Source organism: Esox lucius, chromosome 20 (assembly GCF_011004845.1).
Source record: "Esox lucius isolate fEsoLuc1 chromosome 20, fEsoLuc1.pri, whole genome shotgun sequence".
NCBI lineage: Eukaryota > Metazoa > Chordata > Actinopteri > Esociformes > Esocidae > Esox > Esox lucius.
The window spans coordinates 7,393,996-7,538,174 of record NC_047588.1 but is presented as its reverse complement, the minus strand read 5'-3'; the positions used below and the strand labels follow the sequence as shown (position 1 = coordinate 7,538,174).

Below are 144,179 nucleotides of genomic sequence, written 5' to 3'. Positions count from 1 at the left end.
GGCAAAATCCAATGTGTTTCCTTCTGATGGTGTCAAGTGTGTGGGGAAAATTGATTGGATTTGCAAAAAGTCATAAACGTAAAGAAACTTCATTCAACCCACTATTAGCCATAATCCAATGATATGGCTCATCATTTTCTCCAATTTAGCTCTGATTTAATATAAGCTGCCAAGTCAATCGAATGAACTGACATCTACGGAGAGTCCAAACCATCCGTGTTTTGGTAGGAAATTTGACTTGTAAAATGGCCAATGTATTTTCATGGACTACCATTATTTTAATGGTTGTATTATTCAATAATCTGCAGAGGCAACTCAAACCTCTGGAGAAATGTATCCCCCAAGTAACCAGGTCACTGTATTTAAAATGCGTGCATCTGTGTCTCTGACAGAAAGACCCGAAGCTATGATGTCCCACAGTGGCAGTAACTGCCCCAGTGACATTGAATTGCAGCCAGGAGTAGGGTAATATGCTCTGAGGAAATCAAAGCCTTTTATTCAGTGCCAGGGTGCCCCCCCCCTTTATTTGCACTCAGTATAAATCTAAAAGGCAAAACTGATTCGGTATCAACACTCCCATTCTTTGTCAATAGTCAAACTTCATATTTTCTCAAATATGATGTTGCATTGCTTAATAGTAAAGCATACATCTGGCAGTTATTGGTTGTCATTGGAAAATAGCAAAGACTAAGTGGGTAAATATCATGGTTGGGGGGTGGATGGTCCACTAGACGGCAGAGGAGATACTGTTACAAGTCCAGGCCACAACATGAGGCCTGACTCATAATGTCAATATCAAGTGCTGACATTACGGCCCAGTAAACTAATCACATTAGGGTTGCATCATTGTGGTACTAAAATTCCCAGGTTTTCCAAATCCCAGTTGAATCCCTCAGAATCCAGAGGGAATTAACAGGAAATCCATAAATCCTCTGACAGTCATTTTGGTAAATCCGGAGGATTTTGGTAAATGTACTGGATTTTTAGCAAACCCAATACACAGGTATTAGCTGAAATTTGAGAAAAGTTATATCATGAGATAGAAGAGACCACAGCCTGTATATGAATGGAGGTAGTGGACTCAGAGACATGCAGGGACATGCAGGAAACAAGAAACCAAGAGAGACCACACAAATAAAATAAAGTGGGCGTGTCTCTGAGTCAGATATACCTTACTGTCCTCAGTCTTCTCAAACAGCACAGCACTGACCTCTAGTGTTCTGGACTAGTAATGACATCATCTATCATACCACAACAGGAAATTGATAATCAAATCTACTACAGTGTCTCTCAGTATGTGTTTGTTTTTGGGTGTGTGTGTGTGTGTGTTTGTGGAGCAAGTCCGTAAGTTGTGTTTACAAGACCAGCCCAAAATTCTTCACTGTCCTGGCACCCTAATGGTGGAAAGAGCTTCCCTATGGAAGTTAGGACAATAACTTTGAGGCCTAATTTCAGAAAACTTCTGAAACCCTACCTTTTTGAAGAAGTCTAAATAAAACTCCACAGAAATGTGATTAACCTGACAACTTTCGGAAGTGGACAAGCTTGCAACGTTTCCGTATCTCAGAGTTAATGCAATCAGGCCGGCCACAGCACATTCATTTTATGTTATTCTACCTCAGTGTTTGCCCAAAAAAATGTTTAAACAAAAAGAGCCAACAATGTAAGATGTGATGTCGGCGTTAACCCACTGCTTTACTGAAATGTAGTCCTATCTACCGCAGATCATTATTTAGGCTACGGGTCATTTTGAAAGGCATTTTTTTGAATGTCAGGGCTATCACAACACCTCTTCTATTTATTGGTCAACACTCTGTCAACATTATCATGTGGGATATAGGTGATGGGGGATAATTCTACCAACAGTTAACCCTACTGGACCATCTCCAGATAATGGTTCAATAACATAGTCTCTCAGATTTTGACTATTGGTACACTAGAGTAGAGATTGGGTTAGGAACTTCCCCACTTTACCAAAACCATTTTAATCTGTCTATTGTGAAGATGGCAAGAAATGCAATGTTTTAGAATAAGAAATTCTATTGGAAACAATTCAGGTAGGTACCTTCCTGTTTCCTTCTGTTTAACTACAAAATGTGTTTAGCAAATAGACCTGAGGTGTAAATAGGTTCTGAGGGTGACTCTCTCTGGACAAGGGCCCTTTTGATGGGATTTGGCCTGACAAGCGTGAAGCAGCTCCAATCTGGCGAGTGGGCCATGGCAATTAACCCTTCTCGTCATGTGAGTCCAAACATAATTGCCTGGAGTGCGGGAGGCGACTCAGTAATGAGTGACTCATTGTAGGCTGAATGGATATGGGTATTATTAGTGTTGTCAGGTAACTATTAATGGCACAAGCTGGCACTGGTACAGTACATTTATTACTGTTATGTGAATGGCACAAACCGCTGATACAACATAAACACAATGTAGACTTCTGTGTTTATTTTGGGCTAATGACACAGGTGCAGGCTTTTTTCTAGTCAGTCCATGACCAGGAATTGGTGGTGTCTTTTTGTAAACCATTAAAAAAGAGGTAGAATTATGCTAGTTTCTGATCCCACAGTGCAAGCATCTCCAGACATTTTGCTCCTGATCAAAATACTCAACCCCAAACCAAGTCGGGTTTCTGTACTGTTACTGTAGGTATTGTTGTGGAAATTCTTGAACTGATGTATACTTGGTCCTATACATGTATAAATGGGTTACTAGTTAAAGATGCCGAACCCCATGTTTGGATGAGAAAGGGAATGTAGTTAGAGAGGGATCTGGTGTTTGCCTAGGGGGAATCCTTGACCGGCACCAGCGGATTAGAGGGTTACTCGTAAATCAGTAAATCTGTGTAACCCTTTAGTGTCTATCTGTTGTTTGTCCAGACATTGTGACTCCTCAGGAGTTGAGAAGGTTACCCATGTGAGGGAGGACAGCCTGTCCCTTTGTTTGAAGCCCAGGACATGTGATAGAACAAAGGGAATGTGTTTTATTCACATAGGACAGCTGCACCCCTTTTAACTGTAATAAATATAGACTCCTCGGACGATTATGTTTGTAAGCGTTTGACACGTCTCTGTTATTAATTAATAATTAATAAATGATTAAATTGTGCCAAGAGAATTGTGTCTGTGTTCTTACTCCTTTAAGAGTTTCGATCGATGGAATTGCCATCACAGTATGTGTAAGAAACAGATCAGCCAATCCATCAGGGGAGCCGCTGAATCCAGGCCTGAGTCAACAAAATATTCAAGGTGTTATAGACATTGTAGCTACGTTCAGCCTACAATGTCTTCAGTCTTTCAATATCCGATTCTAATAGGGAAGGCGTTAATCAGACACATATTTGAAAGGAGATGCACATTCACAGCATGGACAAAAATGGACAAAAATAGATATTCAACATGCGGTTTCAACATTGGTTTCAAAGATTGTTACATTGCAAGAGTCGCCATTACAATGAAGTCATTAGGCCTTAATCAGATGATTCCACATGACTGGGAATACGGATGTGCATCTGTTGGTCACAGACACCTTGAAGAAAGAAAAAGTGTTGGTGTGGATCAGAAAACCAGTCAGTCCATTTGTCTCATGCAGTTGGACACGTCTCCTTGCAGTTGATTAGGCTGTTAATAGGGAGTTTACCAGCCACTGTCCATCAACTCTGGTTGTTGCTTGCTCTTTTGGGTTTCCGGCTGGCTATCTGTAAAAGCACTTTACATCTGCTGATGTAAAAAGTGCTTTATAGAGCACATTCGATTTGATTGATATTGGAGGGAATTTGAACGTGCTGTTATACACATCCACCCAGAGCATCCCAAACATTATCCATGGTTGACATGTCTGGTGATTATGTAGGCCAAGAACTGGGACATTTTCTGCTTCCAGGGAATTGTGCAGAAATCCTCCTGACAATGCTACGGCTTGTTATCCTGCTGAAACACCAGGTGATGGAGGTGAATGAAAGGTCACAGGCCTTAAGGATCTTGTCTTGGTCTCTCCGTGCATACCAATTGCCACTGATTAAATGCAAACTTGTGTTGTTTGTCCATAGCTTATGCCTGCCGATGCCTTTACAACACCACCATGTGACATCAGCATAGCACCAGCTCACACCATGGCATTCACGCTGCCGTCTGCGTGGTACAGTTGAATCCTCTCCAGTGTGCCATCGGCCATTGAAGGTCATTATTTGCCCTCTGAAGTCAGTTATACCAGACAGAAGTCCGGACACATGTGAGGATGACAAGCATGAAGAGTTGCCTCCCTGAGATGCTTTCTGTCTGGTTGGATGTATCGCAAATGTCTCTGAAACATAGTTCGGGGGTAGCTCATGGTGGAGAAATGACAACAATTATCTGACGACAGCTAATTTCTACAGTCAGCATGCCAATAGCACATTCTCTTTAAACTTGAGACATCTGTGAAATGTTGCTGTATGACCAAACTGCAGTTTACTGCACAGCAGGATGGTCTTTTACTGATACAAGATGCAACTGTATAATGATCATGGTTTTTAATCAGCTTCTTGATATGCCACTGGTGAGATGGATGAAGATGAATCTTGACAACCAGAACCACATTAGTCCTAGGCAACAACTTGTTCTGGAGAAGAATTAGACAAGGGCCAATAAAACAGAAGAAGGCGCTAACACATGCACTTCAGTTGCTTTCTGTAAATGTTTGTTTTATCTGATGTAATATAAAATACTACTACAGTTTTTTTTTAAGTGACAAAGATATACTTCTAAGAATTACTTCTACACTTGTTGTTAGGTATGTTCACATGGTATTTAGAGTACCTAGAAATCCTTATTAGGGATTCGGCCTAGAACTGCCTATTATTTATGTTCAAAATGTTGTTTTTTATTACAATATGTTACACATCACATCAGACCTATAAATGTCATTCTACTTACTTGCAAATTATGAAATTGACTTTCTATCATTATACTTGACCAAAAGCTTGTAATATGGTAATATACATGTGGGAAACAATAATGGGAAGAATGACCAAATACAAACAATCCAATTGTTGCACTGCTATCACTCATTTTCAGATCTTAAGGACATAGATCAGGGGTGTCCTTAAGATCTGAAAAAAACCAAAAACCTGCAGACACACGGCCCTCCGTGGAATGGTTTGGACACCCCTGACATAGATCTTCCAAAAGATCTAAGGACATAGATCTTCCAGAGAACAGTTTGCGTATAAATTCACTAGGTGGAGCCAAGTCTTCATTACTATAGGCATTCATTATCAATATGGGAATTTAGAACTTTTATTTTACTTGGAGTAATCACATATAAATCTGAAATATATTAATCACCTTTGAGCTTAGTACTGTCTCAAATGCTGACCTCTTATGTCACTTAACAATAAAAATATATTTAAAACAGCATTTTCTGCAAATAAATGTAACATGAACACATCATAATTTGTATTTTTTATATCTATATTAAACATGCAACTATTATTTGTTTGACAGCTGTACTTTTTTAAGGAAACTTGATCCCACACATAGTGCCATTGGTGAGAAGGGAAACAAGCTGACAGGGTAGGAGACATTAAAATTGGGTTTTGCTGGTTAACTTCTTAACTCTTTCTTTTCCAATCCAAAATAAATAAATGTATGTATCAATAAATATATTTATATACATTACCACACACCCATTCATACACATAGTCAACACACACCCATAAATGTTTCATAGAAATGTAACCTCACACAGTACACAGGCTATTGTGCACAGTGCATATGAGCCTGGAACATCCTCAATTCAAAATTGGTCTTGTGGGAGGAACTTGATAACAAATAACAACATTGCGACACGTCCAAGTGGCTCCCACCAAGCAGGACTATGGCAGAAGCTGGCTCTGTGTACTCACAAAAAGTTAGAATAAATTATACCCTACTTGAAGCTACTTAATTAGCGAACTGCATACGGCATCTGAGCTAGCAAGCTATTCCAATAAGAACTCCAAACACCATCTCTTTATTGGTAAGATGTTGGACAGATGTGCTGACATGGACTATCTTCCAAAATCAGTCTGCAAAAAATAACATGGCCAGCTGATTTTGTCGGTTATGAGAGCCAGTCCAATGGTGAATATTCAACAGAAGTTGTGCATAATCACAACGCTAATTCAACACACTGAATGGCCAAATTAGTATTAGTGGTTTTATTAGTGGGGTATTCTGTGGTTAACTTGCCATTGATTTTCTATTAGATTCCGGTTTGTGAAATGCTAATCGGATGGTTTTAAGAAGGATTTTCCATAGTTCATTTGAAAATTTGATATGGATATGCTTGAAATGCTGAGACATACATAACTTGTTTGTATGAAAGAAAGTGGTTTTAGCCTTAACTTCTGAACCAGTTCAGAAAAGACAGCTTTTAATCTGAAAAAATCCCAAGGTAAAATGTATTTTATAACAGAACCGTCTAGGGCAGTAATATGGACAGTATTCAAACAGGTTTTAGGACCTAGTGTGGAGCATACTTTGTTTTATGTGCATTTGGCACCACCCTAACAAAACGGAATTTTGTAGAAACTGGAAATCAGACTGTATGAGCAAACACTTGTGCAAAAGAAGGAGCAGACGTGTACAGTATGTGTAGCATAATAATTACATTTACATTTTCTCACTGAATTACAGCTATAGTTAAAATGCAGACTCAACTGTAAAAGCCCTAAAATGTAACCCTGGGGAACTCCATCAACTATAACAAATACAGATTCAATATATAACCTGAGATTATTCATTAAGATAATTGTGAAACCTCAAGCAAGTGTACATGGGCAGGTTTAATGACGTTAGTTCCTATAGCAGGTTGAATGATACATTTTATCAAAAGCCTTGGACAGGTCAATAAATAAACAGGCTGATATCAGATACCAGATTGATATCTGTTCAAAATGCAGATTTCTGATAAGGAGCACAACTATACACTGATGACCCAAAACATTATGTCAAATCACAAGTGAAGTGAATAACATTGATCGTCTCCTAACATGAGCACATGTCAAGGTCTGGGTAGATTAGATGGCAAGCAAACAATCAGTTCTTGTAGTCCACGTTGAAAGTGGAATGCGGACGGTCAACAGGGTGTTGGGTGCCCAAGGTTCACTGTGGCGCAAGGGCAAAGGCTATCCCGTCTGGGCCGAATCAACAGAAGGACTGCAGTGACACAAGTCACTGACAACTTTAAGGATGGTTACTGGAGGAATGTGTCACACCCTGGTGCGTATGGGGCTGCGTAGTTACAGACTGGTCACAGTGCCCATGATGACCCCTGTACTGTCCAAAGCGTCCACAATAGGCACGCTAGTGCTGGAACTGGACCCTGGAGCAACTGAAGAAGGTTTTCTGATCTGATGAGTCACATCTTCTTTTATGTCATGTGGATGGCCATGTACGTGTGCGCCTACTTAACTGGGGAAGTGATGGAACCATGATGCACTGTGGAAAGACGACAAGCTGGTGGAGGGGCTGTGATACTCTGGGCAATGTTCTGCCGGGAAACACTGGGTCCGGGTATTCATGTGGATGTCAATTTGACCCGTGCCACTTACCTAAACATCATTGCAGACTAGGTACACCCCATCATGTCAGTGGTATTCCCTGATGTCAGTGGTCTCTTTCAGCAGGATAATGCGTCCTGCCACACTGCACACAGTGTTCGGGAATAGTTTGAGAAACAGGTTGAAGAGTTCAAGGTGTTGCCCTGGCCTCCAAATTCCCCAGATCTCAATCCGATTGAACATCTGTGGGATGTGCAGGACAAACAAGTCGGATCCACAGCAAATCCACCTTGCAACATGCAGGACTTGAAGGATCTGCAGCTAATGTCTTGGTGCCAGATACCACAGAATAACTTCAGGGGTCCATCTCTTGGTAGGTCAGAGCTGTTTTGGACCAACAACATATTACGCAGGGAGTCACACTGTTTTGGCTCATCAGTGCATGTTTCCTAAAGACTCCAAGATTTTAGCGAGGAAAAATATTTTTAGATATAGGGCAATGATTGTTTCGGTCAGTAGTTACCCTACCCGTATGAAGTGGCTGGGATAGACTTTAACAGAGACTGACTTATGCAGGTTTTTCCTTACAATAATGAAACATTGTTTGAGATTACAGAGAAATTGCTTTCAGCGTAATTGCACTGAATTTTATTTTTAGAAGTATGTTTTCAATTGCTTATATACTCTCCCCTAAAGGATTATTAGGAACACCTGTTCAATTTCTCATTAATGCAATTATCTAATAAACAAATCACATGGCAGTTGTTTCAATGCATTTAGGGGTGTGGTCCTGGTCAAGACAATCTCCTGAACTCCAAACTGAATGTCCGAATGGGAAAGAAAGGTGATTTAAGCAATTTTGAGCGTGGCATGGTTGTTGGTGCCAGACGGGCCGGTCTGAGTATTTCACAATCTGCTCAGTTACTGGGATTTTCACGCACAACCATTTCTAGAGTTTACAAAGAATGGTGTGAAAAGAGACAAACATCCAGTGTGCGGCAGTCCTGTGGGCGAAAATGCCTTGTTGATGCTAGAGGTCAGAGGAGAATGGGCCGACTGATTCAAGCTGATAGAAGAGCAACTTTGACTGAAATAACCACTCGTTACAACCGAGGTATGCAGCAAAGCATTTGTGAAGCCACAACACGCACAACCTTGTGGCGGATGGGCTACAACAGCAGAAGACCCCACCAGGTACCACTCATCTCTACTAGAAATAGGAAAAAGAGGCTACAATTTGCACGAGCTCACCAAAATTGGACAGTTGAAGACTGGAAGAATGTTGCCTGGTCTCGGTTTCTGTTGAGACATTCAAAAGGTAGAGTCAGAATTTGGCGTAAACAGAATGAGAACATGGATCCATCATGCCTTGTTACCACTGTGCAGGCTGGTGGTGGTGGTGTAATGGTGTGGGGGAGGTTTTCTTGGCACACTTTAGACCCCTTAGTGCCAATTGGGCATGGTTTAAATGCCACGGCCTACCTGAGCCTTGTTTCTGAACATGTCCATCCCTTTATGACCACCATGTACCCATCCTCTGATGGCTACTTCCAGCAGGATAATGCACCATGTCACAAAGCTCAAATCATTTCAAATTGGTTTCTTAAACATGACAATGAGTTCACTGTACTGAAATGGCCCCCACAGTCACCAGATCTCAACCCAGTAGAGCATCTTTGGGACGTGGTGGAACGGGAGCTTCGTGCCCTGGATGTGCATCCCACAAATCTCCACCAACTGCAAGATGCTATCCTATCAATATGGACCTACATTTCTAAAGAATGCTTTCAGCACCTTGTTGAATCAATGCCACATAGAATTAAGGCAGTTCTGAAGGCGAAAGGGGGTCAAACACAGTATTAGTATGGTGTTCCTAATAATCCTTTAGGTGAGTGTATATACAGTGGGGCAAAAAGTATTTAGTCAGCCACCAATTGTGCAAGTTCTCCCACTTAAAAAGATGAGAGAGGCCTGTAAATAGGTACACTTCAACTATGAGAGACAAAATGAGAATTTTTTTTTATAATATCCAGAAAATCACATTGTAGGATTTTTAATGAATTTATTGGTAAATTCCTCTGTAAAATATGTATTTGGTCACCTACAAACAAGCAAGATTTCTAGCTCTCACAGACCTGTAACTTCTTCTTTAAGAGGCTCCTCTGTCCTCCACTCGTTACCTGTATTAATGGCACCTGTTTGAACTTGTTATCAGTTTAAAAGACACCTGTCCACAACCTCAAACAGTCACACTCCAAACTCCACTATGGCCAAGACCAAAGAGCTGTCAAAGGACACCAGAAACAAAATTGTAGACCTGCACCAGGCTGGGAAGACTGAATCAGCAATAGGTACGCAGCTTGGTGTGAAGAAATCAACTGTGGGAGCAATTATAAGATAACGGAAGACATACAAGACCACGGATAATCTGTCTCGATCCGGGGCTCATTGCAAGATCTCACCCCGTGGGGTCAAAATGATCACAAGAACGGTGAGCAAAAATCCCATGACCACACAGGGGGACCTAGTGATCTGCAGTGACCTGCAGTGATCTGGGACCAAAGTAACATAGGCTACCATCAGTAACACACTACGCCGCCAGGGACTCAAATCCTGCAGTGCCAGACGTGTCCCCCTGATTAAGCCAGTAAATGTCCAGGCCCATCTGAGGTTTGCTAGAGAGCATTTGGATGGTCCAGAAGAGGATTGGGAGAATGTCATATGGTCAGATGAAACCAAAATAGAACTTTTTGGTAAAAACTCAACACGTCTTGTTTGGAGGAGAAAGAATGCTGAGTTGCATCCAAAGAACACCATACCTACTGTGATGCATGGGGGTGGAAACATCATGCTTTGGGGCTGTTTTTCTGCAAAGGGACCAGGACGACTGATCCATGTAAAGGAAAGAATGAATGGGGCCATGTATCGTGAGATTTTGAGTGAAAACCTCTTTCCATTAGCAAGGGCACTGCAGATGAAATGTGGCTGGGTCTTTCAGCATGAAAATGATCCCAAACACACCGCCCGGGCAACGAAGGAGTGGCTTTCATAAGAAGCATTTCAAGGTCCTGGAGTGGCCTAGCCACTCACCAGATCTCGACCCCATAGAAAATCTTTGGAGGGAGTTGAAAGTCTGTGTTGCCCAGTGACAGCCCCAAAACATCACTGCTCTAGAGGAGATCTGCATGGAGGAATGGGCCAAAATACCAGCAACAGTGTGTGAAAACCTTGTGAAGACTTACAGAAAACGTTTGACCAACATTGCCAACAAAGGGTATATAACAAAGTATTGAGATCAACTTTTTTTATTGACCAAATACTTATTTTCCACCATCATTTACCAATAAATTCATTAAAAATCCTACAATGTGATTTTCTGGATATTATTATTTTTTTCTCATTTCGTCTCTCACAGTTGAAGTGTACATATGATGAAAATGACAGGCCTCTCTCATCTTTTTAAGTGGGAGAACTTGCACAATTGGTGGCTGACTAAATACTTTGTTGCCCCACTGTGTATATAAATATATATTTATATATATTATAAGAAATGGATATATTATAAGAAATGGATCATGCACAATAACATCATCCTGAAGCCACACACTCCGGCCAAACCCATCTTTTTAAAGGCGTTTTCCAAGTTACTATAGACAGACATTTTGCAAAATGTTTTAGATTAAATCAGTTTTAGATTTTTGTTTTTACAGCCAATATACGCAACGCATTTGCTAGTTAAATGCTGAGCGCTTGATATTTGAAAGCATGCGATTTGCAATTTTTTTACATGAAGCTCATTGATAGAATATATTTTTTTGTCAAACCTCTGATCGACAAAAAACGGTGGGCAGGGTCAGATGTGGGCAGAGTCAAATTAGTCATACTAAGCCCGTTTATTGCAATTCTCTAGTTTTAATATTTTACAAGAGTACCGACCAGTTTATGTCTGTTATCTTCAACTCTGAATTAGCTGGGTTTTTGTACCAATGCCTATCTGATCTCCCATGTACCGAACTCGGCCTGCCTTTCCTCTTGGTTTTGCCATTTGGAATTAAATATATGCTCTGTGTAACCACTCCACCTGGTTTTACTTGTCATATTCATTATACTATTACATACTGTATATGCCGACTTCAGCAATTATATTGTACAACCCCTTTTCCAAAAAAGTTGGGACACTGCTTAAAATGCAAATGAAATCAGAATGCAATAATGTGCAAATTGTTTATTACTATACTTAATTTAATATAGTACAAATACAACAAATCAAATATTGAAGCTGAGTAATTGTCTTGTGTTTGGATAAAAAATCCCAATTTTGAATATGATGCCAGCAACACATTTCAGTTTTTGGGACAGGGGCATGTTTACCACTTTGCTTCATCTCTTCTTTTAACAATACTCTGTAGGCATTTAGGAGTTGAGGAGACCAATTGCTATAGTTCTGAAAGTTAAATGTTTTCCCATTCTTGCTTGATATAGGATTTCAGTTGCTCAACAGTTCGGGGTCTCCTTTGCATATTTTTAGTTTCATTATGAGCCAAATGTTTTCAATGGATGACAGGTCTGGACTGCAGGCAGGCCAGTTTAGCACCCAGATTATTTTACAACAGAGCCATGCTGTTGTTATACGTGCAGAATGTGGTTTGGTATTATCCTGCTGAAATAAACAACGCCTTCCTAAAAAATACAGTCTGGATGGTAGCATATGTCGCTCCAAAACCTGTAAATATTGTTCAGTATTAATTGTGCCTTCACAGATGTGCAAGTCACCCATTCCATGCACTAATGCACCCCCATACCATCACAGACGCTGGCTTTTGAACTGTGTGCTGATAACAAACTGGTTGGTCCCTCTCCTCCTCTTTAGTCTGGAAGATGTGGCATTCATGAATTCCAAAAATTATTTCTAATTTATATTTGTCAGACCACATGACAGTTTTCCACATCGCCTCAGTCCATCTTAAATGAGCTTGGGTTCAGAGAAGGCGCTGGCATTTCTGGATGTTGTTTATGCATGGTTTCATCTTTGCATGGTAGAGTTTTAACTTGCATTTGTGGATGCAGTAACGTATTGTGTTCACAAACAATGGTTTTCGGAAAGACTCATCCTCTCTGGCATGTCTTTTTAATGTTCCACCAGGTGTTTGTTTTTTGGCATTACAAAATCTTTCCAGTATTTTGTTGCCTCTGTCCCAGCTTTTTTGAAACGTGTTGCTGGCATCAACTTCAGAGTGGGCATATATTATTCAAGAAACAATAACATTTCTCAGTTTCAACATTTTATATGTTTTTGTACTATTTTCTATTGAATATAGGGTTTAAATTATTTTCACATCATTGCATTCCATTTATCTTTACATTTTACACAGCATCCCAACATTTTTGGAAACGGGGTGGTAGATTAGCTATAATTAGAAAGTTAATAGCCTGTTCAGCTTTTGATTATAAATATGGCTGTGGTGCAGAATGTTTCTAACAATAGCAATGATTCAACCGATTGAGAGAGGTGCAGTCCAGGAATTCAAGTGGTTCCAACCTTGTATGTATGACATGGCTCTGTGGGTTTAGGCAGGTAGAATTTGTTTGTATCATAACTGCATGCACATAATTACTGCATGATTCTAGGTTTGGCATCTGCATTTGGAGTTTGTTGTAGGTGTCTGACAAAATAATGACCAAAGATGTGTCAATACAGGTCAGGCTGGCCTCCTTGATGCAGAGAAATCATAATAAATCAAACATAGACAGAGCTAAAACATTAAGTGTGCCATTTTTTAAATAAAGAATAAGATAAGAAAAAAAGTGGAATGTATTTCACTGGCTAACAATCACCCGACTGAATCCAGTTGAGAATGCATTTCGCTCTCAGAAGATGCGACTGAAGGCAAAAGTGCACCAAAACTTACAGGAACTGTAGATGACTGTAGTACTGGTCTGGCAGAACATCACCAGGGAAGATCTCCAGAAACTGAGTGAACATCACCAAGGAAGATATCCAGAGACTGAGTCTGGTGATGTCCATTGAGCGCATATTTCAGGCAGTCATCAAATGCAAAGTTTATGAATGTAAGTACCCTGACTTTAAGCTGAAAGTCTGCACTTTAACATCTTTGGGAATGTTTCATTTCATATCGAATGTGTTAGATTACAGACACAAACAACTAAACTTGTGTCCTTGTCTAAATCCTGATGGACTCCACTATGTATCCATGGAAGTGTCTTTCATCATTCTTTAGGGAAATAAATCTTATCCTAAGGACTGATATTAAAACAGAAAATTCATTTAGTACCCATCAAGCTTGTGTATGCAGTAGGTTCCCTACTGGTGAGAAATAGTGGGGCCCATTGGCTTCACCCCACCAGTCAATTTATTGTTAGAGAATTTGTTTTATTTGATAGACAAAAGACGGTTGAATAACTTTTGTGTTAGAACAGAGCTCCCCTTTATAAGAGATTTCAAATATAGTGCTAATCATGCCTGACTCGTGTTACAGGCTTTGGTTTTTAGTCTGGAATTCATTATCTGTGGAAAAATATGAATACATCTATTAGAAATATGAATATTCTGTGATATTAGTAAGTACTTTTAGGTAAATTGGCAAAAAACTTGTCCAGCAGAGGTCAGTATTTGAAAGCATTTTGGCAACAAAGGAAACACCAGCGCCATGGCTGAGTGCTTCTGTCGCATTTGCAACACATGGCAAAAATAAGTAATTAATCAAAAGAAAATTCAGGCGTCATTGATTCCACGATAGTGTTACACTGAACCATACATATGTGAGGAACGTACTTTTTGATTCCAGGTTCATACATTTACCAAAGACAGTCCTCTGTATGATTACCATTGGTGATGGTAATACCAAATCATTAAAGTGAACTGAATGGTTCAGTTCTTAAAATATTCAGGTCTTTTCACACACTTATTTGTATCAACGTATTTGATCCAAATCAGTAATTCACCATGTTGAGATGGAACCATATAATTTACTCTAATATCAGTCATTTTGCTGTTTTAAACACCAAACATTAAAATATCAAATGAATCAAATCTGTAAAAATATGATGAAAAAACTGACTATTTTCCTGATGTCCACTCTGTAGTGTCATGGTCCTTCTGTTTAACTACAGTAAAACAAATGATACATGCTTACTTACAAGTGACAGTTCTTTGTGTAAAAAGTGCAGTATGCTTAGCTTTTAGAGCAGTGCAAAACATTTAAAAAATTATAACATGTATCTTAATATAAACAGATGTCCAGCTAAGATCTGTCCTCTCTGTTTGGCAGTTGGGACCATGTTCCGACACCTTGCAAGATGGTTGTGTGACATATAACACTTCAAAATGTGTCATTTAAAATTTGATCCAAGCATCTCTATGTTTGTATTGCTTCAGACTGCACTCAAAAGTTGAGGCAAACCTCATAGCTTCAATGTCATGTTTCCTATTACTAGTTTTAGATATAGTTAAGAAATAGTAATGGTAATGACAGAATTGTGAGTGGATGCAGTTAAGATGCACTGTTTGTGGGTATGTGTGGGAAGAGCAAGCAAAATGACTTACTCATCTCCAGTTGGCTGTTGGTTTGACATTGGATAGATTTTATTTTTTATTTTTTATTTACCAATAGTCCCCATCAAGTGAAACAAAACATATCACCTCACATTATGATTGGTCCAGCTGTATTTTGAACAGATGATTACATTAATAATACATGCGACTTATATAGTGCATTTCACAGACCCAAAGTTGCTTACAGTTGTGTTTAAAAGTTTGCATACCCTTGGAGAATTTATCATATACAATCGATATAAAAAGTCTACACACCCCTGTTAAAATACTAAGTTCTTGTGATGTAAAAGAATGAGACACAAAAAAAATTTCACCTATAACATGAACAATTCAATTGAAAAACAAACTGAAATATTTGAGCGGGGAAAATAACAAATAAAAAACTCAAAATAACCTGGTTGCATAAGTGTGCACACCTTAAAAACTAATTTAGGGTATTACAGCACTCAGTCTTTTTGGGTAGGAGTCTATTAGCATGGCACATCTTGACATGGCAATATTTGCCCACTCTTCTTTGCAAAAGCGCTCCAAATCTGTCAGATTGCCCTCTTCAGATCATCCCACAGATGTTAAATTGGATTCAGGTCTGGGCTCTGGCTGGGCCATTCCAAAACGTTAATCTTCTTCTGGTGAAGCCAATTTTTTTGTGGATTTGGATGTGTGCTTTGGGTCGTTGTCGTGCTGAAAGGAAACTTCATCTTCAGCTTTCTAATGGACACTTGATGATTTTGTGCCAAAATTGACTGGAATTTGGAACTGTTCATAAATCCCTCCACCCTAACTAAGGCCCTGGTTCCAGCTGAAGAGAAACAATCCCCAAAGCATGATGCTGCCACCACCATGCTTCACTGTGGGTATGGTGTTCTTTGGGTGATGTGTAGTGTTGTTTGGGAAGGTACCTTTTGGAATTATGGCCAAGAAGTTCAACATTGGTTTCATCAGAACAAAACACATTTTCCCATGGGCTTTTGGGAGACTTGATGTTTATTTTTGCAAACTTCAGCCGGGCTTGGATGTTTGTCTTTGTAAGAAAAGGCTTCTGTCTTGCCACCCTACCCCATAGCCCATTCATATGAAGAACACGGGACTGTCTTCACTGTGTTACATGGTATATCTAATGCTTTGAAATTCTTTTGTACCCTTCTCCTGACTGATATCTTTCAACAATGAGATCCCTCTGATGCTTTTGAAGCTCTCTGCAGACCATGGCTTTTGCTCTGAGATGCAACTAAGAAAATGTCAGGAAAGTCCAATTAGAACAGCTGAACGTTATTTGTGATTAATCAGAGTCAGTTTGAATGATGGCAGGTGTGTAATGATTCTATTTAACATGAATTTGAATGTGATTGGTTAATTCTGAACACTGCCACATCCCCAGTTATAGGAAGGTGTGCCCACTTATGTAACCAGGTTATTGTTAGGTTTTTATTTTTGATTTCAGTTTGTTTTTCAATTGAATTTTTCACATTATAGGTCACATTAAAAGTGGAAAAACGTCTGAAATGATTGATCTTTCTCATTCTTTTACATCACAAAAACCTGGCATTATAACAGGGGTGTGTAGACTTTTTATATCCACTGTATGTCTCATTTGTAAAGAAAACGAGTGAGCAGGCAAAACACGTCTTTTATTTTTTATGGGATTCACATTCAACTGTAGGTCATAACAGAATGGCACAATTATAAAACAAAACATGGCAACAAAGAAAAAAATTAACTGACCCCTGTTCAAATGTCTGCATACCCTTAGTTCTTATTATTGTGGATTGCCCCCTTTGGCATCAATGTGCAATCTTTTATAATAGTTGTCTATAAGGCCCCCGAATTCTTGCAGGTGGTATAGCTGCCCATTCGTCTTGGCAAAATTCCTCCATGTCATGCAAAGTCTTTGGTCATCTTGATTGTGACCATAAAGCTCTATTTTGGTCTTGTCACTCCAAATTACAGTGTGCCAGAAGCTGTGAGGCGTGTCAAGGTGTTGTCAGGCATATTGTAACCAAGCTTTTTTGTGGCACTGGCACAGTAAAGGCTACTTTCTTGCAACTCGACCATGCAGCTCATCTTTGTTCAATTATCGTCGTATTGTGCTCCCTGAAACAACCACACTGTCTTTTTCCAGGGCAGCCTGTATTTCTCCTGAGGTGACCTGTGGGTTTTTCTTGTATCTTGAACAAGTCTTCGTATCTCGAACAATTCTTCTGGCAGTTTTGGATGAAAGCTTTCTTGGTATTGGCATTTACAAGGCTTTTGCCACCCTCATGGAGTCTGTTTCTAGCACACAAGTAACTGGCTGCAAGTCATTTTGTAGGACTCTGGCAGTGCTCCTCCGGTTCCTCCTCGGACAAAGGAGCAGATACCGGTTCTGCTGCTGAGTTGATGCCCTTCTACGGCCCTGTCCAGCTCTCCTTGTGTAACGGCCCTGGTATCTCCTGGTATTTTCTGCATGCTCTTGAGACTGTGCTTGGAGACACAACAAACCTTCTTGCGATGGCACATATGGATGTGCCATCCTGGAGGAGCTGGACTACCTGTGCAACCTGAATGGGCTGCAGGTACCACCACATGCTACCAGTAGTGACAAGGACATTAGCAAGAATAGAGAAGAATCAGTCAGGAAGGATAAGGAGAGGGCAATTGTATGTGGCCACCATCTGCAAAACCATTACCTTTTTGGGGATTGTCTTGGTGTTGCCTCTCCACTGTTGTCACTTTCATTTTCAACAAAACAGGTGACACTGATTCACAATCACTAAGTGGACAGATTGATGTCACTGTTTAACTGACTTGGTGTTATACTGTGATGATTACGTGTTCCCTTCATTTTTTTGAGCGGTGTATTTTAAAAACAAAATAGAAAAATCATCAGGTGCAGGACATTCAATTTAACATCTGAAGTCAAGGTAAAAGGGCAGAATCATCATCAATCACAATCAGAAACTGTTTAACAGTTGAAAGCCTGGGCTCCCATTTTGGAGAGACATGGGGTTACGTGGGGACCAGAAGAGGAGGTCAAAGAATTAGGAATTGGATTTAATAGGATTTGGGATTGAAGAGGTCCAGTCAGGAAGTGGCCAGGGCATGGAAGAGGTCCAGTCAGGAAGTGGCCAGGGCATGGAAGAGTTTCAGTGCTTTAGTCTATAATGCTAATGTTAAGTAAACCTAAATAAGCATATTTTCTTAATTAAACTTTTGGTTGCCCATATCTAAAATAATTAATGTGTATATGATTACGGTTATGTTTAGTTTTTTCTTTTTTTGTAGAATTTATTTTCCTGTTTTTATGTGGAATAGAATAGACCCATTACTCACAAGAGAATATTTTTGTGCCATCAAGGTAACCAAAGATATTTGTTAAATACATGTCTGAATACATGTCTTTAAATGGTACTAAGCTTTCTAAAAATAGAGAGGAACAAAGGGATAGAGACAGGGGATTGAGTCCAGAAGAGGGAGGTGACTGTGAATGGGGTTGTCTTGTAGACTCTCAAAAGGGCCAATCGCGAGAGAGTACATTCTTAGAAAACACACGCTATGGTGTGAACACTTCTGTCTCTAGTGCTCTTTGAGCCCCTGGCAGCTTGATGGACACTCTTTTGACCCGCCCTCATCATGTGTCTGACTATGATGAGCATGTTTGGCTGTATGGTGTTAACGTGGATGGTGAGTACACACGTTGTCATTTGAGACAATATTTCAGACCTCAAGTTATTCTAACCCCAAGGTCCTTTAACTTTCCAGTCTTTGGATGGAGTTCTAAAACATAGGCTGTAAATTGAAAGAGGAACATAGGAACACATTGACCAAGAGCCACTGTTCAAAGTATTTTATCTAAAGGGAACAAAATGAATGAGATATAGCACAGGTATTGGTTGGTAAGATTCAGGCGGCTTGGTTTGAGCTCCTACAGCGTTATGCACGCATGGATCAGTGTGGAGAACCAGGCCTACATTCTGTTACAGTGGACTAACACGTTGTATGGTCATTACCACCATACTCATTGTCCATAAGAGGATGAGAACCCTCCCCCCAACCCCCAGTTGCAGTTAGGTAAATGGTTTAGGAGATTAGAACAGTCCCACTGTGGTGGCATGCACCAGTCAGTCTGCACCCCAGCTTTCCAGAAGACAGGAGGAAGCTCGAATCACTGTCACAGGCCTCTTGCCTACTTGGTAATCTCTCTGTCTCTCCTCCTCTATCCCACTGTCTCCTGTGCCTTGGCCTTTGACACCCAGGCCAGAAAGACACAGTGTTGGAGAGGACGAGGAGAGGACGACGGGGGGACGCATGCTGACGGCCTGGTGAGTGACACCGGAGATAAGACGGTCCCAGGAACGGAAAGAGGGAGAAGGGAGGGGAGGCTGTGGTGGAGAAAGAGAGGGAGGATAACAGAGCGAGCAGAGGGAGATAGAAATAAATTGGCTTTGTGGATTAAGGTGAACTGTGGCTGCAGCTCGGCACTGCTCGGTTAGTTCAAGCACTTTGCTGAGTCACTACGGAGAGGGTTTGGTTGGGGTTGTGGTGAAACAATATGATGTATTTTGATAGGGAATATTAAAAAGACTTTCAGAATACATTGAATCCTGTTTATTAATGGTAATACTTTTCATATACACTGATCAGCCATAACATTATGACCACCTGCCTAATATACACACTGATCAGCCATAACATTATGACCACCTGCCTAATATACACACCGAGCAGCCATAACATTATGACCACCTGCCTAATATACACACCGAGCAGCCATAACATTATGACCACCTGCCTAATATTGTGTGGGTCCCCCTTTTGCCACAAAAACAGCCCTGACCCATCGAGACGTGGACTCCACTAGACCTCTGAAGGTGTGCTGTGGTATCTGGCACCAAGACATTAGCAGCAGGTGGGGCCTCCAAGGATCGGACTTGTTTGTCCAGCACATCCCACAGATGCTCGATTGGATTGAGATCTGGGGAATTTGGAGGCCAAGTCAACACCTTGATCTTGTTGTTGTGTTCCTCAAACCATTCCTGAACCATTTTTGCTTTGTGGCAGGGCGCATTATCCTGCTGAAAGGGTTGCCCTGAAAGGGTGCACATGGTCTGCAACAATGCTCAGGTAGTTGGTACATCAAAGTAACATCCACATAAATGGCAGGACCCAAGGTTTCCCAGCAGAACATTGCACAAAGCATCACATTGCCTCGGCCGGCTTGCCTCCTTCCCATAGTGCATCCTGGTGCCATGTGTTCCCCAGGTGAGTGACGCACACGCACCCAGCCGTCCACGTGATGTAAAAGAAATTAATCAGACCCGGCCACCATCCATTTCTCCGTGGTCCAGTTCTGATGCTCACATGCCCTTTGTAGGTGCTTTCGGCAGTGGACAGGGGTCAGCATGGTCACCCTGACTGGTCTGTGGCTCCGCAGCCCCATAGCAACAAACTGCAATGCACTGTGTGTTCTGACACCTTTCCATCAGTAGCAGCATTAACTTTTTCAGCATTTTGAGTTACAGTAGGATGTCTGTTGGATCAGACCATACGGGCCAGCCTTCACTCCCCACGTGCATCAGTGAGCCTTGGCCTCCGATGACCCTGCCGCCGGTTTAACGCTTTTCCTTCCTTGGACCACTTTTGATCGGTACTGACCACAGCAGACCAGGAACATCCCAAAAGGGCTGTAATTTTGGGGATGCTCTGACCCAGTCATCTAGCCATCACAATTTGGCCCTTGTCAAAATCATTCAGATCCTTTCACTTGCTCATGTTTCTTGCTTCTAACACATCAATTTTGAGGACAGAATGTTCACTTGCTGCCTAATATATCCCACCCACTGATATGATAATGTTATTATCAGTGTTATTCACTTCACCTGTCAGGTGTCATAATGTAATGGCTGATTGGTGATTGTTCCGCGTGATAAGACCCCTACACTTTTTGATGTTATAGACTTTTATTTATTTTTGCTATCAATGTACACATTCTACCCCATAATTACAAGACAAAAACACGCTTTGAGAGATTTGGGCCAATTGATTGAAAATAAAAAACTGAAATAGCTCATGAACATAAGTATTCAGATGCTTTACCATGACACTCCAGATTGAGCTCAGATGCATTCTGCGTCCTCTGAACATCCTTGTGATGTCTCTAAAATCCACCTGTAAAATAAATTACTAAATAAAAAGCCATCCATGAAAAATGTATCAGGCATTGAAAGTTCACAGTGGGCTCATCATTGTGAAACTGACACATTTTGGAAAAACCTAGACTAAAAAATATTTGGTCTGATGAGACCAAACTTCACTTCAGCTCACTATCAAATCTCACAGTGTTTGAGATGATGTGCAAAGACGAATGAGAGAATCTCCCCATATCCAGGTATGCAAGAAAACCCGAAGCTGTGATCGCTACCAAAGAGGCTTCTATAAAGTACAGAATAAAGAGTCTGAATTAAGATGTACATGAGGTTCCAATTTCAGTTCTGTATTATCAATAAATTGGCACATGTCTAAAACCTGTTTTCGCTTTGTCATTATGCTATACTGTATGTATGTTGATAGCAAAAAGTCTAAAACACTACAAAATGTGGGGAAACTGAAGGGGTTTAAATACTTTTGAAAGGCACTGTACATCAAAAATAGAAGATGTACAAAAGTTTTTGCCTTGCTGTCAGGCTCAGAAATTTCACAATCACCTTTCTCTGATGAGCAAATAAAATGTTAGTTAATATAAAATCAGTCTGTGCACATTCCATTAGGTATTAATTTTTCTTGACTGCCATATTTATGTGAGGTAATTTCTCTGACTCCCAGTGTAGCATGGCAGAGAGTTCCGAGTATCACAAAGTGGTCACTTGACAATCAAACAGTTCAGCGAATGCACCTCTTCAGAGTACACCTCTGCTATGAGGAGGACGCTGGTGCCAGATCGACAGTAATGTTGTGTTGTCCTCTCTTTCATGAAATCCTACTCTACCAAAATAAATGTATTTGCATTTAAATGCATTTAAAATGCATTCTTTGTGATGGAAGGATCCATTTTGAAATATGACATGATAACAAATAACATTTGTAATGCATTTTGAAATATATTTTAATGTGTGACACATTTTTACATTTATTTATAACACTTAATTTTATTATTAGTGTTTTAGATTTGTTTATGTTTTCTTTCCATATGGGACTCCCATTGCAGCAGAGGAACTCGATTGACTGATAGTTCGATTGGTGTCTGTGGTGGTTCAATGTATACAGCTACACATGATACTGAGCTGGGCCACCAGTAGTAGTGAACTGGGGAGAGTGAACTGATTCTGGATCTGTGAACTACTTGTAGCCAGTGTGTGCCGTGATTGTAATGGAGTGAGGATAGTGTGACATTTCAAGTTTCCCCCCGGGCGGTAGAGATGCCAGCTGCTTTAGGAATCACTTTTAATATTTAATAATGAGAAGGGTTCTTGTTATTCTACTTCCTGAAACACAACTCACCAAGTCCCCCAGGGTGATGTAATGAAATTCAACAGATAACAGTTGCCTTAAAATGTTAAGGGGATTGGAGGTATTACAACAAAAACCCAACAAAAAGATTTTCTGTGGCAGCCTGTGTGACCATTTTTATATTTCACTGGGTACAGTTGTTTCGTTTTGCAAACACCTGTCATACTTAAAGTAATGACTGAATGTTTGCCCTTTCTTGATTACAATTGGGAAAACACCTCGTCGATGCTAACGTACCTGCCCTGGGGGTAACATTTGTTCCATCATCATGGCAAAGATGTCATTTAGAACCATATTGTCTTAAGGAATACTCCACAGATTTAAATTGTTTCTCAGACTGACTGTTTCAAGCGCGGACCAGAGATTTACTTCACACACTGTACTACACCTGTATACTGTCTATCACTTTCATTCAAAACTTTCATTCAAAACAATTACTATTTACAGTAACAAGTTTCTTCCTCTGTATTTACCCAGAGTTCTCCCTGCTTTCCATTCATTCCATTGCCTTCTGTTCCTCACCACCTCTTTCTTCTCTCTTTTCCAATTTCCTCTCCACACGTTTCTCAATTTTTTGGAGGGTGGAAAGAAACAATAATAGTGATTTTTCTACACTTTCAGCCCAGCAACATGCAGGGCCTCTCCGTCCAATCATATCTTGCCATAGTCGAGCTCTCCACCAATTAAAAGGTGCCGAGTCCCTTCTCTTGTCCAATCGTAGGCTAAGGCCTGCACTCCTGATGCATAGAATGGAAACAGTGAGAATGTTAATCAACATGTTGGGCAGGTAAATCTTGCTCCTGCCATGGACTGGTGATACATAGGTGGGGACAGAGGTGTGTGGGATCATACACATCGATTATGTCGATCGAGGGATTATGGATTATGAGAAACGTTGATGTGTAGTTGAATTCATCAAATGGTTCATGGCTTGATGTTGGGGATTAACCTCTCTCCTACGTGTATATATCATTTGCTATCGACCTGCAGCAGTCATTTGATTCGATGTGGTTTCGTTCTGTCAAATGGTGACGGTGCTGTTCTTCCACAGAGGTATAAGCAGGGTTTCAATCGCGTGGGAACAATGCAGCTTTTAAAGGCAATTCACTGGGGTTTGCAGAGACCGTATTCAAAGTAAATGCTGCAGAACCTGACCTTTAAATGTCTCATCCATAGTAATTAAATACACCGAAGCCTATTTACATAGATCACTCAGTGAAACAACAAACATGGGAGAGAATACGACACCAAAAGCAAGCCTGGGATAAAAATCTACATGTGCATCTTCATTTAAAAGCAGGTGTATTATGAAGAAATTCATAGGAGCCGTCATATAAATCTAATATTACACTATAATGACAAAAACGAGCCATCCTGGTCAGGACAAATGTCTGCCTAGAAACTGATTAAATATGGTAACACTGTAGAGGGGGCCAGGCAGTTTGATCGTAGTCTAGCTGTTTGTCCCCTGGCTGGCCTGTGTGACGGACTAAATAACTAAAATGATCATGTGCGATGGGAGAGGCAACGCCATCGAACATCCAGCTGTTTCTATCCCACTGATGAGTAAATGCTGAAATGCCCCAAACCGTTTGGTTTCAATCCTGATACTGCGCAGTGCGCACACCGTGTTTCAACAGTCTGTAAAGCTATTGAAATCAATTCATTTATAAAAAAGCTGATAAAGGAAAGTTTTGAGTGAGGCACAGAAGCGTTCGATTTGCAGTGATCTCTTCATTTTAACCCTTCTGTTCTACACTCAAAACCTTACTTTTTTGGAAAGGAAAGAAAAAGGTGCAGTGGTCTCTCAATTTTTTCCAGAGCTGTATGTTGTAAACATATATTAGGTATGATCAACACATATCTACATATATGTACATACATATCAAAATATACAAAAAGTGCCCGTTTCTATATATATCAGATTGAAATATATGATATATATGCATTATAAAATATATATTAAATCTTTATGGTCATATATTAGATTTCTGTATGGTTCCTACCAAACTCCTACCGGTCTTACATTTTCAGGATCTTTAGTCTGGCAAAGCATTCTGCGTAGGTGTATTTCTATGTATATTCTCTATGTGCTGCAAATACGTCTCAGTACAAATGGAGCTCATTTAAAAATGTTGTGTCAACATTGAAAGAATGTCTGCAAGAGACCGTAATGATCACAAGGTTACACACAACACAAATACAATCATTAGCAATTTTACATGTTGCCAAAACCAAAGTGTGAGCTGTTAGGTCATTATATATAGCTCTAAAAGGATTTAACTCACAGGAGTATCTAAATGCATATCCCTTTGATATCAACTGAAATAAAATAGTTTACTGATCACAGGTTAAACTTGTCTTACAGTATGGTTGCATCCTGCTGTTATATTGGATTATGTCTTGTAGGGTAACTGGAATAATTATGTGCTGTTGTAGCCCTTGATTCAGCTTTGAACTAACTTTATTGAACGAGAACCATTGCATAGGGGATGAACACGTGCAGAAACCTCAGGGTCTTTGATCTAGAATCTAGGATTTTATTAAGATGGCCACTGGCTAAAGCCAGAAGCAACACCCCTCCTGGGGTCCACTCCACAAAAACATGAAGAAACTGGTTTAATTAGAAGTTGCAACAGGGAGACAAGCGAAGCAAATGCCCTCCCTTAGCAGGTCAGGGTATTCTCTAAACACATAGCACAGTACATTTCACAACCATGCAATCCATTGGTCCACAGAGACAACTGTGAGTATGGCTCAAAGCCCTTTAATAAAAGGAAGCATGTCCCATTGAACCTTGACCTTCTTGCCATATAACATCCGTAACAGGTCTCTGCTGACATCAGATTAGGCTCTGGATCTGGCTATAGATTCTGAAAGGCATGGATCCGCAGGTGGGGAAATCTATTTTCTTGTTGCTACAATGGTAACCATTGGTTTAGATGTTTGATTAGATCTCAGCTGAAACAATGGTCTGACTAAATATCAACGAGTTACTTCCTGAATTCATCATTCAGCATTCGATTATGTCATAAAGCAGAACTAAGGACAACATGTGTGTGTCTGTGTGTTTGCGTCTGTGTGTGCGTGTGTTCATGTGTGTGTCTGTGTGTCTGTGTACAAGCGGGATGTGTCTGCATGCAGCCAGATGTTAGTATAAGTCATTACTGTGTGTCAAATACAACCCTCTGCTAATCCTTTGGAAATGCTAGTAGCTCCCCCCCCCCCACCCCCCCACACACACACACACAATTAGAAGCATGTTTTTTAATCAGCAAATATAAAGAAAAGCAAAGGCAGTTTATGTATAATTATTAACCAATATAAAAATAAATATCTATCCAGTCTGATTGCAATCTGCAAGAAGAGTTTCATTAGGATGTCCACTATTTCAGCAGTCTTTGGTTGAAAGGAGGTCTGGATGTTGGTGGGATGGATCAATCATGTCACACACACACCCCTATGATCTGTCAAACCTATTACACCCCAATAAAAGTGCAGGGATGGACAGAAGATTTTATAAACCCAAGGGCAAGGCTTAGAACGCATGTGTGTTCCTGCGTTTGCGCATTAAAGTGTGTTTGTAATTGCTTGCGTTTTAGCGTGTCTAACCTTGAGTGAGTATCCGTTTCTCAAAGCATTATGGGCCAGGGAATTAACCAATCAGCTTTCAGGGTCATGCTAGTCACATTACCCTGCTGTTTCATCCATGACCTAATCACTCCACACACACACACACATATATATATGTGCTTGTTTTAGTGTACTGGTGAGGACTTCTTAGGGGGGGAATTATTCCTTACCTTTATCCCTAACTTTAACAATAACCTTAAAAATCTGGTCCGGCAATTTCGCAATTTACCAAATTTGATTTCCTATTTTGAGCTAGATTTGTATGTTGTTTATATGTGCCTAATCTAAGTAAATAAATTGCATACCTAAGTTAATAATGAAATTCTAACATTGAAAGCGAGTGATTTTGATGACTTGAGGAACAAAACATCATATATAGTGGGTATATAAAGTCACCACCCGCCTTTCAATGTTCACCTTCTGTTGCTTTGCAGCGTGAAATGAACCCAAATGAAAACAGTAAACTACCCTATTTGGATAAATTAATTACAGCCTTGAGTCTCTTTGAATACGTCTCTAGTAACTTTACACATCTACATGGTGCAGTATTTGCAACATTCTTTCTTGCAGAAATGTTCAAGCACAGTGAAACTACATGGTGACCACTTATGGACTGCACTCTTCAAGTCATTCCACAGATTCTCCATGGGATTTAGGTTGGGGCTCTGACTAGGCCACTCAAAGTCATTCACCTTCTTGTCCTTCAGTCACTGTATGGTTGCTTAGGCGGTCTGCTTTGTGTCACTGCTTTGTGTCACTGACATTTATATCCCCTGATATGTGTCTTTCCACAACTTGATCTCATAGATCTTTTGAAAGTACCTTTCGCCCATAGAGGATCTTGTGCTTTGAATTGCACTACGAAGCAGTGTCCTCAATGAACAATTGCTTTTATTCAGAAATAATCTAAATCACAACTATTGACCGCAGATGGAAGCCAAGTAGCAAGGTGGTTGGTTATGGAAGGTGGTTGGTTGGTTATGGAAGGTTGTTGGTTATGGAAGGTGGTTGGTTGGTTATGGAAGGTTGTTGGTTATGGAAGGTGGTTGGTTGGTTATGGAAGGTTGTTGGTTATGGAAGGTGGTTGGTTGGTTATGGAAGGTTGTTGGTTATGGAAGGTGGTTGGTTGGTTATGGAAGGTTGTTGGTTATGGAAGGTGGTTGGTTATGGAAGGTGGTTGGTTGGTTATGGAAGGTTGTTGGTTATGGAAGGTGGTTGGTTATACCTCAGAAGGTTTGCAATTTCGATTCTAAAGGGAGGTGTTCACTTCACTGTTTTAATTGTAATACATTTTCACTTAAAAAATTAATTTCATTTTCACCTGGATGTTGTGGATTACTGTGTGCAAATAAAGCCATAAAAAGTCAGATTTTATGTGTTTTCATTTCAGACTATAAGGCAACAAAAGGGAACATTTTGAAAGGGTTTACCACAACTTTCTATAACCACTGTACATGACAGAGTACACACATTTCAGAGGCCCTTTTTGACTTGACAGCGCCACTTATAGAACTGTCCAAGATTCACACATAGCATATTTAACCCCAAAACACAAACCCTAAACCTGAACTCCTACCCTAACACTAAACCTAACCAATAACCCCCAACCTTAACTCAAAGATGGGCAAAGTCTTCAGTTTGCCAGATTTGCCATGGTCCATTACACTAGTGAGAACTTTGGGTTCTCACAAGTATAGTAATCAGGGCAGGAATTCCGGGGAACCCTGAAACTATATATTCCCTTACATACTACATTATTACAATGAGTGAGCCCTGGCAAGCCGTGGGCCCCGTAAATCATCAAGCAAGTTTATTTATATAGCACAATTCATTCATTGAAGCAATTACATGTGCTTTACAAAGAAAAATAAAAAAATATATAAAAATACAATAACATAAAAACAAATACTCAAATGAAAACATCAAAACAAATGAAAACATCATAATAAGAAAAAATACAATAAGAAAACATATAAAGATAAAAAAAATGGGATGAAAAAATAGGAAGCTATAAGGCTAAACAGTGTGGTTAAGTTTGAGTGCTCAGTCATGGGCACGTGAAAAGAGAAGTGTTTTTGACTTGGATTAAAAAATGTATACGTTTGGTGCATGTCTCTGATCTTCTGGTAGTTTATTCTAGTTCTGTACAGCGTAAGTGCTAAACGCAGCTTCTCCATGTTTAGTTTGGACTCTGGGCTCTACTAGCTGACCTGTGTTCATGGATCTAAGAGCCCTGCTCGGTTTATATTCTTCAAACATATCAGAAATGCATTAGTGACGACTGTGATAGTAATCCATGCAAACGCACACCCACATTAACGCAGAGAGAACATATGTTGCAGCTGTGTGTTGTTTGCCTGGAAAGTGTGAGTCGTCCAAGTGGGTGGGTGGGCAGAATGGTGTGCATGTATGCAAGAGACACAAATAGCTGAGCAGATAAAAGACCAGAGCAATTGACGCGCTTCGGCTAAAAATAGACTCTGCTCACAAAAAGAGTGAGGGGTGAGGCAGGGAGAGGAGGAGAGAAGAGGCAGAGGGTGAGTGGAAGGAGGGGAGTGGGCCCTGTGGAGTTAGGGGAGGGCGTATCTCGAGGGGGAAAAATGCCAAAGGTTTACCAACCACAAGCATTTATTCCAGCACCAGCACTCCTACTTCCTCGCCGGTCAAAACGCTGACACTTTCCTACCACGGGTACCCAGCAACTGTGTAAGGACCAGCCAGTCTGGAGTGTTTGCTGTGCCAATGAAAGGGAACGGTGCATATGTGTGTGTGACTCACATCACGGCTGCACTGGAAAAGGGCACACACTCGAGCGGTCGTCATGGGACATGGGGGGGGGGGGGGGCAAGCGTATGTAGGGCTTTACGTAGATTCATAGAGCGACCGCGTGCCGTTTGCGTGACTCTGGGTGTCGCCACTCGGACCGGGTGACCGTCCAGGCGCCTAACGTGGCGTAAGATTCGGTGGCGCTCTGTCGGACATGCTTAATTGGCTCTGCAGCACCAGCAATACAGGCCCCAGAGGCAGGTGGGCCAGCATTCTGTCACACTGAGCATGAACGGGGCCGGCGACACGCTCGAACGGGTAGCATCTGCCGGGACTACGGCACTGCGGGCGACCCACATGGGTTCTCCTGCCCTACAAGCGACACAGTCTGGAGCAAACAAGACACGATCGGAGAACCTGGGATTTAGTGTATTTTAATCCAGAGTTGTGTAATTTTGTACTATAGTTCAATCGTAGAGAGGTAGACGCAGAGGGGCTGGAGGGCCTGGGACCTGATCGCATAGTCCAGGGGACCTTTTTAAATGTTTATTGTAAGATGTTTTCTCACAGTGGCCATAGATGAAGCCAGTTAGCCTGACATGAGCATGGCCTTAACCAGTCAACTAATTCAGTTGGCTAACCGGTCGTGTTAATACAGCTGGATGACTCTGGTCGGGTTAATACAACTGGATGACTGGTCGGGTTAATACAACTGGATGACTCTGGTTGGGTTAATACAACTGGATGACTCTGGTCGGGTTAATACAACTGGATGACTCTGGTTGGGTTAATACAACTGGATGACTCTGGTCGGGTTAATACAACTGGATGACTCTGGTCGGGTTAATACAACTGGATGACTCTGGTCGGGTTAATACAACTGGATGACTGGTTGGGTTAATAGAACTGGATGACTCTGGTCGGGTTAATACAACTGGATGACTCTGGAAGCAGTGCAATACAGGGGAGTGCCAGCACCGCCTCTAACAAATGATGTCTCTGGGAAACACTTGATTTTCACTCTCATTTGTGTTCCCTGTGAAAACTCTATCCCTGTGAGACTAACGTGATGCGTCTTTCAAACTGTCTGCCCTTCTTCAACTTTACATTCACCCTTGCTTCCTGGGTCAATGCCCGCTCCATCGTCCTCTGTACATCTCCCTTTCAGTGAATTTATTATGCAACGGGAGAGTGGTGTGTTTTTAAATGTAATCCGGAGTGGATCATGTTTGTCATCACAAGAGAGGGAGGGAACGAGAGGAGAGGATAGAAGAGAGAGAGCAAGAACTAGTTGAATTCTAAATCCTCTTAATGTCTCGAAATGTCTTTACCATTCATCTCTTTTCCACTCCCTTGCTTTTCTCTCCCTCTCTCTATCTCCCTCTGAACAGTGTGTGTATTTGCATATGATAATGACTGAAGGTTTACCCTCCATCTATTACTTTAGTGGCCACTGAGCCTGTTATATTATCATGACCTTTGTCGTAGCACAGAAAGCCATAGCTGAGGGATTCTCTGTCTTCCTCTCTCCTTCCTTCTAAATCTCCGGTGCCCTCTCTCTCAGCCCTCCCCCTCCCCTCTTCCTCCACCCCCTTACTCTCTCCATTGGCCAGCTCCAATGCCCTTTCTCTACATCATCATGGCTATCCCCTTCTCTCTCTACCTACATTATTTCTCCTTCCTCTCAGTCTCAGCTGTGTCTCTCTCTCTCTTTGTCTCTCTGGTCTGTGTCTCTCTCTCTCTTTGTCTCTCTGGTCTGTGTCTCTGCCTCTCTCTTTGTCTCTCTGGTCTGTGTCTCTGCCTCTCTCTTTGTCTCTCTGGTCTGTGTCTCTGCCTCTCTCTTTGTCTCTATGGTCTGTGTCTCTGCCTCTCTCTTTGTCTCTCTGGTCTGTGTCTCTGCCTCTCTTTGTCTCTCTGGTCTGTGTCTCTCTCTTTCTTTGTCTCTCTGGTCTGTGTCTCTGCCTCTCTCTTTGTCTCTCTGGTCTGTTTCTCTGCCTCTCTCTTTGTCTCTCTGGTCTGTGTCTCTGCCTCTCTCTTTGTCTCTATGGTCTGTGTCTCTGCCTCTCTCTTTGTCTCTCTGGTCTGTGTCTCTGCCTCTCTTTGTCTCTCTGGTCTGTGTCTCTCTCTCTCTTTGTCTCTCTGGTCTGTGTCTCTGCCTCTCTCTTTGTCTCTCTGGTCTGTTTCTCTGCCTCTCTCTTTGTCTCTCTGGTCTGTGTCTCTGCCTCTCTCTTTGTCCCTCTGGTCTGTGTCTCTGCCTCTCTCTTTGTCTCTCTGGTCTGTGTCTCTGCCTCTCTCTTTGTCTCTATGGTCTGTGTCTCTGCCTCTCTCTTTGTCTCTCTGGTCTGTGTCTCTCTCTCTCTTTGTCTCTCTGGTCTGTGTCTCTGCCTCTCTCTTTGTCTCTCTGGTCTGTGTCTCTGCCTCTCTCTTTGTCTCTGTGGTCTGTGTCTCTGCCTCTCTCTTTGTCTCTCTGGTCTGTGTCTCTTCCTCTCTCTTTGTCTCTCTGGTCTGTGTCTCTGCCTCTCTCTTTGTCTCTCTGGTCTGTGTCTCTGCCTCTCTCTTTGTCTCTCTGGTCTGTGTCTCTGCCTCTCTCTTTGTCTCTATGGTCTGTGTCTCTGCCTCTCTCTTTGTCTCTCTGGTCTGTGTCTCTGCCTCTCTTTGTCTCTTTGGTCTGTGTCTCTCTCTTTGTCTCTCTGGTCTGTGTCTCTGCCTCTCTCTTTGTCTCTCTGGTCTGTGTCTCTGCCTCTCTCTTTGTCTCTCTGGTCTGTGTCTCTGCCTCTCTCTTTGTCTCTCTGGTCTGTGTCTCTGCCTCTCTCTTTGTCTCTCTGTTGTTCTGTCTCTTTATGCCTCTGTGTGTTCATCTCTCTACACCATCTCCCTGCAAGGTCGTTCCCAAGGACAGCCTGCTCCCAGCATGTCGTCTCTCATTGGCTGCTGGGTCTTAAAGGGCCTGCGTCCTGCTGAATACATGGCCTGTCTCAAGCTCGCCTACGGTCAGACACATCGCTCCATCGCTCCGGAGAGCCGATTATTCTACACAACGTGGCGCACAAATACGCACAAGCAGTACATAAATGAGCACACCGACACACACACACACATATGCGGGACACATTCAACCGAGCACACACACCCAACAGACCTAGAAGTGACAAATCATCAGCTCAGCAGATCCAGCAGGAGAAAACCAACTGCTCCACACCAACTGTGGCAAATCACAGACAAAATGGCTGCATGTCTTTTGGAGTGGCGTTACTTATGGGGAGAATTAGAAAGCATTGGAGAAGATACCAGGGATCCAAAACACTGATCCAGGTCATAAGTTCCCTTTTTGATCTGTTAAGTAATCTTTTACAAAAGCCATTACCCCTAGTTCATGACACTGCCATTAGTTACCACCAGTAAGCCTATCTGGAGACAAATGACCTTATACACTTAAACGGTTGGTTTAAGCCTAATGGCCTGGGAGACATTAGTGGTTTATATGTGCTAGCAGACAATTAAAAAAAACATACATGCAAACTAATTCATAATTATTATGCTTGATTGATTCAAAATAAAATTACGTAATTTTTTTGTCCATTCCTCTTATTGGACTGTGTGTGTTCTCCTGATTTGTCATTATATTTAAAGGCAATGTGAAATGTGATTCTTTGCTAAAATTCAGGTAGCGTAATGAAAGTGAGATATATTTGGTTGTTTTATTAATGGCTTGTATTTCTAAAGTCTACCAACCTTCCCAGCAGGCATTCCAGCAAAGATACTTTAAAATTGCCAGCCTAAATTCATTTACAGCTGCACTTCTGGTAAGTGCTGTTCATCATTAGCGCTTTGCTCTGTGTCACTATGGAAGGTGATTAATATGTAAAGTTCATCACCTTAGGTTGTTACTATTACAAAACTACTTGTGTTTTTATAAATAATTATGCTTGAATAGTAAGGTCAGTAAAAACATTTTTTTTATCTGAGCTGGAATGGGAACAAGGCCTCTGATTGTATGAAACCCAGTGTAGATAGTGAAACGGATTCTGTGTACTGCTGAACATATGTTTCTGTTATGTAACACTTGTTATATAGCACACTGGCAGTGCAGTAGAAATAGGCCTACCTTTTTTCTGTTGAAATCATTTTTTTGAAATTGATGAATAGTTATTTGTCTTTAGCGTCTCGAACCAATTGACTAGACCTAATCGCTATCTCTTTATATAGCGTTTCTGCACCGGAAGCAGAGTATCATTGCTGAACACTGTTAACCAGTGAAGATCCTTGATGCTAGTCAGCACATACTGCAGTCGGTTAAGTGGGAGAATTGCGGAGAATGGAGAGGATCTAAGTGTGGGTTGGAGGCTAGCCGGGTGACTGCATTCATCTGAGTTATTCTGCCTTTACTGCATTCGTATGGTTCTGAAAGGACAGCTACAGGAGAGGGGGAGGTGGAAGAAGAGGGGGAGGGGGAGAGTCGGGAGAGGGGAGAGAGAGTGAACTGGGAAACGTCTCTGGATCCAGATGTACAGTGTGACAACAGGAGAGACAGCGTCAGGGTAATGTCTCTGGATCCAAATGTACAGTGTGACAACAGGAGAGACAGCATCAGGGTAATGTCTCTGGATCCAGATGTACAGTGTGACAACAGGAGAGACAGCATCAGGGTAATGTCTCTGGATCCAGATGTACAGTGTGACAACAGGAGAGACAGCATCAGGTTAATGTCTCTGGATCCAGATGTACAGTGTGACAACAGGAGAGACAGCATCAGGGTAATGTCTCTGGATCCAGATGTACAGTGTGACAACAGGAGACACAGCCTCAGGGTAATGTCTCTGGAGAAGCATTTTTCTCCCAGAAACGGGTCTTCTGAATACCTGGACTAGGAGGATAATGTTGTATGTTAAGAGCCAAGCTCTCAGCCTTTTATTAATCGGATCAGCACTTTAGATGTCTACCCTTGACTCCTTCTGAATGTCCCCTCCTCTCTTGCCTGACTCCTTCTTCCTCACATGTTCCACACTGATCCTCCCTCCCTCAGCTCCTCTCCTCCTTCCCTTGGCTCCTCCAGTCTTTTTTTCTCCTTCTAGGGCCTTTGCCATTTCTTGTGATTATTTCCTTCCATTGCAACGCATCAATCAACTGTCCCATGTCAGTCTTTCCATTTCCGCTCACCCACAGATCATTTTTCCATCCTTCTCTGTCCATCCCCTGACTATAGAGTCTTCTGTGGTCCCGTCCATCTATGATTCATATTAATAATAAACCTACATTCATTTCACAGAAGGAAAAACATTTCCCAATCATAAAAATAATGAATAAATTCCGTCTGTCTCTGCCTTCTCATGTCCTCTCATTCTTTTAGTCATTTGATACAGTTCTTTCTTGTGTATGAAATCACTCACTTCTTTAGTTCGGTCTCTCTCTTCCTATATCCTCTCCTCTCTATCACTGTCTCTCTCTGTAACTCCTCCTCATCTCGATTTCTCTCTTGGCCCCCTACCCCCCCACCCCTTCTGGTCACTGTGAGTTGAACATAGATTATGTCAGACATTTATAAAACCGGATTAGCAAGGATCACCTTCACACACACACACACACATGCGACAGCATTCTCTCTCTTTTTCATACACAATCTCCCTTACACACACACGGTCATAACACTTGCATGCCTTACTGTCAGCTTCACACGAGCAAACACCCTGTCTCAGAACCTCACACACAGAACACGCTGTCTCAGAACCTCACACACAGAACACCCTGTCTCAGAACCTCACACACAGAACACACTGTCTCAGAACCTCACAAAGAGAATACCCTGTCTCAAAACCTCACACACAGAAGACTGTCTCATAACCCCACAAAGAGAACACTGTCTCAGAACCTCACACACAGAACACCCTGTCTCAGAACCTCACACACAGAACACTGTCGCAGAACCTCACAAAGAGAACACCCTTTCTCAGAACCTCACACACAGAACACCCTGTCTCAGAACCTTACACACTGAATACCATCTTGACCCACACACACAGAACACCCGTTCTCAGAACCTCACACACAGAACACCATCTTGACCCACAGACAGAACACTCTTTCTCAGAACCTCACAAAGACATTACATTTTGACCCACAAATACATACAAATACTCACTGACAGCATAATCTCTTTCCATCCAGTTATTCATATATACTGAACAAAATATCCTTCTATACCTCCCTATTAGACTACACTCTTCCTATTAGATTACACTACACTCTCTCAATCAGCCAGGCAGATACCATCCAGAAAGCATATTCACATTCACACACATATTCAGGCGTAGACTTGACCTGCTCTCACACATGCAATTATGTTACTATGAGAAACCCTGAGTGAGATGGGGTGATGGGGAGGGGGTGGAGATGACATTTGGGTACCTTTCTACCACATGCATGCATGCCACTGGTGAGGCCAAGACACTGTCAGTAACAGTTTACCTAACACGCACTAACATTATAGGAGTACAAGGTAAATAGGATGACACTGCATTATCAAGCCGTATAAGGCATGCACATATCCAGAACGGGGAGCATCACAGAATGATATGATGGTGGATATCATATTCTCCCTCTCTCTGTGCTTGTGTCTCTCTTTGACTCTTCTTTCTCACTATATTCTGTTCTCTCCATCTTGTTCAATGCCTCAGTTTCTCTGACTAAGCAGTATGAGTCGGAGACAAGGTCACCTGACAGCTGTTGCTATGGAGACTGAGATTTTGGGGGGGATTTTCTCCCTCTGCCTCCTCCCTTTACTGCAGGGCAAGGGGGGGTGGTGGAGAGAGTGGGGGGAGTGAGAAACACGGAAGCAGGATGGCAGAGGTTAAAGAAGGATACTGTTGTCGGCCATTTTGTTTGAAAGGAGCTTGAATAACTTTATTGGTAGCAGACATGTGATGACACAAACACAGTGCTGGATTGTTGGAAGGAATTGCATTGTAATGTATATTTGTTACCATGCCAAAAGTACACTCTTACCATCTCTACATTACATAAAGTAAAAATACAATAGGTTATTTTCATATTTGCAAACTGAGACCAGACTGCAAGTACATTGCTCCGAAATGACCTCTGTATCAATTCACATCACGTGAACTAGATGTTCTTACAGAGTAATAAAACAGGCTAATACACTGGTATGTTTTTGGATGATGGTTAAAAAAAAGCCAGGGATTTTTACTGAAAAGCAAAGCCACTCAAGACAGTATCACTATAAGAACATAAAGACAGCATTGGGACATGACATTAGCGTAAAGGTTGCTAGTATTTACCCTATGTCATTGTGAAGTGTGTTCTTCATCTTCAGTCAGGAAAAAACACTTAGTTAAGACGTGCAACTTTCGCTGAACCCTTGGTCATCCATTATTTATTACATATGGGTCATTTTCTTCTCTCGTCATTCTTTTTCGGCCATCTTGTTAGGAACAGAGGCAGCAGGGCTGGACGTTTCCCTGAAGACATGAACCGTGACTCTGTGATTTCCCTTACAAATCAGCCAGGCCACTGCCGCATCCCTTCTCCGATAAAACCAACGCAGACATTTGTGACCATCTCCTGCAGTGGCATTTCACGCTCTTCTAGGCCACTTTTCTGCTCCTCTCTTCTTTACACTGACTTTCCTGTTTCACTCTATGTTTCTATCCCTCTTCACAATGCATTTGTCATATTGCTGGACCTCTGTCTGTCTCTCTCTGTCTTGGCTCTTGGCCTGACTTTTTCTCTCAGCAGCTCTCCATTCCTCTTTCTGTCCAATGCCTTGACATATATATCTTTATTTCAGTGTCTCATTGTGTCCCTCTAATGTACTACATTTTTAAGGTTTGTCCTGTGATGGTTGTAGTGTTGATCAGTTGTACCTGTGTATAGTTGTCCTGATAAATGTATGGTAGGAGTGGTTCAAATGACAATACGCTGCCTTATGTCAAGTGTCATATTAATTGAACTCCAAAAGCATTTGGAAATTAAATATGTTTTCTATTTTTGGCTACATATTCTGAAATTATACAATAGGTATTTTTTCATCCATATCGGATGAACAATTAAGAAATTACAGCTAGTTGAACATAGTCCTCCCATTTTAAAGTACCAAATGTTATTAGATAGATGAATAGTATGTACAATATTACATAAAATGACATACAAGTACTTACGTTTAGTAATTTTTTAAATATTGTATGACTGTCTGAAGTCTGCAACCCATAGACATCACCAGACCCTGGGTATCTCCCCTGACGGTGGCCTGACAGACCCAGTGTGAAGCCGACATCAGTTCTGGATGAGATTGGGTGAATGATTTGGCCATCTAAATGTCCTTGGCAGCAATTGTAATGTGTTTGGAGTCATTGTTCAGCTGCAACATCTAATGAATTTAGAGTTAAGTGATTTTATCTGAGCAGACAATATGGTTATAACACTTCTGAATTCATCCTACTTCTGCCATCAGCAGTTACATCATCAATGAAGACAAGTGTGCCAGTTCCAGTCCAAAGCCATAACTCTACCTCCACAGTTTCACACATCTGGTTTGAATCATGGGATGTCCTTTTAAGTCTCCACATTTTCCTCCTGCTATCACTCTGGTACAGGTTATTCATTATGCTATCTGTTCATAAGACTGTTCCAGAGCTCTACAAGCTATTTTTGTCCTTTCATCAAACAGTTCCAGAGCTTGTAGAGCTCTGGAACAGTCTTATGAAAAGATAGCATAATGAATAACCTGTAGAAAGCCTTAAGAACAAAATAGACTAGTTGCAGTTTGATAAAAGGACCAAAAGAGCTTTTAGAGCTCTGGAACAGTCTTATGAAAAGATACAATAACGAATAACTCTACCTCCACAGTGTTTCACACATTTGGTTTGAATCTTGGGATGTCCTTTTAAGTCTCCACATCTTCCTCCTGCTCTGGTAATGGTTATTCATTATGTTATGCGTTCATAAGACTGTTCCAGAGGTCTACAAGCTCTTTTGGTTCTTTCATCAAACTGCAAACAGGAACTGTTGTTCTTGAGGCTTTTTATTTTGTGCTTTATCATCTGAAGTTGCTAGTTTGCTAACGTATTTTGCTGAACTGTTGCTGTGGGTATATTCTTCAATATTGAAAGTATTTCAAAGTCATCCACTCTTCTGTGGCCTAACAGGTTATTTTCCATTTTCTGAGCACACCAGACTGTCTTTCTTCTTCGTAAAATACCTAACAGTTGATTTAAGCATACGTAATGTTTTGGCAAAGTGTCTGAAAGATTCGGCAATGACTATTCTGATTAGGCAATGTGTATTCTGATTAACTCATAATATCCAACAAGGATGAAATAAATGTATCTGAAGTAATATTGGTATGATAGTGTTTCAGAACATGTATTCACCTTGAATTATTTTAAGCGGCTCCTAAAATGTGGAAATTCTATTGGTCAACAGAGGTATATAAAAGGAAGTATATGCTATACTCTATGTCATAAAATGTAGATTTGGATGATTTTAAATGTACTACCCTGGCAGATTCTATAACTGAAAGAGTTCCTTCTTAGAACTACCTTGCGATTTGGTTAGATGATTATCTGTCTTTAAAAAATAAATAATATTACAACATTTTAAATTGTAATATTAGAAAATTTATAACATAGTGTATCTTTCCAGTAATAATGGAATTATTTACTTGTATTTCAAAACAATAATTCATCAGAATTCTAAGGGTGAAGTGCATCCTAAAATGCAATTATTTAATAATTTATATTGGTCAACATTCTTAAATAAAAAGCTGCATGCCTCATATCTTCCATCCACATCAGAAACAAACATAATCTTAAGCCTATCAAAGAACTACGGCAAATTTGCTAAATATAATTTGTTTTGCTAATTGTAATTTAATGTCACCTGATGTAACATAACAAATCATACTAAAAGTATTGTCCAAATTGTACTCATAATAGACCATCTCTTCCCTTGAAACTGGGTTGGCCTGGAGCAAGGTAAACCCCTTAGTGATTTCCGTGTTGCTAATATTCTACTCATTTAACTACATTTCTGAGAGACAATAAGAACAAAATGATGCAGTTGACTGTACTGTACACTGCTGCTCCCTCCCTTGAAAAAACATTTGCACACTAACATTCTGAATTCCAATTCCTACAGAATTCACTTTTGGATCCTAAATTAATACTAAATGCAAATAAAATATTCAGTGTCTTCCATAAGTATATGGACAGTGAAACAGATTTTACTCTTTAAGCCCTTTAGGGGCTTGGAGTGGAACTCAAACAAAGACTAAGGACTATGGACTGTCAGCTTCAGTTTGAAGATATTATTTGCATACACTGTGAACACTGTTGTAATTATAGCCCTTTAATACACAGTTCCCTCATTATAAGGGACAAAAGTTTGATTATAACATAATCTTAAATAAAGTTGTTATATTTGGCACATTGTTGAAAATCCTTTGCATTCAATGAATGGCTGATGTTTGTAACCCATAGAAATCTCCAGACCTTGGGTATCCTCACAGATGATGCTCTGCCAGGAATGTACTGAAGCCATCTTCAGTTCCTGTTTAATTTTTGTCTTCAGTTTTGTCTTCAGCAAATTAATCAAATGCTTAATTGGATTCACATTGGGTGATTGACTTAGCCAGTAAAAAAACCTTCTCATTTACGGCCCTGAAATTCTCCTTGGTTGCTATAGCAGCATTATGGATCATTGTCCTGCTCCAAGGTGAGGTGCTGACCAATCGAGTTCACTTGGATCTGAACAGAAAATATGGTTCTGTAAGCTTGAGAATTCATCCACCGGCTGCCAACAGCAGTTAGATCATCAATGAAGACAAGTGAGCCAGTTCCAGTGGCAGCCAGATATGCCCAAAACACAACACCCCCTCCACCTTTTTTCACAGATGTTGGGAAACCAGTTACTTTAATTTTTTTACACTTACTCAGAATGGTAATTCTGGTACATGTTTTAAATTGTCCCATTTATCCACAATAGCTGTCTACAATAGCTGGTGAAGCCTTGGGCAAATATTAGTTGCTGACACATCCATGCATACCTCGTAGATAGTGTTTCTGATCTTTCAGACAGTATTTTGTTGGGTTTTTATTATTCAGCATTCTTTAGTCATCCGCAGTAAAGGTCTTCCTTGGTTTTGTAGGTATTTTGCCTTTTCTGAGCTGACCTCACGGCAGTGCCGGTTACATTTCTACACTCAGGGTCTTTTGGTTCTGTTTCTATGCTCTTTGATTGGATTCTTGGAACTTTGTCTAGTTTAGTCTTCACCTGTATCTCGTTAATCCTTCAACATGTGCTTATTTACATTTCTCCTGTTTCTTGTCAGTCATTGTTATGTTGAAGTCCGTATTTTAGATGAAGTCTGTGTAAAGTCATTGTAATAAAGAACAAAGAAAAACATCCACGCCCGGGTGAAGTTTGCAAAAACAAACATCAAGTCCCCGAAAAGCATGTGGGAAAATGTGTTATGGTCTGATGAAACAAAGGTTGAACTTTTTGGCCATAATTCCAAAAGGTATGTTTGGCGCAAAAACAACACTGCACATCACCCAAAGAACACCATACCCACAGTGAAGCATGGTAGTGGCAGTATCATGCTTTGGGGCCTTAGTCAGGGTGGAGGGAATTATGAACAGTTCCAAATACCAGGCAATTTTGCCACAAAACCTTCAGGTGTCGGTTAGGAAACAGAAGATGAAGAGGAAATTCACCTTTCAGCACGACAACAACCCAAAGCACACATCCAAATCCACAAAAACATGGCTTCACCAGAAGATTAATATTTTGGAATGGCCCAGCTAGAGTCCAGACCTGAATCCAATTGAACATCTGTGGGGTGATCTGATGAGGGCTGTGCACAGGAGATCTGACAGATTTGGAGCGCTTTTGCAAAGAAGAGTTGGCAAATATTGCCACGTCAAAATGTGCCATGCTAATAGACTCCTACCCAAAAAGACTGAGTGTTGTAATAAAATCAAAAGGTGCTTCAACAAAGTATTGGTTTAAGGGTGTGCACACTTAAACTAATATTTATTTATTTTTAATTCCTCAAAGATTTTTTTTTATTTTTTATTGAATTGTTAACATTATAGATCACATTAAGGGTGGAAAACGTTCTGACATGATTTATCTTTGTCTCATTCTTTTACATAACAGAAATTTGGCAATTTAACAGGGGTGTGTAGACTTTTTATATCCAGTATGTCAACTTGATATTTATGTCCGGTATGGATAAACATAACCTCAAATAAAACATGACAGTAATTGAATCCTTTCAAATCAAAGGGCTTGAGTGCAGAGCCAGATAAAGAAAACTTGTCACTGTCAAATACCTTTGGACTGGACGCTTGCAAATCTAGGTTTGGATGGTTTAAAATTGGTTTCTTTCATAGTAACAAATCATATCTGTCATCTCAGCTTTAAATTGAAACTGTGCTAGACACTTTAATATCAGTGCTAGGTTACAGTGAAAGGCTATATACAGTTGTGCTCATGAATTAGCATACACTGGCAGAAATAGTGAAATTTTGGCATATATTTAGAAAATGACTGATCATGCCAAAAAAGCATAATGATCATATGAAGCCATTTATTATCACAGTTGTTTGGCTCCTTTTTAAATCATAATGATAACAGAAATCACCCAAATGGCCCTGATCAAAAGTTTACATACCCTTGAATGTTTGACCTTGAATGTTACAGACACATAAGGTGACACACATGGCAATTAAAGGTGAATTTCCCACACCTGTGGCTTTTTAAATTGCAATTAGTGTCTGTGTATAAATAATCAATGAGTTTGTTAGCTCTCACGTGGATGCACTGAGCAGGCTAGATATTGAGCCAAGGGGAGCAGAAAATAACTGTCAAAAGACCTGCGTAACAAGGTAATGGTACTTTATAAAGATGGAAAATGATATAAAAAGATATCCAAAGCCTTGCAAATGCCAGTCAGCACTGTTCAATCACTTATTAAGAAGTGGAAAATTCAAGGATCTCTTAATACAAAGCCAAGCCAAAACTGACAGAAGAATTGTTCGGGATACAAATAAAAACCCACAGGTAACCTGAGGAGAAATACAGGCTGCTCTGGAAAAAGACGGTTGTTTCAAGGAGCACAATATGACGATACTTGAACAAAAATAAGCTGCATGGTCGAGTTGCCAGAAAGAAGCATTTACTGCGCCAATGCCACAAAAAACCCTGGTTACAATATGCCCGACAACACCTTGACACGCCTCACAACATCTGGGACACTGTAATTTGGAGTGACAAGACCAAAATAGAGCTTTATGGTCACAACCATAAGCGCTGTGTTTGGAGAGGGGTCAACAAGGCCTATAGTAAACAGAATACCATCCCCACTGTGAAGCATGGTGGTGGCTCACTGATGTTTTTGGTGGGGGGGGGGGGTGAGCTCTAAAGGCACGGGGAATCTTGTGAAAATTGATGGCAAGATGAATGCAGCATGTTATCAGAAAATACTGGCAGACAATTTGCATTCTTCTGCACAAAAGCTGCGCATGGGACACTCTTGGACTTTCCAGCACGACAATGACCCTAAGCACAAGGCCAAGTTGACCCTCCAGTGGTTACAGCAGAAGAAGTTGAAGATTCTGGAGTGGCCATCACAGTCTGCTGACCTTAATATCATCAAGCCACTCTGGGGAGATCTCAAACATGCAGTTCATGTAAGATGACCATAGACTTGGCATTTTGCAAAGATGAATGGGCAGCTATATCACCTGCAAGAATTCGGTGGTATAGCCAATAGACAACTATTAGAAAAGACTGCACGCTGTCATTGATGCTAAAGGTGGCAACACACAGTATTAAAAACTAAAAGAATGCAGACTTTTGAACAGGGGTCAGTTCATTTTTTGTTTTATGATTGTGCCATTCTGTTATGACTTACAGTTGAATGTGAATCCCATAAGAAATAAAAGATGTGTTTTGCCAGCTCACTCATGTTTTCTTTACAAATGTTACATATATGATAAATGCTCCAAAGGTATGCAAACTTTTGAGCACAACTGTAGGTCTCACTTTGATTCTCCCATAAAAATAAAGATAACACAAAAATAATAAAAGAAATGTATTATGGACAGTTGGGGGATATTTGGTTTCTGTCTGAAAAGGATCTTCACGTAGTTTCTTGCAAAAACATTTGATTATTTTAAACAATATTTTTGTCAAAACTGTGATTCCTGAACAATGAGAGCAGGGTCAGCGATATCATTTTCAGAAGGAAAAACAAACATGGTTCTCTGACCGTGCTTGAATGAACAAGAACTTTAAAAAAAAATTGTGAACTCCATGAAATAGTGCCTTCAGAAAATATTCAGATCCATTTACTTTCAGCATTTTGTTTTGTGTTATATAATTTCTACTCGATTACATTATTTTCCGTGCCATCAATCTACACACAATATGCAGTCACAGCTTTTAGTCTTCTTGGGAATGCCTCTACAAGCTTTGCACACCTGGATGGGGAGCATTGGTGAACTGTGATCTTCAGGTTTTCCCACAGATGTTCATGTCCGGGTTTTGGCCTGGCTAATCAAGGATATTTATCGAAATGTCCTGAAGGCTCTGCAGCATTGTCTTGGCTGCATATTTCAGATAATTGACATGTTGAAATATGAATCAAGGATCTCTGTATGTTTGCTGGGTTTATCCTTCCTCCAATCCTGACAGGTCTCCCAGTTCCTGCCACTGAGAAGAATCCTCATAACATAATGCACACAGCCATGGCTTGGTTTTTGCTCTGTCATGCAGCATGAAGTGTGTGCCTTCTTAAATCATGTCCAGGCAATTGAATTTGCCACAGGTGGACTCCAATAATGTTCTAGAGACATCCCAAGGAAGATGAAAGGACAGAGGAAGCATCCGCTTTCAACTGAGTGGCATGGCAAAGGGTCTAAATGATTATGTACATGAGATAGTTCTGTTTTTTTGTTGTTGTTTTTTCTACAAATATTCCACACATTTCTACAAATATTTTTTCATTTTGTCATTATATAGTATTGTGTGTAGATTTATGGCAAAAAGGCATATAATTATTATCAATTAAACCTATAATACAAACCAAAATATTGAGGCAAATCATTTTAGTATAAACTCCATCGTATATATCTGTCTAATAGGGATAAAAAGGTGTTTACAAACAATTACTGTTTTGCAAAACTTGAGTAAACTATTGAAATATTATCTATGCATGGGATAAAACTTGGCAATCATATAACAAGAAATATAAACATTTAGAGAATTGTATTAGATATTTCAAGTAATCTAATGTGAACAATCATTTCATTTAAAGACTTGTTAGAAAAATAATTGTGTAAATAAGGTGCATTTAATGGTCAAATTTACATAAATAAATGTACACTAAATTGGCTTTACATTTTTTTTTTAAATGAGGTTGTGTCTTTGCATGCAGTGATAGCTCATGTGGTGAATATTTATAAAAACATGTAAAAAGACAATCTAACCAAGTATGTCATAGAGAATGTTTCTGATTCTCCACCGTCCGTAACGTGAGTTAACCAATACGTAGTCAGGTGTGGTGAAGTGCTGTGTAGTTTATATCAGGTCACTGGTCTCCCAGAGGAGAGGGGCAGATGAGAGGAAGTGAAAAAGACGGCAAAAGAGAGTGTGTTTTACTTCAGTCAAACAAGGGATGTGTGTATCAGGCAGACTACATGTCTGTGGGTGTAGTCTGCCTGATAAGCAGACGCAAAAACATCTGGGAGGGACTTGTAGTCAGTGGCTGAACTGAGGTGCAGATGGACACAGCTGATAATCGTTTATTCTCATTTTTGACCGTTGCTGAGTTTTGCTGTTTGCACTTCCCTTTTTTCTCCAATATTGCCTAAATAACGAGGGGGGTGGGCAGATCTGATCTTCTCTGAGCAGTTGGTGTGGGACCAGTATTATTGGCCTATTCATGCCTACTGTCTGATATTGGAGTATTATTCAATAATCTATTCCATTCTAGAATTGGCTTTTCTAGTCTAAGAACTGTAATTGCGGGATCTCTGCATGTACTATTCTCTGTGTTTTCTCTTCAATTGCAGGCCAAGGGGAAGCACTAAAGTGCACAGTGACATGCTCTGGAAAAGACAAACTTGAAAGACAGGGGTGATTATTCACATGCAAAACCGCACACAATACTATAATTTCTATGAAACATTAATGAGTTACATGTATACAAGGCCCTGGCCATTTACACACAGTATTGGCGTAGAGGTTCAAAGTGCTGCTGTCTAACGGCCTTGGAATTCTGCAGTAAAGAAGGAGGGGCAGAATAGACCTTCTATTGGCCAGTCTTCAGCTATGTCTTTGAGATGATTGGCTAGATTGCAAGTCATCTAACAGACGCTCGAAAATTCCATTGGTCAATTCAGTGCTCCGTGGGCGGGTCTTGCAGGGCTTTGGTTTATCAGGTTTGTTACAATGGGGCGGTGCGATCACTCACACCCACCGGCGCTTCTTTCATAGGCGGAGTGGTAGTGCGGAGAGAAGAAGGGAGTACTGCAGCAGCCGGCAAAGTCGCGGAGGGAGATCAGATCCTTAAAAAAACGGAGCAGTGCGGCTTCTTAGTTTTACCGGTCTTTTACCGCAACTATCTGAGAACAAGAGAAGGACCCGCATCCTCGCGTGATGCTCTGCTTGAGACCGCAACATTTCATTTGAAAGACACTTAGGTGGATGGGGGAAAGACTGTAACCTTTAGCAGGTTAGAGAGACAAATCGTTCATTTAACAATTTAATCAGTCTATTGAATAGACATTTGATAGACTGACGATTTGTCGGTTCTTTTACTTTTTACCTGATTAACTGAATACAAATCTTTCTTACGTTTTTAAAAGGCAATACATTTTGATATAATTCCACCTGAGGGGCTGACACCTCTCAAGCTTTGCATCACCTGAGGAGAGAAGCCTGACTGCGCAATCATGGGGGTAAGCCCGGCGTCTAACAACTTTATAACTACCTTATAATGCATGAACGTGATAAAATGCCTTGAAAACTGTTTAAACCCCCAGCTGCTGACGGGGAAGGGCACCGTGCTGCAGTGTCAGGTCTTTTCTCCTCTGTAAATATCCGAATGACATTGACTCCAATGCGGATTTTGTAATAGGCAATACCGGTCTCACAGACTGCGACAAATTCATATGACGAGTAGCGAGCAGTCACCTACATCGCTGTCAATTATACTGCAATTGAAGTAAACATTTTCTTGACAATGAATTGCTTAGAATCTACTGCTGATGGAATAACTGACTAATTTGGTCGATCTTTTGTTTCTTATAAAATACTGAAAGGAACAAGCTAGTTATTAACATTGAATGGTCTCATTCAGAATTTGGCTTACATGCCATTACCGGTATGCTAGGCTATTAGGTGGATCGTGACACTATTTTGTCCATAACCTTGCCATGGTAATCGGTTTATTCCGACATCCGGCTCTCGTGAGAGAGAGATATCAATAGAGACTGCGTATATACTTAACTTGGCGTGTGCGATGGAATTCAATGAGACACAATGCTCTTTCATTATTATTACCTTGTATTTGATTAGTTTAGAATATGTGGTTGCATGTGTAGGCCTAGAAAGGATTTAGAAAGGGTACAGTACCTCTATTCCTAATGTAAAAAATCCTCGCATAATTTCAACGGTATATTATACCGCATCTTCATGGCATCTTTTGACATGTTTGCCATAGTATGACACAGACCTGATCTACCCGGCTGTGGGGGACATTGCGTATGTATGCTATTCGATGCCTTAGCGCGCGGCAGCCTCGGCAACATGCGTCATAATGCGGTTACCAGGAATAAACACTTAACTGTCGTATTTCCCCTTTTACTTGGGACAACTGTGACTCCTATACATTTGACACACACTCGATGGATTAAACACATGTAAATGCCTTTTGATGAAACATTTCGGACTGGAGTTGGATGTGAATGGAATGGAATGCACACGAAGTTCTTATTCCCTCACTGCGTCAAATAAGGGGACGCGGCCCGACAGCGGCGAATATTTTGGAAAACATCAGATCTTAATAATATCGATACACAACAATACACAATATATATATTAGATTCATATCTAATATTATATTTGACGTTTTATTGTGTCTGTGAAGCCGTGTATGAACATTTCTTGGTGATGCTGCGACTGTCATAGAGTGTGCCATTGCGCAATTTCTGCTTCATCATTCACCCCGTCTAGGCTATGTATTCAACCGGTTGGCTATAGTTGATTATTTAATCCTTGCCTCGGTTCTGCGGGTGGAATTAATGTGGCGACATGACCCTACAAACTCCCCGCGGCTGATGAAGCTGGATCGCCTAGTTACCGAACGTCATTGAAGGGACACCAGCAGGGCACGCACGAATGATAGGCCTACCTCTTTCCACGACCAGGGCCTTGAAGGCAATTCTCCCGGTCTAGTGTGTTGTGTTGTAGCTAGCAAGAAAATTGAACCGTGTGTCTGTGATAGGCTATTAATGAGAATCATCAGCAACAGGACACTGCGTCAAAAGGGTTGGAGTGCCGAAAAGTGCGTACGTACGCACAAAATAATGCGGTGTGTTAACGTTAGATTAGCTAGTATATGTGTAATGAGAATGAAGTAGTCATCCAGCGCAAAATATGTGCGTTACCCCTGATGCTAACTAGTCTATATTTTATTTTAATTGGAAGGCCCATGTCCCTTACCTTAACCCATATCACCCCTGTCTTTTGTTGGCAACACACGACATTCTCAAATTCGAGTTGACGCTTGACGTACTGTGCAGTGGTGCTCTCAAAAACTGGCCATCCCCAGGGCCGCAGGGGTTGCTGCGTCAAAATGTGGGCGGTGCCTGCTGAGTGGAAATTCCCTGTATAGAGCTGTGATTGGCGAGCGCAGGGAGTCAAGCTGAAAGGCTGAGGATGCGATGTAAGCATGCAAGCTAACGTTGATGGGAAGTGTCAGAGGTTCTGGGGACAGACATTCTTTTTAATTTGACACACCAGTTGTGTGTTATTGAGGTTGCTGATGCGGCAGAGGTGTGTGTAACAGCTAGCGCAGTCATTCATGGGGGAACCTAATGATGACTGGAGACAGAGGGGGAGGGATAAAGGGCAGGGGAGAGCTGGTAAAGATGGCTGCACACACAAGGACGACCGTTGAGTTTCACCTTCAGACACGTGAGCAGAGAGATCCAGAGGGAGGGAGGGATGAGATGAGTACTGACTGATCTGCAGGTGTAGAGACTGTGAGGGGGAGGAGTTACGAGGGGGAGGGCAGTATCCTGATACCGGATAATGCTGTGGGCTTACATTACTATGCCCCCCCACCCCCGCTCACTCGGATACGCTCTCGGGGATTGGTTACCAAGGAGACAGGCAGCAGATGGGATAGCAGGACAATGGGGGAGGGCCCCGGGGGAGGTGGACGGGGGGTTCTCTCCCTCCCTATGGGAGACGAAGGTAGGGTGACTTGGGGGAGTATGGAGGGTGGGCAGGAGCCATCGCATTGTAGCAAGCAAACCTAGGTGGAGTTATGATGTCATATGCCTTATTGTGGCTGAGGGAGAATTTGACGTGGCAGGGGTCAGATGGAGTGAGTAATCTGGCTGAGGGTTATAGGACGTGTAGACTTCTTTACTGTTCAGGAATGGTATTTAGGTGTGAGTTCATGTCACTGGCACAGAGCCGGAGGGTTGGAACTTGCCAGGTGTGTTTGGCACAGGTAAGCGTGTAGGCATTTTGGTAGTGGTCGTGGTAGATGCTGCTGAACAATGGAACTGGTAGACGTCTATCTCGTGCACCAGCCCAGCCCAGAGTTTGGTGCCGCATGCTAGCTCACTCCGTTACTCGGTACCATCTGCAGCCAGGCATGCGGTGCCACCAAGTGGGCCCGGCTTTGCGCAGGGCACTGCACATGGACCAGGCCAGGAACCAATCACAATGCAAAGAAGCATGCACAGTCATGAATGATCTAAGAGATCGACCGTATGGTCAGAAGGGATTCACCAGGGGTCATGTGATGTCATCCCAATGACCCTGGGGAAGGCTGCCTCCTGTTTTCACCCTATTGATACTCAATAACCAATAAAACAGTGTGCTTTGATAGGACATGGTTCAAATACAATGTCTTGTGGCTTAGGAGTGAGAAGTAGCCTAGTAGTTAGAGCATCTGATTAGCAACTGACAGATTGCCTGATTAAATCCCTGATCTGGCAAGATGGAAATTGTATCATTCTGTCACTAGGCAAGACAGTTTAGCCTAATTTACAATTTACTAATTAATTTACTTGATATAATCAGATTGAAGTAAAAAAAATCATGTAATTTAAGGGTAGGGTAATGATTTGAATCAAGAATAAAAAAGGAAGTATTACATTGGGTAACACAAAGCCACTGTTCTAATGAGTTTGCATGAATATTCTATTTAGCTCCCATTTTGTTTCAGGACTGGATTCAATATGTTACCACCCAACAGCCTGGAAACGTTCCTTGATGAAAACACCTGCTTCCTATTTTCAAGGTGCAACTTAGTCTAACAGCTTTTCCTCCTAGCCTAAGTTGCCAGCCACGCAATGGAGAAAAAGTAAATAGAGGGTGCAAACTTGTGTTTTTTGCAACTTCTTTATTTTAATATTGGCATTATCTATTGGATAATTTGTCAAGTTTCAACCTATTTATTTTCACATGTATTAAAAGAACCTGTATTAAAAGAACAAAACAAGCACTTTAAAACCCAGCTACCACGAGATTAATGATTGTGACAACCAACAGGCAAACGGCCCACTAGTGGGCACTTGTGGAAATCTTGCTTTTTGTTTTTTAGCAGATGATTCCCTTACCTTTCACAGCAAATAGGGCTCCTCATTAAGTCATTGAATGTCAGTAATCAAACAGCTTAAACATTTCATCTGTTGTAATGCTAAATTAGGCAGCCTGGTTGGTTAAAGGGGTACTTCGGGATTTTGTCAATGAGGCCGTTTATCTACTTCTCCAGATTAATCCCTGGATAACAATTTGTGTGCCTCTGCATGCAGTTTGAAAGAATTTGCTAATTGGTGTTACCGCAGTTGCTAACTAGCATTTAGCACTGTGACAAGACGTCTATGATATCTGTAAGTATGCTAACTTCCTTGATTTAGGACTCAAAGACCTATTAATAGTATCTACAAGTTCATTTGACACTGAGCAACAAAATAAGAAAGTTGAGTAAGTAGATAAAGTCCACAGAGTTTTGTAGTTCATTTCTCCACTTCTGAAAGGAGAAAGCATCTGTATATGGATACTTCCAGCTGGTATGTTGCTTTTATCCTTAATTATGTGATCTCCAAACTCTATGCAAAGACATACAAATGGCACCCATGTGTTCATCTAACTATGGGTAAGTAGTATAATTACATACTTCTCAAAATCTTAAAGTATCCCTTTACGATCCTGTTTAATCTATTTATTTTATCAATGCTGTTCTAATGAAATGTCCTTTCAAAGATTATGCCGTTAGTAGCAGGTACTACCAGAGGCCAGAAATTATTACAGAAGATCGTACACAGAATAGAAATAGCAAAGTATTCTGTGTCTCCTGAATCATTAACTCAGAATACTATTACCAGCAGAGCAGTCCTTAGAAAACCCCTCACAGGAGACAGATGCAGTCTACAGCTGTCCCCATAAGGGCAACTAAACATTTTAAATGATTATAACAATCTACAGAAAGACACACACACAAACAAACATTCACCCATACACACACACACTCACACACACACAGTAACACTCTATACTCGAGTACAACTGCCTGCCAGGAGGAACAGATCAGTGGATTGAGGGGCGGACAGATGGGCGTTGGGGAGCGATGAAGGGATCAGGGTTAGGGGGGACAGGAAGGATGAAGGGATGAGATCAGAAGGACAAGAGGGATGAATAGATGAGGGTTGGGGAGGACAAGAGCAGTTAAGCCATAACATTTCATTTTAGGTTCAGGTTTTGTTGAAACAAACGCATTATTTGGCAGTGAGATGTCAGTTAAGATACACAACATTTAAAATGTTTCTACATTTACATGAAGGGTATTATGTATCTCCTATATGCAAATGCCATTTCCTCAGGGTTTGGCGAGAGTGCCCTAACTTTTCAGCTTCTCCTCTGCATTTTAGCTCAATACTACAATACGTATTCAATTCAAAACTACCATTGGCTAAGAAGTTGACAGCCCAGAATTAAAAGTAGTGCCATTGTGACAGCAACCAGCAACAAATCTTATACAACCAAGTTATACATTGTCTGAATCTGGAAAATACACATACATTCAAGTTCCCTCTTCAATAAGGTGAAGGAAATCACTACTGGAAGTCATTTTGCAGGAGTTGCAGCATTTGGCCTTAGAATATAGTGAACTAATCCTGTCTAGAGTAACCCAGCATGATCCCAAGCCTGGCTCTCTAGTCTGTGGCCACACCCCTGATGCAGATTGCAGGATTGGTCTGTGGCCACACCCCCGATGCAGATTGCAGGATTGGTCTGTGGCCACACCCCCGATGCAGATTGCAGGATTGGTCTGTGGCCACACCCCCGATGCAGATTGCAGTGTTTGGAACCAGATGTCCCTGTCCCCAAGAACGTGATACACTCCAACCCAGTAAGCAGTTCACTCACAGGCCCGGCCAAATAGACCTACACACATATCCACACATTTTAAAATGCTTTATTTGAACCTGCAGCAAAAGCAGAGACCACCAGGGGCTTGCATTTAAATTCCATGTCTGAATAGGCCTGTTATATGTAAAGATGAAATGAGCAGTTCACTGTCAAAAATGTCGCACGTCTCTTGAGGCACCCCACGACCACGATGCCGGGTCTAATTGGTACAGCGGAGAACAGGTCATCGACTCCCAACCCCCTCGCTCTTACATATGAATGTGAATCTGCACTGCAGGTGATGCCTCCCCCAGTGGCTTTCAGGCTGACGCTACAGTCATGTCTAGTGATGTACGCGTTCTCATGCGCTTGCGTGCAGCACAAGTTTGACCACAGTGGGAAACAGGGGGCTTCGTAGAAACCCATCAGCCGTCGTCAGCGCCCTAACCCTCCACAGCGTATGATCAGAAGTAGCGCAGTGCAATGGGAAAGGGCCGGGTCTAAATGTTTTTGGTCGCCATGGTCACAAGGAGGAAGTGGACCGTTTGGGGCTATTTGATTCCAGTCACCTAAATGTGTGTCTGCGCTCTGCAGCAATACCATCTGCCTATCACGGTAGCACGTGCAAGCATTACACAGTCACACTTTTGGCATGCAATAGTCACCACTTCCCCTTCTTGTGTTCCTTAAAAGGGGCAAACCCTGCCCCAGTGCAGTTGTGTAACTGTTCACCTCTACATTCCCTTGTGTGTGCCAGGAGGGTGGGGTGCCACTCCTCCTGCCTATGCGGGCCCATCATGGTTAAGGGGACATGCCCGGACACGCGCCCCCCCCCCCCGTCAGACAACACCCGCTACTGGGGTGCAATGAAGGTGGGAGGGAAGGGCCTTTGTTCACTTCTTCATTCCTGGCCTTTTTTGTTAGCATTTCCCTCTCGGTTCCTCTTCTCTTCCACCCCACCATCTCTTTCTCCTCCTCTCTTTCTCCTCCTCTCTTTCTCCTCCTCTCTTTCTCCTCCTCTCTTTCTCCCCCCTCTCTCTTCCCCTCTCTCCTTCTGTCTGCCGCAGTGCGTGTTCTCTCTAGGCAGACTGTAACCACCTCGACAATGACTCACCTCAGCCTAGCTGGGAGGCTTATTGCTCCCACAAACTGCATGAGAAACTATTTCTTACAAAAGCGAACACACTCACACACACACACAGTGTACACAGGCTCAGTTCTGTTAACGTCTATTATTACTGAGCAATCAGATCTGTGGATCCGTCTTCAGTACAGGTTTACAACCAACCGCTCAGCCTCGGTCGCCATGCCGATCACCTTGCCAATTACCAGGGTAACGTGCCCTCCAAACGAGGCACTTAGTTCCCGCAAAAGACAAAACCAGAACAGAACATTGGAATCGGACACACCAGAAGACCATGACGTCATTACAAACTGGTGAACTGTTGCTTGTTTCCATTCAGTAGTGTACAACGCACACATCCCTGTGATACTGTTCTGTGGTACTACAGAACTAATAGGTTCATCAACTCTAGCGTGAATGTGCCTGTCTGTCTAAATGACAGTTAGGCAGTCAGGCAGAAGCCAATTTATTTGTACCTGGAATGGAAGGTTAAATGCAGCCATTTTCTGTAAATATCTAATATATTTAGGTATCTCTGATGCCTTTCAGTTAAAATTGTCAAAAGGCAGTGACAACAAAAAAGCAAAAGCCCAGAGCTATTCCTCAGGCAGAAATGCCTTTTCAAACAGGAAATTAAAAGGGAATTCTTGTAATTTTTACAGTATTATTTCACACACCCATGTTTGAAAATACACACAGAGAAATCTTTGCGACCACACTGGGCCTTTAAATGCGTGGAGAGAGTCCCTTGATGTCAGTTGATCCGTTACAGTCTGGTCTGTTGGTGGGGAAGGTGGTCTGTGTCTGTCAGTATGGCAGATCTGTGTGTCTTTGACTCTCTGATGAGGGCCAATGGGTGGAATTTCAGCCTGCAGTCTCTGTTTCCTCTGAAACGTCATTGCATTACATTTCCACTCCACAACAAATGGAGGAGGCAGGCAGGCAGTTGGACAGACAGGCAGACAGGCAGACAGACAGGCAGACAGTCGGACTGACAGGCAGACAGTCGGACTGACAGGCAGACAGTCGGACTGACAGGCAGACAGTCAGGCAGAGGACATAATAATTTGTATTGAACAGTCAGGAACAGGACATCTCTCACTACATCGTAGCCTAAAGGATAGTCCTAACCCCAGGGAACAAGTCTTGAAGCCTGGCTGGGGAGTTAGGGTTAAAAAAGAGAGCCTGGGGTTGACCCCCACATCTCATGAAAGATTAAGTGGCATTAACCCCTCCCCCCAGCCACACAGAAACACACCTGCCGGAACATACATTAACAGCGTCAACACACACACACACTCACACACACAGCAAGAAAACCCCACCATCCAATATCTGTATCCTTAAGGTGCCACCGGTCAGGTGGGGTTATTAGTTTCATAGTGTCCGTATGTAATCTGTTAAAGTGGGACTCCAGACACTCAAGCCCATGCAGACAGGCAGACAGGCAGACAGGCAGACAGGCAGACAGGCAGACATGCAGACAAGCAGACAGGCAGACAGTTCTCCAACGGCAGTAGAACACTGGTCAATATCTAATTAGCGGTGTGAAAAATGTGTGACAACTCCTCTCCCTCTCACCTCCCACCGCGGTCTCCCTTTCCATCTGCCGTATCCTGTCTCTCTCTCTCGTCATCAGTCCCCCCTCCCTCCATCCATCCTTCTCTTTCACTACGTTTTACCGCCGGTCTCTCCTGTCTTCCGCTCACCCGGTGTTCGTGTGCGTGTTTGTTACTGAGCAGGTGCGCTGTCAAACATAACAATGTACTGTTAATGCATTTCTATGGCCCACTTAGTCTGAGCTAGACCTCACCTGTTGGAGGATACGATAGCATCTAGCTCTACGCCTGTTCGACAGATGCTAATCCTGAGGTCTGAGTCTTCCGTTTGCATATTATGTAAAGGTACATGCGCAGGTGGCGGGCCAGCTTCATAGGGATGATCAGTACTTTTCCATTAGTCTCCGACTTGTTCTGCATTCGCTGGGCCTGTCAAGTCTTGTTGAAGTGAGGATTCTTCAGCACCTGCATGTGCGTGTCTTGGTGTGGAAAGGTTGGGGTCAGCGTGTGACGTTCTAGTCAGATCGCCATTCTTTTGCTGGGGTTTGTATTTGGTTTAATGTTTGAAGCGGTCTGGTCAGGGTTGGTTTGTGTTTCAGGGAGACTGCAGTGTTACTGCCATAAATCAGAGGAGATCTACACTGTTCACCATAAATCTTCCTAAAAGCTTTTCTGCCCTCGATGAACCAGGTAGACTGGTGACCCACTGGTGAAAAAGTGGCATGGCTTGGAACAGAAATGCTTCTGCTTAACTGATCAGTTAACCGACTACTTTGCAACACCAACCCGGATGGAAATTAAGATATTTATTAAAAAAAACATTTGAAAGAACACCTTTTGTTTTTGTTTGTTCCACAAATTCACTTCAAAGTGTGACATCATTGGAAAAAATGAATAAATAGATCAGACAGTGGTTGGTGTCCTAACCAAGAGGTCATTTGCTTTTAACCCAGTCAAACCTAGACAGTGTAGAGCTACATAGCAGCAGACAACGTTTTTAGAACATTATGTAAATTACAGTGTGTATCTCAGGCAACTGTGTGTCATGTTGGTAACGGCCACATGGGGGCTCCCCTCTGTTTCCCTGAACACTGAACCACAGTCACTCGATGACGAGGATGATGGAACACAGTAACCATATAATCAAAATCAAATGACATGTCCTTAATGATCACTGAGGGTGGGGGTTGGGGTCGGAGACGTTCTGTTGGACACTTCCATGACCCTTCAACCATTCTGGCTCTATTTCTCCAACACGGATCGATTGTATTGATCCTGCTGAAAGATCCGTTTCCTTGGTGAGTTGGCTGTGTCAAGTGAGTGGCAGTGTCCACTGGTAGCCATCTGATTGTCAGGAAGCCATTTTGTTTGTCTTATTCTGTCAACTCAGGGACTTTTGCATGGACTTGAATTGAGCATCAGATGTAACTGTTTCAACCAATCGTTTCAACTAAACCACAAATCCCACTGACGTATCCAACGTGATCCCACTGAGAATCCAACGTGATCCCACTGAGAATCCAATGGATTGCGGGTCCTCTGCGCCCCACCGTGGTCTGGTGTGTTTTGTGCGTGAGCTAAGGGGAAGTCTGAGTGTTCCCTCGTGACAGGCAGCTCGCACAGATGACAGATGGAGCAGCTGGCCAGCGGGCTCGCTGTGTGCTTTGTGGCACTGAGATTAGACAGACCTGGCCGTAAAGACAGACGCTCCTTGATCCCTCTTCCCTCTGATCTCTGCCAGGATCAAATGGGTTTCAGTCATACGATTCCCCGTCCGTTGTGCCTGGTGATTTAACCATGTTTCTATTGAAATAATAATGAAAGTATCCCCCCCCTAATCCCTCCCCCATCTCTTACTGTCCCCCCCCCGCCCAGTATGGGCGGTCGGACAGTTACCGGGTTGCTACAACGCAGGATAAAGATGGCAAGTCTCCGGACAAGAAGAGCAAAAAGACGAAGGATATGGACGAACTGAAGAAAGAAGTACCCATTGTAAGTGATTGGCACGATTTGGCATGTACACACATTCAGACACACACACACACACACACATTCAGACACACACACACACTGTACGCTGTGGGCTGAATCACAGGGATGGTCATATGCTGTGAACCCTCAATAGTTGAAGTGAGTATGACCTTCAGTCTCTATTCAGGACACTTTGGAGAGACAATGAGTACCTGGAACACGAATAATCTTAATAGTTTGAAATACCTTAAAAGTAAAATATTACAAATGATCACTTCAAATGGTAGATTTCAATTCCATCGTTGTGATGTATACATGGCATACTCACTGTTTCTCTCTTTCTCCGTCCCACACACGAATACCTACACACACACGCGCCCTCTCCCGCGGCCTCTCTCTCTCTCTCTCTCTCTCTCTCCGTCTCCCTCCCTCTCATTCAGACGGAACATAAGATGTCCATAGAGGAGTGCTGCAGGAAGTTCAACACAGACATTGTCCAAGTGAGTCCTCCAAGTGAAGGGTGCCACAGTGATGCTGACTGAAGTCTCCCAGTCCTCCTGCATCACTAGCTGTCGTACTGCATCACCCACCCACTATGTGGTGCTCTTGCACTCCACATTCACTCAAGTGCAACCGTCTTTGTAGGGGCAGTTTTAAGACAGCAGAGGAACACTCATGAGCATGTATGACCCCTTTGTAAAGTAGTTACCCAAGAAGTATCCGTACAGAGTAACATGTTTTTTGAGTCACTTCTACATTTTCTGTGTAGACTGTAGAACACTAACGAGTTAGCTAATGAGTATTATTTGAACCTCAGGCTCCAAGTATGACCCACAGAAATACATTTTACATTTAATGTAACCTCTAACGTAATTATACATTTAATGGAATTTCTGTGGTATTCAACACACTTCAGGTTTAACCCGACCCGAACTCCCCCCCCCTCCCCCCCCCCTCCCCCCTCAGGGTCTGACCAATGCCAAGGCGGCGGAGTATTTGATCAGGGACGGTCCCAATTGTCTCACCCCTCCCCCGACCACCCCCGAGTGGGTGAAGTTCTGTCGCCAGCTGTTCGGCGGCTTCTCCATCCTGCTGTGGACTGGCGCCATCCTCTGTTTCCTGGCCTACGCCATCCAGGCCGCCACCGAGGACGAGCCTGCGGGGGACAACGTGAGTCACGGCAGCACACACCCTCGTGCGCGTTGGACACTGACACGTTACAGGTTAACACAGCCGGAGGGCTTTTGAGTCACACGCGACTGATTCACACGCACGCCCCAGTTGAGCAACCCAGACCCAAGTCACTTATTTCAATTCAAACAAACTGCCCAGACAAATAGCGGCAGCATGTCGTTGAAACATTTTTCTGTTCTTGCGTATCATATACTGACTGCTACAGCAGGGGTCCTTGTGCTGTTTGTGTGTAGCAGAATGCCCTATAACCCCTTTGCGCTACCTTCTAGCAAGGGGCCAGATTCCACTTTCAGCAGGAAAAAAAAATTGAGCCATAATGGATTTCAGGAAACTGCTGAATAAAAATGAGCATTATTGCTTTACTGTGATTCTATTAAGTTGAGCTTTTAAAAAACGATCATCAGCCGGTTATAAGTCAATGGCCTGACCACTGGTCACGTTTGCAATTCTTTTGGAATCTAGAAATGGCTTGTCCCATGAATTTGTTAGAAATATTACAATTATTCAAATATAATAAATATACATATTCACATTGCTGATTACATTCAAATCTATTAGAGCAAAAAAAAAAAATCCTGATGATCACCAGGGTTCCTCGAGACATCTACTGACCTGCTGTTGTACACAATATAACGGTGGTTTCTTTTGGCTTCCCCCTCAGTTGTACCTGGGCATCGTGCTCTCTGTGGTAGTCATCGTTACTGGCTGCTTCTCCTACTTCCAGGAGGCCAAGAGCTCCAAAATCATGGAGTCCTTTAAAAACATGGTGCCTCAGGTAAACACAGTGCGTGTGTGTTTGTGTGCGTGTGTGTTTGTGTGTGTGTACGTGGACTCTCTAAACTTTCCTCTGTTTTCCCTGTAGCAAGCGCTGGTGATCCGTGAGGGCGAGAAAATGACGATCAATGCAGAGGAGGTGGTAGCAGGAGACTTGGTGGAGGTGAAGGGAGGAGACAGGATCCCCGCTGACCTCAGGGTCGTTTCTGCTCACGGCTGCAAGGTGTTACACCCACACACAACATCAAATGAAAGCTGCCACATGAACAAGAGGTCTAAACTGTGAAAGGAAATGCTTAGTTTTAATTGCAAGCCCTCCTCAACAGGGCAATCACTTTAATTCAAATCTGAATAAGTAAATTCCGTATATACATACATTTGATCCACCTGTTTTCCTGATATTTCAACATGATGATGTTAAAATAACACTTGGAAATTATAAAAAAGATTAGGGTATTTTTGTGTAATCTCTTAATTTCGGCCTGTTTAGGTTGAATAGAACTTTTGGCCCACTGTTCATGTCTTTAATAGACCAGTGAATATAGTAAGGGGTAGGCTATGAAAGAGTGGATGAGTATGAGTCACAAACGCATAATATGTAGTATATATATAACTGATCTCTATTGTTATTGGAATGTAAACAATTATATTTAAGAAATCCTAAGTTTACGATGTTAGTTAAGAACTTTTATAATTGTAAGCTAATATTTGTTCCAATAAGTACAAAACATTTATTTGTAGTCATTAATAATCTTGATGAACTTTTCTAGTCGCAACTGTCCAATCTTCAGCTGCAAATAGTTCAAATTCTCCAATGTCAGAGTGGTGCCCCTTCTGTTGTTTTCGAGAACATACGTTTTGGTTGGATTTAGATCTTGGCTTATTGCTGGCCACTCTAGAACATTCTAGTGTTTATTCTTGAACCATTTTATGCTGCTTTTTGATGTGTGATAGGGTTGCTAATATCCTCAACCCTCAACAGAGACCCCTTTTTTGTGCAGTTGATTGAAAATTGCTCTTGAAAACATTAATCTGCATGTCATTTACACATTGTGGTCCAAAGGCAACAAAGCAACCCTACAACATCATCAGACCTCTATATGTTTGATGTAGAGATGTTCTTTTCTAAGCTGAATTTGTTAGTTGATAAATTAAGCGCTGGTTTGTATTGCCAAAGAGCTCAGTTTTGTTTCATTGGTCCATTGGTTTTCCAGGATTTAGGCTTGTTTAGGTGGGTTGATGCAAAGTTCAATGAGGCTTTCTTGACCCTTTCAGGTGTGGTGTCTTCTTATGTTTAACAAGGACCAAACGTTCTGGGGTTTTGTTCTGCAGGTAGATAACTCTTCCCTGACTGGCGAATCAGAACCCCAGAGCAGGTCACCTGACTGTACCCATGACAACCCCCTGGAGACCCGCAACGTTGCATTCTTTTCTACCAACTGTGTTGAAGGTAACTTATTCTATAGTTCACCAACACAGTTGACATCAGCTCACACATCCCACTACCATTTACCTCTCTTAATCCACCTCCCTTTTCCTTTTTCCTGACCTCCGACCTCTGCTTCTCTGTCTCATTCCCTCTATTAGGTACGGCACGTGGCATTGTGGTGTGCACCGGCGACCGAACTGTCATGGGCCGCATCGCCACCCTCACCTCCGGTCTGGAGTCAGGAAAGACCCCCATCGCCAAGGAGATTGAGCACTTCATCCACCTGATCACGGGCGTGGCCGTGTTCCTGGGAATCACCTTCTTCATCCTGGCCGTGTTCCTGGGATACAGCTGGCTGGAGGCCGTCATCTTCCTCATCGGCATCATTGTGGCTAATGTCCCAGAGGGCCTGCTGGCCACCGTCACTGTGAGTGGCTTCTCCGTCTGGCCCCTCCACTGTTTGTCTGTTTGTCTGGATGTCTATAACCCCCTTATATAACCTCTAGACCTCTAGATGATAGATTCTACTGGTCCTCTGTGGCTCAATGGGTACAGCGTGGTTCTCGCAATGCCTGGATAGGCAGGTTAATTACTGGGCTATGAACAAAAGGGTTTTGGAAAAGGTTTTACACTTCATTGTATCAACAAACATTTAAAAATCGGTTAAATCTGTTGATAAGCAGCGGCTTGCTAAGGTTAAGGTTAGGTTTCAAGTAAGGTTTAGGGTGAGGGTTAGGGTTAGGATAAAGGCAAGGATTAGTAGATAGTAAAAAAATTTATAGTCAGTAGATTATTTATAGAGCATCTATAGACACAATTTTCTTCCAATGATAGAAAAAAGTTCCAAACAGCTTCATTGGCTGTCCAAAAGGTATTTTGAGGAACCCTTTGAAGAATACTTTTGGCGTTCTAGGTAGAACCATCTTTGGATTCATGTATTTGTATCTAAGTATATTCATAATGCCTACTAAGTAGCATGTTATATAATCAATATGATACATTCTAGACCGACCAGATTCTTCACCAACTAGACAGTAAACGTCTACTGAAGAACATCATGGATCACTAGACCTACTAGAGATCAGTCAACCGACCAGACTGCTGAAGCAAACCCATTACCTTCCTGAAAATGTGCCCTTTCTGTGTCCATGAACAACCCTGTCTGTCTGCTGTAGGTCTGTCTGACACTCACTGCCAAGCGGATGGCTAAGAAGAACTGCCTGGTGAAGAATCTGGAAGCCGTGGAGACCCTGGGCTCCACCTCCACCATCTGCTCCGACAAGACCGGGACCCTGACCCAGAACAGGATGACCGTTGCCCACATGTGGTTCGACAACCAGATCCACGAGGCCGACACCACGGAGGACCAGTCTGGTAAGGATCGGAGCTTTCGGGGTCCGACACACCCACAGCAACCACGACAGACATTGTTATATCGTCTTTGATCGGCCTCGTGTCTCTCTCTACAGGGGCCTCCTTCGACAAGACCTCAATAACATGGGGCGCCCTGGCTCGCGTCGCAGCGCTGTGCAACCGCGCCGTCTTCAAGGCCGGCCAGGATCAACTGCCAATCCTGAAGAGGGACACAGCGGGTGACGCCTCTGAGTCGGCCCTGCTCAAGTGCATCGAGCTGTCCTGCGGCTCAGTCAAACAGATACGAGAGAAGAACAAGAAGGTGGCTGAGATCCCGTTCAACTCCACCAACAAGTACCAGGTGAGGAACACACACACGTGTATACACAAACACATACGCTAATGCAACAGAATACAACACTGCGGATTATAGCAGCAGGTTCTCTTTTAATCTCCCTCTCATCCCTCCTCTCTTCTCATCCCTTCCCTCATTCCCTATCCCTCCTTTCCCCCTTATCCCTCCTCTCCCTCTCCCCCTCATCCCTTCTCTTTGCCTCCCCTCATCCCTCCTCTCCCTATCCCCCCTCATCCCTCTTCTTCCTCTCCCCCCCCCCGGGGCAGCTTTCTGTCCACGAGACAGAGGATCCCAATGACAACCGCTACCTGCTGGTGATGAAGGGGGCGCCGGAGAGGATCCTGGACCGTTGCAGTACCATCATCATCCAGGGCAAAGAGCAACCCATGGACGAGGAGATGAAGGAGTCCTTCCAGAACGCCTACATGGAGCTGGGGGGCCTGGGAGAGAGAGTACTCGGTGAGAGGGGGAAACTAAATACATAAATGGAGGCCAGAATGAGAGACAGTGGGAGAGGGTAACACATTGGATGGGTGGGAGGGAAGGAGGGAAGGAGAGAGGAATGGACAGAAGAGGTGAAGTTCAAGTAGTTGCTTCTCACAAAACGCACAGTTCATACCCTGAACACCGACTGCGTAAAAGCTGTGATATATCAGATCGTATATCAAGGGTGTGAATTCTTTTTTTTACAGTTCTAATTTACAATTTACAGTTCTAATTGTGTTGATAAGAGGGTTTTGATAGAAAATCGGCATCTCATGGGATTCCGTGAACGTGGCCAATATAATTAAGGCCAATATATCTCAGTTCAGGACTATATCCAGAACAGTTGTTAGCCATGGTGTGTTGGTCATATACCACGCAACCTTGTGACTAATTGCCTAATTAGAGAATGCTTTGATGAGATCCCATAATACATTGACAGCACAGGAACATTGACTTATTCAGTCAAGATTAAGTAGAGACACAAATCGGACTGACAGCTGCCGTCTCTCCCCAGGTTTCTGCCACCTTCTGATGCCAGAGGACCAGTACCCCAAAGGGTTCGCCTTCGACTGTGACGACGTCAACTTCACCACGGAGAACCTGTGCTTCGTGGGCCTCATGTCCATGATCGACCCTCCCCGTGCCGCCGTGCCCGATGCTGTGGGCAAATGCCGTTCCGCCGGCATCAAGGTCATCATGGTGACCGGTGATCATCCAATCACTGCCAAGGCCATCGCCAAGGGCGTGGGCATCATCTCAGAGGGCAACGAGACGGTAGAGGACATCGCTTCTCGCCTCAACATCCCCGTTAGCCAGGTCAACCCCAGGTGAGAGGTGATACGAACGCACCCACACACACACACACACACAAACACAAGCAGAGCCGTCATTTCAGAGTCTTCTTCTGCTCGTTGGTAATTGTTCTTACGAAGATCTTCTCTCCTGTGACCTCTTTCCTTTTCTCCGTGGATCCAAGCTAACCACCCTAATATGTTTGTTTGCCAGGGATGCCAAGGCCTGTGTGATCCATGGTACTGACCTGAAGGACCTTTCTCAGGACCAAATGGACGACATCCTGAGGAACCACACAGAGATTGTGTTCGCCAGGACCTCCCCCCAGCAGAAACTCATTATTGTAGAGGGCTGCCAGCGACTGGTGAGCCACACAGACACACACACACTGACACACACACATGCATCACCAAAGCAACAAAAGAGAGCTTGATTAAACAACTGTACTAACACATTTACAGTAAACCTTTGGGAATGGTACAGCTTGAATTGCATTAAATTATGATCGCTCCCCGCTTGAGCCACTCAGTGCAGTTTCATAAATGGAGGATCTCTGTGGCAAACGCATCATTCACCAAAGTTTTGGTTACATTTTTTATATTGGTATGACTTACTAGCAAATGGATGACCACAGGTTCAATGTCTCTCCACAATTCCATCAGTTAATTTTAGTGAGATGACTAAAATGAAAAATATACACTTAAGGCCATGGGCATTAAGGGATGAATTTGTTAAATGATTAATTCCCTATGAGCCAAGGTCAGAGGTCAATCTAACACACACTATAAAGGGAATAGAGTTTAGTTCAGGATCAAACCTTTTGTCCCTTCCAGGGCGCCATCGTGGCTGTGACTGGTGACGGCGTGAACGACTCCCCCGCCCTGAAGAAAGCTGACATCGGCGTCGCCATGGGGATCTCCGGCTCTGACGTGTCCAAACAGGCTGCCGACATGATCCTGCTGGACGACAACTTTGCCTCCATCGTCACTGGCGTGGAAGAGGGTGAGAGACAGGGAACGCATCCGTCACCCCATCTCAGAATCTCTTCGACCTCTCCCATCACACGGAGCAGGGGGGCTGGAGCTAAGGCCAGCATCCTCGTTTTCAGGACGGCTATGAGCCGAGGGTTCAACCTTGAGTGAGCTTAGTTCTACGGTGAGGGCATAGGTCAGCGTTCGGAGTGTGAGACCTCTGTGTGTAACGGCCTGTCTCCACACAGGCCGTTTGATCTTTGACAACCTGAAGAAGTCCATTGCCTACACCCTGACCAGCAACATCCCTGAGATCACACCCTTCCTCCTCTTCATCATCGTCAACATCCCCCTGCCTCTCGGGACCATCACCATCCTCTGCATCGACTTGGGAACTGACATGGTGACACACACACACACACACACACGCGCACACGTGTAGCTTTTTGTGTAACTTCTGTAGAAATGCATATGCCTTCTCTCAGTGGATTGGGCTCCCAGGAAATCAATCAGTCAGGTGTAGGAACATCGGTTGCTTCTCCTACGAACTCACACGCATCTCCTGCCCCTCTACCTCAGGTGCCTGCCATCTCCCTGGCCTACGAGGCAGCTGAGAGTGACATCATGAAGCGTCAGCCCAGGAACCCCACCAGGGACAAGCTGGTAAACGAGAGGCTCATCAGCATCGCCTACGGACAGATCGGTGGGTGCTCAGTGGCTCCCCCACCTGGTCAAAAATATAGTACAGATGTAGCATCTAAGTAAACAATTTCCACCGTGTGTCAATGATTGATCTTGGTGTGTGTGTTAAGGTATTGATCTTAGTGTGTGTGTGTGTGTGTTAAGGTATTGATCTTGGTGTGTATGTGTTAAGGTATTGATCTTGGTGTGTGTGTGTGTGTCAACGATTGAGCTTGGTGTGTGTGTTAAGGTATTGATCTTGGTGTGTGTGTTAAGGTATTGATCTTAGTGTGTGTGTGTGTGTGTTAAGGTATTGATCTTGGTGTGTATGTGTTAAGGTATTGATCTTGGTGTGTGTGTGTGTCAACGATTGAGCTTGGTGTGTGTGTTAAGGTATTGATCTTGGTGTGTGTTAAGGTATTGATCATTGTGTGTGTGTGTGTGTTAAGGTATTGATCTTGGTGTGTGTTAAGGTATTGATCATTGTGTGTGTGTGTGTTAAGGTATTGATCTTGGTGTGTGTTAAGGTATTGATCATTGTGTGTGTGTGTGTGTTAAGGTATTGATCTTGGTGTGTGTTAAGGTATTGATCATTGTGTGTGTGTGTGTGTGTGTTAAGGTATGATCCAGGCTCTGGGAGGTTTCTTCTCCTACTTTGTGATCTTGGCTGAGAACGGCTTCCTGCCCTCAATCCTGGTGGGAATCAGGCTCAACTGGGATGACCGCTCCTGCAACGACCTGGAGGACAGCTATGGCCAGCAGTGGGTAGGTCCACGTACCACACAGACATATTCCCTTTCCAATTAACAGATATGCTTCTGATGGAAATGTTCACTGATTAATTCAGCCAGGGCTGACATCTAAGGGCCACTGATAGCGCGACTGCAGAAAAGTGCAGGAAATTTGATTCAAAACTGGAACATTTTGTCTTGGAACTATCTGAACAGTAGCATCAGATAAGCTATGAAACAACTCCTTTCCATCTGCCTCACAGGAAATTAACTTTAAAAGAGCGACAAACAAAAAACATCAACACCGTCTCAAAATGTAATAAATGCAGGATGTTGCCGACGCGGCACCCCCAAATGTCAAGATGACAGTCCTTCTGTCACATATCCGGTAGGCCAATGTCCCTTCTAATATGGAACACCTCCCTCCTCTCTGTGTGTAGACATATGAGCAGAGGAAGATCGTGGAGTTCACCTGTCACACAGCCTTCTTCGTCAGCATCGTGGTGGTGCAGTGGGCCGATGTCATCATCTGCAAGACCAGGCGCAACTCCGTGTTCCAGCAGGGCATGAAGTGAGCTAGTCTGTCCGCTCGCCTGTCCCTCTCCATTTCACAGCCTCTGACATTTTATCCATCGATTCCTCATTGTCCATGTCTTCGCTCTCCTCTTCCCAGGAATAAGATCCTGATCTTTGGTCTGTTTGAGGAGACGGCCCTGGCTGCCTTCTTGTCCTACACCCCAGGCATGGACGTGGCGCTCAGGATGTTCCCCCTAAAGTAAGTGGTGTAAACGTAGTGTCATGGACGCGTAGAAATGCACGCACGGGAAGGTTGCTTTCGCTGACCTCTGCCTTCCTTCCTTCGGTCTCCCCAGGCCCAGCTGGTGGTTCTGTGCTGTCCCCTATAGTGTCCTCATCTTTGTGTATGATGAGATCCGAAAACTGCTCATCCGTCGGAATCCAGGAGGTAAATGCCTATTTGTCTTTCTAATTTATTAAGGTCATTACATATATTGGGACTGATTTGAAATTCGGAGTATATTTTAAGTGTACTAAAATGTTATTTCTAATAATGTATCGTAAGTATTCTAAGGTATGAAATAAGTGGGTCCATTATAACATGCTTAAGTATACTTATTAGTATTTCAATAGTACTTATAGAATACAATTTAACTACTATTTAGTTTACTGAGTAAAGCGTAACTGGTTCCAAAATAATGCCGTTTAAGTATACAGCATGCCTGATTGGCTTTTTGCCTCAGATCAGGATGCTTGAAAGCTGCAATATGCTTTCAGCAAGTGCATGAGGCCATTCCATATGATTCAATCCCTATGACAGAACGTCACCTTTAAATGTCCACCACTCTGGTGTGCAGAGCTTTGGCCCAACGGTAACAGTCCCAGCTCCATGCACACTACTCTTCATTACTGTCCTCTTCAACTGTCCCTCCGATTCCCGCTATCAAACACCTTGGGGGAAAAAACTATAAGAGCAAGTGTCCACTCTCTTGTAAAAAATCGAATTCCATTGCTCTTCAAAGCCCACAGGCCCGAATCCTAACATGACACTAAAATCTCTCCCTCACACCAAAACTAAACTCTTTTAACACCCCACTGACTCTTTCTCTTCCCCTCTTCCTACAGGTTGGGTGGAAAGGGAGACGTACTACTGAGATGGAAACCGTCACTCCAACTCCTACATCTTCCATTTGTTTCTCCCTTCGTCACTCCGCCCCCGGCCAGACACGCCTTCAGACGCCCCACCCCCTCAAAGACAACAACCGCTTCCAAGCAATTCTCATCATAACTGCCCCAAAGATCCAAAAACAGCCAAGCACCTTTTACAAAATTCGACATCAAGCCCCGCCCTCCACATCTCCTATGATACTCTTTGCATGTGTTTTCTCACGGCTGTGTACATAAACCAGTATATCTAAGGAACGGCAGCTGCATATTGTGTATGTAGATTTGAATGAGCTAAGATGCAAAGGGAGTGTCTACGCTCAGCTAAAACGGGCCAGCCTGCTCCTCCTTCACCTGCCCCCCCTCTCTCAACATCTCCGTTCCACCTCCTCTTCCTCACCCCTGCAACCCCTTAGCTTGTCCTCCGATCACACACAGGTATATACAGACCGCGGCCAGATTCCCGCCGCCGACACCGACGGAGCCGTCGTTGCCACTCGCTCTCTCCTGTCGCCGGGAGAATAAGAGCCGACGTCTTTCTCATTCCGACCATTTACCGTTTTCTTCTTGCTTTTTTCTCGTTTCGTTTCTTAGGTCACAGTGTTGTTGTTTTTTTTATAATATGGGGTGGGGGTGTGGGGGGGTTTCAATGATTTTACTTTTTTTAATTATTTATTTCTACAACGGGAGGGGGGCATGTGAGAACTGCATTCCCTCATTTAGGCATAAAAAAAAAGCACACCAAACCATGACGTCCCCGGACCCTCCCCCCTCCCCATCATCTCTCACCCCCACCCCCCCTCCATCTCTCACACCCCCCCTCCCCTCCATCTCTCACACCCCCCCTCCCCTCCGTCTCTCACACCCCCCCCTCCCCTCCCTTTGCCCCGTTTGTCTATGTTTGTGTGCACTGTGTGAACCATTGTCCTTGTTAAATACTACAGTACACCCCCAGTTGGAAAATACAACTCAATCTTTCTGTGTGTTCTAGGAAAACTATATAATTCTATACCGATTTAAAGAAATAAAAATATGTTGAAAATAAAACATCTCAAGAGATACATTAATGGGAGAAAAAAATAACATAGACGGCATTGTTGAACGCGTTATGGAAAAAGAGGAGGGTTCACTCTCTCTTTTTTTGTATGGTTTCCAATCTTTTTTGCTGGGTTTTCAGAAAGCCGATGCAAAAACCTAATGAAAAAAACTACAAAAAAAACCCCAGAAGCGAACAGGTGTTAGGTTGTGTTTTATTATTAAAGCACGTAAGACAGAAACGATGGCGTTCATATTCCTACTCCCACTTCTGACGTGCCGGCGCGATGTGGTCTGACGATTTGGTGTGATGATGAGTCCATGTTCCTGAAGGAGGGTCCAGTCTGGGTGGTCCAAACCAGGTCTTGAGTTCTGTGTGAATGTCTGTATTGGAGACCGCGGTACAGCAGCCATCTAAGGCTGGGTCTAACCTACGACAGCTGGGGGTGTTAAGACTAAAGGAAAAAAAAAAAACAGTAGAACATGTGTGTGAAAGAAAACGAAACCAACACCAATAAAATATCTAGAACATTTAATACAACCTAGCACTGTCTGTGTCTTTGTATCTCCTCGCCTCACCACACTGACTTGCAGACTCCTTTCTCTTCTCTCCCTCTTATGTCTGTCTACTAATCTTGTTATCAGATACTTCTACCCAGCAGTTGCCTGGAGACCAGGTTAGTATGATACTATTGTAGCTATATGGCTTACGTGCTTACTGTACACCTGCATTTCTTATAATATGATGAATCTCAAATAAGAAATCTGCCCTGAGGTGTTATCTGTTCAACCTGGACAGCACTTTGGGGTTGTACTAACTCAACAATTCAATATCCGTAAGACGTACACACAGAGAATCCCACATGAAAGAGAGTACAAGGTTTCCTTGTGATTCCTCAGACTGATGACTATCTAGTGTTTGACTGTGATGTCATGTTGAAGGAGACAAGGGAGTTCTAGGACGCCATCTAGTGTTGAGCAACGTATCAGTTTCCACCACGGAATATGTACTGGATAAAACACATGAAACATACAGAAAAATAGAAAAATCTAATATGTGTCCTGGAGGAGACATATGGTATCCAATGTCTATCCTCCCAGACAATAGATACTTTATTCGAGAAGTGACACCTATCATCATGTCATCAGCATTTTACAATTCGGGAGCTTTTAGTCTTGGGTTTAATCCTACATAAGTTACCAGAGCACCAGTACAGTATGGGCCAGATTACCAGACTGAGATTAAGCCTAATCCCTCACCAGAGTGTTTTAGTCTGCCCTAAAACATTGTTTGTAATCCTGGAGTAGAATTTACTTTGACCGTGTAGTTGTGTGTGCACCTCATAATGCCAGGGTTATGTTGTTACCCAGAGCAACTGAATGACAGTAACTGAATACATTCAGTACTGGGGATAATTAGGTGGACATGATAATGAGGGCCAGACTGGTTAACACCCCTAGTCTCACATAAATTCCATGAGATCTTCAGTGACCACTGAGGACATTCATTCAATGTTCCATCTGCAGTGCAGCGCAATGTCCCCTTCAATGCCCTGGGCCATATGGATTTGATATTTAAACCAAAGGAAAAAAAATTAAGCATAGAGGGTGTTAAAACCCATCACCGACAGTCTCTCGTCTGCCCCTCCCCAATCCCCCGTTTCCCACATGTCCATGCAGTGTGCTCACTGCAGTGTGGCGATCCCCTCCCCACCACCACAACAACATATCGACCATCCGTCTCTGCCGCAGTATACACCAGTGTGGGCCAACATGCGCGTTTGCATGGGGATGGGTGAATCTCCAAGGTCATCCCCATGGCAACCCGAGGTAGGGTTGTAGGGGTGGGGGCTGTAATATCTGGCGTGTCGGAAGCAGGCAGGGACGGCACACAGGCAGGCTGTTGTCATTCCAACGCAGCATACATACAGGCAGCGCAGGCTGTTGTCATGTCAACGCAGCATACATACAGGCAGCGCAGGCTGTTGTCATTCCAACGCAGCATACATACAGGCAGCGCAGGCTGTTGTCATCACAACGCAGCATACATACAGGCAGCGCAGGCTGTTGTCATTCCAACGCAGCATACATACAGGCAGCGCAGGCTGTTGTCATTTCAACGCAGCATACATACAGGCAGCGCAGGCTGTTGTCATTTCAACGCAGCATACATACAGGCAGCGCAGGCTGTTGTCATTTCAACGCAGCATACATACAGGCAGCGCAGGCTGTTGTCATTTCAACGCAGCATACATACAGGCAGCCTTTCAATGACTGTTTTAGATCCCCACTGAGGAGAGAAAAAAAGGAGTTCAACGGGCTGTCGGATTCTGTCAAGCTTGTACTTGTGAGTCCTCACACGTCCCCAGAAACGCCCACACACAATCAGGCGCACACAACGCAATATCTGGACAGGAGTAACTGCACTTCCCGATTCTCAATAAAAATACAAAACAATGACAGTAAAAAAGATTACATGACAAGTAGGAAACACATTTTTTAATTACCTTCTTTAAATGTCAAAGCCATAAGCAGAGCTGATAAATTGATAAAAACACCCAAATGTTACCAGTTACTGAAAGCGGACAGGATGTACAAAAACGTGTACAAATTAAATGTAAAGCTTAAACAGCATTAGGTATCTGCAATAACAAATGAGCACTGCTTCAAATTGAACGCAATCTGTCTAACAAAATTATTTACATGTGAGTTAAATATAGCACATTGTAAAGCTGAAAATGGCACTTTTCCCCACAGTCATACAGACATGTGATGCTCATGGCAATCAATCCATATGTTCATTGCAATTGAGTATTATTGTGGTCTTACAGAGTTGTAGAGGGCCAGTAACAGAAAATGAGTTCAGAGGAAAGACCAGGTGCATTGTAGGTGCATTAGGAAAGGTCAAATATAAGGTTTGAAGGTTCACACAGGCTCCATGAAGAGCTCCTCCATTTCCGATCCTCCCTCCAGTTCTCGGAAGGCAGCGTGGGAGCCAATCACAAACAATGTCGCACCTGAATGACAGGACATAGCCATCCAATGAAATGAGAGGAAAGAAGAAAAGATGAAGGTGATTAGAAACCTAGGTTACATTTAGGGTTCCTATATATAATTATTATTATATTTTTATAATAATTATTATTAATTTAACAACAGACCAGTAGGAAACAAACTACATGCATTGGAAAACAGAGGGAGACAGAGAAAGGGCACAGACCGTTGGCAGAGCTTTTTGGCATTCTGGTCTTTATTTGGACACTTAGACCGCTACACCAGACTCCAATAGATAACAAAGTGTGTCTTTCTCTAAAGATCCAGATGTTTCTGACCATTGCGACAAACCCAGTTATGTCTCACCTGTTTCAGTGCACTTTTGCTTTAAATCCCAATTATAAAGCCAGCATCAGATTGAATATAGAACTTAAATACCTCAGATCCTGACACTTTTTCCCATAAGCCTTTTTTTTTCATAACGAACACAGCAGCTTTGTTGAAAGACTTTAACTAATGGCCTGACTGGATCCACTTCCTATTACAATTCACAGCAATGTCTCTGTTTTTGACCAATGCTGCGGATTAATAAATATGTTTTTTTTAAATGTGATTTGCTATATGGTGAATTTACTCTGTATTAGGCTATTTATATTAACAAGTTGTTAACAATATTGTGAATAATTATATGAATATTTTCTGTACTGATAAACTATTAACTGTGTAAGACTATTTTATGTTGATCTTGTTGAGAAATGTAATGAAATGTGTGCTGTTTCAAGTCAAGTTTAAAATAATAAAATCTGAAAATGTGCTAAATTGTTAAGTGATTGTTTTGTGTTATTTTAGTGATTTTATGTTTTAAGGGTTCATGAAAGGTGTATTACCGCAATTCAGAGGTTCTTATTATTACTCATAAGTTCCTATTAAGACAAATAAACAGAAACAATTAAACCTTGAAGTAGAAATCGGTACATTCCTCCCTGTAGTATCTACAACCATGTCTATGAAGGCACCTCATAGTAAAAGAGTACAGGTGCTAAACTGGCCTGCCTGCAGTTAAGATCTGTCCCCTATTGAAAACATTAGGCGCATTTCAAAACAAAAAATACAACAAAGGAGACCCCGAACTGTTGAGCAACTGAAATCCTATATCAAGAAAGAATGGGAATACATTTCACTTTCAAAAGTACAATTTCAAAAAGACAAATGGTCTCCTCAGTTCCCAAACACTAGAAGAAGAGGTGATGCAACACAGTGCCCCTGTCCCAACTTTTTTGAAACGTGTTGCTGGCATCAAATAAAAAAATGGGCATATACTTTTCCTAAAACAATACAATTTCTCAAGTTTCAACATTTGATGTTTTCATTGTACTATTTTCAATTACATTTAGGGATAAATTATTTGCATATCAATGCATTCTGTTTTTATTTGCATTTTACACAGCATCCCAACCTTTTTGGAAATGGGATTGTACAAGGGGAATAACAAAAACAATATATTTACTATATATAGCCTTAGCAGCTACACAGAAAAAAAATAGATAGCTACAAAGTTTGGCTAGGAATTCACGTTTTATAGTGTATCATTCCTGTGATGACAGTAAAATCATAGACTAGTGGTGCAGGTCGGACAGAGTTTCCTATGTTCAGGCCTAGCTTTAGTAGCCAACTAGATAACAGCTAGCTCGCTTAGCATTCTAGCTAAGGTCAGGTAACATGTCATAGTCTGTCCTGCCCAAGTAAACAAAGACCTTTTGTACACTTGTCATAGGCTAGTGGTACTGCACAGAGATATATATGCGTAGCTTACAAATGTCTCCTCAAAAACCAAGTTGTGCCTGCCACCTCTAACTAAAAGTCAACAGTCAAGTGAAAACCTTTACAGCTGTCAGGTTCTCCAGGTTTTCTCTGTAGATTAGTTGCAGCTCATGCCAATTTGGCTTAATATTTCTAAATATCTAAGATTAAATGGCCAAATTAAAAACCCGGCTGTTTAAAGCAGCGTTACCTAACTTGGGCAAGCAGTAAGCAATGTAAGCAGCCAACCAGTGTCATTTCTAACTCCAGTGGGGGAATAACAATTGGAATAAAACTATTTAGGACTTCGCAGGAAATGAAGCACAGAAGAAATCGTAATGTTAATTTATAAGATGATGTGCTCGCTATGGCCCGGGTGCGAAAAGAGTTCACATAAACAGAAGAATTGATGGATCTTTTAAAGTGATACTTGTTTTTATACCAGTGTATCCTCTTCAGGCTGGATGAATGTTTTGGCCTTAGTCATGACGTCAGAGTCTGATCTCATTAGCACTGATAAATGACCGTTCATCTGGGTAAAGGGGTCGCTCTTGACCAATCAAGGCTGCACATTTAAATATCTTGAAATGTGTTTACAGCCCCCCTCCAGTCAGACTGAGCATTTACATGCTCCATCATTTACATGCTCCATCATTTACATGCTCCATCATTTACATGCTCCATCATTTACATGCTCCATCATTTACATGCTCCATCATTTACATGCTCCATCATTTACATGCTCCATCATTTACATGCTCCATCATTTACATGCTCCATCATTGCTTAGGGAAAGAAAAAAAACAAGCAAAAAGACAACCAGCTTGTTTTCAGCCCTTTTGTTTGTCTGATCAAAACACGTTTTTTCTTAATGCTATCTTGTTCAGCTGCATCAAATGTGGCGCAAAGTATGTTTGGATTATCAAATCGCAATGCATATCGCATCCTGAGAAACACAAAACATTAATGCATATCGCATCCTGAGAAACAAAATACATCAATGATATCGCATTGTGAAGCCCCTGGTAATATTATGAATATTTGTCGAGAAACCAGCTCATTGTCCTTGGAGGTACTTCATGCTGTGAATTCAAAGCTATACAGTATTACAGAGAACAACGTTATTATTATTTTACATCTCGGAAAACATTTGAAATGTTATTCTCTCTCACATAATGCATGCTATTGCTGGGTTTTTGAGATAGCATCCAGTTGACCCGTTAACTCGAAGGAGTGCAATTCTTGCGGAAGTGCACCAGCGATCCAATGACAATCTACAGGCTATGTACACAATGGCCATTAATTCAAATGGAATGGAGTTTACCATCTCCTCAAAACTCTCTCTGGTATTATTTCCATTTGAGATAGGACTGTAACTTACCCAGGACCCAGAACACTGCGGCGCCTGCACCAGCTAACCAGAACACTGGGAACGAGACCATTCCTGCCAGACCCATTTGGTGATGTCCCGTCACCTCTTTACCTGTGGGCCAAATTAAACCAATCAGACTTCAAACAATCACATCCCAGTCCAGAACTTTGTGAGATGGATCACACTTGGAACCTCACCAAAAAGGACTATTTTAGACTCCAGAGACTTGAGGTGGATGATGTAGAAGGCACCAACAAATACGGCCAGGGCAATCAGCAACATTGGTGAGCTGATACTGATGGCAAAAAGGCAGAGCAAGAGAGAAACCATTTATCTCCATGACATATTCAAAAAACTGGTTTTCATCCAAGATAAATCCAGGCCAATTGGTAAAACTGGAATTTGGAAATAAAATAGGCTGTCTGGATTCAACGTGTTATTACTGGGTGTTTAATATTCACTGAAAACCAATAATATTTTGAGACGTGTAGGTCTTACATGCAGTAAAGGATGAGACCCATGAAGATGAAGGTGTAGTTGCTGTTGTAGGTGTCCAAATTGCGGACAACCCGCTGGCACAGTTCGCCAAAGTTGCGGGGCTTGGTGAACTTCCTGTGGTCCACGAAGCCGGCCCAGGGACGGATGGAGGCCCGCCGTCGATCAAACCACTCCTTGGCCATGTTGGCCGAGAGGCCTTTGGGCAGCCACAGTCTGTGAGGCAGGGCAGAAAGCCATGGAGGTAAACTAAACAAGAGGTATGGGGAGATGAAACAACTACAGCATTAATGACAATGACGGGAAAGAATTGCAAAAGACCCTTAAGCTCAAAACTCTTGTCTCACCTTCCTTACAAAAATAAAGTCAATGAGCTGACAAACGCACCTTCTGAATCCCCTATTCCTATTTGTACATGTCACCTCTGTGTTTGGTGCAAATAAATGTTATTTGTTAATATGTACATAATTCTTTGTAACAGATTTCACTGTTCTAAAGACACATTAACAGTTACAGAACAATATGTAGTCGAGGAACACAGATGGTGGATATGAAATGTATATGGAACAATAATCATTTGCCAAGGTCCTAGTTATATCTCGAGTAACCATAGAGTGCTCTATGTCTGTTTTCAGACTGGGAACATGTCACTTGGCAAAACTCAAGTAGTATTTTTCCAAAAAACCCTCTCGGTTTTAGATACCTTATAGACACCTACAGACAAACGATGTATGTGCTTAAATGAGGAGAATGGACCTATGCACTTCGGTTCAAATCAACTCATTAGCCCCACTAGAACCCCCGGGAGAGATCCGCAAAGACACTATACACTAGCGTTTGAAGTAACACTTTTGTACCCAATTCACTAGGTGAAAATGTTTTGTATCCACCTCCATACACTTGTATTTTGAGTGTTAATCTTTGCCAAAAAAAGAGAAACAAAAACACATTAAACAAAATTGAAGATCAATTTGACGGAGCCAGACAAAAAGAGCAAATCTGAGTTATGAACTGTAGGTCCCGAGTTTGTATCTCCACGCATTGTGAATTATTCCGTATAGACGAAACATCATTGGCTAAAACATCCAGTGACTACATTATAGTAAAACTGAAATAAGACAATTTACGGTTATTTCGCGACAGTTTCTGATGGATTTTCGAAGTATGCATCAGTGCACGCGTTTTGGGTCAGAATAGACCAATACATTTGCTGGCTACAACATACAGTAGTTACAATATAGTGAGCCTAAAACAGTATACAGTTATATTGTGACTGTTTCTGGCATGGAAATGTTCATCTTCAGTCTCGCTAGCAATTGCTCAATTCTTATGATTATTCCTAGGAAGTTAGTAGATACTAGTAAGCCTATTACTGGCTAATAAGCTGTTAAAACAGCCAGTGGCAAAAGCTAACAGTTCATGGATGCTATTTGTGGTGGAGGTAAACTAAAAAAACTTTTGTAATTTTATCACAATGCTCAATAGTGTTTAGCGAGTGGTGAAATGCATAATGCAGTGGTGTTGTGGTTAAAGACAGTGCCTCACACGTGGAAGACTCAAGTTCAAATCTATTGTGAACAACGACATTTATTTATTTTATTTCCACGATTCTCTTGTCGTTTCATTTGATGAAAAAGTTAGTTATTGTGGCCTTTATTGATAGTTATTGTATCAATGTCATTCACAAATGAAAGAAAAAAGTATGTTCTTATGTCATGAAATGAAATAGCTTTGGCAGACTCACAATTGCTCAATTCCTATGACTATTCCAGTAAGTTAGTAGATACTGGTAAAGCCTATTACTGGCTAATAAGCTGTTCAAACGGCCAGTGGCAAACAGTATACATAGACGCTATTTGTGGTGGAGGTAAACTTAGTAATAAATGTTAGTCAGTTTAACAGTATCAATATAATTCATGAATGGACAATTAACTGTTAAAACGGCCAGTGGCCAAAGATTTTTTTCAGGAAACAAGAGGCTATACTGACACCCCTCGAACGTAGAGTTCTGGGGTGTAGTGGTTAGCGACACAGCCTTTCATGTGGGCGACCCGGGTTTGAATCTCAAGAGGACAATGGTTTCTATTGCGGGCCGGCTCAACAAGGCTTGCCTGGTTTCTTGTTTTATACAGATACCGCAATAATATTGTTACCATGAATTATTTTGGCCACAATAATAGTGTAGTGAAAATGTGATATTGTGACAGCCCTAAATTAGGACACAATCCCTAATTTAGGGCTTTAGAAATAATATTTATGAAATTCATATAATTCACATAATCACAAATGTGTGAAAATGTGTGTACAATAAGTACTGTATTTGGGTGTGCGTTATTTTTTTTTTTAAATTGAAAATGTTTTCCTTGTGTGACATTTCAGACCAAACGTCGGGCCACTTAGTAATTTTACCCCACCGTTTCTCACCAATTTTTTTTGTCAAAACTTAGTCAAAGACTGACACATGCTTAATCCGAGCATTTCTTGCTAAACCAGCCTGATTCTTGTCAAACTGCTCACCGAACCCAGAATAATTTAGCTGCTACTGAAGTGACACATTTCCTAACTATCCATCCACAATTGGAGACATTGCAGACATGACAAGCCAGTTCCGTTCGACATCCCTCCCCCCTTCCTAAACTGAAACTAGAGTTTAGATTTTAAAGCAAGGTCCTGAACAAGCAAAACAGTGCCACAACAGGTTTTTGTGCTACACAGCCTCCAGGGCCAACTGAAGAGACCACCTCCCTGGGTATGTTTCTCAAAGTGTCAGTTTTACTAACAAATAGGGACAAAGCTAGGGAACACTTACTTTCCCATGACACCTCCACCTCCTGTAACGTTGGCTGTCTCAGCGGTGAAGAGATCACCTGCCTTGGAGTCCATGTCTACAAGACAGTTCTCACCCTTCGGTACACCTGATGTCATTGGTGCAGGTGCCGAGGAAGGCAATATGTGTTCTATAATAGAACACGACAGTGAGAGAGAAAAGACAAAGTTTAATGCCCAGTCAATGTCAACGCTATAGACTGTAGAAGGGAGGGGTTAATACGTAATGGAAAATATTGGACATGTACTGTATTGGCTTAGTTACAAATGTAATGCAAGTATGAGTTAGCTGACATTTTATTTTTCAGTTTCCCTAAATCATTGTGATAATTGTTATTCCTGAAAACCTTCAATTTTCCACATTTTAAAAGATTTGTAGTTACGTCCAACAGCTAGCTACAATTGCTATTAACAATTATAGTCCATCGCATCGCTAACAACAAAGCCACATCACCACATAGTTCAAGTCGATTATTGGTAAACTTGGCTAGTTACCAGCATAGTCATAGGTCCCTGCCTACGCACAGATACGTATAGCAGTTTCTAAATAAAAAAACTAATGTAAAAAAAATATACATTTTTTTTTTTAAAAGCATACTCACACCGTCAGCTACTAGTTCAGGATGTTAAACAACACTCTTGCTCAGCGGATGTGATGTGGAAGCAAAGTGAATAATGGTCTAACGTCCGGTTGTATGTTTCGTAAAATACAAAATAAAAGTCTAGGATATAAATAAATACAGACTGATATAGATAAAGGAAGTAAAAGAAAGAGCGTGTTTTTTCAATGTCATTTTTAAAAGGAAATTAATGTAATAGGCGATTTACAATTGACATTAAGATAAGTGAAAAATAATTCAATCTGGTTAAATACAAACTGTTACAAATACAATCTCCAAAATGGGAGCATAACGTCATAACAGACTTCTGTCCCGTCTCTTCATATTCATAGCAGCCACCTGGTGGCTCATATTTGTAATGACATGTTAATACCACATTAGATTTACATTTAAAATGTGAGTCATAAAGCAGATACTCTTATCCCGAGTGACACACAATTAGTAAATACAATTTAAGAGGCTAAATCGTCCAAATCGACCCAGATTACAGCAGATTACAGCAAAGACAAAGTCACAGACGGGATTTTCCCCCACACGGATGATAGGTGAATTACACGGGTGTTTTGTAAAAGCACTGTAAGACAAATGCTGATGTAAAAAGATCTATATAAATAAATACATTTGATTGATTGATTGATGTATGCAAGGATTTGTAAAAAACAAATGTTTTAAACGGAACTGGTTCTGTTCTGTTACGTGTTCAATAACATTTTGCAACTTCCTAACAAAATGCTAAATCGATTAACATAACAGCAATTTAATCTGACACATTCTAGATTTCTGGAAAGTATGTTTACTTTACTGAAGTACTGAGAACATTGTTTAAAGCTACTATATATATGGGCAATAATGTTGACTTGCACGAAAAAAAACTATGTAACATTAATACGATAAAACAGACATTGTAGATCTTGATTCAACTTGCTGTACTCTCTGGAACCTGACTGACTGGAAAAGACTTTGGGCCTGTTTTGCAGACACAGATTAACCCTAGTCTTGGTCTAAAAAATCCAGCTCAATGGAGAATCTTCATCAAGCTTGATTTTTTAGTTAATCTTTCAATATGACAAAACACTCTGTGAAGAAAAATATGACCCTCTGCAGATAGAAAACTCTCAGTATTAGAAAAATACAGTCTACTAATGCTAATTGCTTCAGTTTTACTTTCTAAGGGAGGTCAAACAAAATACTGACTGGATTTACAAAATTACAAAATTTTCTATTGAGTAATCACACAATACAAGACAGTGAAATTTGGGTTTCATTTTAAGACAGTACTTGCAGAATGTAATGGTCATATTACCTTTGATGTCAGCTTTTTTGTTACTTTTTACAATAACTTAATCTGACCACTCTTAATTGATAATAATTTAATGACTTAATTTGGTGAAAAAAGGTGAAAAAAAGTCCAGAAACAAGCAGTGTGATGTGGATGAATACATAAGAAGACATTTAGTTACTGCTAAACGTTTCTATCATTACTGTACTTTTTGGTTGTTGTATTTTGTTAAGACAGAAAGCCAATAAGTTTTCACATGAATTGTTGTAGATGTTTTCATTGATCACACCTTTTATTATACTTGGGATAGGAATTATGAAAATGATAACATTTGGATTGGTAGTGTACAGGAATTGTGTTGCATAAAATGGAAATGGTTAAGCTGATTACCTTCAGCATTTCAAAGGTTCATTCTGAAACATGTCATGCATTGTTTGCTGTTGGATTAACGTGTTGCTAGATTGAGTAAATGGAGAGGTTTTCAACTGAGTTGTGTTTTTTTGACTAAACCAATGCACAAATTTGATCATCCAAACAAATTAGATTTCGGATCAATGTCTGTGTGGTGAAAGATGTCTGTAAACCAAATGGAAATACAATCAATGATTATAAATGTAAGAGTTTGAAAAATCCCAACATACTTAAAATAGTACCAAAGCGATTAAAGAAAGTTTTTGTAACTTTTCATTCATACTGGTGTTTAATTAAGTAATATACTGTTTAGTTTCAAACAAATAAACACTTAATGCTCAGATAAATGGCTTCAAGATTAAAAAATAATTACAGACCTTTCAGATGATAGCACATGCATCTGGAACATATATTATTTCTCAATACATACACAATGAAATAGAAAAGTATTCATTTGGCATAAATGTATTAATCTCTGCTGGTCACAAGGCATTAAGTTGCAAACATTTGGAAAAGTTTGACAGATAAATTAAAACAGAGTCCTGAACAGATTTCATGTATGACTTAAAAAGTTGTTTTACTCTCAATACAAAAGAGCACAAAACAGAGGACATCGACTAAAATGTGTTTCCTGTGTCAGAGTAATGAGCAGGGACTCTTCTTTTTGTTATTTAAGTTCTGCAGGTTTTAGCTGTTTCAGGTGGGAGTATGTTGGAGCAGCGGTGAGCAATGTGTGCGTAATTTGGCTAGAGCGCGGAACGGGTTTCAGAAATATTGGATTAGCATCCATCTGTCCTGATCCAATTTTGCTCATCATCATTGCAGTTTTAATTTCTTCAGCCTTCTTTAGATTCAGACATAGCCTGCTCAGTGGTGCTAAATTGAATGGAGCAAATATGGAGCGGGGGTCTCATTTCCTGTTAGTATGTTGCATTGTGGGAAAGGATGTCATGCTCCTAGAGCGATGAGTGCAATGTGGTACTTTTCAACCCTGCTCACAACTCTGGTTCAGTGATATCTTGACCCAAGAGCTATTTCAGGAAGGGTGTGTACTCACAATCTCCTCCAAAAGCAGATGACCTCTAAATACTTTGTCTGATGCCCCTTTTCCGAACACCTAGACATGTATTCATCAAACTCCCATAAAGGTTGTGGCCAACAGAAAAGTTTGTAGGCATTCATAAGTGCTTAATGTGACTTGTTCAATGACTAGTTAATGCACTACTGATGTAACATTTTCTGCAGAACACTTGCACGGCATCTGACCGCCATGTGGGAATCCTCATAAGCACTTTAAGGTGATTCAGATCAACCTTCTCTCCAGCAGAAATGCAACCCTGCGACTGTGTTGTACCTTTCTTATAAACACTCCAAATGTCCACTTGGCAAAAACATCCACAGTCACAGAAGGACCGAGTTTCTTTTCACCCAATTTGGGTGCTCTTCAGTGTCATACTGGAATGAGCCTGTAACATTTTTTTCCTGTGGGTCTTAATGTGCATTTTAAGATTCCCGTTCTGAGCAAATCCTTTGCCACAGTAATCACAACGATATGGCTTCTCCCCCGTATGGATCCTCCGGTGCGCTCTCAGATTAGCCGTGTTGCTAAAACATTTGCTACAATCATGGCAGTGGTACGGTTTCTCTCCAGTGTGAACTCTCATGTGTCCTGTGTAATTGGATCTGGTGCTGAAACTTTTCCCACAAACCGGACAGAGATACGGCTTCTCCCCCGTGTGTTTCCGCCTATGCAAAACCAGGTGTCCGCTTTGAGTGAACCCTTGGCCACATTCTTGGCAGCGGTACGGCTTCTCACCGGTGTGAGTCCGTTTGTGTCCGATCAGATTGGCCGCATCACTGAAACATCTGCCACAATCCTCGCAGCGGTACGGTTTCTCTCCTGTGTGAACCCTCATGTGCTTTTTCAGCCTAAGCTTCGTGGTGAACATTTTACCACAGACTTGACAAAACTCAGGATCAGTGTCATCCACAACATGAGTCTGGAGGTGAGCTTTCATACTCTCCCCGGGGCCTAGGAGGGCTCCACAAATGCCACAGACACGCTCTTTATCCTCCACATGCGCATGACTCTGCACGTGATTCAAAAAAGGAAGCTTGTACCGAAACGACTTCCCACAGACTTTGCAAGAACTAGGAGTACATTTCATGCCATTTGCATTGCTGTAAATCCGTTTTCTTTTTTGTTGTCTTGGTGCCTTTGGTTTGTGGGGCTTTGGGGCTGCCTGCGACCCTTGGACGTGTTCACTGTTTTGACTTGGAGCTGCAGAACAGGCGGGTTCTGATAGTCTGTAATCCTCTCCGTCAGGTTCTGTTTTCATCGGTCCAGTTAATATTTTCGAATGACAACCTCTCTCCTTAATTTCTTCACTCTGGATTTGCATGGACTGCGCAGGGGTCTGATCGTAATCAACTGCACAGACAGGATCAAATATGAACTCTCTGGTATCCGTCTCCAGCCACTGAAGTTGCTTTTTGAGTTCCTCCTGCTCTTTTTTTATCTGTACAGGCTCGCTGTCCTCATGTCCTAGCCTGGGGCTCCACTCCTGCTCACAGGGCTGCACTTCAGGGATATCCTGCTCTTCAGAAACAGAGAGTGGCTGGAAGTCTGGAAGGAGATAAAAGGGCATAATGTAAAACAAAAGTGGACTTACATTTGAAGAATTTCATAAAAATCTGTTCTGAAAACTGTGAAAAGTTACATTTACATCACAAATAGGGAAATAATGATTGGGATGGGGGGGGGGTCCTAACATGGGCACGGGCACGGGCACGGGGTACTTCATGAATGTCTAGCCATACCGCTACATTTGTTAACACCAACATCATTAAACGAAACTACTAACACATTTTATTGGTTGAATAGTCAGTTCAATAAAATATCTTACAAACCAGTTTTATTTAACTTGATCTCAGGTTTAACAACGGTTTCAAGAAGCTTCTGTAAACGGTCGTTCTCCTCTCTCGAACGGGAAACCTCTTCTTGGTACTCTGAAATTGTTTTTTCAACTGCGCCAAATATCTCCTCAGCAGCCGCTGTTAATCGCTGGTTGAGGAACACTCTTAACCACTGTATTTTAGACATTTTTTTTGCCAAATGTTACAAATGGCTAAATACCATATGTACTGTTTCGACCACTTCCGCCAGTAACAGATTTAATGTGCAGTTTACAACCATTCACTTCAAACAATGAGTGTAGTCAAGAAGCAGCAAGTACTTCCGAATCATCTACTTTTTTTACGACTTCAGAATAATAGTTCAACAGCTAGTGTCGTAAACTTCGGCTAATACATTTGCAGTATTGCCGCCTACCGGAGAGTAGGGGGCACTGACAGCTGTCTTTTTTTTTTAGGAACATCACGTGTCAAACGAAATATTACTTTTTATGTGTCCGCTGCGCTCAGATGAGGTCCTAGATAAAGCTCCTCGAATTTTAGGCACTAATCATGCAACACTCAATCAATAGACAAGATATCAGGCATTTATTTGTTGATAAGTAGGATGCCAAAGCACACACTGCCTACGATAACATAGCTGGTGTTGATTAACGTGTGCACATTAGAAAGGGCAGGGTCCCGAAAAGATTCTAAGCATATTCAATTGTTTTCTTCACAACAGTAATGACACAGAGTAGAGGACCCAACAGATGGGATGTCGCATTACACAACAGAAACAACACTAAAACAATGCTTCTACACAATCATTCTGCACAATACAGTCTAGGCCTGAATTTTCACTTTATTATTCAGATTTTATACAAATAATGCATATTGATCTTCCTTATTTCTGATCAGCATTTATAGCCAAAAAATAATAATTGTTCACTTGGATTCACATTATTTCCACATCCTGTAATATATATATATTTTTATATAGAATAATGCACTTCCCTGGACATACAGAAGACCAAAACATACCCTAAACCTGTCTATAGATGACAACAGTGTTTAAAAAATAAACATTATGTAACTTTTTCATATCAATTGCTGCCCTCTCCAAACACAATGTACCTACAAAATGTCATATATTCTCCCTTTCATGAGTAATCCTTATGTGTCTTCCCAGGGAGTTCATCCATTTGAAAGATTTGCCGCAGTAATTACAACTATACTGTTTTCCCTCAGCGTGGATTGTCTGATGTCTATTTAAAGCGCTTGTTGTCATGAAGCATTTCCGACAAATAGGACACTTGTATGGCCTCTCTCCTGTGTGACTCCTCACGTGTGCTTTGAGGTGATGAATGTTACTGAAACACTTGTCGCAAACACGACATTGCCATGGTTTATCTCGATTTTCATGACTTTGTATTTGGTAAAGGTATGAGGACTGGGCCGGGTTCTCTCCGTCCTCCTCACTTTCTATTTGGTGAAGGTACGAGGACTGGACCACATTCTGTCGGTTCTCCTCACTTCCTATTTGGTCATGGTGTGAGGACTGAGTTGGGTTATGTGTCTGGTCATAGTTGCTTTTCAAACAGGAGGGACTGAATGAGAAGTCTTTGGTACCAGACTCGAGCCATTGAAGTTGCTCTTCTTTTCGACTGGTCCTGTGTTCCTCCTGTTCCTTTTTAATCTGTGTGGGCTCTGGGTCCTCCTGACCGAGACTTGGCCTCCAGTTCTGCTCGCAGGGCTGCTGGTCAGGTAGCACCTCCTCGTCTGAGACAGTGAGCGGCTGGGGGGCTGCGCAAGGGAGAATGGATAAATTGTCACAACAAAAATAGCAACATAACACTGAGGAATGCCACGGGTTGCCTAAAGTCAAACACCTGCCAATCAGTGACAAATGTGAACCTCCACCCCATGTGATTTTTGATGCTTTGATGAAACCTAATGAGTGCGGTGAACATGCACCCTGTAGACGGTAACTCATTTACTGGCTATTCAATTGGTCGGGTGGGAGATATTAAGAACCCCAGTGCTTTGTCTGTACGCCAACAGGCATCACTTGCAGTACTGCATTGGAAACATGGAAAAGCATTGTTCATATCAGAGAGAAGAACACACTTTCAGAGGGTTATTGTCCCTAAGCTAGGTATACATGCTAATACGCTTGTTTTTAGTTATTTACACTTTTTCAAACAAATGTTGAGATATGCAATTTGTGATTAAGTCCCTGTTCCACCACAGAAACTCCCAGTGGATGAGACAGTCACTGAACAAGATGTTTCTTCAAAAGCACATCTGACGCTATTCTTGTTCACATCATGCTGTTCGCTCAACCAGGAAGTCTATAACAGAATTTTTGGGCCAGAAGGAAGGCATTGTTTTGCCTTCTACTTTGACTGAGTACAGGCGACCAAGCCGCCACAAGGAGTTGCTGTAGCGTGGCTAAGCAAGGCAACCATATTTGATTACTTCCCAAACCCAGATGCGCTGCCCTCTACGGGACCCCGGAATGGCACGATAGATTAGTCCATGCGGAAAACAGACAGTTGAAACCAGCCAGCAGCTTTAATTTCAGAATAGAACGTGACACAGAATGCCGGTAACTAAAGTTAAACGAACCCTCGAGGATAAAGGACTTTCTTGTCATCAGAGTATCCTGTGAAGCGGTGCTGCATAGTAGGCTAATTTTTAAAGATGCCTTTTGGGATTTTTCTGGGAAGGATGTGTAGAATTTAACGTGTTGAGTAGCTTAAATATCAAATGCAGCGCTGACTCACAGACTACTTTGAGGTCAAGTAAGTACCTTGGGCAGCTCTCACGGACCATGTTGGTCAATGCAATCGGTAAAAGGGTAAGTGTAGATGAGCTTCACATCAACAATTAATCCGTTGGCCAACGACATACTTGCAGCAGTAACAAATCATTAGCGATAGCTTGTAGTTCCCATAAGCGGTTTGTCCCAAACCTGTTTTTTGTAACCTTAGCAGCCTCCGTAGACGGTTGTTCTCTTCTTTTGTGCGGGAAACTTCTTCCTGGTACTCAACAATTGTTTTTTCAATCGTCCCAAATATCTCCTCAGCAGCAGCTGTCAATCTTTCGTTGAGAAACAATCTCAGCAACTCTATTTTCGACATTTTGACAAGTGCTAATGGAGTAGCTGCTATCTCATTCACCAACGTAAACAAAGCACGTTTTCATTTCCGGTCTTTCGTAGTTTCTTACATTTCAGAATAAAGGTACTGTCAGCGTAATGATATAAACTAAAACAGCAATGTGATAGTGTCAGTAGTCAAGCATACAGAAAGACAGCTTGTATGCTAGAAATTGCTACTGTTGAATTTATTTTGAGCTCACAATAAATACAACGTAAAAGCACCCCAAAAATAAACCAATTCCTTGCATAGCCCTAACATTTATAGAAACTGAACAAAAAAAAAACCCATTTGGGTTTGAGTCCCATTAGGTACTTCCAGTGCACACCTCAACTCTCTATAAACAGATCAGTGGGATCATTTAATTTACATATTGTGCAAACATCACAGCACAGCAATCTTCTTTAGTATACCCATTCCAAATTACTCAAACTAATTTTTGGTTGCGCTACAATCAAATTTGGACTGCGTGGCATTGCAAGCAAGTTCCGTATTTGGCAAGAATGCAAAAGGCGGTCCTATTAAGCTGACATGTGTCTCTATGTCCCAGTAAATTTGACTTGACCCAGTTTGAAAGGGCCAGCAAAACGAGGAATGTAAGGATATTGGTGTATTTGCACCATCTAGTGCACTTAATGGGATATTGGTCATCTGCATGACCACCTGAACATACCAGACTACAACAGTAATAACATGAGTTAAATGCATGGCTGTATACCCATGTAGGAATGCAGCCTTGGTATTGAGGACTGATGGTCTTGTGTCCTTGTGGAAATGACTGACAATTTAATAAGATGCAAGCAAGTAGACTCAAACCTTTTATTACAGTGTTACCTAGCCCTCTCCCCCTTCTAACCAATCAGCCATGACAAACAATTGACATGTAATGACACCTCCCTGTTTGACGTAATAGCCAATGAGAAAGCATGTGATCCGTTTAACTGGAAGGAATATACACGATACAACAATTACACAAAGCATCCACTATATTACAAAGACAAGTGAATCCGATTGACTTTGCTAAGTTTGACACTTTATACATTAGTGTAAACTTTGTCATTCCACCACAGGATTGTTGAGCGCGGTCCCCTTTAACACTGGATGAGTTCAGTAGACAAACCCACAGCATCTCAAGGGCGCCAACTCTTCAGTGCATTACATTACACGTCAACCTGTCCCTTTTTCTTTGAAATGCATAACCAAAAAAGGCAACAGGCAAATGACATACATTGAATAAAAAAAAGGGGGGCTTGTTTGAGGGTTAAGAGTTCGAGTTGATGGGGGGGGTGTCCATCTGGATACAATCGGCCTCAGATGCTTCCATGTAGGATTGTTACTGCTTGGCGTTGATGATGTCAACAAACTCCGGCTTAAGCGCGGCACCGCCAACCAGGAAACCGTCCACGTCTGCCATGCTGGCCAGCTCCTTGCAGGTGCCCCCGGTCACGGAACCTGACGAGAACGGGGAAACGAGAAGAATGAGACCACTGCATACACCGACAGCTGACTTGAATTGGATCTGTTGGGCGACCACAACACAGCGCTGGCCGTGTTTTAACAGCGCAAGAGTTTCAAGCGAAGCGTAAGAGTCCTCACCTCCATAGATTATCCTGACAGAGTTGCCGACTTCCGCTGACACGTTGGCCTTAACCCACTGCCTAAGTTTGTCATGAACTTCCTGAGCCTGATGGACAAAGTGAATACAGGAAAGAAACTTGAATATGGGTTTTCAAAGTCCAGCATGTCCCCACATTTTTACTTCATGGATTGCCAATACCAAATTAACATTTGGCTCTATAATGCATTAAGCATAAGAGCCAGGCTTTCAGCCCGGGCCCATCTGATAGTGTATCACCATCCCTCAAGGTCATAAAACGACTGATGACAATAAATTAAACTCACCTGAGCCGGGGAGGCGGTCTTTCCAGTCCCGATGGCCCAGACGGGCTCATAAGCGAGCACAACCTTGGACCAGTCCTTAATGTTGTCTGTCAAAATAACACACACCACCACAGAACTGCAGTTACAGTCATGTATATGGAAAACACTCCAAACGCTTCAATGTGAAATGCAACAAGTCAGGTTGAGAATTAGCTGGTTGTATTCCACATTCAAATTCTGAGCAGGCCTTTGCAGTTCATGTAAAAAAAGAACTGATCAGTGGCCATACTTCCAAAGAAACACCTCAAGGATCAGGTCCCCACTTAATCATAATGATATTTCTGAACCCAAAGGAAACAGTCCTGGCAGAGAATGTCATAGTCCCTGATAGTGTAACATTATGAGTTAGGAATATATTCAACAGTACCTGCGAAGTGCTTGGTCTGTGCGTTGACAACCTTCTCTGTAATGCCTGCCTCCCTCTCGTCCAGCTTCTCACCAATGCAGGCAATGACACCTAGGCCATTCTCCAGGGCGTGGGCACACTTCTGACCAATAAGCTGTCGATACACACAAGCAACAATCCCATCAGACCATGAGGAGGTCATTTTCCTCTACTTTCACTCCATGTCATAAGCTTTAAGACTTAAATGTTCAAACTTTAGTTGGTCACCAGAGGGAATTTAACCCACAACCCTGGCATTGCAAGGGCCCTGCTCACAAAACCATTAAGACACACAGGACACAGGACCATTAAATAATGGGGATGACAATCATTTAACAGATTAGTCACTGCTCCTCGAGTCTGGTCATGAGACAATGTAATGTTTACCTCATCGGTCTCTCCGAAGACCCAGCGCCTCTCTGAGTGGCCGAGGATAACCCAGTTAACACCACAGTCCTTAATCATCGCAGGGCTGAGAGAAGGGCAGAAAGAGGGGGGCATAAATGGAGGGAATGGGCGTAAAGTACAAGTAGGCCCTGTGGTTTAATTTGTATCGTTCTAAAGTCACTAGTGTGTGTTAGAGGGCAAGTCCATTACCTGATCTCCCCAGTAAAGGCACCTTTTGCAACCTTGTAGCAGTTCTGCGCAGCCACTCCGATCTTTGGGTCCAGCTTGGACCTAGCAAAATCTAGGTAGATTGATGGGGCACCACAGACCACTTCTGCAAAGCAGAGGGAGAACCAAAACTGTCACCCGCTGCACTGCTATTTCACTCAGTCATGCATCAAGGTTAAAGTAATACCATGGAGGCCAAGTGAGTTAGGATTTACCAACAAATCCTTGTGGACGTCACAGGAACACTTTTTGAAAACACTGAAATAGGGACATGTAATGCCAACAACATGTCATATCAGTGGGAGATGCTCGGCTTTGAGTGTAGAGGCAACAGCTGACTGGATAGCTCATGTAGTGCCTCACACTACTATCAATGTAAGTGCAACCAACTACCACAGGCCTAAGGATCCACATGAGGCTTGATTAGTCCCATTTGATCCACAGTGCTGCTTGCACAGGCCAATAGTCTACTGCAGTGTTACCACAAACCCAGGGCCAGACACTGACATTAGCGATGTAACTGTAGCTTTGGGTTATGTGTCTATATTAAACCTCTACAGTCACTACTCCCTCAGCAAATGTCACTTATGCCGGCTAAGACAGTCAGTCCCGGCTGCAAAAAGGTCCAAGTTCAACCTTCAAAAGGTCACTGGAACTCAGCTCAGAGGCTGCTCACATGCTAACATTCTGCTGGTGTCAAACAGGAACTTAACTTCAAAGGTTAACCTCAGAGAAGATACTTTAAAATACACCACAGATTTACAAAACCGGTTAGGGGGTGAGATGGGTGTAATTTTACATTTCTGTAGACAAATGGGAAAAGCCTCGTTTGAGACATTTGCAGCAGGCACATGCTACGTCTGTTTCACGCGCGAGTCAGTGTTTGGTAGACAAGATTGAACGGAAGGGGTGGATCTTTCTGGGGTGAAGTCCAAAGACACCGAAGGTATTACACGGAACTTATTAAACGAACTTACTACGCACTCCGTTGGCAGGAAATTGAAAACCCCTTGAGATTACATTTAAAAAAAATTACAAGGCATCTATAGCCTTGAAATGTTGTCATGTGCTGCTTTTACGAAGCTTTCGGAAACAAAATGCGCTTCCATTGCGAAAAGCTGGTGAAAATAGCAAGCCTGTGTTGTACATTAAACACTAGCCTGAACAATGTATTCCAACAAGGAAGCACTGTTCTAATAGTGATCCAGGATCACGAATGTGCAGCACGGATCAACATCGTTTCGCCCCGTTAGACTGTGGCTACGTGCGTTTCGGAACGCACCCCCGCTGACAGAAAAAAATGAACTTGGCACGTCATTCATCCCCAGTCGCACAATGGATTACCCCGATTAGAAATTACCATTAAGGTGCTCCTACCAAAATGAGCACTTATACTATACATTGCTGATTGTTACTACATGAATGTCATCATTGTGAGTGCATAAGCATTGACAATTTTAACGTAATTTGAACCATTCATGGAAAAATTCCAGTAGCCAAATGTCGCCAGTTCAGTTAGTCTACCATATGAATGTGTACTCCTGTCTGAAAAACGCACTCGGGTTCACGCTTTCCTTGGCAGCATTTTCCTATACTAGCGTAAAAGCGAGAATCACCAAGATCACACCAGACAAACCCGAGTTAAACAATATCAGTGTTAACAAGTCAGACATGAAAGGGAAGCTATCCAGAAGTACGCACCTGTGTTGGGGTCGAGCTTGGCAGAGTTTAGGGTATTGATGATTTCACCCAGACTCTTCTTGTCTCCATTCATCTTCCAGTTACCACCAACAAAGAATTTCCTTGACATGATTGCTGTTTCTCGACCTTCGAACAAACCAAACAACAAACGGGAAGAAGAGCGACCACTGGTGAGCAATTTACTGTATTTATAATCACAAGCAACTTAACCCCACCTCTCCCTGTGTTCTATTGGTCAAACCACGACACGCCCGCCAAAGCATTTCCCTATTTGACCTGTAATATGAATGTGTTGTTTTGGAAACCTGAAAATACAATAGCCTATAATTGCGGTTTCAAAATATTTAGGTAAAATATGTTATTAAAGAAAAGGTCATTTCAGTTCAGACTGCGAGCCGGGCATGTTAAATCGAAAGCATCCATTCTTCAATCGGGGGGGGGGGAATTCGCTTCGTTGATTGGTCAAGATTAAGCATGTGACTTGCATACCCAGAAAGCATTTCGCGTTGTTTGTCGCATAATGTAATTCTTTTTATTTTAAACTACTTTAAGAAACACCGAAAAAAATATCTAATTCTATAATAGGTGTTTTATCACGTAATGATTTTAATTTAAAAGAAAAAAAAATTGTACGACTGATAGTGGCCAACTCTGACTCAATCACTGATGCAAAAGTATGTCTAAGTTTGTAACATAACAGTTCTTTGGAAAATTTGCTCTTTTAGTATTTGTCTAGAAGGCTTCTTCAGTTGAAGAAGCCCCCAGAAGTCTGTTAAAAATTAAGTAGCGTTATGCCGGTGTTTTGTAATTTAAGCTTTGAAGCACTTAACAGTGTTGTAAGTACAGCTTGCAACAGAGTGCTGTACTCTTAATTCAGTGTTTCACCAGTTAACTGAAGAAAGTAATGTGATGTCATACCTGTGGTACAACGGATAGACGAGCGCCCTGCACGGAGGTAGAAACTTCAGAACAGCAAATTCTACTTGGCCCAAAGGATGGACACAGTGACAGTTTAAACAGTGTTTGGAATTTAATTTACTTACTGGTTAAACTATCGCTTCTAATGATGTGTCACTAAGGTTCGCCATATGCTATGTAGTTGATAAGTAGCCTGAAGCAAAATAGCTTATGGATACAAACCAAGTTATATTAAAACAAAACTTGGATACAAACCAAGTTATCTTAAAACAGCAACCCCGGAGTCGCCTCTTCACTGTTGATGTTGAGACTGGTGTTTTTCGGGTACTATTTGAGGAAGCTGCCAGTTGGGGACCTGTGCTGTGTCTGTTTCTCAAACAAGACAGTCATGCATTTGTCTTCCTGCTCAGTTGTACTACGGCCTCCCAGTCCTATTTATATTCTGGTTAGAGACAGTTTGTGCATATCTGTGAAGGGAGTAGCACACAACGTTATGAAATCTTCAGTTTCTTGTTAATTTCTCACATGGAGTAGCCTTAATTTCTCAGAACAATAATTGACTGATGACTTTCAGAAGAACATTATTTGTTTCTGGCCTTTTTGAGCCTGTAATCAAACCCACAAATGCTGATGTGGGTTCACCTATCTGAGAATGCTATTCATAGACTTTAGCTTAGCATTCAACATGGTCACCTCTAGGCTGGTGCAACAAACTCCATGACCTGGGGATCAGCCACTCTCTCTGCAACCGACTTTGGACATCCTAAACAACATACCCCAGTCTGTCAGGTTAGACAACTTCACCTCCTCCAGCCTGATCCTGACCCTCTGTCGGCTCTTCCCACTCCTGACCCTCCGCCGGCTCTCCCAACTTCTGGCCCTCCACCGGCTCCTGACCCTCCGCCGGCTCTCCCCACTTCTGTCCCTCCGCCGGCTCCTGGCCCTCCGCCGGCTCTCGACCCTCCGCGGCTCTCCCGGCTCCTGACCTTCCGCCGCCTCCTGACCCTCCACCGGTCCCTGCGGCCCCGGGGCCCTCTCCTGTCGCAGCCGCCCCGCCGCCCTGGTTAGTCTCGGCTGTTCCGCCCCCTCAGCGGGTTTGTGCCGGTGGGGGTCCTGTGTTGCCCCGCCCCCCCTCCCTTGGGCCAGGGTTTGTGTGGGGGGGTACTGTCAAGGTACGGTGAGCAGCAGCGCCACCGTTCCATGCACTCTCAGTTCCCGTCACTCATGAACACATCCCAGACTTGTTTTGTGTTACATGTCTTTAATCATGCACACCAGGTCCCTATCACATCATTTGTAAGTGTTTTAATGTTTCCCCTCTGCTCCCCACATTCGTAGATCATTGTTGTGTTTGCTGTCGTCGTGTGTGTTGCCGCTAAATGTTCGTTTCTTTAGAACCATTTTGTACAGTCGTTTTGCTGCTTAAGTCAGCCCTTTACTTTTGTTGTTTGGTCGTGCGTGATTTTGTTTATTAAAAGTAAAAACCGACCACATTCCGCCTGCGCCTGGTTCCTTACTCCCGCACCCTGTGACAATGCCCAACATGGGTCAAAAATGACCCATATTCATTCCCTGTTATTTTATGCACAATTTAGTGTTTCTTTGCTATATCTTTGAAATAAATCTATTTTAGTATTACATATTCCAGGAATTCATTAAATGTCTTCTACATACATGATTTCTACATACATGATTTCTACATACATGATTTCTACATACATGATTTCTACATACATGATTTCTACATACATGATTTCTACATACCCTTCACCCATATAGGTAAGAAATTACTGACCAACAGTAGCAACAGTTAGTCATATATATGTTCACTACAGAATTTGATAGGAACTTTTGATATTTGTAAATGTTTGCAATTAGGAACATTTACTTTGGACAGCAATTCATAAATCATATCATAGGTCGCAACGTCACAATGGACAACTTTTCCACCACTGTCCCTCTTGTTGAGAAGCTCCTTAAGAATAATCTGACCATCGTGGGGACTCTTCGTCAGAACGAGCCATCCAAATGTAATTGAATTGCAGTAGAAAAGTTGAATTGCTCAGAATTTGGATTAAATGGCAACATGAACATGGTGCGCAATGTGCCGAAGAAGGGAAAGACTGTTGTCCTCCTGAGCACCATGCATGATGACAAAAGGAGGAGTGGATACAGAGGATCAGATGGTTCACACCTCTACATGTAAGTGGAGAACACGGAGGTGGCCGATGGTGCTCTGGGACAATGTGCTGGATGTTGCCCCCCTCAATGCCTACACCTTCCCTACACAACACCCTGATTACATGGGTGGTGTGACCAATGTGTGGTGGCTGTTCATTAAGGAGCTGGGCAAAGAGCTTGTCGTGCCACTTATGAAGAGATGCATGGAGAGCACACCACACCTCCAAAAGCATATTACAGAGGCAATGGGAAGATGTGGGATCAGAAACCAAAACACAGCCACCACCCAGCCATAGGAGGACATGAGGCAGGAGGGACAAGTGAAGAGGAAGAGGTGCAAGATCTGCCCAGCTGCCAAAGACAGAAGAGTCAGCAGCTGGTGTTCCCAGTGCACCAGGGCTGGCTGCAAGGAGCACAAACATATTGTTGTCATTTGTGAGGAATGTTGGCACTGAGATGGCAATTTGTGCTGTACCCAATTGCACTACAGTTCAATATCAGTGTTATCGGTTATCAGTGATATGTGTGTGTTATGTGACAATATATTTTACATCATCATCATCATCTTCCGCTTATCCGGGGCAGGGTCGAGGGGGCAGCAGTCTAAGCAGGGATACCCAGACTTCCCTCTCCCCAGACACTTCCTCCAGCTCTTCTGGGGGGACACTGAGGCATTCCCAGGCCAGCCGGGAAACATAGTCCCTCCAGCGTGTCCTAGGTCTTCCCCGGGGTCTCCTCCTGGTGGGACGGGACCGGAACACCTTCCCAGGAAGGCGTTCCGGAGGCATCCGAAACAGATGCCCAAGCCACCTCAGCTGACCCCTCTCGATGTGGAGGAGCAGCGGCTCTACTCTGAGCTCCTCCCGGGTGACCAAGCTTCTCACCCTAAGGGATCGCCCAGCCACCCTGCGGAGAAAGCTCATTTCGGCCGCCTGTATCCGGGATCTTGTCCTTTCGGTCAAGACCCAAAGCTCATGACCCTAGGTGAGAGTAGGAACGTAGATTGACCGGTAAATCGAGAGCTTCGCCTTGCGGCTCTGCTCTTTCTTCACCACGACAGACCGATACATCGACCGCATTACTGCAGAAGCTGCACCGATCCGTCTGTCAATCTCCCGTTCCATCCTTCCCTCACTCGTGAACAAGACCCCTAGATACTTAAACTCCTCCACTTGAGGCAGGCACTCTCCACCAACCTGAAGTGGGCAAGCCACCCTTTTCCGACTGAGGACCATGGCCTCGGATTTGGAGGTACTGATTTTCATCCCCACCGCTTCACACTCGGCTGCAAACCGTCCCAGTGCATGCTGAAGGTCCTGGCTTGAAGGGGCCAACACGACAACATCATCCGCAAAGAGCAGAGACGAAATCGTGTGGTCCCCAAACCTGACACCCTCCGGCCCCTGGCTGCGCCTAGAAATTCTGTCCATAAAAATTACAAACAGAACCGGCGACAAAGGGCAGCCCTGTCGGAGTCCAACATGCACTGGGAACAAGTCTGACTTACTGCTGGCAATGTGGACCAAGCTCCTGCTTCGGTCGTACAGGGACCTGACAGCCCTTAGCAAAGGACCCAGGACCCCATATTCCCGAAGCACTCTCCACAGGATGCCGCGAGGGACACAGTCGAATGCCTTCTCCAAATCCACAAAACACATGTGGATTGGTTGGGCAAACTCCCATGAACCCTCAATCACCCTGTAGAGGGTATAGAGCTGGTCCAGTGTTCCACGGCCTGGACGAAAACCACACTGTTCCTCCTGAATCCGAGGTTCTACTATATTTTACATATTTACTATTATTATTTTATGTATTATTGTTTGGTCCAAATCACTTAAAATAAATATTTTAACAAAAGTGATTATTATAGTATGTCTTTATGCTTATAATCACACTTGCATACTTGGGTAATTTGTGTAAAGTTGATGTAGTAAATACAAAAACTATTTATTTTCATAAAGTAAGAAAGGAAAAAAAGTTATGATTTGTGGTAATCAAAAACAAGATATTTATTGAGTTCTTGGAATATTATATGATTAAATACATTTATTTCAAAAGATATAGCAAAGAAACACTCAGCCGTACATTAAATAACATAAGGAATGAATATGGGTCATTTTTGACTCATGTTGTGCATTAGAAGGGGTTTGCATAGCTTGTGCATCAAAGGGTTAAAGAGTTACGAGAACGCGCAGGTGTTTTGATCGTTAAGTCGGAACGCAACAAGACCATGTCAAACTGCCCCCTATAGGTCAACCGTAGTAAGTGTCCTTCAATATAAAAGTGTCCGTGAAAATGTTATATCAACCCCAAATATGACCATATATTTTGTATGCGTCACACCTATTGGAAGACGCAAGTAGCCAGTCTACCTTATTAATAATGGTTACCGCACTGTAAACATTAACAAATTGGATTATGGATGTTATCTCTTGAAAAATGTATATTACTTGGCCTATTCTTCATGCAAACCATTAGTTACATGAATTGATGTCCTGCATCAACATTAACAAAATTACAGTACAAATTATGTTCCTGCAAAAAACTTTGATATCAACTTGACTTGTTTTTTCACATCATGGAACAGTCTGCCCAAGACACCATTATAATGGCGTATGGCTGACCAGTGGTGCCACTCCATCATTTTGAGATGAATCTTCAGTGACTCACGAGTGCAATTACCTCTTTGATTCCACATTTTCAATTTCTGCCATGCACGCTCAATATGCTGAGTATGAGCACCAGTTTCAGGATCAGCAAAGTTCCTTTCATGGCAGACAGAATAGTGGCAAATTTAGTTTATTCAAGTTTGATAATTAGCCCCAAGTTTATGACAGGTTATGTTGTCTTGGTTACTGTCATGTTGTCATAAAAAAGACACAAACAGGTTGTGTTGTCTCAGTTAATGTAAAGTTGTCATAACAAAGACATTGACAGGATATTTTGTCTCAGTTAATGTAAAGTTGTCATAACAAAGACATTGACAGGATATTTTGTCTCAGTTAATGTCAAGTTGTCATAACAAAGACATTGACAGGATATTTTGTCTCAGTTAATGTCAAGTTGTCATAACAAAGACATCCCAAACAATGTCAACCTTGCATAAAAATGACAATCAACCGAATGACACCTAATGACAACATTCATAAACATTCTAAATGATTCCTTCATGTGTCATGTCATGGTTATGACAGTATCATGTCACTGTTATGCACACCCCTTCAAGTTACCCTATACTTAGGCAAGACACTTGTCTTTGTACTGCTCACCTGGTTGCCGCCACACATGCTTGACACCATCTGAACCAAATAAGTTTATCTTGGTCTCATCAGATCACAGGACTAAACTGTTTGCGGGCTTTCTTGTGCATCATCTTTAGAACAGACTTCCTTCTGGGATGACAGTCTGTCAGTGCTCAGACCATACGCCCCAATTTGATGCAGTGTGCGGCATATGGTCTGAGCACTGACAGGCTGACCCCCCACCCCTTCAACCTCTGCAGCAATGCTGGCAGCACTCATATGTCTATTTCCCAAAGACAACCTCTGGATATGATGCTGAGCATGTGCACTCAACTTCTTTGGTCGACCATGGCGAGGTCTGTTTTGAGTGGAACCTGTCCTGTTAAACCGCTGTATGGTCTTGGCCACCATGCTGCAGCTCAGTTTCAGGGTCTTGGCAATCTTCTTATAGCCTAGGTCATATTCATGTTGAGCAACAACTCTTTTTTTCAGATCTTCAGAGAGTTCTTTGCTATGAGGTGCCATGTTGAACTTCCAGTGACCAGGATGAAGGAGTGTGAGAGCGATAACACCAAATTTAACACAACTGCTCCCCATTCACACCTGAGACCTTGTAACACTAACGAGTCACATGACACCGAGGAGGGAAAATTGGGCCCAATTTGGACATTTTCACTTAGGGGTGTACTCCCATTTGTTACCAGTGGTTTGGACATTGATGGCTGTGCGTTGAGTTATTTTGAGGGGACAGCAAATGTACGCTGTTATACAAGCTCTGCAATCACTACTTTACATTGTAGCAAAGTGTCATTTCTTCAGTGTTGTCACATAAAAAGATATAATCAAATATTAGCAAAAATGTGAGGGGTGTACTCACTTTTGTGAGATACTGATTATTCCATTAAAAATCTGCCCTTTCCAGCTACAACAGTCATTTACAACATTAACAATGTCTACACTGTATTTCTGATCAATTTGATGTTATTTTATTGATCTATACAAGGACATTTCTAAGTGACCCCAAAGTTTTGAACGGTAATGTATGTTGAAATTTGTATTTCACTGCCTTACTCCTAAATTCTTGCCAAATGATAATCCTAGTGTAGGCAGTACAATAGATATCATGTTTCTGTTGCCCCTCCTGTCATTTCAGATTAGTGAAGAAGATGATGGTCAAAGATCATCAGGAAAGGCGACTGACTACACTGGGTCACTCTTTGCACTTAATTTATATGGATCAATGTACCCTCCACAATTTCTAATACGTTTTGTGATATCAATAGCCATTTCTGATCATTTAATCATATTCCGATGTGCAGTACCATCGAGTGTATGAGGTGAGGTGTGAACCAGGTATCCTAAGGGCCTGTTAGAGCCCTAGGTTTCACTGCTCCAAAAAGCTGACTTCTTTGGTGCAGTCAGAATTTTTACTACAATTTTTACTACATTCTGACTACAGAAAATTCTGTAATCAGAATTTAAGATAAGTATGTCCTTGTGCTTAAACATCTCAGGGCCCATACAAGTCCATCTGTGTTTTCGGGAGTGCCTTGACATGTCATGTCCTTACATTTCAGAACCGGTCATGTTACAATTGTTCTAAGCTTTATCTATTGGGGACGGTTAACTGAGCTTATCAATGTCAGTTCTCAATTATACTATATTACCTGTTCAAGAATATCACTTACATATGGCTCAGAGTTATAGATATAAAATATAACTGTTGTTGACCTCATGGACTGTATCTTATGTCAATTTACAAAAACCCTCTGTATGCAATTTGGTTGGTTTCAGATTAAATCATTTTACTTGATCACTTACAAGATTTTCTTAGAATTATTATGTCCATTTTGAAAACATTCTCAAGACACAGAACTGTGACATTTTGTGACACTGTCATTGTTGTGTTGAAAATGTAGCTGCCTCCTCAAAATATAAAACATTTACATAGTGATTACAAAAAAATTGTAGAATTATGGGAAATACATTTGTCACTATAAAACTTGGAAAATAGAAAATAAGGAGATTGTATGAAAGGTTCATTCATTGTTGTCATGACACTACAATTCAATCTATTCAATATAAAGACTTGTCTGCTCATAGACGTGTTGACTTTCTATCAGCAAGCAGAAACACAATCCCCAAAAGGGACAAGGAAGACTCAATACGATGTTACGTTGAAGGTATGGTACGTTTATCAGCATGTCCTGTCATTCATCAATCATGCCACATGAGGGGGGTTTTACATCACTGTTGAGTAGCACAGACAGCCGAATGCAATATGCCTTGACATTGTAGGCAGGGTATGGAGACTTTCTACCATACTGAAGATATCGTTTTTTTACATGGACCAAAAAGTTTACGCTTTTCTTAAAACTGTTAATAAAATTGTAATATATGATAAAAACACCAGTACAGTAGGCCGCATACTTACTTGATTGAGAGAGGTTGCAGTACAGCAGATATTTCGCAATTGTGGAACAAATTAGATTAAAGGTCGAAATGAAAACCGAAGAGTGGAATTGATAAAGAGGAGGGGAAAGGGGTGGGGAATGCTAAATCGACTTAAGGGCAGATAAAGGAGAGACTGGAACGCTCACGGAGGTACAGATCTACGGAATCACAATTAGGAACTATTTCCGCCCACACGAAAGATGGCGGCTCCCTTGATGGAGAAATTATCGGAATCTTTAGGTTCCACAGAACCTGCGGTTCGGTTGATTTTGTCCGTTTTAGTCGGTGAGTTAAATGTAGTCATATCTGACAGCTTTCAGTTGACTCTCTAGCATAACCATGTGTCAATGTAATATTGATTTACATATGTAAAACAGTGTTACTACACACACACTACTGTACCAAGCCAGGTAGTTAATGTATCTAGCTGCAGTGTCAGTGAACAGCCAGACTAGCTGGGTAACGTTAGCTAACTAGTACTGTCTGTAGTAGCGGGTTGACCAGACACTATGCTGAAATAATCAGTAATTTAGTAAATGTACTTACAGCAGCGTTGTTTTGACAAGATGACATGGCAGACAAGGTCGAGCGGGCACAATATTGTGCAGCACGTTATTCTGCCCTACTGACAAATATAATTGTTCGTGTGATAGCTAAGATAACGTTAGCTAGCTAGCGTTTATGACAAACGAGCTTATTGCACCCACTCATATATTTACAGTTAGTTATTGCATTGGCATAGATGGGCCTAAACATTTGGAAAACGTTCATCGGGGCTTGCCTGACGTTACCAGCGGTTATTATACATAAAGGTAGCTAGCTACAGACGGGTTCATGTTACACGGTCGATATATGTGTAGGAAGGAGGTAGCTTGGTGTCATCAGCTCTCTGAACTTTGCTCTGACACATGGACAGTGTTTCTTCTAATACCACATACCGGGGCTTGATAACAATATGGTAGATGGAACTTAATCAGTTCCGTACATTGTCGTAAAACATTGCTTCCCATTGCTTGTCATGCTTCTGGTATCCCGAAATGATTGGCGTTTGCCTATCGTTTTAGATAAAACATTGACACGCATCAAGAGTTATCACATTAAGGCCCATGTTTTAAAACTTCGCTTGTTTTAAAAATGTTTTAGAATTTAGGTAAACTACAATTGCGATTACCAGTCGTAATTGCGATTGTGGCATGTCAGGTTGAAAGGACAACCCACCTTAGTACTTCATGGAAGTAAAATAATTATAATTGCCAGAGGTCTACCCGTGACAAATATGTAGGCCTACGTGTGGGTGTACACTAATGATCGTTTCTGTTTCATCTTGAGTTTGTAGCACAGAACCGCAAGGTCGTGATTTTTTTTGTCCACATCAAGGGTTCTTGTCTAGTATGACTCACTTTTGTTCATTACGTTAACCGTATCCTCCTTGTCTGTCTTTCTGTGGTTCCTTCAGGGTACCCCTGTGCCCTGCTGTACCGGAGATTCTTCTTCCACCAGCCACCCACAGTCATACACCTGTATCATGCCATCTCCGGGCTGTCTCTGGCTGCTTTCAACTTTGGTGAGATTCAGAGGGCGTAAAGGGCAAGAGACAGGAGTGGATTAGTGAGTGAATGAAATTAATGTGAATGATAGGTGTTGAATCTGTTTCAGCTCATGCCAGGACAATTTTTTGTGTGCATGGTGCTACACTTAAAAACATCTGAATGGTGTCATGAATGGCTTATAACCATATTGGAACATTTTGCCAATGACCCCAGTCATGCTGAACAATGTGCCTACATAATAACGCTAATATAAGGACCTATTATTATTATAATAATTGTGTATTTTTTTGGGTGTAAAACAGAGATGGGAGCTTGTTGACCAAAGGGAATCCCCCGCGGTTCTGAAATGTGGCCTTTGTTTCAAGTAAAAGATTTTGTTGGTACTATCTCTCTAAATGGCTTTGAGGGCTTTCCTGGCCTACTAATAAAAACACCTGCTGGTTAACGCTGCATGAAGAGAACAGGGCCTGGAACAGGGCGGTAGTTTACGGGAGGGATATGTCTAGCTCAAGGACAACTGAATAGCTAACTGCAACCACCAAGCTATGAGCATTTCTGGGGGGTAACAACATTGTCACTTATTGTGTGAATTGGCATTGTGACATCTGGGGAAATGAATGGTTACATTTATTCCAAGATGACTGAAATCTACGCACCAGAAGCAAAACCAGGTTAGGACAAAACAAGAGCTGGACAGTCAGGGAGCATCAAATTCTGAAAGCCTTTTAATAATTTTTGTGTGCAAAGTTCGACGTCATCACTATAACCCATTTGACCTCAGTGAGGACTGACTGCCACCCGCAGACGAAAACAGTTGGACAGCCTTGTTAACACCAGTTAGCCAGTTACTAACACTGAACTCTTTTTCACTCCCTTATTCTCTGATTATTGCTGCACATGGATTTTACAGCAGGTCTGTTTTCTCTTTTTTTTTTGTCTCAGTGGAAATTATTTTATTAAACTTTTCCTCCACTTCACGTAATCTATTTTGAGTAGCGCAACTTGAATTTGCAAGAATACTCTGTCTTCTCAGGCGCCCAGCTCTATCACTCTGCGTTGTGTGTCCTGGTCCAGTTCCTGCTGCTGAGGCTGATGGGGAGGACGATAACCATGGTCCTGAGCAGCTTTATCTTTCAAATGGTGAGATTTCTGTGGTTTTCTACATTTCCCCTTCCTCTGTTTTTTTTTTGTTCTTTCCTGCTGTCTTATCTCAATCTCTTCTAGTGTTCTCGTTAGTTGCCTCGCCCTTGCTATGGCGGTTGAGGCGGATCACGATCAACGTGTGTCTTGTCATTTCAGCTTCTCACCGTTAATGGACTGTGCCTCAATGAAATAATGCCCCCCCTTCTCTTCAAGTCATATTGTGCTGCTCTGATTGTTGACTGGCCCTTCTCACTGGAATGAAGAAACAGAGAGTGTAATTGTTTTGTATGTTTGCTTTTGTGTCTCCGTCTCTGTGTCTGTCTCTGTGTCTTTCTGTCTGTTTTTGCCTGTCTGTCTGTCTTTCTCTGTCTGTGTCTGTCTAGGTATACCTGCTGGCAGGCTACTACTACACTGCTACAGAGGAGTATGATATCAAATGGACCATGCCCCAATGTGTCCTGGCCCTCAAACTTATTGGTATGTTCACCTCTTCTCTACTGCGCTGCCCGTCGCGCTGCCCGTCACACTGCCCGTCGCGCTGCCCGTCACACTGCCCGTCGCGCTGCCCGTCGCGCTGCCCGTCACGCCCACCATCCTCTCCTCACTGTGCTCATTCCCTCCCTGTGTGATGCAGAACATCTGTTGCAGTATCATTTTCCCTTTTCTAAGTGACAGCTTGTCAAGTACTAGTTGTTCATTAGCCTTTGCGATAACATCCATTTTGTTTTACTGAATAATCCAAAGATACTATAAAATTCTACTACTATTGTGATTTCCAGCCGTGGTGTCCTATCTAGAGTCAAGCTATTAATTCCTATAACCATGGAAATGCTAGGAGCCTTGTAAGCTGGTGACAAGTGCCTTTTCTTTCTTTTTAGGTTTATCGTTTGATTACTATGACGGGGGGCAGGAACCGGTGAGTTTGATTGGTCTCTCTGAATATCAGTCAATTCTGTGTTTGTTTTGCATGTATGTATCTGTGTGTGAACATCTTAGTCGATCTAGTCTCTGTCTGTCTGTTTGGCTGCCTGCTTGTCTACATGCTCGAGCAAGTGAGAGATCGTTCAGCTGTGTGTGGAATTATTTCTGTTTGTCCACACACCATCTAGAGGTGTGTGTCTGTGTGTACTGGTCATGATGAGTTTGTGTATTTCTCTGAATGTTTGTCACTCCTGTTTCCTTTTTTTCTGTTCATGTCAAGTGCTTCCCAAATGGCACCCTTATAGGGGCCCATGTGGCTCTGCTGGAAAAGTAGTGTACTGTAGAGATTTGGGTGCCATTTGGAACTCACATCTGTGGTTAATGTGTTTTGCTTCTGGTTTTCTCTAGTCAAATTACCTACAACGGTCTGGATACCTGTTTGACATAAGCTCTGACCTATGATCAGCTGGCCCATCTCAAACCCTCCCCCTCATTAATGAAGGGGCACTGTGTAAAATACGGACTCCTAACAGTAACATGACTTGTTTCCTCCTCATGTTCCCTTCCCAAACCAGATCTGAATATTTGTAGCTAGTCCAGAAAGGATAGCACTGTGAGTCACTAAAGCAAGTATAACGAGATTACAAGTCAATGCACACTGATAGACACCCTGGCCAGGTGTTTTTAACAGGGAATATCTCAAGTACTCTGATATATTTAGTAGAAAAATATCATTTGAAACATTAACATAAAACATTAACTGCAGAAGTGTACTGGTCCTTTTTGAATCGTAAGAATCGTACATATTGCCCCTTTTAGCAGAAATTGACCTAGGCCGAGGGGGCTTTTGCCTAGGCCGAGGGGCCTTTTGCCTAGGCCGAGGGGCCTTTTGCCTAGGCCGAGGGGCCTTTTGCCTAGGCCGAGGGGCCTTTTGCCTAGGCCGAGGGGCCTTTTGCCTAGGCCGAGGGGCCTTTTGCCTAGGCCGAGGGGCCTTTTGTCACTATTTCACTTCCATGTCTTCGTCAATTCTTTGTACTGTTTATGTCTCCTATGTCCTACTCTCTCGCCCAATTTCCTTGCATGTTGATGTTGTCTGTATTTGGTTGGTTTGTCCATTCAGTTTCTCTGTCTGTGTCAATTTCCTGTATGTCTGTGCCAGCGCTGCAAAAAACGTCTCCTGCTTCCTCCCCCCCAAAAAAAGAAAAAAAAAATGGCAATACGATGAAAAGATATTGCTGTAACAAGAATATCCGGCTTATCCTGATTTGTCGTTATGTCTGAATTAGACCATGTAGCATGTTTTTAGACTTTCGTGTTGTTACAAGCAACATTTCCTCTGCCTATTGGCCGTTTATTTGTTCTTTATTGCAGGATTTATCTTTTTATCAGTAAGTATTCTTTTTCTTTAATTGTTTTTGAGGAAGCATTTTTTGCTTTGATGGAATACATACGATGATAGTGTTGACTGTGGTCAGACCGCGGTATGCCCGCTCTCTCACACTTGTTAGCCCAGTGGTTAAATTATACCCCTTTTTCCGAAGTCTGTGAAGTTATTTTTTGCAGGTAAAATTCAGTTTGTGTTTAATCAAAACAGCTTTCAATAAGAACCATGGGTAACTCAGCCCACATGCATTTATTAATCATTACAATATGTTAAACCCTAATCGTAATATGTTCACCTGGCACAACCAGAAGAGGACTGGTCACCCCTCTAGAGCCTGGGTCCTCTCTAGGTTTCTTCCTAAATGTTGGCATTCTTAGGGAGTTTTTCCTAGACACTGAAATTCAACACTTGTTGTTTGCTCCTTGGGGTTTAAAGCCAGGTGTTTTGTAAAAGCACTTTGTGACATCTGCTGATGTAAAAAGGGCTTTATAAATACAGTAGATTGATTGATCTGCACTGAGCTCATGCCATCTCAGCCAGCAACTGAGTGTTCACTGTCCATCCTTCCGCTTCCTTTTCTCCTCCTCCACTTTTTTTCCTCGTTTCCTGCTTTATCCATCTTTTACCCCTACCTTGCCCCAACCACCCCAATTCTACCAGTCCCAGTTGAATGCAGAGCAACAGAAGTCCGCTCTCGCCAGTGTTCCCTCTCTGCTGGAGATGACTGGCTTCTCCTACTTCTACGGCGGCTTTCTGGTGGGACCCCAGTTCACACTACGCAGCTACCAGAGGCTGGTCGCGGGGGAGCTCACCGACTGCCCCGGACACCCACCAAACAGGTAGAGGGGAAAGACCAGAGGAAGTTACTGATGGTCAGGAGTGGGTTGAGGGGAATGGGGAGCGGGGTGCTTTGGTTAACTGAGTGTCTGTCTTTCTCTCAGTGTTTTGCCTGCCCTGAAGAGGTTTTCCCTTGGCTTCGTCTGCCTGGCAGTGTACCAGATATTCAGTCCCTACTACCCGGACAGCTACTACCTAACAGATGACTACGACGTAAGAAAGCCCAGCTGTTGCTCCAGCATTCCTGAGGCTTCTTCACCACCAGTTTAAGGGCCAAAGACACATTTCTAGAACTTGTCCTATTTGGATGAATGGGGAGAAAATTGGGTGGTCAAATGTTGAACATCTCTTTACAGGCCCAGCCATTCTGGTACCGTTGTGTGTTCATCCTGATCTGGGCTAAAATCATCCTTTACAAATACGTCAGCTGCTGGGTCATAGCGGTAAGTAGTAGCAGCATCTAGGATGTTAAACCACTGGTTCCCATGCGGGCATAACGCCAGAGTGGTACTCATAGCAACTGGCTTAAACAGGACTACATTTTTACATATTTGTTTTGCTTTCAGATAGGGTTTGTTAAACTCTTAGGGCAACTATACATTTTGTTCCCTTTCTTGTTCTTCAGATTTCCTTTTTTTTTTTGGTCATTTACTTTTCTGAATTAGTCCCATTCAAATACATTATTTTACTCTGGGATGAAAAAGAAGAGGAAATAGTTTTTGAGTGTAATTCCCCTTTATTAGTTCGTCTGGCTCTTTAATTGCAGATTTGTCAAAGTTGATTAAATAGTAGCTGGGAGCCGGAAGTGTCTGATTGTTGTGGGATTTATTTATTTAATGTTTGCTGTGAAACATGAAAATTGCATGTAACTTCAGAATTGTTTGCTGAGCTGCTCCTAGGTGGATGGCAAGGTACTTGTAGCTTGCCATTGACATGTTGGAGACCCCTAGCAGCTAAAGGTTAACCAGTCTGCCCTTTAATTGAACATGCCTTGCTTCAAGCAGGCGTAATGCTCACTCTTGGTTCAATCTGCTTCCAAATTACAGCAGGTTTGCGGACACCTGTGAATTTGCCTTTACAATCACACCCATCACCACATACATCTGATTTAGAGATTATTTCCTCTGGGACATGCCTAGTGAGCAGAAACCAGACCAGGTGCCCAGTATATCAGATTTAGGGGTTTCAGGAGGAAATTCTATAAGTGTGTGTAAGTGGTTTTTCTGTGTTCTGTCACTCAGGAGGGAGTGTGCATACTCTCTGGGCTGGGCTATAATGGGCGGGGTCAAAATGGAGAGCACCAATGGGACGCCTGCGCGAATATGAAGGTGTGGACGTTTGAGACCACGCCCCTTTTCACAGGCACCATCTCCTCCTTCAACATAAATACCAATGCCTGGGTGGCCAGGTGAGTGCCTGAATAAACTGTACTGTCAGGCAAGTGCCGGACTAAATGAGGGGGGAGGCTGAGAAGTGTAATAACATGAATAATGTGCAAATAATTTATCCCTACATTTAATTGAAAATAGTACAAAGACAACATATCAAATGTTGAAACTGAGAAATGTTATTATTTTTGGAAAAACATACCCATTTTGAATTGGATGTCAGCAACAAGTAGGGACAGGAGCATGTTTACCACCGTGTTGCATCACCTCTTTTTTTTTCTTTTCTTTTTTTTTAACAATACTCTCAGTATTGCTGTAGTTTTGAAAGTGAAATGTATTCCCATTCTTGCTTGATATAGGATTTCAGCTGCTAAACAGTTCGGGATCTCCTTTGTCCAAATTTTTGTTTTGTAATGCGCCAAATGTTTTCAATGAGTGACAGGTCTGGAGTGCAGGCAGGCCAGTTTAGCGCCCGAACTCATGCTGTTGTAATACATGCAGAATCTGCTTTGGAATTGTCTTACTGAATGAAGCAAGGCCTTCCCTGAAAAAAACGTTGTCTGGGTGGCAACATATGTTGCTCCAAAACCTGTATATAGTGTTCAGCATTAATGGTTCCTCCACAGATGTGCAAGACCTGTGTGAAGTTGGCCCCCCACCCAACGCAAAACTTCCGCAAAATTAGCTTAAACATGTGTGCTCCATTTGTGCCGTTAACATTTTAGTTTGTGCTGCTATCATTTTTGAGATATTATAGAATATTTTATAGGTCATTCTGAGGTCACTCAGCCCCCAACACGCTCCAAATTCACCCAAAATAGTCTTGTTTGTTTGTGCTTCATTTGGGCTATTAAAAGTTTAGTTTGTGCTGCTGTGGGGTTTTATATACTAGGTGTTTCATTATAGGTGATGACATCACCAGTCGCCCAACATGCTCCAAATGGACTCAAAATAGGCTCAGTCGTTTGTGCTCTGTTTGTGCTGGCATCAGATAATTTCAAGCTTCAACTCACCATACAGCTGATGGCAACATATTAACAAATGACTAAAACCCATGTCTGCAACCAGGCTACTCTTAGGCCTATGTTAAAGTCTATTTGATTGAAAAGGAGCATCTTGCATTCATTTGTAATGCCAGCAGTCATATACCTGGCAAACATTGTGTTGACTAAATCAAGTTTAGGATATTCATGAATATTATTCTTGGTCTTATACTTGTATAATATTACACCTGGTCTACCTGTTGAGAGGTAAGGTAGCATAATGTAATTGGTTACGTGTCATGTCGTGAGACTAGAACCACTGGTTTGACGCCTCAGATTTTAGGCTTAAGGAGATCGTCTACATGTTGTGGTCTAACCTGTAGGCCAGGGGTGTCGGCTACAAAGTCAAACAAGCTACTCCAATTATATAGTTTTTGCTTTCAAATGGCCACATTATTTCCCCTGCAATTTTCCTAAAGCCCTAATTGTACAAGAGAAAGTACTGCACTATATTTCCTGTCAATTTGCCTGGTAGGGCTGTTGCAAAAACCACCATGGTGTCACAATACCTGGGGGGGAATGAAAACCAACTGCCACAATTGCGGTATGTAGGTCTATGTTGTCTAGTGTAAAGAATAAAATCAACAGTTTTATCTTCTCCTGTCATTTCACAGCTTCACTATAGGCAGATAAAAATAGACAGATTCGCTCTCTTCAAGGGTCCAATATTTGCATAGGGTGAATTGTTTTTAGTAGTTTTTCTTGTGTTCATTTTAGGCTCTAGGCCTAGCCCTACAATTTGTCTAGGCCTAGCCTATTTATAATACCAAAGGGATTTCATAACCCACTTAAATGTTTCATTATTCATGGAGATCTGAAGTTAGGGAGCCGTGACGATTGTCGGGAGACGGCCTGCTTACACATGAGGTTTATGTACAGTGGGGTGAACAAGTATTTGATACACTGCAGATTTTTCAGGTTTTCCCACTTACAAAGCATGTAGAAGTCTGTAATTTTATTACAGAAGTCTGTAAGTATTTGATACATCAGAAAAGCAGAACTTAATATTTGGTACAGAAACTTTGTTTGCAATTACAGAGATCATACGTTTCCTGTAGTTCTTGACTAGGTTTGCATACACTGCAGCAGGGATTTTGGCCCACTCCTCCATACAGACCTTCTCCAGATCCTTCAGGGGGCTGTCGCTGGGCAATATGGACTCTCAGCTTCCTCCAAAGATTTTCTATTTGGTTCAGGTCTGGAGACTGGCTAGGCCACTCCAGGACCTTGAGACGCTTCTTACGGAGCCACACCTTAGTTGCCCTGGCTGTGTGTTTTCGGGTCGTTGTCATGCTGGAAGACCCAGCCACGACCTATCTTCAATGCTCTTACTGAGGGAAGGAGGTTGTTGGCCAAGATCTTGCGATACATGGCCCCATCCATCCTCCCATCAATATGGTGCAGTCATCCTGTCCCCTTTGCAGAAAAGCATCCCCAAACAATGATGTTTCCACCTCCATGCTTCATGGTTGGGATGGTGTTCTTGGGGTTGTACTCATCCTTTTTCCTCCAAACACGGCAAGTGGAGTTTAGACCCAAAAGCTCTATTTTTGTCTCATCAGACCACATGACCTTCTCCCATTCCTCCTCTGGATCATCCAGATGGTCATTGGCAAACTTCAGATGGGCCTGGTCATGCGCTGGCTTGAACAGGGGGACCTTGCGTGCGCTGCAGGATTTTAATCCATGACAGTGTAGTGTGTTACTAATGGTTTTCTTTGAGACTGTGGTCCCAGCTCTCTTCAGGTCATTGACCAGGTCCTGCCATGTAGTTCTGGGCTGATCCCTCACCTTCCTCATGATCATTGATGCCCCACAAGGTGAGATCTTGCATGGAGCCCCAGACCGAGGGAGATTGACCGTCATCTTGAACTTCTTCCATTTTCTAATAATTGCGCCAACAGTTGTTGCCTTCTCACCAAGCTGCTTGCCTATTGTCCAGTAGCCCATCCCAGCCTTGTGCAGGTCTACAATATTATCCCTGATGTCCTTACACAGCTCTCTGGTCTTGGCCATTGTGGAGAGGTTGGAGTCTGTTAGATTGAGTGTGTGGACAGGTGTCTTATATACAGGTAACAAGTTCAAACAGGTGCAGGTAATGAGTGGAGAACGGGAGGGCTTCTTAAAGAAAAACTAACAGGTCTGTGAGAGATGGAATTCTTACTGGTTGGTAGGTGATCAAATACTTATGTCATGCAATAAAATGCAAATTAATTATTTAAAAATCATACAATGTGATTTTCTGGATATTATTATTTTTTTGATTCCGTCTCTCACATTTGAAGTGTACCTATGATAAAAATGACAGACCTCTACATGCTTTGTAAGTAGGAAAACCAGCAAAATCAGCAGTGTATCAAATACTTGTTCTCCCCACTGTAAATGTTTTCTAAAGAAGGTTGTCTGCTATATTCTGTGAATGTTCCTTTGCGAGTCATGCTGCCCGAACCGGTGCGTCGCGCTCACGAATCAAGCAAGCTGTGCAGATAAGATCATCCCATGGATATTCAGTTTGATTAAAACATTCAGATTATATGGGTGGGCTAGGATGGTACAGGGGTCTAATCCAATGTCCCTGGTGCGCATGTACTGATGTCAAGTTGGTTTGAATCTAACCTACTGCTCTTTCAGCTAAAAAATTCCTCTCAACACTGTCCTGTCCAACACAGCATAATATGCCTGAAGAAATATATACGGGTATGTTAAACCCTTTTTTCGTTAATGGATTTAGGGGAAAAAACTGAATCAGGTCGGTCTGTGTCAACTGTCAATTATTATTTGGAAATCTTTCATACCACATCTGGCTCTTTAAATTAAAATAATCCTGGGCTGGGCAAGGTTGGTTCTGTAGACTGCTGCTGCCATTTAATAAAAAAAAATAAAATAAATTTTGCATCTATGCCAGTTAAGCCTACTTAAATGTTTTGGGAAATGCAGGAGATGGTCATCATTACTTAGCAACTGGCTAAAATACGCAAATGCGTACATCAACATTGCAGGAAATTAATTTTCTGCAAATTAAATGTCCTACTCAATGGCTAAACAGTGGTGGGGTGACGTAAATGTTTCAGTAAATAGTGCTGGAGTCTGTGGGATTTGTTCATGACAATTTGCTGCCGAACACCTGGAAATTGGAAATGTACCTTGAACTGTTTGACTAGCTACACAATAATCATTAAAGCTGCTATTGGCATTTCAGGGGGCCATGTGGGGCACCAGAAGTAGCTCACGTCATGCTCTCACTAGAGGAATATATACTGCTTTTTTAAATTGCCGGTACTACAATCAGTCCAGATGTCCAAACGAAGAAGTGGAAACCTGGCCAATTCCCAACCAGAACCTTGATGAGATCATATATATTTGGGGGGAGTTGAAGAATGTGTTTTTCTGCGTGGAGATAACTGTGTGTGTTGGGGTAGTGGAGAATTAATGTGTGTTGGGAGGGTGTGTGTCTCCTGGGGACGAAATGTGTATTTCCAGGTTTGTGATTCAATTTACACATCAACCAGCTAGATGAGAAGACAACATGAGACTTTAGAAGAAATGTAGTCACGAAATCTCACACACACTGAGTGATTGCTTATTAATTAAATGTTAAAACACTACGTTACACAGAAAGTGAGCGCTATATTTACTATATTAACTTTAGGTAGCGATTTCCTGAGCTTAGTACTTCAGTGGCACTCAAACATCAGATCTGGATACAAGCCCTTTTTCTTAAGGCCCAGGCTGTGGTTGAATGTTGGGGCAGGTTCTCATTTCTGCTATCATCTCTCTTTTCCTTTCCTTTGTCCCATTTGTCATTCTCTCCCTTCTAATCATCCAATCCCTGTAACAGCTCTTCCTCATTCTGTCCACTCTCATTTCCTGATCCCTGTTCACTCTGCTCCTGTCCCACTCCTTCCTCCTCCCTTCACCTCTCAATCCCTCAAATCATCTCTAACCTTCCTCTCTGTCTTCTACTGCTGAGCCCTGCCTCTTCATATCAGTTTCCTCACTTTTGCTAACCAAGAGGAGAAGAAAAGACAGACATGGAAAGCGATGACATGTGGACACAGTGGTCAGGATCATCATTTTTCTCTGTCTCTTCCACATGCACACCCCTTTTCTCCCATTTATCTTTTTCTTATCCTCAGCCAGACAGTATACACACTCCAGTCATCTCGTAGGTGTAATAATAAAGTCTTACAGCTACACCATGCCTCCCCTCTCACTCACACACACACACACACACAATGCATTTAATTCTGTGTTAAAACACTGCAGTACAAAGTGGGAGCATCAGCTGAGCATATTGATTATTGACATGGTATCATGCAGTCATCAAGAATAACTCACATGGTACTGAGCCAAATCTGTTCCGCCATCTAAAAGGATGTGGCATGTAAGTGTTTTTTAGAAAATGGAATATGCAGATTTTCATATGCAAATGTTATGGTCACCATGAGAAGAGGCACAGCTGGAACTAGGTTGACTGACTGCTACAGCGCCACCATGAGGTGTTTTGGTTCTATAATGGTCAAGGCCCTTCATGCCTTGTCTGTCTAGAAATAGGGAAAGTTTAAAGACCCTCAAACCAGAGGGGACCGTGCTATGGACCTCTGAATACAGAGAGAGTCTTCATAATAATAATAATAATAATAAAACGAACTAAACTATAGGGTTCCAGCGCCTTCTGTGATTGGCCCCCTAATTGTTACTATAGGTACTATATTGTGCCCCTATGTTCACCTGTTCCCATCCCAGAGGGAAGGTATCGTTTGGTTTCCACCTCCACAGACTGGTGGAGGCTCCTTATACATGTTCATGACTTGGAATGGTCCAGTTACGATGATATCCATGTGAAGCAAAGAAATGGCAACAGCAAACAGCTGGCAGTCCAACTAGCAGACATGCTATCGTTATGTAATGACATTTGTGAGCAATACTTTGATTATGACAAGCTGTGTAAGGGCATTATCTAAATTCCATATTGATATAATACCAACCTATATATTTTTAATACCAATTAGTAAATACGTGAAATGTGACAGTATCTAATGGATTAGGATAATTTGGTGCAGAAAAGGTACAAAATATTTGTATTTGCTCCCAATTCCTGTCAGTCTTGGTTTGATGCGGGTGTTTCTGATGAATAAATATCGCCGAGCTGGTGGGTTGGTGGGAACATAAAAGAAAATGCGCTGAAAGGAATATTCTGCTAATCTCAAAAGAACAGATAGCGTCTTTCCATGGACATACAAGGTTAAATATTCTGTTTGACCACGTCAAGGCACAAATACTGATCATCCTAAATTGATATATTGACATCTGTTTTTGAACAGCATCATGGCTAAACGCTGCCCGTTGTTTTACAGGTAGAAGTGCACATCTGGTGATTTGGGGATTTAAAGAATGCATTCGGCTTCATGTAACATCTTAATGATTTAAATATAGTGTAAGTGAAGAAAATATTGTTGTGTTATGTCTAATGCTATTTGGTGGTTTCTAACCCTCCTCCAGGCACGTGTTCAAGCGATTGAAGTTCCTGGGCAATAAACTCTTGTCTCAGGTGACCGCGCTTGCGTTCCTGGCCGTCTGGCACGGCACACACTCTGGATACCTCCTCTGCTTCTCCATGGAATTCATAATTGTCAACGTGGAGCGACAGGTATGAGGACAGGGAGAGTCATTGAAAGGCCCAACTTGAATGCTGAACCTCCTGTTTTAATTCACGTCCTGTTTCGCTCCAATGGCTGCAACAATAGTGCTGCGGGCCCACTGGTCACAGACCATTTATTGGGAATTTCCTTTCTAGTTCTTTCCATGGGTACAAAAACATTTTAGTCATTAGGCAGACTAAGCATCTCCATAGTGTGTGCATGCATTCTAATACCTTGTTCTATACTGTCAGTCCCACAGAGACCAGGAAATACCTTCTTAGGAGGCTGTGTTACTGGGGTGTGTTTCAATATCCATGACACTCTGTCTGTGTGTGCATGAATCTCTCAGGCCCAGGCGCTGGTGAGGGACAGTCCATTGCTGACCAATCTCGCCAACAGCCCCGTCTATCCTGTCATCTACGTGGTCCAGCAGTTCTTCCACTGGTTGTTTATGGGCTATCCTCTGGTGCCCTTCTGCCTCTTCACTTATGACAAGTGGTTCAGGGTAATACGCAGTTTATAACACCTAGAATTGTCGTAGTAATCGTATAATTACATAGAAATGTTAGCCCCTTTTATTTGCTTTAGTCAAGGTGGATAAAAGGATGTTTTTTGTTGCGTAATAAGCATTGATGCCCAGTTGACGGTTTTAAAGGTTCCTCTTTTTTTCTACAGGTGTATTCATCTGTTTATTTCTGTGGCCACATCTTCTTCTTTACATTGTATCTAATGTTGCCGTACCTCCGCAAGGCGCTGGTACCTACAAAAGAACGCAGCGAGAAAAAGGAGGACTAGAACTACATTAGGTAAATGTGAACCCTTTGTGAAGTTTTCCCGCCACAGTGTGTTTGTGAGAAGGGTTTGGACAGTTATACCGTTTTGGATAACAATTGCTGCTAGGATTTATTTATTTTTCATAATAGACAAATAGTTGCTGAAAAATCATATTATAGTGCGTTTTCCCCAAAATTGGCTTTGACATACCTAATGAGTACAACAGTTGTGGTGATGCCGTTGTCTCAAAAATGTATAATTTTGACCACCTGGAACTTTAGGAACGATGCCCTTCTTCCCACCGGTCCAGTACTGCCTGTAAAATGCCTGCTGTCCTCGTTGAGAATTTACCAACTTTACCCTCTTCATGTAAAAATGAAAGAAAGCAATTGGGTAAACTATATCTACTTGACCATTAATTTGACAGTCCTAAATTGAGTCTACCAAAACGATTGTTATGCATAGTTGTCAATAAATGTCTTACACAATCATCTATTATACAATCATTAGAGACTTAAAACTCTCATTTGTTTCATTCGGCTGTTAACTAGTATCTGTATTGCCAATCAAGACAAATTAAAAGGGCTGTTTGCCACAACATCAAAGTTTGCCAAAAGAAATTCTGACCTTATTCCATACATGCAGGCCTTGACCCTAAAAGAAGTTGGAAGATTTAGCTCTAAATAGAATAGTGACTATTTCTCTCTTTTTTTGGATTGAGGCTGGCATATCTCTCTGAATGCATATTTACACAACAGATGGCATGGGAAATGAATAATGGGCTATCAGTAAACGTGTTTCTATAGTCCTCCAATTACAAAAACAGGAAGCAGCCGTGTCACGGCTTGTGTTGCTCATGAATATTTTTTTTTTTTTTTGAAGTCATATTTACAGAGGGCCCAGAAAATAAATGAATACTTCAAATTTATGGATTTCAAATCATGAGCTATATTGTATGCAAAAACCTATTTTCAGAAATGTTACTCTAAAACAATTGTTTGTAGAAATTGATTTGGTTCAACAAGTCTTTGGTTCAACATCCTTAATATTGTATGCCGGCGTTTATTGACCGCCCATTCCTATTCATACCACATGGTTTCAATGGGTCCAAGCATGGAGACTGAGACATTGTGAAATGTTGATAAAAATTTGAAAGGCTTGAACTGGCCAGTCCAACGGATATCTGAATTGTTCTGTATAGAGGAGTGGTCTAATATATTCTGTAACTCAAAAAACATTTTCTTCTGAGATTGTATTAGTATAATATTTTGCCCTTTTTTGGGTTCACCATACAATACGCGGGGGGTGACAAATTAAAGGGAAAACCCTGAATGGGTCGAAGAGGATAACAAATGCAGATGCTACTATACAGGTGTACTGCACGGTACAATTAAGCAATTTTAAATCCTATAATGTTCTGGGGCATGTATAAAAATGCTGAGCAGGCCCAGTTGACCTTGACTTTGAAAGAGGGTTCATTATTGGGGCACGGATGGCAGGAGCTTCAGTCCCAAAGACTGATCAGCTGGCTGTAGTGTTTCAATAGGAACAGTGACAAGTTACATGTGCTTTTAGATCTATGGAACATACATCAGTAAATAGGGTCGAGAATTGTGGTCAAAAACATACATTTTATTACTCTGACACTCATGAATTGCTGCAATATGTAAGGAAAAACAGAAGAGCAACTCTTTCCCAGGTGACTGTGAAGGTCAATGAACAGCCCGCCAAGAACAACATAGAGAGGGATATTATAGTAGAACAACACAGAGAGGGATATTACAGTAGAACAACACAGAGAGGGGTATTACAGTAGAACAACACAGAGAGGGGTATTACAGTAGAACAACACAGAGAGGGGTATTACAGTAGAACAACACAGAGAGGGCTATTACAGTAGAACAACACAGAGAGGGGTATTACAGTAGGGTTGCAGTGCATAAACCCATCATTACAATGTTTTTCCTTTTAATTTGTCACCGGTCTGTACATTATGTCTGTATTTACAATTCTTTTTTTACTTGTCATTTACTTTCTCACCAATACTGAACTGTTTGCTAATGTGATTTACAGTTTGTATAAGGAGAAACAGACCTTAATTCAACATACTTTCACCTGTTCTTCCCCCTTCCCATTCAGGTCTCTGTCTGAATATCCACCCACGATGTGACTGAAGGGAACTGTGACTTTTAACGTGGAACAGATCAGAAAATATTTTACAGCCTTTAGTTCTCTATATATGTATATGTATGTACATGTACATATACATATATATATATATATGTGTGTGTGTGTGTGTGTATATATGTATGTGTACGTTTGTGTACAAATGTTTCTTTCTATATATTTTTGTGTTTTGGACGGATGTTTTTTAGGAACTTTGAGATGGGGTACAGGAAATAACCATTGTGCCACATGGGTAATTGTGAGCCAATCTAGGGCGAATTCTTGCTTTTGGAAGGAGGAAGCGATGAAGGCCTTGGCCGCTGATTCGACTTCGCTCTGGCCTTTTACGTCAAAGTGTCGTTGTGGATCCAGGAGCTTCTGCAAGTGTGCTTGTCTTCTCAGAGCTAGGTGCAGCTCGTATTCCATTTAGTTTGTTCCATATCTGTTGCTGAACATCTGCAGTACCACTCCCTTCGTGAATTTGTTTCACTGAAGATCTGATCAAGACAAGGAAGCGCCTGTATCTCTGCCTCCCGATTCTGAACAGCAGCGATACAGCTAATTGAACGAACATTCCAAGAATGTATATATGTATATAGGTTTTGTAAGTAAATGCAGGTTGTAGGCTGAACTTTTTTGACTTGTAATACTCTAGTAATAAGCAGTGTATATTCTACACACATTAAATTTGGGGAAAGCATTTTGCATTATATCCATACCTGTAGCTACATTTGTGTTGTAGTGTTTGTAGTTATCAGGGGATTTCCTTGCCTGAGATGCTGAAAATAACAGTACTTTCACTAGTTTTCTGCCCTTTTCCCAAGGTTTGCATTGACCCTCCAAGCTACCACAGTTTTGATTAGATGGATCTCAATTTAAATATGTCAGCGACAGACAGAAAACGATGTAGCCTCCGTGTGATAAATTTAGTTTAAGGATGTTTGTTCAAAAAGCTGCTGGGTTACAATTTTTGCCGTCCAAAATTTTGAAGCAACGATTAAGGCAACATCATGTTGATCAAAACAGGAGTAGGGAAAAATGTAACGCAGATGCGTAAGAATAAAGACAGGACCGACACGGAACAGCGACAAGCACATGTGCAGAAGCTTCCGGACCCATTACTCATCCAGAGACTTAAGGTCTGAGAGAAGCCGCATCAGCAGCCACTAAGAAAAATGAGTAGGTAGAAAGGGATACACTGAACATGAGAGACTGAAGTATTGTGTACACAGAATATTGCACTCGCCACTGACGGGTTCTGAGTCCGTCAAAGGCTCCGTTTTATGATCTCTTTTGCTGTCTCAACCCTCCACCCCTAGTCCAAACGAGAACCTGCACAGGCAGGCTTATAATTCAGACACATCTGAAATGCATTTGGCACTTTCCGATTTAATGTAAACCTGCATTTTATCAAGAGAACAAAAAACGAAACTTAGCTGCTCTGATGATAATGATCATGATTTGGGGATGAAGTGTTTTTCATTGATCCGTGGGCCAACACACTCACACGAAGCACTGTAAAAGACACTGTACACACACACATGACTCAAATGGCCTTGAATTATCAATGAATGTTATTTTCATTTTGTTTCTTTTATTTAGTGAAGAGAAACTTGATTTTATAGATATTTTAGGTTGGGGGTGGGAGGGGCAGGGTCTAAAGATAGACAATTTTGTAGCTCTGGATAAGATTGCTTGAAGGGATTTCAATGCTCTCCTTTTCTTCCTCATGGTTTTCTCATTGTGTCCCTTCGTCTGCCATCCTTTTGTCACTTCATCGACAACCTTCTGTCAGTTTCTGAACCAACTAGAAAACCAACACCCAGCTAAAACAACTAGTAACCATAATCACCCAGACGGCATCACCAGTGGTCTATACTGAGACCTGAAACGTTCCTCCATTCTTTTTAGGAATCTATAGAATCTTATCCCTAACAATTGAGGCATGGTCAGATAGTCTGTTTGGCCTGTCACATAATGTGATCCTGGGTCTGTGTTAAGGGGCACCTTCTGTCTTTCTTTCTCCAATGCAGACACATCGGGAGAGCAGTGACTCACTGTAGCAACAAACCAGATTTTAATAATATTTATACTTGTGGAAATGATTAATTGATGTGAATTAATTGTTATTATTCCAGAGACTACTTTTTTGCCTTATTGCTACCAAATGTACAAAGAAAAGAAAAATGGAAAAAATAATTTTAAATAAACTTTTTGTAATGTTCATTAAAATGCTGGATTTAAAAAAAAGTGTGTATGTGTTCGTTCTGATGAAAGTAATAAACAGGGAGAATTTTTTTCTGAAACTATGGTTACTTCAGAAAAAAAGGTGACTAATGGGAAACAGGAAAAGATACAGTTTGGATTGGTGTTAGGTTTAGGCATTGGAGCTAGGTTAAATGTAGGCATAAATGGTAGGGAATGGAGGTTAGGCTAACATTTAGGATTAGTAAAAGTCAAACTTTTTTAAGGGCAATCCGACTTTGGTGGCCCTGTTTAGATTGCTAAGTAAATGTGTGTGCATTTGTGGTTAGGTTTAGGGAATAGGGAACCTGGATAACTAGGTTATGGTTTCCATAAGAATAGAAAGTGTGTAGACATGTCTGTGTACACGTGGGGACCTGAAAAATCACACCTACAAGTTTTTTCCCCAGTAGGAAAAATTACATTTCTAGTTTAGGAGTTAGAGTTAGTGTGACATTAACAATTGGGTTTAGTATAAGAATGTGGGTTAGTGTTAGGCATCAAGGGTTAGGGCTAGATAAAGTTTCGGTGTGATTCGGGTTAATTCTAGGGTTTATGATACAACATTTTCGGTACTCACTTTGATAGCAATTTGAGTGATTGAACGCGTGTGTACGTCCAATCACTGTCCATGCACGCTGTCTGGCAGAAAGGGTGATATTACGTCATTTTGCAGTCAGGGCGGGGAAAGGTATGGTGGCTGTGAAGAGAGCGAGTCTCCAATCTGACAGGCCGGATAGGGAGCAAAAATAGATAATAATGTTGTGCCGAAATGAGTAATATCATGCGTTGGCTCAGACACCCTCACAGTGTGTTCAATAAACAGAGAGAACAGTGCAATTTGGCAGGCAACTGGAACTGGACTTGGGAGGGGGAAGGGAGGGTGAGAGAGAGAGAGAAGGACGCAGTGTGGGCGGGTTAAGAAACAGAGGGAGGGGACGTCAGCGTTATATTCCCATCGTTTTCCCTTCTTGTACGACGTCTGCCGAAAACAAGGACACTGGTCTTGAGACTTTCATTACGTTACCCAGTCTCGCATCCGAGAGAGGTGTACTTTTGAGCGTCTTCATTAGATCTGTGCAAGAAATCCCGTTACCTGCGCTTTTGATTTTTTTCTGTCGGAGGAGGGTCGCGGAGCAGCTGAGACGTGAGGCGCGGATGCTGCGAGGGTAGCGTTGGGTACCAAGAAGCACCTGACACTCACCACGGTAATGTTAAATCGACAGCAGCTTGCTTCTATTTTTGGTTGTTAATAGCATCCATTTCTGCGACAATATTATTTTAAGGTCCACATACATGTAGAAATGCATGCAGGCATGTTGTGCCAATTGATGCACCCATAAATGGGTTTAAAATCGATTAGCCTAGTTATTGTCGCATATAGGCATGTCTGCATAGCCGTCTACCGGTATGTGTAGCCTTAAACAACCTGTGCTAACTATTATTTTAGCTGAATATTGTACGCCCCTCTACGCTGTCGGATTTAAGTGAGGTTTTAATGTGGTTTGTAGGCTATGATTGTAGGCAGTGAATGATGAAATATGAATACTGTGAAGCGAATGACGGCTCAATACCCCATGGAATAATATTGAATACTGTCAGCCAACTGCCACGGATGTCAGAACCTAACATGTACATAAGCGCGTACACACACATGAAATTAGTAGGTGAGTGCACATAGGCGTACAGTATGTAAAGGCAATGTCATCCCTGCACCCTGCTATCTCAAAATTAATGCACTTTACTAGACTCTGAGCTACACTAATACATTTCAGTTGTAATGGGAGTTTGTTTTGATTCAGTGTAAATCTCTATTTTATTCTACCGTTTAATATGCCAATCCACTGCACCGTCCAAGTATTTTCACAGTGCTTTTGTTATTATGCATTATTCATCTCTATGGGGTGAAATAAATAGCGCTGTAAGATTCCTTTGAAATTGGGCCTCTTTATTAGGATTTTTACTGATGTCTGTTTGTCTGCCTGTCTCTTTCTCTTACTTTGTCTCTCCATGTTCTCTATATGTCAGTTTCTATCTTTTAGTGCTGACTTGTTTAATGCATGTACTGTATTCCTCTCCTACCTGCCCCCCCTCCCCTTTACCATTCCTTTCCTCCCTCAGATGGACAGAATGAGTTTTCTCTCCTTCCTCCTCCTTTGCTTGACTTCAGTTGCCAATGGCAACAAAGGTCAGTTTTCTATGGGTTTGACTGTTAATTGTGAGCGCAGCTAAAATATTGCTTTATTTTGCCACAGGAGCATATGTTCCCGTAGTCTTGCTCATGACCGGGGTCTTTTTCCCTGCCTGGTCTCCGAAGCGTTCATGACAGCTCATTAGTCAGAGAATTTAATGAAATACCCACTTCCTGTTTTTAAAGGGATACTTTGGGATTTCGGCAGTTGACCCCTTTATGTTCTTACCTAGAGTCGGTTGAACTTCTGGATACCATTTTAATCTCTCTGCCTCCTGTATGAAGGACGTTTGAGGTAGTTCCACAAGCTGATGTTAACTTCCTTAACCACAATGACTGACGCTAACTACCTTAACCACAATGACTGATGCTAACTACCTTAACCACAATGACTGATGCTAACTACCTTAACCACAATGACTGACGCTAACTACCTTAACCACAATGACTGATGCTAACTACCTTAACCACAATGACTGATGCTAACTACCTTAACCACAATGACTGATGCTAACTACCTTAACCACAATGATTGATGCTAACTACCTTAATCACAATGACTGACGCTAACTACCTTAACCACAATGATTGATGCTAACTACCTTAACCACAATGACTGACGCTAACTACCTTAACCACAATGACTGGGATTCAATGCCACTGCACTAACATTCACTAGAAGTTGCACCAGAGCCATCTACTTTTTCTGCAAATTCCTTTAAACTGCACATAAAGACATACACAATGGTATCCACAGGTTGTGCTGGAGTCTGTTGTAGCAGTCTAAGCTCCTGATTCTAGACCACAAATGCCCCCTGGCGTCCAGGTTTCAAGACCCAGCTTGGCCAACTGTCTATGCCCTTCCTCTCATTGTCCCTCTGTGTACCTGTCTCTGTAGCCTCAGCTTCTGGGTGTTCAGTTGTGAAAACACAAGATGTATCCTCAAGGTAATCAGACTTTGGATGTAGAATGGTTTAATTGCCAAAATCCCCAAATAACCCTGTAAGTGTATGTTAACACCCAGATTTCCATTTTGAGTGTTGTCCGCCATATTGGACTGTATGCATACATACGTATGTGTAGATTATAGGTCAATTGTGATGATTTATTTGCATGTGACTGTCGATGTGCGTGATGTTGGTGCTTCATGTGAACGTGATTCCGTGTTTAATCGATATCTGAGGAGGTCTAAACCTAGTCACCCACATCGATTTATCGTGGCGGTAGCTGTTTACCGATTTTCCTTTGTATTCCCAATGACTGTCACGCCAGAGAATTGAAGTGGAATGGAAATAGGCTGACTGAGAAGAGCACATTTGGAGAAGAAAGAAGTGACAGACAGAGACAGAAGCAGACTGGCGAACAGTGGCAGTAGGGGAAGGGAAAAAAGAGTTGGTCCAAGGGAAGACAAAACGGGTGACAACGGGATGATATAGTTAGAAGGGATGAGGGCAGGGAGAACATACATAAGATCAGTTGACAATGGGGAATGGAGAGCAAGATGAGAGAGAGAGAGGGGGGGGGTGGTAGAGGGGGGAAGAGAGAGAGCGGGGAAGAGAGCAATGGGGATGTCGAGCGCAAAGAAAATGTGACAGAAAAGGGACCAGTTCCAGGGAGGGAGCTATAGAGAGACAGGGATTGAAAGTGATGTCTCTCAATCTGTAATCCTTGGTGTAATCCACAGCCCGGATTTTCAGATTTATCCTATATCGTAGAGAGATGCAGGGGATGAGTAGAGGCAGTGAGAGGGATGGAGAGGGAGATGGAGGGAGATACATTATGAAACAAGGGAAAGAGCCGAAGCATGAGGAATGGGTTGGTGGACAAACAGAGATGGTACCAGATTAACCATTGAGGATGGCCAACAGTAACTGGGGCATGACTCATCAGCCTGCCATGACAGGAGTTTGCTAATGCAAACTGGCTAGGAGACCCGTCTTTTAAATGACTAGTTCTGTGGAAGAAGCATGACTTCCCACTCTGCCGTGCTGTCTTTTCCGATTCTGACAGGACAGGCATGTTAATTGTTCTAATGTCCCGAGCGTTTGATGTTCAAACGTTGGAGCGGTCGCTGCACAACAGGTCCTGTAGATCTTTCATCACTTTCCATCCTCTAACGTAGAGGGTCGAGCGCGGGAGACATGACTAAAATCAAAGCCCCTCAGGCTTTTGTTTGGGTCTTTGATTGTTCGAGTGTAAAATCGCCACCGTTCCGGGTGGTTAGCTCTGCCTTTGATTGATATGGGTGAACATTCTGAGGGAGAAATGAATAATTAATTTGCAATTAGAGGTGGATTTGCGGCAAACTTTTCCCCATTTTAATTTGGACGTCCGGGTTTGCCGGTGCGCCTGTGGCGGGCCGCTTCTGCTGTTCTGAGTGATGTGTGCAATATACTGTAACTCTCATTGTGTGACAGGGGATATCGGCCGGGGTTTAATTATGTTGCCAACCGGCGTAAGGTGTGGAGTGACACTTGACGTGTGTGTGTGTGCTTGGGAGCCTGGGCGGAGGTGTGCATGTGTGTGTGCGTGTGTCCGTGATATTGTATTCGTTTGTACTTACTTGTATCCTCGGTCACACGGCCACAGACAGCCACAGGTCCGCTAAGGGAATGGGGTGTTAAAAATAGCCACATCTTCCACCTTTAGATTACTCCATTTAACACAAAAGCCTACTTTGGTTCCCTCTGTGTTGCCATTCAGCCAATAAACACAAGCCATGGATCGAGACGGAGTACCAGGGCATCGTCATGGAGAACGACAACACAGTTCTGCTCAACCCGCCGTTGTTCGCCCTGGATAAAGACGCCCCGCTCCACTACGCAGGTAAAGTGGATAATGGTCGGGTCAATACTCCGACGCTGACTTCAAACAAGCATCTGGTCGGTCCATTTGTCTATGCTTAGGCCAGCCTCACGATTCAGCGGCTGATTCTAACCCTGGATGTAGGATTCGCTCCCATGTGTTCCTCCACCTTCAAGGAAAAATTCAATTGTTTGAGTTCATTGGGAGCATTTAGCACTCAGCGCTCATAGAAATGATTAGCTATAGATCTTCTTAAATCGCTCAGGGAGTTTATTTTTATAGTGTGTTCGACATTAGTGTTTATTGTTGTTATCAGCGATGGTGTTGTAATCAATCTTTAAGTAATTGAAATGTCATCTTACTGGGACCTTAAGAACCATACAGTGTCATTTGAATTGGCACCCCCACCCCCACCCTCCCAGGTGAAATATGTGGCTTCCGCGTTCACAATGGGCCCTCGGGATCCGGATCGGTACAGTTTGAGGCTGTGGTTTTGGACCGCTCCACAGGGGAGGGCCTAGTTCGCTCAAAGGAGCCGCTGGACTGTGAAAGCCAACGGGAGCATAGCTTCACCATCCAAGCCTATGACTGTGGAGAGGGTCCAGATGGGGCCAACAGCAAGAAGTCCCACAAGTGAGATACACTACATTACCCAGAATTCTGTTCCAACAGTCAAAATAGATTGGGTTGTAGTCAGAGGTTAAACTAATTGCTGTCTTCTGAAGAAAGATAAGAGCGTTGAGTTACTTATCAACACTATGTATCTCTATGATTCTATAACAATGTACTTGCTTGTATTACCATCTTAATTTTTCCTAGTATCCTCTTGTGTTTTCTTCTCACTCTCTTTGTCTCTCTTTTTTTCTCTCTTTCTCACTTGTTCGCTCGCCTCCCCAGAGCCACCGTTCATGTGCGTGTGAACGACGTAAATGAGTTCTCCCCAGTGTTCGTGGAGCGTCGCTACGAGGCGTCTGTACCAGAGGGCCGTCTGTTCGACCGCATCGTGCGTGTGGAGGCCCTCGACGCCGACTGCTCCCCGCAGTACAGCCAGATCTGCTTCTACGACATCATCACCCCCAATGTTCCTTTTGCCATAGATAACGATGGTGAGAAATACAGCTCCCACAATTGTCTTGGGCTAGTCTTTTCAATTGGATCATTTTGGGGAATGTGCTATGAATGTAAACAGTTGACACTAGTACATGATGATTAATAACAGTCTGTAAAAAAAATGATATCCTTGTTCTAATTTGATTGTCTCCAGCTGGTCTTGTTGCTATGTGCGTTGTTAGTGAATGACCTGTCCTTGACGTACCTACTCCTTCGCCAGCCGCTTCCAAGCATCTCGCACACCCACATGGCAGCTTTTTGGCTATAGCTTATATTCTGTAGCACAGTCATTAGTTTGGCAGCATGTCTTCCTGTAAGGAATGCAGGAGAACCCCCACCTTCACAGGTAGAAGGTTTCCGGAAAAAGAAGCGTGTGGGAGGTCGTTGTGTAAGAAGTGCTTCCGTGTGAACATTACTTGGCCAGGTTTGTTGGAACAAAGGAGGCCGTAGTATTGTGTTTCTGATGGATCATGTAACTTCCTCTATGAAGGCTTTGATTTCAGTCAGCAAGACTCCCATTGACGGGTTACTGGTCAGACGTCCACAGCAGACATTTTGTAATATGACAACAGCAGACATTTTGTAATATGACAACAGCAGAACATTTTCAGGTTTTACCATGACTTTGCACAAATGGCGGTGGACTGGGGGACGGGAGGGGGGGTGAACAATCCCTTTATAATATGGGTTTGGTTGCTCGGTTCAGATGAACAACAGAGACATTTTGTTTCACCTGGGTGGTTTAAAGGCCCTAGTGTTTTCAATACTATACTACTGAATATCGTCTCTCTGTCTCTCTCTCTTAGTCTCTCACTGTCTCTCTCCCTCTCCTGGTGTGTTTGTTTTGTCTCTACCTCTCTTGCTCTCTCCCCTCTGTATTCCTCCTTCATTCCTACCTGTTCACTCTTTCCTTCGGTTCCGCCTATCTAATTTTCAGCGCCCCGTCATTCAGGTTCATTTTTGATTCTTTTGGTGTAAAAAGAAACTGTCTTAATTCATTCTTAGTCTTCACTCTATTCTCCCTCCTGTGCCCCCTTTTTCATTTGAACATACTGCAATGAACAACTTAGAAATGTCTGCCATGGTGCTGACACATGGTGAAAGTGCCTGAATAACAGTGTCCACTCCTCATGCTGGCATTCAATTCTGCTGTTCTCGCTCTCTCTTTTTCTCTCTTAATCTCTCCACCAATCTCTGTTTTTCCCCTCTCCCGCCCTCTCTGCCTCTCCCCCTCGTTCCCCACATCCCCCTCTGACTCTCCCCCTCGTTCCCCACGTCCCCCTCTGCCTCTCCCCCTCGTTCCCCACGTCCCCCTCTGCCTCTCCCCCTCGTTCCCCACATCCCCCTCTGCCTCTCCCCCTCGTTCCCCACATCCCCCTCTGCCTCTCCCCCTCGTTCCCCACATCCCCCTCTGCCTCTCCCCCTCGTTCCCCACGTCCCTCTCTGCCTCTCCCCCTCTTTCCCCACGTCCCCCTCTGACTCTCCCCCTCGTTCCCCACATCCCCCTCTGTTCACCCGTCACAGGTAACATTAAGAACACAGAACCGTTGGATTCAAAACGCCAGCGCGTCCACACCTTCTGGGTGACAGCATTCGACTGTGGCAAGAACCGCGCGCAGGCCGACGCTCAGGTGGTGGTCACGGTCAAGCCGTCCTGCAAACCCGGCTGGATCGGTAATCAATGGCCCTGAATGCTGCATCACCCTCAGCATTCACCACATTACCATTGGTCTCCTCAGCTGTGGAGGCTGAGGGTCCTATTCTCTACATTGTGCGCAGACACTCATTGGATGTGGTCAAAATGAGTGCACGATGTAGGGACTAGGTGGTTATGGTAGTGTCCGAGACTGCATTTGGTCTGAATGATGAAAATAGTAACAAAATAAATGATGAGACTGATAAAGGGACACAGCTTCCCTGCGCCATTCGGAGGGTAATTATCGGGACGTCAGTGAGTGTGGATCATCTGACTCGGGTGTTGGTTTTTAGGCTGGTCGAAGCGTGTGGAGTATACCCCCGGGTCAGGCAGCATTCCCCTGTTTCCCAGCCTTCACCTGGAGACCTGCGAAGAGACCGTGTGGAACATCCAGGCCACCGTAGATCTGCAGACGGGCCATATTGGAAAGGGCTGTGATAGGGACAGCTATTCAGACCGATCAGTGCGCAGGCTGTGTGGTGAGTGCCGTGTTAATCTGGGGCCGTCCGTGATGGACTCTATCGTTGGGATAATGGGAGACTTTCCCCCATAAATATCCCACTAACATCCATGATTCATTCAGGGATTGGAACAGAGCACTCTCAAGTCACATTGGTTTTAGCGGCAGTTGTTCACGCAGTCTTGCATTTGTGATGTGGGCATGAATGTAGTGAAGTAATAAAATCATTCTGGGGAGTACTGGCCCTGATAAAGATTCATTGAGCTCACAATGCCCAGGTCTTTAGGGCATTCAATTGGATATTGGACTCTTGACTGAGCGTCTATAGAAGTATTTTATTAGGATCTCTGTTAGCAAGCCAAGGCAGCGGTACTCTTCCAACATAAATAAAAGTGAGGACTTGAACTCTGTATTCTAAGAAAGCACTATATATATATACAGCTCCGGAAAAAATTATGGGACCACTGCACCTTTTCCTTTCCGAAAAAGCCGAAAAGGAAGGTTTTGAGTGAGGAACAGAAAAGTTAAAATTAAGAGACCACTGCAAATTGAACACTTCTGTTCCTCACTCAAAACCTTCCTTTTCAACTTTTTTGGAAAGGAAAGAAAAAGGTGCACTGGTCTCTTAATTTTTTCCTGGAGCTGTATAGATATACTTTGAATCAACAGTACCAGGCTACTATTAACAATTTCACTTCTATCTGCTGTGTCACCAGGCGCTGTGCGAGGAGAGGTAGACCTTCTCCCGCCCCCGTCTCCTGCAGCCAATTGGACGTCGGCCCTGCCCACCCTTCCTTCTTCCGATTCGTCCCTGGTATTCTCCTTCAATGGCTCCGCCCATGTCGCCGTGGTACCCAGCTCAGTTGCCGCAGCGATATCTGGAGACCATTTTACACTCCAGCTGTGGATGCGAAGGGGTGGGGCCACTACCCAACCACCCTCCAATCAAGCCAGGGGAACGCGTAGGGAGGAGGAGACTATTATTTGCAGTACCGTCAAAAATGGTCAGTCTCATGGTCAGTCACGGCTGTCTGTCAGAGGCTTGGTCATACCTTACATGAAGTTGAAAACAGTATGTGTGGAATTGTCATTGTTGGTATTACAATAAAACTGTGTCGAAAGCTTAATTACTTAAGAGTGGTACTTCATCATAATTCAGCTGTTGTTTCATCTACGTGATCTTCGGGTTGTTTGTGTAAGAGGCTTAGGTTTAAAAAGACATTTAGGATTTAGGTGGGCCTTGATAAGGTTAAGGGGGACCATCTCTCATCCCCTCTTTTTTTGTAATGTCCACTTCTAGTAGGAAAGCCCAGCAGGGATAATGAGTGAATTCAGTCCGAGCCATAAATAGAGTTAGATGTAGTCTAGCAACGTTGCTCTGCTTCTGTCTAATTCTATGAAGTCTAAGGCGATGAAATATGAATAGCCTAGTGTTGTGACGCGCTGTGTCTCGCGTTCTGCCTGCATGCTCTGTTCTTCACGGTTGTTTTTTTCTGTCTCCCCCTCTGTTCTTCAGACGACTCCTTCTCCCACTACTATCTCTCCGTTCACGGCTGCCGCCTCTCTCTCTTCTACTGGCCCGATGTGTCTGCTGCGCGGCCCGTGAAATTCCTCTGGAAACTGGAGCAGGTACTGTGGGAACGTGGTTGGATGAGGGGAGGGAAATAGTCTCTAGGAGGAGCACTGAGCCAAAGAGTCATCCCCCAGAGCAAAATCTATTCAAAAAGGCCAAAGCTCACTTGACGCCGTTGTTGTTGTTTTTCGCGTGGATTTTCAAGGCAACTGCATCAAGTCTTTGTTTTTTTGGGGGCGTACTGAACAACTGGGGTGACTAAACTCCCAAGGAGGTGGTACTGCTGCTAGTACTAGTGCCAGAGGCACCTGATCCTCAGGCAGATCCCAAGGCAGACTCGCTAGCAACACCCGGGAGAGATGTTTCCCTCAGGGGAGTTCGTAACTATGGGAATGTGCAAGGAGCACGAGGATTAGGAGGCAGAGAATAGGATTTGAACGAGAGGGGATGTTGTGGGTTTATGTGGTTTTGGGAGGGAGCTGGGGGAGGGGAGTGCTTTTGGCGGTGGTTACTGGTTGTAGACAGCTTGGATGGGGTGGGATTAGGAGGGGGCCAAGCGGATTCAGATAAAATTTGGCAAATCCCTCTGTCTTGCTTGACCTCTTTGTCTTGTCTGACTAGAAACAAGAGAAATAAAACAGTTTTTGGGAAGAGGGAGAGGTTCAGTTAGTGGAACGAAACATTGTTTTACTGTGCCATGCACAGCCCATGTATTCGGGTGGTTCTTAAACTTTAACCTCTCTCCATGTCTGTCTGCCCTTGCCAGGTGTGTGACAGCGAGTGGCATCACCTGTCCCTTAGCGTTCAGTTCCCCTCGGTGACGCTCTACGTGGACGGCGTCACCTTTGACCCGGCTCTGATCCACGACAATGGAGCCATTCCCAACCCTGCCCCACGACAGCGCATGGTCATTGGTGCCTGCTGGGGTAACGATTGGCTATGCTTTTTAGAACACACTGTTAAAAATGAAAAGTATTCATTTTGATTTTATTTCATTGCTTGGGATTTTTTTTAAATGTACCCTCATTGTCAATTTTCCCACAGCGTACTGTGCTTACCCTTACCATTGTAGATCGGCCTGTGTGTCCTAGAGCAAAATCAACTCCTTGTTCCAGAAACTACTGAATACAGAATATATTTTATATTATTTTTAGTTCCAACTGGTAATTCTTAAGGAATTTATTTGTGAGTGCACCTGATGATGGTGATTTTCTACAGATTCCATATATTACTTTTTGGTTGGTAACATGGATTGTGGGCATCTTGCTGCAAAACCTATGAGATAGTAGCTCCAACCATTTGGTCATGACCATTGTCTATGTGGCAAGACAACATCCAGGGATGACTCCAGTCTGATTTGGCTGTATCTAAGGCTGAAAAGAGTCACTGATTGCAGTCGGTGACTCTTGCTGAGTGTTCTTGGTTTAAGCACATCGTGAGCATGTATTATTCCTCTTATGTGTACACATACCTAGTAAATAAGGCTGATTCCAATTCTGAAAATCTGAAAATGGTGTAAACCAGCCCTGAAAGGATGTCCCCTTTCAATTGATGTAAACCAAATGTTTGTGTGACATGATGGCAACAATGATTTACCATAATGGCTTGTATTCCCTGGTTTGCAAGATTTTGCTGAACTCAGTAAAAGGAAATGTTGCGGCTAGCACAAATATAACAGAACCAGGCGAAACATAATGACATGACCAAATTCAACCACACCCGTGTGATGACAGACCCATATTGATTAAAGAGATCACAACAGTACAAAAGAGCCAAGATATGTCTCTGAGAATGGTGCCCCAGTCCACATTCTTCTATGATTGTTCAGCACCAAATGCACCCCCCCACCGCACACACACACACACACACACACACACAAGCTCCCACACCCCCTCTGACAACAGAAAGCTATGGTACTTCATTCCTCATTCACTTAATCACATTTGTGTGAGATGCATCCGACCGCTTTTCTATAAGCTAATAATATCACTGACATATCAATTATTTAAGCTAGCTGAAGAACATGCAGGCCAGACAGTTATCCTGCCAGTAATACCAGTGCTAATCGCTAAAATGGGACACGCTGTCTGCCAATTAACACTTGAAAACACACTAGAGCACATATTCATTGCTACTTCCTGTGCGGTAACACGCTTGTTTAAGATAAGGTATGGCACACCTTCATCTGACGTTTCGTTTTTTCTTTTACTTATTATCTTTACTCCTCTTACTTGTCCTCTCGTTTCACTCCTCTCGCTTTTCGCAAAGCGTCTATCTCCTGTTTCTCACCTGTCTCCGTCATCCTGTCTCCTCTCCGCTCTGTCCTCCAGAGACAGAAGAGAAGCAGAAGGACATCCTTAACAACACCATCCCCGAAGGGAAAGACACAGGTGACTTCATTTGTTTTTACAAGTGTGTTTTTTCGTGCAGGAAACGTGATGTGTGTGTGTGTGTGTGTGTGTGTTGATCTGGCTTCTTTTGATTTCTGTCTCTCAGGGAGGTATGTGGCTGGTTACCGTGGCCTGTTGTCTGGGGTGACGGTGCGTCCCGGCAGTGTGGAACCTCACAGCGTGGTGGAGTGTCTCTACGCCTGCAGGGAGGGACTGGACTTTGGGGACCTGGAGACCTTGGGCTCGGGCATGAAGGTACCCCCCCCCCACACACATACACACACACACACACTGTTAGAGGAGTCCTATAGTAGAGCGGCTCCCAGCCTTTTTTTCACCACGGGCCGGAGGGCACAGAAATAATTCTGTGGGCTGGCGCCCAGCGTGCAATGGAAAAAAACAACTGATTCGTCTGATTTTAAAAGCCCCAGCAGTGGGTTATTTAGGGTGTCCCTTCTTTCGTTCTGCCCTGCAAAGCTAAATTCTGTCTCCAAATTCATTTCAACCCACCATTCTGGGATCCCGCTAGGGGCTTTTGTTATTACAAAGGTTAATTGATCATAGGCTATTTACTCACCTCCAGTTCCAGCTTCTAATGCAAATCGTGGTTAGTGAATGGCTAAAATGTTACTCTCTAACTGTTCTTCAAAAGGTTTAGGCATACAGCCTTGTTCACTGACACCGCTGCGCACTGCAGTCTGGGTGGGGTTAGAATGTCAGAGTCGTGACAGCCTTTCAGTCCATCCAATCAGCGTGTGTCCAATTAGCATATGTTTTTCATGTCGAAGCCTGGTGGCAAGCTCCACTGCTCTGTACCGGTCTAGTGCCCGGTGGTTGGGAAACCCTGTCTCCAAAATGGTGGGCACTTTCCACTGGATTGAGGCTTACGACCACAAGCATCTGTCACATTCAGTTTTTATTGAGGGTTTGTTTGTTAACCGCCATTATCCACTACTAGACTAATCTGTCGTTCCGCATGCAAAATAGTTCATGTACAAAATAGCTTGTTTCCCCCTGGATTTCACATTATACATTTTATAGATCAACATTTTATTTTTTACAGTCACTCAGATCACTCCCCAGATAGTGTTACTATGCCCGATGGATGACTTATATGAAGACATTCCATTGTGTATCTATGTGAGTCCTCCTCGGATGACCTCCTCACCTTTAACCTTTTAGGTGCACGTGAACCCCAGTCAATCTGTGCTGGTTCTGGAGGGGGATGACATTGAGAGCTTCAATAGGGCTGTGCAGCAGGTCACCTACAGGAACTCCCTACGCTTCGCCACCCCAGGAGTCAGACCGCTCAAACTGACTACCTCCCTCAGGTACACACACACACACACACACACACACAGAAGCACACACACACAGAAGCACACACAGGCTGTTATGGTAAATGATCATTTACCTCTTACATGTTAGCATCCTACGACCATCCTGATCTCGCAAGCTCACATTCTGTTTCCCTCCACACATCCGTCTGGATACACACAATGTAATCATTTTGTCTTCCTCCGTCCAAGTTATGAGCGGACCAATCAGTGTTCTCTAATCATCTGAGAGAGGGTTTTAGTTGAGGACGACCACAGTAAATGTTCCTCAATTCTACCCACCGCATTTATTGCAAATTCTAAATGAACGTCCTGGAATTTCAGTTAACGGTAACCCTAATTCTATTAATCTTTCATGAATGCTTTTGTGGTTAGCGGCATTTGATTGTTCTTCTTGGCATGTACGATGGTGCCTTGTATGCGCAGATTGCATTTACATAGAATAGTCATCAATAAAAGATATGCTAACTTGCTAAGCTAAATAAACATACCTGCCAGTAACTGATGTTTACACAGAATGAGATGTCATATGTGTCATTGTTTTGATTGGTTTAGGGTGATCCAATCGTCTGCAGAATAACTTTTCTCAACGCCCATTTAGTGTGTACCCAGACTGATGTGTGGAGTGAAACAGAATGTGAGCTTGCATGGTGGTCATATGAGGCTACTCACATGTACCTGCATGGTAAAATACTAAATAAACACACATAAGCACACACCTATATAGGCAGACAGTGCTAATGGATATCAACTAGATATACTGGTTGAAAGACCTGGAGCAGGTAAAACGAGTGACAAAGCAACTATCATTGCGTGAATGCCGGTTTCCAGTACCGCTGTTTGGAGTGACGCAATTGTTTGGACATTGACCCAGATAATCAGTGATTTTAGGAATATGATAAAGAATGATATGGCAGTTTAGACTCAAATAGGTTAAACGCATAGGATGTCCCAATGTACAGTTATAAACTGTGGAGTATATTGTCTTTGACTTGTGGTCCGCAATTACTATTATATCTCCAAAGCCCTATATCACCTCACCCTATCTTCTGAGTGTTTTAGCCATGCCGATGAAGCCCAGGTGACAGTTGGTTTGTGCCTTGACCTGGTGCTCTCCTTTGTCTAAAGAAATATTTGTAGCTCGTCAGATTCCCAGGCTATTGATTAAATTAATTGAGTCATGTATTTCCTCAAAAAAATCTGGGTGGCATCATAAAGAATGCCTTTACTTTGCATAGGTCTACAATAAGGAAATATTCCTCCATGTAAAAGGAGCTAGAATTTTTTGTTGAGCTGGATTAGGGTATTTAGCCTTGGGTAAAAGGGAGCACAGTGTGTCCATCTAATTTGGAAAACAGTGTATTTGTTATGCCACAGTCCTGTAATTCAGACCCTCTTTATGACAATCAGAAGAAGGGGGGTTTCTGCTCTCGTGGTATTACACCACATTGGCCTGCGCATGTTGTTTTGATCCCCTTGGTTGATTAAATATTGATATACTTTGTGGATGGAGGCCTACTTATGCTCTAGTATTCTGTTTAATATAACCCGTCGTGGGAAAGTCCTCATTCTCTAACCCTGGAATTGTCGTTGCCTGTACGTCGATCTTCGGGGAAGAATGGTGTGTTTTTAAGATGATTTGTATTGTGAGGTAAGACGTTGACATGGTGGGTTATTTTAATGCTTGTTTTTGATCTGTTTTCGGGTCAGGGATTTGTGGCTTTTTTAGCTTGTGTTTTTAGGATTATTCTGATTTCAGGTCAAGAGGTGGTGTGCTTTTCTAGTGTATTCTACCACATTTTCTGATTGTTTTTGGTTTTTAGTGCTAATGATTAGACTCATTTGAGGTCAGTAGTCGTCCAGATGGTTGAACAGCAGGCCCTTCTGGAGAGTCAGATACTAGCAGCTGCTCTTGTAATAAGAGAGAGAGAGAGAGAGAGAGATAGTATTACTGCAGCTCCATTATACTTAGGAACTAAACACCTCCAAGAACCACTCAAATGTTAAATCAAGGGCTGAACTGCCAAATAAAAACACCATTCTGTGCTTTTTCCAAGTGCTTCTGCAGAGTACCGTAATAACAGTTTTTATTTTTATTTTAACTCTGGTCCTGGAAATCCATAGGCTTTTATCTTAGCTCCACAAAAACACGCCCGATGTAGCCAGTCGATATCCCAAAACTGTGACAGAGAATGACTTGTGATGCCACCCCTCCATCTCTCCCCCCAGGTGTTTCAATGAGGAGAGCTGCCTCACTCTCAGACAGTTGGAGGGCTACCTGGTGGTCCTTCAGCCCGATGCCCCTCAGATCTCCCTGTCCGGCGTGGGCCCTCACCTGGCCCGCCCGGCCCCTGAATTCGAGGGCCCCCGCGGCGTGCCCCTTTTCCCGGAGCTGAGGATCGTGTGCTCCCTGTCTCACGCCGTTAATACGGCCGCGCAGGGCATGGAGGGAGGAGGTGAGTCAGCAGGAGGCCCTCCATGAATACCGGAACGCAGGCGGTGAGAGTCTGGCGTATTCTGATCACGTCAATGGAATCGTTTCGGAGAGCGCAACGCCAGCATTTTCTGCGGGAAGTAAACCTAGTCAGTGCGCTGATTGATTTCCCCCTGAAAAGAATTAGCCGAGCATGACTGATTGCATTTGGACCGGTGTCTGTTATTTGCGTGGGGCCAAGACACATCAATCAAACTGCCCGCATTTAAACTTCTAAACCCCCCCCCGCCACGGACTCCCCCACCCCAGCGGTCTGTTTTCATTCCCATAATCACGCAGGCCTGACGACTGAATCTCAGAGTGACAAATTCAGCCACATCCGTATTTTCACTTGATAGCAGTGCTGTCCGTATAAACGCAGATATGAACCAATGAACAGTGATCCGTCCGTCTGAATCGGGCGGAGAACCGTTCAGACTCACAGGGTGTGGATGTGTTCATCTCTGCTTCGGCCTGCCTCCCTCCATTACCCCGGTCAGTTTGTGGTTCTGTCCACAGGGGGAGGCGGTGACATTACTAGACATACGTTGTGCGTGTCCAAGTCAAAAGACGATGGGGGTGTGGTCCGTGCAGTGTTGGAGAGGACAGCACGTGTCTGGTTGACAATGTACTCATTCAAATGTTTGGGGGCACTTAGAAATGTCCTTGTTTTTTAAAAGAAAAGTGTTTTTTGTCCATTAAAATAACATCACATTAATCAGAAATACAGTGTAGACATTGTTAATGTTGTTAATGACTTTTGTAGCTGGAAACGGCTGATTTCTAATAGAATATCAACATAGGCGTTTAATGGCCAATTATCAGCAACCTTCAGTCCTGTGTTCCAATGCATGTTGTGTTTACTAATCCAAGTCTATCCTTTTAAAAGGCTAGTGGATCGTTAGAAAACCTTTTTGCAATTATGTTAACACAGCTGAAAACAGCTGATTAAAGAACCAATAAAGCTGGCCTTCTTTAGACTAGTTGAGTAGGCGACTCTGGGATGCGGCCCTTCTAGGCAGAGTTACAAAGAAAAGCCATATCTTAGACAGGCCAATTAAAAGAAGATTAAGATGGGCAAAAGAACACAAACACTGGACATTGGAAAAAAGTTATGGACAGACAAATCTAAGATTGAGGTGTTTGGTTCACAAAGAAGAACATTCATGAGATGCAGACCAAATGAAAAGATGCTGGAGGACTGTTTGACGCCAAGCATGGTGGAGGTAATTTGATGGTCTGGGGGTGCTGAATGGTGATAAATTGGGAGATTTGTACAGGGTCAAAGGGATCTTGAACATTTGGCAACTCCATGTCATACTCTGTGGATGACGATTGATTGGAGCCAGTCTCCTCCTACAACAGGACAGTGACCCAAAGCACAGATCCAAACTATACAAGAACTATTTAAGGAAGAAGAAGTCAGCTGGAATTCTGTCTATGGAGTGGCCAGCACAGACACCAGATCACAACCCTGTTGAGCTGTTGTGGGAGCAGCTTGACCTTATGGTACGTTAGTGCCCATCAAGCCAATCCAACGTGTGGGAGGTGCTTTAGGAAGCATGGGGGGAAATCTCTTAAGATTACCTCAATAAATAGACAACCAGAATGCCAAAGGTCTGCAAGGCTGTAATTAACTACAATTGGAGAATTCTTTGATGAAAGCTAAGTTTGAAGGACACAATTATTATAAATCATTATTTCTAACCTTGTCAGTGACTATATTTCCTATTCATTTTGCTATATTTCCTATTCAAACTGTATGTTTTCCTGGAAAACAAGGATATTTATTGGAAAACAAGTGACCCCGACCTTTTGAACGGCAGTGTGTCTGTGTTGACTGGCTATTAGACAGGTGATGGTTAATAAACGAGAGTCCCTTCCTGCATCGGGTCTAATCGTCTCAGGACACAGTTGATTAAACTGTGTAGCTACATAGGAAAGAATATCTGACAGTTTCTATAGGCCCACTACCTAATCTTATATGTATGTTACCAGGTCTCTTGGTAAAAAGAAAATCGGCCTTTGCCCTAACCCCTCCCACGGTCCCCATGTGGCCTAATCTGAAGTAGTTTCATAACATTCCTCTTTGTGGGGTGCTCCTCATTGGCAGAATGGTTATAGTAATTGCTCCAATGAGAGACATCAGAATCATTTAGCAGGCGCTCTTATTTAAAGTGAGTTACATGTCCTGGTCACTGGATGGGTAGGATGGATGGTTAGGATGGATGGATGGATGGATGGGTAGGATGGATGGATGGATGGGTAGGATGGATGGATGGGTAGGATGGATGGATGGATGGGTAGGATGGATGGATGGGCAGGATGGATGGATGGATGGGCAGGATGGATGGATGGGCAGGATGGATGGATGGGTAGGATGGATGGATGGGTAGGATGGATGGATGGGCAGGATGGATGGATGGATGGATGGGCAGGATGGATGGATGAATGGGTAGGATGGATGGGTGGGTAGGATGCTGGACAGGGCTGCGTTGTCTCTTCACGTCCTAGTGACTCCTTAGTGGCAGGTTGGGTGCCTGCAAGCTCACTGGTGGCTTTTGTCCAGAGAACATGGACAAAATATATACCGCTGAATACTTCCTCATTGAACATGCAGTGTGATGAGAAGCAGAACGTCATGGGGAGATGTTCATCGTAGATCAACTTCCCCCAAATTTGCAGGGGAGGCCCATAATCGCAAATTGAACATCATGGGTAAAATAATACAAATGTTTAGATTTTTAACTGTCTGCTTTCTTTCTTTTCTCCTTCCATTTTTCTCTGCATGGAATGATGCCTTCTTCCCCTCTCTCTGTTCTCCGCACACCCCTTATCTCACATGAACCCTAGCTCTGATGTCAGACGCCGTGGCGCACACTCTGGATGGCTGTGAGGTCCAACCCCTGGGGGAGGAGCTGAACCCAGAAAGGGAGGAGCTTCTGGTGGACATGGATGCCCTCAGAGAAAGGGGTCTGGAGATCATCAACACCACCGCGTACATCGCAATCACAGGTACTACAACATGTACCTCTCCCCCCGAATACTGAGGCGTTTGGTAAAACAGCATCAGACGGGAGCGTCAGTCAGTAACCTGGAGTGCCTCATTCTTTTCCAAAAATGTCACTGAACATATGGTGCGGTTGGTGGATGTTTTGACACACCACTCGAGGCAATGTAACACATTGCATTGCACCTCTGTATCGCACTCACAATATGTACCATTTTCTTCTTTCAGTTTCCTCACTGTGCAACTCATTCCTCTAAACCTCTGTCTGGCTGTTAGGTGCCGAGTCCATCTCTGTGTACGAGGATGTCCTTCGGTCTGTCCGTTACAGGCTGGCCAAAGGCTCGGCCCGCTTCGAGAGGCGGTTCCGTTTGTCCTGCTCTGAGATGAATGGGAGGTACACCAGCAACGAGCTCACACTGGAGGTAACCAAACTAACTGACCGTAGTGGTTGTAATAAACCTCTACTCTTTAGCAAATATACTTGCTGGGATGTACAATACTTGGGCCATCGTTAAGTAGTTTTAACCTACCATTTGGTGTGTGGAGAGCATTAGTTCACTGAGACAAACAAATACATCTCAAACATCATTAACAGTGAAATGGTTACTTATAGGCCCTCTTTTTAAAATGTAGATAGAAGTAAATGAAACTTTAAAAGAGCATAATATACAAAATGTTACAACAGTGGGTTTTGTTGAATGGTTTATTCACTGTCTTCCTCTTTTTATCTCCCTCTGTCGGACCTTCTACACTTTCGTCCTTATTTCTTGTCAGGTGAATTTCCTGCATTCCTTAGACAGTCTGTATCACCCGTCTCACCTCCTGGCCTCCCAGCAGCAGTTCCTCCACCCGTCTCATCACTCTGGGGAACTAAGCGGACACACCCTACCCAACCCCCACCGCAATTCAGGTTCATACACTGACTTCATTTACAGGAATTGACGCTTGTCGGTTTATTTACCTTTAAACACGAAGTGGTTTGTATTTATACATATAATACAGACACATGAAAACAGTTTGATAGCCTTTTAAGTCCCCAGATCTGAATCATATGGTATAACCTTCACAGTCCCCAGATCTGAATTGTATGGTATAACCTTCATAGTCCCCAGATCTGAATCATATGGTATGGCCTTCACAGTCCCCAGATCTGAATCATATGGTATGGCCTTCACAGTCCCCAGATCTGAATCATATGGTATGGCCTTCACAGTCCCCAGATCTGAATCATATGGTATGGCCTTAACAGTCCCCAGATCTGAATCATATGGTATGGCCTTCACAGTCCCCAGATCTGAATCATATGGTATGGCCTTCACAGTCCCCAGATCTGAATCATATGGTATGGCCTTCACAGTCCCCAGATCTGAATCATATGGTATGGCCTTCACAGTCCCCAGATCTGAATCATATGGTATGGCCTTCACAGTCCCCAGATCTGAATCATATGGTATGGCCTTTTAAGTCCCCAGATCTAAAACCAATTAAACACCTATGAGACATTTTGGAACGATGTGTTAGATAGCACTATCCAACCATCATCAAAACACTAAATGAGGGACTAACTTTTGGAAGAATGTTGTTCCATCCCTCCGGTAAAGTTCCAGAGACTCATTGAATCGATGCCCAAGGCACATTGAAGCTGTTCTGACGGCTCCTGGTGGCCCGACACCTTACTAAGACACTTCCATATTGGGTTTTCCTTTCATTTGTCAACTACACTGTTGAACGGACGTTTACATACACTTAGGTTGAAGTCAGTAAACTAATTTTTCAACCATCCCACACATGTCATGTTAACAAATTGTAGTTTTAGCAAGTCGGTTAGGACATCTACTTTGTGCATTTTTTTCAACAATTGTTTACAGACAGATTATTTCAGTTATAATTCACTATATCACAATTCCAGGGGGTCATACGTTTTCATACACTTTCAATGGTAAGTTGACTGTTCCATTAAACAGCTTGGAAAATTCCAGAAAATTATGTCACAGCTTCTGATGATAATAATAATAATAATAATACATTAAATGTATATAGCGCTAATTGACATAATTTGAGTCAATTGTAGGTGTATCTGTTGATGTATTTCAATGCCTACCTCAGAAAAAATGTTTAGACCTCCCCAAGGCTGGTTCATCCTTGAGAGCAATTTCCAAACACCTGAAGGTACCACGTTCATCTGTACAAACCAGAGTAAGCAAATCTAAACACCATGGGACCATGCAGCCATCATACATGGAAGGAAGGAGATGCAATCTGTCTCTTACAGATGAACGTACTTTGGTGTGCGAAAAATCATCCCAGAAAAATCATCCCAGAACAGCAAAGGACCTTGTGAAGATGCTGGAGGAAACCGGTACAAAAGTATATATATCCACAGTAAAACGAGTCATATACCGACATAACCTGAAAGGCCGGTCAGCAAGGAAGAAGCCACTGCTCCATAACCGTCCATAAAAAAAAAAGCCAGATTACGGTTTGCAACTACTAAGATCATACTTTTTGTCCTCTGGTCTGATGAAACAAAGATTTTACTGTTTGGCCATAATTACCATAATTATGTTTGGAGGAAAAAGGAGACATCAGTCAGGAAGTTAAAGCTTGGTCGCAAATGGGTCTTCCAAATGAATAATGATGCCAAGCGTACTTCCAAAGTTGTGGCAAAATGGCTTAAGGACAACAAAGTCAAGGTATTGGGGTGGCCTTCACAAAGCCCTGACCTCAATCCTATAGAAAATGTGTGGGCAGAACTGAAAAAGCGTGTGCAAGACGGGAGGCCTAGAAACCTGACTCAGTTACACCAGTTCTGTCAGGAGGAATGGGCCAAAATTCACCCAAGTTATTGTGTGGAGCTTGTGGAAGCCTACCTGGACCCTAGTTAAACAATTTTAATGCAATGCTACCAAATACTGATTGAGTGTGTGTAAATGTCTGACTGGGAATGTGATGAAAGAAATAAAAGCTGAAATAAATCATTCTCTCTACTTTTATTCTGACATTTCACATTCTTAAGATAAAATGACCCCTAACTGACCTAAGACTGGGATTTTTTTCTAGGATTAAATGTCAGGAATTGTGAACAACTGAGTTTAAATGTATTTGGCTAAGATGTATGTAAACTTCCAACTTCAACTGTATATACAGCTCCGGAAAAAATTAAGAGACCACTGCACCTTATTCTTTCCTTTCTAACAACGTTGAAAAGGAAGGTTTTGAGTGAGAAGTGTTCAATTTGCAGTGTTCTCTTAATTTTCAACTTCTGTTCCTCACTCAACTTTTTTGGAAAGGAAAGAAAAAGGTGCAGTGATCTCTTAATTCTTTCCGGAGCTGTTTATATGACCAATTCTCTCATACTGAACGGTTAATTGAAACTTTGTTCTCTTTAAAATGTTATGTTAAAACACCTTAACGCAAATCAATTATTCTAACGTAAGAAAATAAAAAAACTTATTAATATGCATTCATATAAAATGCATAGATTAAGAAAAGGGTCGGATATCCCAGCAAGCATAGTTGGAGAATCACCACCCAGGTACTGCTAAGAAAAGGCTGTACCTCAGCACTCAAATAAGGAGATTTTAAATAGCAACAGAGAGAACAACAATCACTATGAAGGAGCTACCGAGTGGCTGGGAGTGAAGTAATGGTGATGCAATCAATAATATCAAGAGCTCTGCATAAAGACTGGCCTATATTGGAGGATTGCAAGAAGGTAGCTTTTAATGGCATCTATCTGAAAACACATACGGGGTTTGTCAGAAAGCAAAATAATAACCCAACTGTGATGTGGGAAAAGGTCAGATGAGACCAAGATAGAGCTTATTGGCCAAAACGTCTAGTGCAGGGCTATTCAGGTCCGTTCCTCGTGGGCCGAATTATTTCTGTCTTTTATCCTCTACTATTAATATGGGACTGATTTAGAACTGAGATGCCAGGTGAAGGCAATCAAATAGCAGGTAGAACCAAAAACCTGAAGTGTTTTGGCCCTCCAGGACTGGATTTGAATAGCCCTGGTCTAATGCTGTGTGGTGCAAATGTAACACTGCCCAAGCCTGACCATACTGGTTCAATCAATGTCCTGATCCGCATCCCGTAAAAAATCTGTAACATTAGTTGAACTAAAAGCGCTGTCTGACAACCTGAAGTAAATGTCCAAAGAAGAATGGGGCAAAATCACTCAGACATTGTGGCGAAAACTGGTACATACAGTACTTACTCCTACATATTTAAAACTGTTATTAAAGGGAATAATGTCTCTTCCAGGTTGACTACTTATGCAAACAGCATTCATTTTTATTTCCCAACATACAATCAATATAAACTTACAATAACTGAATGAGTTTCGTTTTTATAAAATATAAAGAAATGTCAGTATATCATTTGTTATTTGGTAATATGAGAGCAGTCACCAGGGGTTTAAGTATCTTTGCAGGACAATGTGTTTTATATGGGAATATACACCCTTAAAAAGAGATGGAAGATTTTTACTAAAGATGTCAGTGTGACTGTCATCGAGGACAGTTGTAGGGTTTGTGTGACACAGGTGTTTTTACTCTTGTCAGTGGTTCCAGGGGCAGCCACGGTCATCATCATGGTGTGTGTTGGCTTTCTGGTTGTCATGGTGATCCTGGGAGTGTTCCGAATCCGTTCCATCCACCGACGTGGAGAGGGAGCTCGGGGAGCGGCTAAGGAGGGGAGTGGCCAGTGGGACGACTCTGCCCTCACCATCATCGTCAACCCCATGGAGGTATGGGCGTGAGCGGCGTATTGAAAAGTATAGGTGGACAAAGGAATTGTGGACGTTCTGATTTTGGATTTTCGGTTCTCTCTCTTTCAGTCCTACGAGTCTCGTATGGGCATCTCGGTCGACACCGAAGGTGAGGGCGAGGAGGACGAGGAAGTGGTGGAGTCGCCCGATGATGCAAGCGATGACCAGCGAGTCATCATCATCAAAAAGGAGGGGAAGGAGGGCAACCCCCGCCGCTACTAAGCCCAATCGCCTCTCGCTCTCTCTATGGAAGCACCCATTAGCACAGAGACCACCAAACGGCTCGCCACTCACACACTCTTCTCAACGCGTTTAAAATGTCGACAACAGCTGACACCTCTAGTCTATGGAATGTAAACTCACCAACACAACAGCGTACACCGTTTGACCGCGACGCCACAGGACGATTAGTCATCTATAGCCAACACCAGTGCAAATGTAAATGTTACACTGCACAATATATCCAGCATACTCCAAATGCCTGACCAAAATGAGCAACAAAAATGGTATGTGGCACATTCATTTCACTCACGGGGAATCTACGTTGTCCTGCAAGTTTGTATGAGGCAGGTCGGACTGAGGGTAAATAATTTCATTGTGAAGTAAGATTGTACTGTATGTTTTTACTGTCTCTGTATCCGGAGACCTTTGCCAGCCACACTAAATGAATATTGAAGCAATTGATTTCACACACAGCCTAGTGTTGGCCCTCTCACACATCGACACAAGCCCTGGCCCCTGATGTTTCCCCACACACCTCTTGTCTGAATCCCTTCATCGTTTTGCTGTACAATCTCTCTCTCTCTATCACTCCCTCTGTCTCTCTATCACTCCCTCTGTCTCTCTATCACTCCCTCTGTCTCTATCACTCTCTCTATTACTCCCTTTGTCTCTCTATCACTCCCTTTGTCTCTCTATCACTCCCTCTGTCTCTCTATCACTCCCTCTATCTCTCTCTCTATCACTCCCTCTGTCTCTCTCACTATCACTCCCTCTGTCTCTCTCTCTCTCTATCACTCCCTCTGTCTCTCTATCACCCCCTCTCTCTCTCTGTCTCTCTATCACTCCCTCTGTCTCTCTCTCTCTATACATTCATTGACTTCCAACCCCCTCTCCCCACCAGAGTGAAGATGTGGTAAAATGGAATGTTACTGATGTAAATGTGGCCAGCGATGAGCTCGTTGTTGCTGGCATTACCGTTTCCTCTCGTTCTTTGCATATGACTCGTGACCTTATTTTTAGAAGTTCATTGGATGGTTAGAATGTAAATCATTGCCATCCTTATCACAAAGCCACAGTGATTATTGACAATTAGAATGGTTAGAGAAATGCAAAGTTCCAAGATTGTAATTGACATTTTTAGACAATACGATACGCTACATAGAATGTGTCATGTGCTAAATAAAAAAAAATGGCATTTAGCAAATTAGATTGAATACATTTCTCAATCGGCACAAAAGTTGCATTTTTGGAAATGTCATTCTGTCAGGTATATCCATAGATTTAGAAATGTATTAGTTGGTAAAAACCTTTCCTTTGAAGATTTTAAAACCAAACAGGCTGTCCCTGGATCTGTTGATAAGGGCATAGAGTAACATTGTGATGTCACTGTGTGACTTTCTGTCCTCCGACCCCTACCTTGACTCTAGAGACTGAGTGACTCCCACCACACCTTCACACTCACCACACACCGCTCTTGTAAAAACCTCACTACAACTACACACACAACACCACCCCCCGCTGTATCCAGAATGTCAGCTCAGCTTGGGCAGTTTTGATTGTATTGAATTTTCTGTACATATAATTATTGTTATTATTATTGTTATTATTATTAATAATAATATTGCAGTAAACTCTTGCTCTGTCTGTACTTGACCTGCATTTAAATATGATTTATTTACAGTTATTTTATCATTTGACAAACTGTTGTATATTTTTACGGTTACAACATCAGAATACAGAGTAGTGATAATAATAGTAGTAGTAATAATGAGGTTGATGATTCCTGGCTTTGATGAGTGTATTAATTTATGTGTTGAATTGTTGTAATTTAAAAACTTGTTAATATCTGAATCACAGAAAATGGAGGGCACAGTGTTGTGATAAATAGCTACTCTGTCACCTCTCCCGCACTCCTTCCTTCTTTCACATCTCCCTAGGAATATTCTCAAATATTTCTGTTTCATGTATTTTCTCTTACCCT

General features: G+C 42.5%; 7 protein-coding genes, 1 long non-coding RNA gene and 1 other non-coding gene across 14 annotated transcripts; 5 read left to right on the top strand and 4 right to left on the bottom strand.

Moving 5' to 3' along the window:
• The first annotated feature begins 18,622 nt into the window (after positions 1-18,622).
• LOC117593507 lies at positions 18,623-32,552 on the top strand. Its single transcript, XR_004574921.1, has 3 exons — positions 18,623-18,752; positions 19,325-19,390; positions 31,856-32,552. It is a non-coding gene; the product is annotated as an uncharacterized LOC117593507 (long non-coding RNA).
• Positions 32,553-45,465: 12,913 nt separating this feature from the next.
• Positions 45,466-67,171, top strand: LOC105028252 (sodium/potassium-transporting ATPase subunit alpha-3). 2 transcript variants are annotated; one of them, XM_013139487.4, is made up of 22 exons: positions 45,466-45,726; positions 45,860-45,952; positions 56,202-56,318; positions 56,738-56,797; positions 57,264-57,467; positions 58,153-58,266; positions 58,354-58,488; positions 59,598-59,715; positions 59,853-60,121; positions 60,870-61,068; positions 61,164-61,408; positions 61,669-61,861; positions 62,403-62,715; positions 62,894-63,044; positions 63,514-63,682; positions 63,900-64,054; positions 64,231-64,354; positions 64,952-65,097; positions 65,504-65,634; positions 65,737-65,838; positions 65,936-66,027; positions 66,705-67,171. In XM_013139487.4, the coding sequence occupies exons 2-22, from the start codon at positions 45,947-45,949 to the stop codon at positions 66,731-66,733; spliced, it is 3,072 nt and encodes a 1,023-aa protein (XP_012994941.2). In that variant the 5' UTR covers positions 45,466-45,726; positions 45,860-45,946; the 3' UTR covers positions 66,734-67,171. The 2 variants fall into 2 exon arrangements, with proteins under 2 accessions (XP_012994941.2, XP_028971697.1); XM_029115864.2 differs by having other exon boundaries at positions 45,467-45,726; positions 56,241-56,318.
• A 3,089-nt stretch (positions 67,172-70,260) lies between these two features.
• Positions 70,261-77,939, bottom strand: rabac1 (Rab acceptor 1 (prenylated)). 2 transcript variants are annotated; one of them, XM_010900849.5, is made up of 6 exons: positions 77,868-77,939; positions 77,249-77,396; positions 74,443-74,655; positions 74,142-74,239; positions 73,954-74,055; positions 70,261-70,795 (listed from the first exon to the last, which is right to left on the bottom strand). In XM_010900849.5, the coding sequence occupies exons 2-6, from the start codon at positions 77,362-77,364 to the stop codon at positions 70,704-70,706; spliced, it is 621 nt and encodes a 206-aa protein (XP_010899151.1). In that variant the 5' UTR covers positions 77,365-77,396; positions 77,868-77,939; the 3' UTR covers positions 70,261-70,703. The 2 variants fall into 2 exon arrangements, with proteins under 2 accessions (XP_010899151.1, XP_019897105.1); XM_020041546.3 differs by having other exon boundaries at positions 74,443-74,688; positions 77,870-77,888.
• A 2,085-nt stretch (positions 77,940-80,024) lies between these two features.
• Positions 80,025-82,743, bottom strand: LOC105028249 (zinc finger protein 391-like). The gene is made up of 2 exons (XM_010900847.3): positions 82,486-82,743; positions 80,025-82,201 (listed from the first exon to the last, which is right to left on the bottom strand). Exons 1-2 carry the CDS (start codon positions 82,676-82,678, stop codon positions 81,000-81,002), a joined length of 1,395 nt encoding a protein of 464 aa, XP_010899149.1. The 5' UTR covers positions 82,679-82,743; the 3' UTR covers positions 80,025-80,999.
• A 318-nt stretch (positions 82,744-83,061) lies between these two features.
• LOC105028248 (zinc finger protein 583-like) lies at positions 83,062-85,684 on the bottom strand. Its single transcript, XM_010900846.3, has 2 exons — positions 85,445-85,684; positions 83,062-84,273 (listed from the first exon to the last, which is right to left on the bottom strand). The coding sequence occupies exons 1-2, from the start codon at positions 85,611-85,613 to the stop codon at positions 83,615-83,617; spliced, it is 828 nt and encodes a 275-aa protein (XP_010899148.1). The 5' UTR covers positions 85,614-85,684; the 3' UTR covers positions 83,062-83,614.
• A 754-nt stretch (positions 85,685-86,438) lies between these two features.
• Positions 86,439-90,435, bottom strand: tpi1b (triosephosphate isomerase 1b). Its single transcript, NM_001304003.2, is given in 7 exon segments — positions 86,439-87,083; positions 87,228-87,315; positions 87,534-87,619; positions 87,940-88,072; positions 88,345-88,429; positions 88,555-88,678; positions 90,274-90,435. Coding segments are annotated over 7 exon segments (744 nt in total). The 5' UTR covers positions 90,383-90,435; the 3' UTR covers positions 86,439-86,964.
• Positions 90,436-90,980: 545 nt separating this feature from the next.
• Positions 90,981-91,036, top strand: LOC114829810. Its single transcript, XR_003777658.1, has one exon. It is a non-coding gene; the product is annotated as a U7 small nuclear RNA (small nuclear RNA).
• Positions 91,037-99,157: 8,121 nt separating this feature from the next.
• Positions 99,158-118,150, top strand: lpcat3 (lysophosphatidylcholine acyltransferase 3). 3 transcript variants are annotated; one of them, XR_004574892.1, is made up of 14 exons: positions 99,158-99,353; positions 100,525-100,632; positions 101,649-101,758; positions 102,145-102,238; positions 102,640-102,677; positions 104,727-104,905; positions 105,008-105,116; positions 105,260-105,346; positions 106,145-106,311; positions 112,837-112,984; positions 113,326-113,481; positions 113,652-113,782; positions 114,032-114,143; positions 115,890-118,150. XR_004574892.1 is itself a non-coding variant. In XM_034288828.1 (13 exons), exons 1-12 carry the CDS (start codon positions 99,269-99,271, stop codon positions 113,769-113,771), a joined length of 1,401 nt encoding a protein of 466 aa, XP_034144719.1. In that variant the 5' UTR covers positions 99,166-99,268; the 3' UTR covers positions 113,772-113,782; positions 115,890-118,149. The 3 variants fall into 3 exon arrangements, 2 of the variants coding, with proteins under 2 accessions (XP_034144719.1, XP_010899144.1); XM_034288828.1 differs by lacking the exon at positions 114,032-114,143 and having other exon boundaries at positions 99,166-99,353; positions 115,890-118,149; XM_010900842.5 differs by lacking the exon at positions 114,032-114,143 and having other exon boundaries at positions 99,166-99,353; positions 101,652-101,758; positions 115,890-118,148.
• Positions 118,151-119,066: 916 nt separating this feature from the next.
• Positions 119,067-142,868, top strand: clstn3 (calsyntenin 3). 2 transcript variants are annotated; one of them, XM_010900840.5, is made up of 19 exons: positions 119,067-119,368; positions 120,282-120,348; positions 123,055-123,177; positions 123,579-123,789; positions 124,054-124,262; positions 125,791-125,940; positions 126,256-126,441; positions 127,139-127,438; positions 127,939-128,051; positions 128,762-128,921; positions 130,326-130,385; positions 130,492-130,640; positions 131,568-131,716; positions 133,952-134,178; positions 137,049-137,210; positions 137,482-137,627; positions 137,980-138,115; positions 141,771-141,955; positions 142,046-142,868. In XM_010900840.5, exons 2-19 carry the CDS (start codon positions 120,282-120,284, stop codon positions 142,196-142,198), a joined length of 2,886 nt encoding a protein of 961 aa, XP_010899142.1. In that variant the 5' UTR covers positions 119,067-119,368; the 3' UTR covers positions 142,199-142,868. The 2 variants fall into 2 exon arrangements, with proteins under 2 accessions (XP_010899142.1, XP_010899143.1); XM_010900841.5 differs by having other exon boundaries at positions 119,068-119,368; positions 127,139-127,426.
• The last annotated feature ends 1,311 nt before the right edge of the window (positions 142,869-144,179 follow it).

Coding starts and splice junctions, on each gene's coding strand:
- LOC105028252 (XM_013139487.4), top strand. Junction 58,267..58,353: donor TTAAAAACATGGTGCCTCAG/GTAAACACAGTG, acceptor TTTTCCCTGTAG/CAAGCGCTGGTGATCCGTGA. Junction 61,409..61,668: donor ACTCCACCAACAAGTACCAG/GTGAGGAACACA, acceptor CCCCCGGGGCAG/CTTTCTGTCCACGAGACAGA.
- rabac1 (XM_020041546.3), bottom strand. CDS start 77,364: ATGACATCAGGTGTACCGAAGGGTGAGAACTGTCTTGTAGACATGGAC. Junction 74,056..74,141: donor GTCTAAAATAGTCCTTTTTG/GTGAGGTTCCAA, acceptor TTTGGCCCACAG/GTAAAGAGGTGACGGGACAT. Junction 70,796..73,953: donor CGCAGTGTTCTGGGTCCTGG/GTAAGTTACAGT, acceptor CCTGTCATTCAG/GTGCGACATTGTTTGTGATT.
- LOC105028249 (XM_010900847.3), bottom strand. CDS start 82,678: ATGTCTAAAATACAGTGGTTAAGAGTGTTCCTCAACCAGCGATTAACA. Junction 82,202..82,485: donor GATCAAGTTAAATAAAACTG/GTTTGTAAGATA, acceptor ATCTCCTTCCAG/ACTTCCAGCCACTCTCTGTT.
- LOC105028248 (XM_010900846.3), bottom strand. CDS start 85,613: ATGTCGAAAATAGAGTTGCTGAGATTGTTTCTCAACGAAAGATTGACA. Junction 84,274..85,444: donor GCTAAGGTTACAAAAAACAG/GTTTGGGACAAA, acceptor TCCCTTGCGCAG/CCCCCCAGCCGCTCACTGTC.
- lpcat3 (XM_034288828.1), top strand. CDS start 99,269: ATGGCGGCTCCCTTGATGGAGAAATTATCGGAATCTTTAGGTTCCACA. Junction 104,906..105,007: donor CCCGGACACCCACCAAACAG/GTAGAGGGGAAA, acceptor TCTTTCTCTCAG/TGTTTTGCCTGCCCTGAAGA. Junction 112,985..113,325: donor TTGTCAACGTGGAGCGACAG/GTATGAGGACAG, acceptor TGAATCTCTCAG/GCCCAGGCGCTGGTGAGGGA.
- clstn3 (XM_010900840.5), top strand. CDS start 120,282: ATGGACAGAATGAGTTTTCTCTCCTTCCTCCTCCTTTGCTTGACTTCA. Junction 130,386..130,491: donor CCCCGAAGGGAAAGACACAG/GTGACTTCATTT, acceptor TCTGTCTCTCAG/GGAGGTATGTGGCTGGTTAC. Junction 141,956..142,045: donor TCATCGTCAACCCCATGGAG/GTATGGGCGTGA, acceptor TCTCTCTTTCAG/TCCTACGAGTCTCGTATGGG.